The sequence below is a fragment of the Oryza brachyantha genome, chromosome 2, assembly GCF_000231095.2.
Source record: "Oryza brachyantha chromosome 2, ObraRS2, whole genome shotgun sequence".
NCBI classification, from domain to species: domain Eukaryota; kingdom Viridiplantae; phylum Streptophyta; class Magnoliopsida; order Poales; family Poaceae; genus Oryza; species Oryza brachyantha.
The window spans coordinates 15,739,205-15,868,362 of NC_023164.2; the positions used below are offsets into that span (position 1 = coordinate 15,739,205).

The following is a 129,158-nucleotide window of genomic DNA, read 5'->3' on the forward strand; positions in this document are numbered from 1 at the left end:
TCACATATCTCCATTTGTTCTCTCACCATGTTGTGCTCAATTTTACACTTAATGTATAGGTTTTAAATCGTCGTAGGCAGAACAACACCCCGCCTGTGCATGTCATGACCAACGCCCGAGAGCAAGCCTAATAATATAACCAGTAAACCGGTCGTAAGACTATTTGCACGTCTTCTCTCAGTGCACTCATATAGGAGTTAGCTTTCATCATTAATATACGATCCACTTGTCTCTCATAGAGTGTCTGAGCCAGCGATAAGCTTACAGTCTATTTCTTCTCTCTTCTATCATCTCCTCTCCACCTCACCATTTAGTCACCTTACGGCCTACTATTATACTTGCTCTGAGTGATGCAAAGTCACAACTCAAACAATAATCTAATATATAGGGCACAAACATGGTTTTACACATTCTACATCCTTCATTCATCATTTTCTTAAATCCAACAACTAGAATCATTTCCATAAGATCGGACGGTTACAACAGACTCCACATATCCTTATAAAACAATGAACTTCATATCCAATACCACATCACACTTGTGCTAATCATAAAATTGATTAAGGCTTTAGACAACTACTGTTGGACGTCCAAATAGTCAAATCCCTAACAATAATATCAGAGATAAATCTCTAATATAAGAATAAGTATATGGTGTCCTATAAATATTTTGTTAGTACCATGTTTTTAGGATAATCCTTTATATACACCTGAAATTGTAGCTAATTCCTTCTATACCCCTGAATTTTACTTGTTAGCTTACCATCTAATTTCTATAAAATTGACCATTTTACCCTTTCGATGAGTATAGAAGTTTTTGAATTACATTATTGAAAATGTAAAAGTTTATCGCATTATACTATTAATAGTCATGAATTTGTTGTGTGATTCATTATTTATGGCAAAATTTATTTTTAGATAATAAAATAAAAAATATGTATTTATTTTATTTTTAAAACTCATAAAATAAGGAACATTCATACAAAGATCGGACTACCAATACTCACGATATTTTTTAAGATTGCTCCCGATTAAAAAATCTATTGTTCTGTTAAATTTATTATATTGTTTTGTTTTTAAAATTTGTGTCAAATTTTTTTGTACTAATTAGTTAGTCTCATTAGTTACATAAAATGAACATACTATGTACTCAAACAAAATTTTCAATTGTTTTCCAAGCTTATAATCATCAAGGGCATTAAAGATATTTTTCACAAACTTAACAGTAAAATGAAGAAAAATATAACGGTAGGGGCATGGAAGGGATCATCTTGAATTTTTAATGGTATTAAAAGAGTCGGGTAAGTTCCAGGGGTATAGAAGAGATTAAGTGAGTTGTCAGGGGTATACATGAAATTTACCCGATATTCAAATAATTGTTTCTACAGATAACTTGTCGAACGATAGCTTGAGATGGATGACCTAATCTGTCATGCCACCTACCCAAGGAGGGTTTTGTAGCGCTGAAGGCTTGCTTCATCATGATGTAGGAGGCTGAAGTTGGAAGGATGTAGAGGCCGCCCTCATGTCTGCCTTGAAGCAGTACTTTCGGTGGAATGAGATCCTTAATCAAAAAGAATTTAGAGTGAATCTCAAAGAAAACATTATTGTCATCAGCAAAACGACAAAAAAGAGAAGGCTCTTTGTTGCATTAGAGCAAGTTTAATAGGAAAGCCAACTTACTAGCTATAAGCTTATATTATAGTCAACACATATAATAGATTGGCTATAAGGTTGGCTATAATTTTTATCTCTTATCTCTTACCTTTGTATTTAATGTATTTTTTTAGAGTTGGTGTATAGCTGGCTCTTACATGAGAGCCAATCCATTTCTTTTTCATTACCTCTTTCCTCCACATCAGCTTATAGTCAACTTACAGTCTGCTATTATACTTGCTCTTAGGAGAGTAAAGAATATTATTGAGATTGAATTTTTGACGGGGAGTATGAATTTGCGTGTGACCAGCATAGCTAATGCACATACTTGAGCCATTGGCCGTATGGATCTGATCACCACCATGATATTTCTCCCAGACACTCAGCTTGTACGTCCTACTCACCCATGACATGATCAGTCGCACATGTGTCAACATACCAATTTGTATCAATCTCATAGGACTGATGAGCAGTATTGGTAGATTTCTCTTGAGGAACAAAATCATGATCAAAGCGATGCCAGCAGATGTCGACAGTGTGTCCCATCTTGCCACAGAGTTGATAGATTGGTCTGTCGCCTCCATGTCCTCCTCCTTGTTGTCCTCCGGTATTGTCCTGAAATTGTTGCCTCATTGCCACGACCATGGCCAGAGTTATTGGATAGAGGATAACCCCTGCCACGGCCACAACCACGTTGATTTCCGCCTTTACCAAAGGAGGTAGAATTCGCTGAGACTTGATGTGATCCTTGCTAAAGATCATTCCTTCCGTCAAAATCCCAGCGGTTTCCATAAAGTTCTACTGTGACTGGTTCCTTCTGTGCCGCAAGAGCTGATACTATCGGCTCGTAATTAGAACCAAGACCAACAATCATGTATGCGACGAGTTCTTCATCGAGCTATTTTCCTCCGACTGCCATCTAATCACCCAAAGATTTTATCTTAGTAATATATTCATTAACTGATAGATTACCTTTCTTTGTTGTAGATAAAGCAATTCTTGAATTGAGTGATTCAGCGCGGGTCTTGGAGGAACAGATTTGTTCAAGTTTCTTCCAAAATTGTTCGGCCGTTGTGGTTGAGACTACTTTTGTCAGGATGTCGCGCATCAGAGTAGTCGTCAAATAACCCAGAACATGTTGATCCTCAGTTATTCACCTGGTGAAATCTGAGTTCACCTTTTTTATGGTCTTCTCTCCTTCTTGCACGGGATTTGCTCCGGCCTAACAAAAAGTACATCGAGGTATCGGTACCTCGAGGTAAAAAATCGTTTTTCACCATTAGATTTAGCTGAGTAGGATGTGCACTATTAGATCCAATGACCAGAAATGATTTGGTACCATGAGGTACTAAGTAACTAGAGGTACTTTTTGTTGAACTGAAGCAAATCTCTTCTTGCACTTCAATCTCCTTTGCAGGGACCGAAGCGGTACCATCAAGATAGCCAAACATCTGGGCTCCTCCGATTGCAGGAAGAACTTGCACTTTCCATAGGAGATAATTCCTATTTGGACTCTAACTCTAATCCCTATTGGATACGACACTGTTCCCTAATAGATAAAAAAACAAACAAGTCCCGATCGAACTCTCTTAGAGATAAAGGAAAAAAATCTAAACTAACTCTAATTAATAGACAAAATTCTACCGTCATGCCTTGGTCTTCATGATTTCTTGTTGAATTCGAATTCTTTCAGATAAAATTTCTATCGGTGATTGCATCTTTTCTTATTCGAATTTAATAAGGAATTTTACCAAACTTTAGTGTTAACACCGGCGAGGTGACTTTGGTCGGCCCAAGCGGGTGAAGAGGAAGGGGACAAAGGAGGCATGCCGGCGATGTGAGAGGAGAGAGTGGGCCAAGCTGAGGGGAAAAGGGAAGGGGGAGTTGGTTCGGTGAGGAGGGAAAGGCCGGCGGCCCTTGTCACGCCCAGAAATTTACACCATTTTCTGAACAATAGCATGTATTAAATCTCGGTCCAAGAATCAGCTCGAGTACACACTATGACAAATCAATACACAGTTCCACGACTTAAAAACAAATAAAAACAATTGTCTATCGAAATGCAGCGGAAAAAGAAAACGAACTAAACCATCTAATCTTCAGCTTCAGCTGGCGAAGACGGCTCCACACCACAGGCATTCTCGATGGCGGACTAAACCTCACTTCAACCTTAGGAATAACCTTCTGACTGAAACTCTGGCACTTGCTCTGACACTTTCTCTGGTGGGAAAAAATTAAGCAAGGCTGAGTACAAACCACTGTACTCAACAAGTAACACCCAAGAGAGGAGAATAATGAATGCAATAGGATATCAAGGATAGGCTAAGGTTAAATTGCACAAAGCTACAGTAATTTAGCAAAACAGTAAATAAAATAGACTGATTAAAAGTAAAGTAAAGAGTTAAAATAACCATCCACTGTCCAACGTTACACCACGTTGCAACAGGCCCAGACCGTTGTCGAACGTTACTCCACGTAGCGACAGGGTCAACCCTCTGCCTAACGTTACACCACGTTGCGACAGACCCAAACCACTGTCCAATGTTACACCACATTGCGCAGGGTCAAACCAATTTGATGTTCATCAAGTTATTAAAAGGTTCACTAATCCCAGTGAATCTGTCAGTTCGTCCATAACCGCGAGCACGGCTATTTGAATAGTTTTACTCTGTAGAGGTGTACAACTTTACCCACAAGACATAGCTTCACTGCACTTGAACGTGCGCCGGTGTATCACCACGATACCACGGAAAGGAAACTGTGATAGGACCCGTCACATAACCCTATGTATTTAATCACACCGCACTTCAGTTTTTACCCCCTCCTTTACACCAAGTCGGGCAGTCTCCTCTTGTGCCTTGGTAGATCCAGAAGCAGCAGAGGCTTTCGTTACACCACGATTGCCCGTCCATACTCCATCACGCCCACCCTTGTCTTGGTACGCCAAATAGTTCGAAGCTATGCTTCGGATCCCACCTTACCCATTTCGGCTTGTGGTTAGTACGGGTAAGACTTTCAGGGATTCCCGAGAACCGGTCCTTAATTGTCATGGGTGCGACTCTCAAAACCATGCACCCACAGCCCACCATAAGTAATATTTTAGTTATTATTAATCCACATCGGGAGAGCAATCCTGATCACAACCATTAAAGGTCTATCAAGTCTAGCAATAATTAAATGATAATTGGTGAGCTAGTTGAACTGAGCATGGCTAAGCATTGCCTAAGCTTATTTCTAGTCAAATTTACCCTGGGATAACAATAATAATAAGTGAGAATCAACGGATAAAAAGGTAATAGCCCAATAGATAAATAAAGTAATTACATTTAAATACAATGCATGTTTGAATGTAAAAGCGAGGGATTTTTTAATCATAGGTTCAATATGATGAAAGACAGGTGCCACTTGCCTTGCTTAGACCCACGAGGAACTTCGGCGATGACTTCGAGAACAAACGGTGCTTCGACGGGGTCAAAACCTACGACAAACAAGGCAAAACAAGACAAACAGACTATAAAACTACTGAAACAGAGAAATAAACTATTTTTAGTGGATTCTTGGCATTTTTCTGGATTTAATGAAACTTGAATGGACTAAAACGGAGACTAGATGAATTAGTTATGAATTTTAGAAGTTTAATTGGGTTTTTAACTAAACAGAAAAGTCCTAAATCAATTATTGCACAATTAATTGGAGGGATGACATTAGCACAGGGGAGAGAGAGGGTGTGCTGACAGGATGGGCCCACTGGGCAGTGACACAAGGCAGGGAGGAGGCACTGACAGTGGGGCCCTTGGGGAGAGGGGCAAAAAGGGGAAAGGAGAGCTAGAGCTAACAAGTGGGCCCGATGGTTCGGTGAGAGAGAGGGTAATGACAGACGGGGCCCACAGAAGAAAGGAGAGAGGCACTGGCAAGTTGGGCCCACGGCCTAGTGAGAGGTGGTGGCCGGTGGGTGGATCCCACCGGTAAGTGATGCCACAAGGGAGAGGGGAGGGCGGACTCCGGCCGAAACAGAGCAGTAGCGGGCGGCGATGGTGCTCGGCCGGGCGACGGAGCGGTGGGCGGCGGTCGTCGGCGGACGATGGAGGCGGCGCGACCGACCGAGGGGCGACGCGCGGCGGCCGATGGGAAGGCGGTTGGCGGCCGGCTCGGGGAAGCGACGGCGACGGCGCGGCGGGCACGGGCGTGTAACGGCGGTGGTAACACCTCGGCGGTGGCGACGAGGCAAAGGTGGTGGCGGGCGGAGGGGCGGCAACGACGACCGGAGCGCGCATGCGCGCTGCGGCGGCGTCGGCTTGGCAGTGGCACTCGGAGGGGAAGAAATATGGGCAAAAAGGACGGTGGCTGCTCACCGGCGATGAGAACGGCGGCGGGGAGTTGGCGTGGAGAAGGCGGAGGTGGCGACGGGGTTGCGCGGCTCGGAGTGGCGTCGAGCGACGGGATCAGGTGGTGGCGACAGCCGAGGGAGAGAGAGGCGGCGGAACGGTGACGGTGGGGGCGAGAGGACGTTGACGTGTGGGTAGCGATTGGCATCCGGCGGAGCGAGGATAACGGCGCACGGGCGACGAGGGCTGCGCTCTGCGGCGGTAATCGGCAACATCGCGAGGAGGCGGCGTCGGTGCGACCAGGGAAAGCGGAGTGGCGTTTGTGTGTGGGAGGAGGTGGCACGGCGACGCAACGACCGGGGGACGACGGCCCGGACTGGTAGGCGGCTCGGATGGTGGCAGGCAACGCCAGCGCACGACGACACGAGGCGGCGGCGCTAGACTGCGACGGGACGTGGGTGGCGTGGCGAGGGCGAGCGGCGGCGCATGGCGGCGGCAAATCAGAGGCCGCGCTAGCGGTGACGCGAGACGACGGCTTCACGGTGCGATGGCATGGCTACGGCGCGTGGTGTGCAGTGGCGCGACAGCTAGGCGGTGACGTGGCGACAACGGGAGGCGCATGCGGCGGAGGCGCCGGGTATAAAAAGGGGAGGCGGCGCAACGGGCGCGAGCGGCGAGCGAGGCTGCACGTGCGGGCAGCGGTTGGCACAACGCGGAGGAGGCGGGGCGGCGGGTGCGAACGCGGTCGGCGCGGGTGGCAGGTGCGGGAACGACCGTGGCGTGGCTCGGACGGCGCGCGGCAACGCGGAGGAGGCGGGCAACGACTGCGGGCGAGAGAGGCAGAGCAGGGAGGTGGCCAGCGGGCGAGTTCGGCCAGAGGAAGGGGATGTCCCACCTGTCAAGGAGAGAGAGGGGAAACCAGGAGGGAAGGGGAAATAGGCTGGCCGAGAAAGGGGGAGGAATTGGGTTGTGGCGGCTTGGGCCGCCAGGAGGGAGGAAGGGAGAGCAGGGAAAGAGCTGGGCCGACCTAGAGAAAAGAGGGGGGAGGAAATGAGGGAGTGGGTCGGCTGGCTGGGCCGGTGGCCTGTTGGCCAGGAGGAGAGGGATGCAAAGGGGGCTTCGAGCGCGGGTTGAGCCGTGGCTCGGGGAATTGCGAATAGGACGTGCCTTCGCACGACAGAACCGAAACATGCACGAATTAGAGATTCGTACGATGAATCAGATCCGAAACGCGAAACCATGAACTATTAGCGGAACAACGACAGGAGTTAACGACCCGTTAAATTGAGATTTAACGATTCGCTAAACTGGAAACTAAACGACTTTAACGTAAAATCAATCTACATGTACGAAATTGAAGTCCGCACTGTAGATCAATCTCACGCTAGCTAATAGATTATAGAATCTAAGCAATTACATGGTAAATCAAAAATAGATTGATTCGCATGAGTAAAACGTACGCGAACCTGAGATTTGGTGGAGAGATCAGCGACGGATTGCGGCTGTTCCTCGCTGTTCGGCTAGGAAATCTAAACAATTAAACGGTAGATGAATTTGGATTGATTCGCAAGAATAAAATAGATGCGAACCTGAGATTCGGGGGAAGGAAACCGGCGGACGGCTGCACTGCTGCTCGCTGTTGGACAGGAGGCGGCAGGAGGTGCACGGGAGAGGGAGACGGGGAAAAAGACGAGGCTCTAGGGGGTATTCATAGGGGAAAGCTAGATATAAACCTAGTTATCCATCTCTTATTAAAAAGGAAATAGATAAAGTTTTAAAGAAATAAAAATTGGAGTCCTAATTAATTGAGATTTGTTTTACCGTGAGAGGAGATGGGGGCTCACGGTTGGCAGGGGGCAAGATGTGCGTGCGGCACTGCATGGGGGTAGGGGGAATATGTGCGACCAATAGGGAAAAAGGGGGAGATCGCACAGGGGAAGGGGGAAGGAGTGCGGCCAGGGAGGGAAAGAATGGAAAAGAGAAAAAGAAAAGGGAAAAAGGGAGAAAGAAAGAAGGGAAAAAAGAAAGGAGGAAAAAAAAGAAATTGCCTCCAATTTTGCCAATTTTTATTAAGTTTATTAGAGCAAATTTTATTCTCTTCAATTCAAATTTAAATCCGGTTAGTTATTTAAAATGCTTTTTAGAACATCCAAAAAGCTTCCAATTAAATTAAATTAATTTATACACTGTTTTATCTTGAACTTTAATTAAATAATTTATTTTTAATGCATTATTTAATTAATTATTAGCTAGGGTAAAACTCAGGGCGTGACAGCCCCCTCGGTTGGAAGGGAGAGGAAGAAGGAAAAAGAGAAAGGAAGAGGGAAAAAGAGAGAAAAAGGAAGGAGGGAAAAAAAGAAAAAGGAGAAAAAGACTTGCCTATAATTTTGCCGAGTTTTACTACTTTATTTAAACCAATTGTTATACACTAAAACTCAAATATAAATCATGTTAATACTTTTTAGTGCTTCTGGGATATTTTGAAATAGTCCAACAAGCTTCACTTTAATTAATTTAATTTAAACATGGTTTTGATCCTGAATTAATTAAACAAATTGTTTCAGTGATTTATTTTATTAATTTTGGCTAAGGTAAAACTGAGTGCCTGACAATGGCTTTTCAAACAACCACCTATGTGTTGTTCTAAAACTTGCCGGATGGTTTCAACTTTCAAGTCCAAAAATTTTAGCCATCGATCACAAACTTTACTTCCACTGTTCCATGCAAACAGTGATTACAACCCACCCTTGGGTCAATTTGTGGTATTCTTGTGTTGCTATGATGCAGATTTTCCAAAGACAAACTGTCGATTTCCTTGGAATCGTTTTTGTTAGACTAGTTATAAGGCCTAAGCCTTGCAACTACGGATGGCAATCGGGTATGATGGGCATGGGTATTTAAAAGAGTAAATCAAGGCCTAGAGGGTGGTGAATAGTTGATTAAAAAATAAACTTAAAAAGCGAAAGCTGAAACTTTCGGAAGTTCCGGTCAGGGCTTTGGAACTTTCGGCCCTCGAAAGTTCCGTTGATCTTCAAAATTTTCGACAACACCAGATCTAGAAAAAGAAAGAAGTAGATCTAGCCAACCAAAACACGAATAAGTAAATCACCTCCAAGCTTTGCACAATCAGCAACTAGAGTATGTGCGGCAACCAAAAGCAAAGCTCAAATCACAAGAAAACTTTTTACCGAAGTTCCAACCCTTAAGGAGATTGTACTCTTCGTTGAGGAGCTCAAACTTGACCGGGTTTCCACAACCCTTTCCTCGGGTTGCACTCATGCACTCCCTCACTCGAGGTGTCTCTTTCATTTCGGAGGTGAGGCCTAACGTTCACAAACCTTTCCCTGACGCACCACAAGAATTTTGGTGGCGCAAGGAATGATGCCTAGTTGTCTAAGTGTCCACCACCAAGAGTAACAAGCTCGCAACGAGTTCTTGGAGATGAATCTAGTGCTCAAGAAATTTCTCACGAAGACAACACCAAGCACTTAAATCAACTCACAACAACCAACTCACACACACACAAAATCCAAATCACATAGATCAGCCAATTTAGCCTCCATAGATACGGCCTCCACAACTATTTTGGCCTTCTTCTTGGTGTCTTTACTGGTCCTCTTCTTCCTCTTCATTCTCCTCGGAGGGCTTGGTGGCTCAGCGAAGTTCTTGATATACTCCGAGGGGGAGGGAGCACCGTGACCAAGGGTTGGAATGGCGGACGTGAAATACTCAATTGGCTTACCACTACGACTAACAGTCGGGGCAACTAAGGAAGCCTGCAGAAAGTACACAAGCGGCTAGTCAAGTAAAAGTCAGGTACTGAAAATAGGGATAGTTAAAGGCATGGTATGTACCTCGGAGTCCGAGAAGATATAATCGGAGTCGACCCGATTGCAGTAAAAACCGACGGGTATGGCGAACAAGTGTTGGCAAATTTTGTCCCACCAATCATCAAAGGTCTGCAAGGTTGAGACGTCGTATCTGAATAGGGACGCAAAGCCGAATGGGATGGTATCGTCCAGCTTGTTGATTTTGTCATATTCTAGAGCTGAGCTAGCCGATCCCCTCATCTCTATCTTGCCAATGAAGAACAGATCAGCTACCACTTGCCCGCATCCAAACTGTCTCGCTGCCAAGGCCGGGTGATAAAATTCGTAAGAGGGTTTAGCTATCCTGCCCATGTGGAAACTTACTGGGAGTAGGCAAGGTGTGGTGGCAGTCATAAAGGTTTCCCAGGAACACTTGTCTAAAAAAACTTCTCCAAGGACCAGAGTGCTTGGGATCTCGAACTCGCTGGAGCCATTGTAGCCAAACCAAGTGCAAGCATTCTGATCTGGACCTAGGTAGCAGATACCAAAGATGTGGGCTAATCGGACAGAGGACATCCGGTGGCCAGGGAAAGAAGAAAGAGCTTCTCCAAACGACATGCATCTTCAGGTAACAGGAGACTCCGATTCTTGATAGTCTGATGGAAAGCTGCATTTGGTGAAAGCCGAGAGTTCTAAAACTTTGGAGAAATACAACCTCAGCCAAAGTTGCGGAAACCACCATGGACCAACCACATGCCTGACGGGTTGCCATGCCGATAGCTTCAAGGCAACTTGGTGAAGCATCTGATACACTGCGCCCAATAAGAATCGGCCTAGGGGGAGGATGTTGCCATCGGCCAGATGTTCTGCCAAGCATTCCATGCTGGTGGTGGGCCCGAGAGTCTGACCGCAGAATACAAATCGTTCGAGCCATAGGTTGAGGAATGCGCTGTGCTCTCAGTGATCAACTGGTCCACTCGGTTTTCGATGGTTCTCTATGTATTTGCTCCATCCACCAGCTCCTTTCGTCTATAGCCGATGCTGAAAATTGTTCCTGAGTTTGTAAGGGTTGGTGGTAGCAGTAATATTAAGGCCGGTGAGCATGACCACGTCCATTAGTGTGGGGGTCATCGACCCATGTCCGAAGAGGAATGCATTTAGCGCATCGGACCAGAAGTAGGAGGCGCCTGGCAAGAGGGCCTCGTCCTTTTCCATCTCTGAGAGGGACAAGCCGATGCAATGCCTAATTTCCATTTCCTCCCATTGGGTCCCATTGGCTTTGTATACCCTATTATGCTAGTTCCTTCATCGTGGCAGGGAAGTTGGAAATGACCTAAATGATTGGGTCCAGTCGGAGGTGCTGAGCTGGACGTTTCTAAAAGGGATTCTAAGGACCTCATAATAGATTATCTCGGTTGGATCTAAATTCCCTTCTGGTCCGAGGAAGAAGAAAGGGTCAATGTGTTTGCTGGAACAATCAACTAATAAGTTGAAACAGAACGAAGGAAAGAGATAAACAGTAAACCCTAGGTAATTAAGAGCGGCTAAAATAGAGGCGCATGGGCGAAATCGTAGTACAGTGGAAAGAGAAGGAGGATAAAGGGGTTATCTCGAGGATTTCGAAGGGGATGGCGTCCGCCGACGGGGAGGTGCTCGAAGAAGCCATCGCGTGGCGGCGGTCGACCGACGAAGTAATTCCTTGGTGAGGGGCGAAAGCAGGCTCCGGAAGTCGTTGCGGTTTGAGGGTGAACGGAGCACAGAGAGATTAGTGCTCTAGGGATCACAAGAGCTTTGGGAAGGATTGGAAGCAAGGGCGAGAATGCCTAAGTCCGAGGGGAACGAACCTTATAACGTAAGCCAATGGGGAGATAGCCGTTAGCACAGTACGTTGGAATAGGAAGCCCGTTGAGACTGTACCGTTGCAACAGAGTGAGCCGATGGTGGAAATCAGTTACAGAAGAGGAAATTTCGGAACAACGAATTATTCCGAAATTGGGGGACATGTGTTAACACCAGATTTTGGCAAATTGATGTTATGGATTGAAACACAACTAAAGACCAAATCGGATAAGAAAAGGGTGAATCGGCTGGAGACAGGATATTGGATGCAGCATGGATGCAGCCGATAGAGTCCGAATCGGACATGAAGTGGAGTCCGATTGGGCCCAAAGTTTAGAGATAGATTCGGTATTGGTTGCTAGTCAGTGTAGATTAATTAGGTTTTATTTTAAAGTTTGTTTAGGATTTTATATTTAATTAAAGTACGAACATTAGAAGTTAGTTAGTAACGTATTCTTATCCGGATAGGTTAGTTAACACCCGGGGATATAAATATTTGTGCTCGGGTTCCTTGTAAATTATCTTCAGATCAATCAAACTTGGCGCATCGCCTCAAAAACTTCGACTTGCTTGAGCTTTCGGTTGGGGGTTGTCAGCTTCGCAATGTAAGTTCATGTTTGTCAAAACTCATTGATCAACTAGAACAGGACTGTCTCGGTTAAGTCCGATCTCCTGCCGGGTTGATCGGCGGGCTGAGTTCTATTATTGCTTTGATCTGTTTAGCTTGAAGTAGTGATAGTTCTCGATCAAATCCTCGTGGGTTCTTCTATTTGATCTGTTCGCACGATTCCGGATAGCCTGATTCTGTCTCGGTTCGGTCCGATCAATCTGGCTGGCTAGTTTCGTGTTGTCAGATTAGATTGGGGGCTCGTGAGGGTTTATCGCTGGAGTTCTAGCCAGCATTATCTCAAGTAATCTGTTGATAGATTCATTAAGCTCATCGATCTTCATATTTCTATGATTATATCGTACTAGATTGCATACTGTCTCGGTTAGGTCTGATCTATGTATATTTGGTGCGATCTGTTTATAGAGATCTGTCCGATCGGCTGGGTTTAATGAGTTGGTTGGTAGATTACGCTGGTGTGCTATCCTGTTACTCGTATGTTGTGATGACTATTTGATTCCACGTATGGTTATGTTTAGATCTGCATTGTCTCGATTGGGTTCAATCTTCTAGATCTAGCGTTAGCATATGTGTAGTCAGTTGTTATTGTTCTATATTAGTAGTTGGTATAGCGTTCCGGTTTATGTTAAATTCTACACTTAGTCTCCTATCGACTATCGATTTCATGTGAGATAAGTGCTGAATCTGTCCAATCGGCTGATTAATCTTAAGACTATCTTGGTTGGGTCCGATCTTTTAAGATTAATTGGGTGTATGGTCTGTTTGGTGTTTTTCCTGCTTCTGACTCATCCGATTGAGCACATTTATACTCACTGTCATGAAATTCCTGTAAAGTCGATCGTCTTGTTCATCGGTTAGGGTCCTGGGACGGTATCGGCTATCCAAGCGATAGAGGTTTTGGGGTTAATTGTTTCCTATGTTATATCTTCTCAGTTATAGGATCAAACTAACTAGCATGCCTAACATTTCTAAGAATTAGGTTCTGCATTGGAGTGGTCTAAGATTGATTCCTAGCCCTATTTGTGTAATCGTTGATTGTTATTTTCAACGTCAACAACATCGCCACCCTCTTCACTGAGGTTTCAACACTAGCGGAACTTAGCACCTGACACGGGGCTGCTTCGTCTCGATCTCCAGTGGAGGGGTAAATCCTACGTTCCGCCAGCCACGGTAATCGTATCGGCTAGATTAGAACAGTCTCGGTTCAGTCCGATCTTCTAATTTGGTTGCGTGATTGCTAGTTATCGACCACTTTGGGTAATCTACGTCGATTTGATATTTGCTATTTGACATCTTCAATCTCGTACTGTCTCGGTTCGATCCAATCTATTAGATTGCATCTATCAAATAGTTTATATCATGTTGACGTATTTTACTCATTGTTTTATCGGAGTACCAGCCGATAAGTTATCAGTCATCGGCTCATTGCTTGATAGCAATCTAGATCTGTTTAGTATCTCTCTTGACATTGCTAGGCATAATCTTGAGCTGTCTCAGCTTGGTCCAATCTTCTATGATTATTCTTAGCAATCTAGGCTAGATATTCTATAGATCTTGGTCGTTTGTCAGTCGTTTATAGTCGATGATCATTACCGATCTACATGCTTATCATATTTACATCAATAAAGTAGCCGATCGTCTTACCATGTTATTTTATACCAATCGACTTGATTTACTTAGATCGGTAATTATTTTACGTTGCATCGGCTTATGAGATTTACATGCTAGTTGGTTTTAGCTACTTGTAAAATATGATTGATTGTTTATTTAACTATTTGAGCTTTTATGTATTGGATTCTCAGTCGATCCAAGCTTTAAACAGCCGATCAATTAGCCAATCGGCTAAACGCTGCTACACCAACATCCGATCGGCTAGATATGTAGTTACCTATTGGCTCGATAGTCGATCGGTTTGTTTTATTCTTCAGCTTGTCAGTTGCATGATCAAACTGACTGGCACGCCCCACGCAATCTGAGAATTTAGATCCTGCACTAGAACGTTCTAAGAAGTGACTCCTTGGCCTTCGTGTGTGACACGTCAGCAAGCATATTTTCGACGTCAACAGGCGTAAGGCCTTGGAGGACGGTGGCTTCGAAGGCGGGGCAGGGGCGCCGACATAGGGTGTGGTGGGCGCTGGCGTCGGTGGTGGGGAAGGAGGCAACAACGTCAGAGGCGAGGAAGGGGGCGGCGCCGGTGGCGACGAAGAGGGCGTCGACAGAGGCGGGGGTGGTGGGCGGCGATGTCGAGACCTGTGAGGGCGGCGGTGTGAGGGCGGCGGCGTCAGTGGTGTCGCATGGGCGCCGACATCGGGGGACGGTGGGCGCCGGCGCCGACGGCAGGGAAGGGCGAGGCGCTGGCGGCGTGCGTGGGGGATGGTTGGGGAGGGGAGTGCTGATGGCGTGGTGGGGGAGGGGAGCAATCAAGATATAAAAAACCTTAAATCATATTTATATACTATGGAAGTTGATCCCACAAGTCAGTCTTATATTAACAGGTAAATGGGTAAAGTGTGCACGGGTAGTGTCTACGAGTACCCGTTTACCCGTTGGGTACTGATTTAGACCCAATAAAATACCAATGGGTATTAAACAGGGAACAAACCTAATAGGGTTTTTACTCACGGGTAAACGGGCATAATTGCCATCCCTAGCAACGGCGTTTATTCAGTTTAGTGAAAGAATTTGGGCCGAGTGAGCTGTTCGGCTACCTTGGTCGGTTTTTCTTTGCGAAATTGATTTATTAGGTTAGATTTATTTATATGATAGGTAGTAGTTTAGACGTAAACAAAAGCAGATACAAGCCCAGATAACTAAAGGTACAGTTTAGCACCTTATATTTTCGCTTATGCTTATGGTTATAAATAAAAAATTTAAAATTTTAACCTTAAATTTGAAATTTGATTTTGAGATTTTTCATTGCCATTTATTTTAGACTTTGATTTTAGATCGCTAAGAGTATATATATATATATACGCATACGTGGTGGTACACTTGCATCTACACGCACGATCGATCGAAATCGCACAAGAACACAAGATCTCTTGGATCGATCACGCCGACCTGTTTGACAATATTTCATCCATTAATATCAACTAGCATCCGTCTCCAGAAAAAATGAGGTTGATTGACTTTACTTTGCTTTTGACATGCCTTTGACGTGGTGGCTGACATATGAACCCATAACCATTAGGCCTCATGTCAGTCACTGTGTCGAAGAAAAATTACATCAGAGAAACTCTTTTTGAAAAAGGTCTCAACGTATCAGGATTCCTTTGGATCGAAAGAATTTTGGAGGACTAAAAACCTTAAATAAAATTTTCTATAAGGTTCTTTCGAACAAGAAGAGGATTCCAGCATTCCTTTCTATTCTCCCACCCCAACATGAAAACAAACACGAGCTCAAACCTTGTGGGGTTTTTTTTTTCTTTGATAAGTCCAGTGCACTTTCTCCCTATCTTTTCTCTAGTTTCTCTCTCTACCACATACATTTTTTAAAAGAAAATGTGTGCTTTGTTCTTGTGAAGCATATAAAGCCACCAACTCGTATCCGTGCGTTTTTTCAAATTTGCTAGAATTCTATATAATTTTCTATGTTTTCCTATTACTGCATTTATAGAATTATGTGTTTCAAAGGAGCTCACAATCTATCATGTATGTGTATTGGTTTTGAACCTAGTAATAAGTGGATTAGAAGTGGGTGTACCTTCTTTTGAAGTAAAGACAGGATGATTCATCCATTTTCTTTAAAAAAAATATGCATTCATCGGTTGATACGGAAAAGGTTGTGAGAATTATTCAGAAATGCAGGCAATATATATTGGATCGCATCGGAGCATCTCCAAAATGAGAAAGGTCAGAAATGATTTTCACGCAAATGGTTCTTGCTTAGTTAGGATTTTTTTTCATATTTAGCAAGCTATTCTCTTTGTTCTAATTAAAATATAAATATATATAGGCTTCATGTTTTTTTCTATAACAGATGTATTTCTAGCATGTTTCACGTACATGCCCCCATCAATTACTTCAACTTTTCCATCTTAGCCTCGACCACCGTCACACTCCTAACATCCCTTCTTTACTAGGTGGCGGCAAATTCTTTTCTTCTTATCTTAATTTATACAAAATACATGTATTTTAGAACGGACAGAGTAATATTAGTGGAGTAATATTAGTGGTGACTAACGGAAAAGATATTCAATTAGACTTGAATTTTCGCCACTGTTTTTATCCTTTAACCAATGGTGTGGTAACGCTTTGTACCTTATGCTTAGTAATCTATGTGGACGTCTGAGGAGTTGTTTAAATGAAGCTAAACTTTTTAGCCCCATGTCACATCGGATATTTGGACACTAATTTAAAGTATTAAACACAGACTAATAAAAACTAATTTCATAAATGAGTGGTAATCCACGAGACAAATTTTTTAAGCCTAATTAATCCATAATTAGAGCATGTTTACTGTAGCATTACATAGACTAATCATGGATTAATTAGGCTCGATAGATTCGTCTCGTGAATTAGTCCAAGATTATAGATGGGTTTTATTAATAGTCTACGTGTACTATTTATAATAAACATCCAAACATTCAATGAGACAAGGGACTAAACATAAGTCCCCTGTCCCAAACACCACCTAAGCTCCACGTAGCCATCGGCTATTTCTGAGGTCATGCTATTGCTTTTGTTTGCTCTTTGCATAGAATCCTTGGTGTCAAAAGAAAAAAAAAGAGACCATATGTACTATAATGCCGCTTCCTTCAGCAAAATGGCAGGAGAAATGCCTTAGGAGAGAAGCAGACAAGAATATACAAAGGGAAATAAAAACAAACTTTGTAGCTAAAAAGGTTCGCTCTTAATTAATCAAGGCCACAATGTTCAAAGGACACGAATCACAGTGGTGCCCCATCAGAGTCCAGAGGGGAACATGACAAAATAGTATAGTATAATCACAAAATAAACCAGCCCTTGCAGTCATTTTTCTAAAATATATTAATTTCTACCTTCTTACGTTTCATAGATCGAGAAATTATCTTTTTTTAATATCCTTTAATCTCCTTTAACGGGAAGGAAAAACATATAAATTTGTCTTTATTAGCTTCATCACTTCCATCTTTATTTATAGGAGACAAAAGATTAAAAATGTTCCCCAAGTCTAGGAGCCCATTGGGCTCTAAAGCCGCACTATTTCGGCCCATAAATATCATGATTTCGGCCCACGGTCGCATCCGATTTGGGATGGGAGGTCGCAGAGCCAAAACCTGACTAATATGTGCACCCCTTAGTGTAAATTATTCCACACCTTCTCCCTTCCAAGGCCTCCTAAGACCCATCTCACCTCCCACCCTCCTCCCAAGGTCCAAAAACCAACCCACCTTTTTAAATGCTGGTCAAAGGGTTAATCCCGTGGGTCAACCCCTTTATGGGCTTTCCCTTATATCTATCTAAGTTCATCTCTCGTCTCACAGGAATTGTGCAGTAACTGTTAACGCCAGATTTTGGCAAATGAGCGTTATTGGTTGAAACATGGTTAAAGACCGAATCGAACAGGGAAGCTTGAATCGGCTGGAAACAGGAAACTGGACGCAAAGGGGTTGCAGCCGATAGAGTCCTAATCGAACAAGAGTGAGAGTCCGATTGGGCCTAGAGTCTGGACATAAGTTCGGTAGTTGACCGAGAGTCCATGTAGATTAATTAGAATTTATCTGAAAGTTTTTTTTAGGATTCTGTTATTTAATTAGAGTTCGGATAATGTAAAGATAGGTAGTAGTGGATTCTTATCCGGTTGGTTATCTCCCGGGGCTATAAATATAAGTGTACGGGGTCTTTGTAATATCTCTCGATCAATTCAACTTGGCGCATCGCCTCAAATCTTTGACTTGTTTGAGCTTTCGACGCGGGGTTTATCAGCTTCGCAATGTAAGTTCTAGCTTGTCAAAACCCATCGATCAACTAAGACAGAACTGTCTCGATTAAGTTCGATCTTCTGCCTGGTTGATCGGCGGGCTGAGTTCTATCATTATTTTAATCTGTTTTGGCTTGAGGTAATGGTAGTTCTCGATCAAGTTCTCATAAGTTCTTCTCTCTGATATGTTCATGAGAGTCTTGCTGATCTAATTCTGTCTCGGTTCGATCCGATCAATTGGGTTTGCTTGGTTCGTGTTATTGGATCGGATTGGAGGCTTGTGAGGGCTTACCGCTGGAGTTTTAGCCAGCGTTATTTTGAGTAATTCATTGATTAGCCGGTTAAACCTGTTGATTATATCATGCGAAACTACATACTATCTCGGTTAAGTTTGATCTATGTACGTTTGCTATGATCTGTTCATAGAAGTCCATCCGATCGGCTGAGTTTAATAGATTGATTAATGGATTACATTGCTTTGCTATCTCGTTATTCACATGCCATGATATTTACCTGATGCCATGCGTGGTTATGCTTAGATCTGTACTGTCTCGATTAGGTTCGATCTTCTAGATATGGTATGAGCATACATGTTGTTGGTTAATATTGTTTTACGCGAATGATCAGTATAGCATGCTAGTTTATTATATGGATTCCATGGTTAGTCTTATATCGGCTAGTAATTTAGCGGGTGATAAATGTTGGAACGGTCCGATCGGCTGATTAATCTTAAAACTGTCTCGGTTGGTTCCGATCTTTTGAGATTAATTCGCTGGTTGACTTATCTACTATTTATCTTGCTTCTGACTTAGTCGATTGAGTATATTTATATCTGTTATCACGAAATTCCTGTAAGACCGATCGTCTAGTCTATCGGCTAGGGTCCTGGGATAGTATCAACTATTCGGCCGATAGCGATTTCGAGGTTAACTGTTTCCCTGTCATATCTTGTCAGTTACAGGATCAAACTGACTGGCACGCCCGGTATATCTAAGAATTAGGTCCTGCACTGGAATGGTCTAAGATTAATTCTCAGGCCTACGTGTGTGACTATTGATTGTTATTTTCAGCGTCAACAGTAACACGACGATAAAAATATAGTAACACGACGACTAATTTGCAGTAACAACATCGAAACATACACATGAAGGATCTATTTTTTTAGAACAATTTTTTTCAAACAATATGGTATAAAAGTTCTTAAAAATAATATATGAGGTGAGAGATAAAATTGTTTAAAGTTCAAAATCTTAAGAAATATCTATATGTGCAGTAATGATGCACCTCCTATACAGTAATAACTTTATGTTGCTATAAAATATATGTATTATTACTGTACAATTGTAGTAACGTTGTGATAGATATGCAGCAATATCGCGATATACGTGCAGTAACACGTGTGTTGCACAGTTGCAGTAACATCGTGATAGAAGCACAGTAACATCATGACTTTATATTGTTGTTACCGTACAAGTAATGCATGTGAGGGAGCTAAAATTTGTTGTTACCGTACAACTAATGCATGTGAGGGAGCTAAAATTCCCAATTTTTAGAGAGCAATATCTCATGCGTTTTATATCATTTTTTAAAACCGTTTTCACCATATTGGTTAAAAATGTGATTTAAAAAACTAAATCCGTCATGACTATATTTTGACGTTGTTACTGTATTTTATAAAGCATGTTACTATATTTTTAGTTTCGTGTTACTGCACTTTTCAGGATAGACGGGAGTTGGCAAATATGGGGTGTGGAGGAAGGTCAAATGACGTGTTTGACCGGTGGGAGAGTGCTTTAACCAGCCTAGAAGAGGGGTTTTGGGCCTTTGGAAGATGGTGTGAGAGGTTTAGGCCTTATGAGGGAAGAGAGCATAGAATAGCTTATTCTAAGAGAGTGCACATATTAGTTTTGCTATATATATATATATATATGTTTTATCATAGATTATTTTTTGTTTGTAAATTTATAGCTTGGCTTTTTAATGAAAAATAGCCAATAATCACCCATGAGCAATGCAACTACGCCAACGATTTGGACCCGTCATGCACGCGCATGTTTCATGCTGCTGCATAAGAGCCGTTCTATCGATCGATTTAATTTGTATAATCTGCTGAAAGTATACGTTCAATTGGATTGGAAAACATTAGATTTCAGCTGACTGTCTCGCCGTTGGATCAAAAGCTTGTTGCTGCCCAATTAATATCAATACTAATGCCATTCAATTATTGCACGCGCACATCTAAATGCAAGCTACTGGCCAGGACAGAAGTTGAAAATGGGAAACCTGCATCATACAGAATCTAGATATATATCACACGTACAAAGATCAGAAAATACTCCTCTGCCACAACCCGTCTAAATTAGAGCCATATGCTAAAGTAGAAATTGAGAGTATCAAGAAGAATTTCTGATTGGTCACAACATTAGTATCATCAAATCACAGCGTGGACAAAAGAAGGATCTTTAAACACTTGAATGAAACAATCATAATTATCTCTAATCAGTACAGTTATATGCTGAAACAGGTCTAATGACTAGTCATTTGTTTAAGCAGGAATTGACAATACCACGAAATCAGTTCTGTTTGGTCACAACATCAGTACCATCAATGACAACAACGAATATCTAACAGTTTCAATAACAGAACCATCATTCAATTCTATCTAAATCAGTAGATACATCAGGTATTTGTTGAAGCAGGTCTAACAGCATCAGTACTTGGAAGGCCATGTCCGACTGTATCGAGATACATCCCGAAAAAAAGAAAAGCTTTGAGTATCTCAACGACAGAATCACGTATCGCAATTGCCCATCAAAGATTTCTTTTGCTCTGCTAGCCGACTGTATAGAATCAGTACTCAAACAAAGAGAGCCAAAGTGCCTGCGTAGTTAAACACTAACAATTAACCATCATGTGTGACCTAATGTATATAGGAAATAGAAATAAGCAATAACTAATACATTACCACATCATGTGTATATTATGTAAGACACAATCATTCACTGAACATTCAGTGTGCACGTCCTCTCTCAAACTCACATAAAACTCATCTTTTTCCTACAAAAAAGTAACGTGTTATATCACAATTTTGGAAATAAAAAGAAAATACTTTTCACCCTCGGCACTTAAGAACTTTCGTGTGGAGCGATGTTTTTTCTATGGCATTATAAGGAACTAAAGTCAGATCCAAGGTATTTAATAGATTTACAAACTTTTGATATCAGTGTGATCAAAGGAGACTTCTACATAAAATAAGTGGTTAATTGTGTGTAGAATGAAAATTTAATAATGGGGATATTAATATCCTTAACAGCACAGAGGGAAAGAATAATAATAATTACAACAATCAATGTTCATTCCTTTTAAATTCCATTATTAATGATCTAAGTCCAACAGTGCTATCATTTCTAACTGTTTTGAGTTCGGTCTCGCTAAATGCATATTTTCAAAGGGCACTGGTGGGTAAAAATCTTACCAATTGTTATAATTTGGTTGTTAAAATGATACATGTTAATCTTAACCATAATAAAGGCATGTTCAAGTGAAATCTTCATCAGGATGGGGTTTTCTCAGTTCGATCACTGTATTTAGCCTTGATTTAAACATGTTTATATAGATAAAAATAAAGTGTCATGGAGATGAACTATACAAGGGCAAAATAATATATGTTGGTTAATGAAAAACTATACAATATGGAAGTCATGGGACCCCTACTTTAGGTTTAGACACGCAACGAATAAGGGTCTCACGACTCATTAGCATCTATATGAATCTAGGCAGGGCTAGAAAGTCTTACATTGTGAAACGTAGGGAGTATAAATTATAGCTCCTAACGTCTTGGTATCAGATTCCATTAATCCATCATCATCCATCGCTTCCGTCTTCCTCATGGCCGGCGCAGAAGACGACAATCTCTTGCACCAACGCTTCGACGTTGTAATGGAGCGACTAGAATTGCTCAGCACCCAAATCACGGACATTGATAAGCAATAGCGGGCTCAACACTTGGCAATCAATCGATTGGAGCACGTTGTTCGTTCGCCATCTCGATGAGTCGACAACTACAGCGCGACCAATGGCCACGCCGGGAGCCAAGGAGGACGTGGGGCGACAACTTCGGCCATGACAGTGTTGTCTTCGGCCGCGCCGGCGATGGCTTCATCCGAGACGATGAGGGCTTCGGCCGCGGCGCCGAAGGTTTCGGGCGTGGCGGCGAGGGGATTGGCCGCAATAACGACTCCTTTTGTCACGGTAGCGACAACTTCAGTCGTAGAGGCGAGGGCTTCGGCCATGGCGGCAACTATTTCAATCATGATGGAGATGGCTTCGGGCTCAACGGCTGCCGCTACGATTTTCAGGGCCGCTATGGCCAACGCTACGACAACGACGGCGAACGACCACCTCGCTACCACAAGCTGGATTATCCAAAATTTGACGGCCGCAGTGACCCCCTTCCTTTCCTCAATCGTTGTGAACAATTTTTCAGGGGTCAACGAATGCCGGAGGACAAGGTCTGGCTGGCGTCCTACCACCTACTCGACGGTGCGCAACAGTGATACACTCGCCTGGAGCGCGATCACGGGCCGTCATCTTGGTGTGATAGTAGAGAAGGGAGGACATGACGGTAGTAGCCTGGAGATGCGGCAACAATGCTCGAAGTAGACGAAGAAGACTCGAGTGGCTAACGATGACTAGTGCGGACAACGAGGTTGCTGATGCGCGAACGGCGATGAATACGGCAAAAGCAGTGAGAAGTCCATGTCGATGCAGTAGCGAGAAGTCCATGTGTAATATTGCCATGCAGCAACCCAAAGCTTGATGGCGTAGACACGTAGGTGAAGACGATCGGCGGCAAGGTGTCGTAGTTGGGCGCTTGAACGGGTGATCGGTCCGTCGATGCGTTGGGCAGGACGATGTAATCGAAGCAAAGTCAATACCGATGTCGGGGACGCGCAGATGTTGATGAGGCGGTGGGCGACGCAAACCCGATCTCTGAATGGGAAGAAAAAAAGTGCAGCAAGCAGCAATACAGTAGTCGTACGGCAGCGCCATGGCCCATGTGTCCAGCACCTCCGTGCATGTCTTTGACAAGGTCAAGGAGTCATCCTGTACTACTGTACCCATGATGTCTATATCTGCTCTCTTGCAAACCATACAAAATCACATTAAAGAGAAACATACGATACAATAGCACCGATGCAGCTATGTCCTCCCCCCGGTGGCGGTGGAAACAAGTCTCCTGGCCGGCAACGGGGCTGATTGATGGTGGCGCGGGGATCCCCGACGACAACGACGCATGACAATGACGAGGTGCATGGCATGGAGGCAAACTGTCGGGAGCCGATGAGGGCCTCCAGATCCCGGCAAAGATGCTGACGAGCCAAGACAGGGCGGAACGGCGTGTGGAGCTCAAGGACTAGACACTACCACCGTAAGAACCGTGGCGCAATTGCTGATGATTCAACGACAAGCTTAACACCCGGAGAATGATCTCCCGAGGACGACGACGACGAAAAGGAAAAAAAACAGGTGGCCGCCCCTAGGAGATTAGATAACTTTCAGGGGTGGCGGCTCTGACCTCTTCGTTTCAAAAAATGTAAAATGATTGTGGGAAGCTTAAAAGGGATGGTGTATGTGTTGATGAAATTGTTATACCAGATTGCAAACTGACATTATTTGATGCGTTTTAACCTTCGCTAATGTTGACCATTACTTGAATCCAGTTCTGTGCCTTGTAAAGTTATGTGCCTTCACTGTTAATTGATTTTCATGTACGGTGTGTACTCTTCACAGAAACAGTAGTGTTGTTTCATTCATGATGACTTCAATGTGTTGGTTGATTTTTCGGCTAGACACCGGATAACAGGAAATAACAGAAATTGAGATAGAGACCAGGATAAAGAAATTCAAAATCCACCGTGAATCTATTTACCGGTGTCCTTGTCTAACATGAAAAGAAACAGATAAAGAGATTAATAGGAGTTTGATTTGGTGATAGGTAGAATCAAAACTCAAATTCGAGATACACCCCGAGCCCCACCAATGCCATATAAATAGAAGAACAAAGGAGTAGGGAACACCCAAGTTTTCTGTTTCAAACCAAACCCTAATTGTCCGATCGATTAGAAACTGGAAGGTGCTCATGAAGTGATCTCACAAGAAGACACAGAAGAAGGAAAGAAGACACAGAAGAAGGAAAGAGCGGAAGACTAAATTCGACTTCAATGCCTTCTCAACCAAGTCAGTAGATCAATTTATTTCCGTATTAGCAGAGGTGATCGATCTTAGGCTAAGATTAGAAAATAAAACCCAACATCGTGGTATCAAAGCTAACTTAGCCTTAATTGGTCCATCGAGAGAAGCCACATGAGATTCGAATTGATTCAATTTTGTGCAAACAGTTTTAATTTGGATGAGTTTTTTTAGGATTCATCTTTACTGTTTGTGCACTGTTTAGATTCAATTTTATCTAAGACTTTTTTAATTCGGATTTGTTCAGTGTTTATTTTCTTGGCTATTTCGTGCATAATTTAGCTTCAATTTCAGTTTTATTTTGCAATTTTTTCAATCAGTACAATCGGCAGTGGAGTTTTGCAAAATTTTGGGCATAAATTTGTTGAACCTTTCAAATCAGAACCTTAGCTAAGAAACCCTACTTCGAGAAAAAATCCCCAGATTCACTAAAAAAATAAGAACCCTAGAATCCAAAAAAAATCATTCAAAATTTGATCCAGATCGGATTAGTTTCTTACCGATTTGGAGTAGCCACCGCATCATCGTCGTCGTGCAGGCACCAATGCCGCCGCCCGCCTGCACTCGCCGGCGTGCGGGCTCATCTCTTCCCTCCCTGGCATCGCGGGCCCACCATCTCCGCGTCGCACAAATCAGTCGTCGCCAACGCCGCCGTGCAGGCTTCGGCCCGTGCGCGCGCGCGGTCGTCGCCGCTGCCGCCACGCCGTCCGCTCCTCTCTCGGTCGCGCCGGCTCTGCCGTGCGTGTGCCACCAATATTGCTGGTCACCGAGCCGACAGGAAAGGTAGCCGGCTTGGGCGCCGCCTCCGGGCGAGCGCGCCCCGCAGCCGGTGGTTGACGGATCGCGTCTCTGGCGCACGCCCTGCCCGCCGGACCGCCGCCCACCGCCATCGCCGTCGTCGGGCGCTCGCCGCCTGCCGCCGGAGAGAAGAGGAGTCCTTTACGTAAATGCCATTAAAAAAAATATGGTTACACATATATGCCATTCATCCAATTTTCTTTTCCTATACGTCATTTTAAATGGATAAAGATTTAATGCGGTTAAATAGAGAGGTAAAAAGACTGTCTTCAAATAAATTTAAAACACTAAATAAATATGGAAAATCAGTAAATAATTTAGAAAATAACAGAACTAATTTTAAACGTAAGAAAATTTATAATTAAATTATAAAATATCTAGAAATTCATGAAAATTCAGGAAAATTGGCTCATAAATCCGCATAATTCTAAAAAAATACATGAAAATTCGTAAATAAATCCAAAAAATCACAGAGAATCAGGAAAATTCAGAAAAAAAATCAGAAAATGCCCAAATTAATCAGTAAATTATCAGAATAAATCAGAAAAATATCAGAATACAATAGAAAAAAATACATGACATTAGTACTAAATTACTTGGGTCATATCATCAACATTCAAGCAGGTGCATGACCATTGCATACAAACATATAACTATATATCAATGTAGAAATGTTTATATTGTGATATAAAAAATTTAAATTCTATAAATACTTATATTTTGAAACAAATAAATTATTATATACACTGCATCATCCAAATGTTACATATGGTTTGTGTTTGTACATTGTTTAACTTGTCATTCAAATGTTATTCTAAACTAGTTATATGCCCATACTTCGCAACAGAACTATATTTTTATATGAAAATAAAAGATAGAAGATTATATTTACAAAGATACATGTAGGTTGCAGTAGTCGTGGCAAGCACCTATTTCTTACGCCACCGGTCCTTGACGCACCCCTAGCCATGGCAACCCTAACAACGATAGATGAGCTGGAGCAAGACGGAGGTAGCATAGTAGGGCGCGAGTGGACTGAAAGAGACGTAGGCGATGATAAGGAAGAAGTGATACAACAGAACTGCTCGACCAATGATTGTCACAAAACTCGCTGACGTGTACTTGGTGGTCGAGATCGCATTTTCTGGGTACGCGCCCGTGCCGTCAACCTTGTCGCCGTTGCCGTCAACGAAGGACGAGGAGCACCCCGGGCCATTACAGCGCACCATGCACGTAAATCTTGAGGCACATGCTCTGCCCTTTTTGCCCTTTTTGTTTACTTCTCTTCTTTTTTTTTCTTTTCTTTCTTTTATCTTTTATTTTTCTTCTTTCTTTTCCATTTCTTCCCCATTGTGCAAGTCCTTCTACCCCATGCAAACCTTATATATCAACTGGTGGATCGAAATCCGTATTAAATATGAATTTATCATCCTATTTAGGTGAAACATATGTTTTGTTTCTTTTTTATATAAAATATAGTGTAATCATAGTGCTAATGTGATTCTAGATTTATTATTAATTATTTTTTTTCTCGTACTTTACAAAATTAAAAGGTAAATTGTGCTTCCATTTACTAATTTTATTTAGATGTTATGTGTGTCAAGGATCCACGAACACTTCAACATGTCATGCATATTAGTTTGTGAGTGCATGAAAGAACTAGCTCAAAAGCTCATGCATGCATGCAAGAAGTTTTGTTAACTTACCCACTAAATATTAAAAAATTATTAAAAAAACATTTCCATTGTACCATTAAAAAATCTATGGAAAAGAAAAATGTAATTTTTCGTATTTAGTATGAAAACTTCTCAACATTATTTCTTAGATTAGATTCTCTTATCAAATAAAAGTGAACAAAAATTTCAAAGTTCTACTTAAAATTATTTATATGATTCCATTGGTAAACTTTCTAAATAAACGAAATGTTTCTATTCATAAACATTACATATAAATAAAATATTTCTGTTCATAAACTATTTTTTACATAAATATACATAAACTTTACGCATAAACAAAATATTTCTAATCACAAACTTTAAACATAAATAAAATATTTCATCCATAAACTGTATATATAAATAAAATATTTATATGTAGAAATATTGTTGCAAAATAATCTATCCTAAAATTATTTGGCAGGTAACCGTGCGCGGGCTAAAATTTTAATATCTTTTAAACCTGCTTGAGGGGAGAATTGAACCTACAACCCTGCAACCTTCCATTAGAGATAAGAGGATTTACCACTGGGCTATTGATGCTAATTAATTATAATGTTGAAAGTTAATTTATTTCACTTGATCCAGACACCCCAGGACGTGTAGAGGAGGGGAGGGGAGGGGAGGACGTGCGACGTTGGGAGGGGAGGTGAGGTGTACGGACGGACGAAACTTCCTCTTTTAAAGTTTAAAGTTTAAAGTAGTAAAGATAATAATGAAAACCTGCAACCTTATTTTGTTATGTTTAACAAGGGGGACGTGGAAATGGTCGATGTTTTGTTTCCTATTTCATTTTCTTTCATCCATACAACAATTTTCTTCATCATGGATGGATCGATCGATCGCTACGTCTCCACGCAGGAGAAGATCAAAAGAATAAACCGGGGTAATCAATTAACGTAATCTCGCCGGAGTTTCGTCGTCGCAGCTCGATCGATCAGTGGATGGGTTCGAAGGAGACGAGCTTGCGCGAGTTGCTCCCGTCCTGCTCGTACACCACCGCCTCGTACCTGCCGTCCTTGGCGCCGCTGCTCGACGCCTCCAGGGTGAGCCGGTAGTTGCGCCGGCGACCACCTGCTTCTCGCCAGCGGTCACCCTGTCGAACGTGAGCCCAGGCAGGCCCGTCGCCGCCACCGCCCACCGGCCGAGCTCCTGGACGTGCGGGTCGATGACGTCGGTCGACCGTTTGCCATGACCCGACGGTGTCCGTCGCCACGGCGTCGATGGCTATAGCGACGGCGGCGAAGAGGATTAGACGGTGCCTAAACAAGCCCACGGCATCTCCAAATCCCACTCTCCAAATACATATTTAACAACTCTGTATTTTATTTAGCCACTCAAATTTGTTTTTTACTTTAACAGTCTCTCTATCCACCCTCTCTATTCCGAGTCTATGACATCTAGGTTCCCCATGTCATCCTCCTTTTTCTCTCCCTCCCACTCAGTCTCTTCCTCATTCTTTCTCTCTCTCATTTTCTTCCTCACGGGCTCACGATGGCAGAGCAAGGCAGCTCGGGAGGCGCGCGCGGTGAGGCCGGGCGTCGGCGCGCGTCGCCGGCACGGGAGGCTAGGCGGCGTGGCTCGGGAGGCGACGCGTCGCCGGCGCGAGGGCGGCGCGAGGAGTCCCGGCTAGGCTACGCGGGAGGCCGGGAGGCACGACAGCGATGACCCGGAGGCGGCGATGCGGCGATGACGGTGACCTGGCGGCGTCGACCCAGTGACGACGATGACCCAATGGCGGCGACCCGTCGTGCGATAGTAGTAGTACTGTAGTAGTAGGATGGTTTGTGGGGCCCATAGATGGCAAATCATAACTGGCTGGCTAAATTTGACAAGTTGGGGGGCTAGTTTGGCCGCAACTCTGTTGAAGTGCTATTTTTTAAGTTGGTCAAATTTTGGCTTAGAGAGTGAGATGGGGCATCTATTGGAGATGCTCTAAGCAGCTAAGAGTATCTCCAACAGCCTCTCCAAATATTTATTTGGCCACTTTCCATTTAATTTGTCAAGTCAAATTTGTTTTTCACTCCAACAACCTCACCATCAATCCTTTCTAATTCTCAGTCTATGACACCGCGACTCCACATGTCATCTTCTTCCCTTCATTTCTCCTATTTCTCCCCCTCTTCTCTCTCTCCCTCTTCCTCGCCCGCAACAGCAGCTGGGGAGGTGGCGCAGCTGCGCGACTGCACGCGGGGTGGCGCAGCTCGCTTGTCAGCGGCGACGCGGCTAGGGATGGCGCGACGCGCTTGGCAGCTGCCGCGCGTGGGGCGACGACGCAGTTTGGGACGGCGCGGCGGGGCACGCGGACAGGCAGCACCAACTCGTGCTCTCCCGGATGGCGGTGGCAACGAACTCCGACGGCTTGGATGGAGGCGGACTTCGACGGTGGTGGGGTGCCCGGACCTGGACGGTGGCGACGACGTCCTTGCCGGACGGTGGCAGGGGAGGGGGGTGGGAGGAGGAGAGAGAGGGAGAGTTAGACTGTGCAGATAGCAAGTCAGTTTGTCTGACCAAATTTAATCAGTGTGGGAGCTGGTTTGGCCAGCCAAATGGCTTGACCATCCAACTGATCAGTCCGTTGGAGTATTTTTTTTTTTGTCAAAATAGCTAAATTTTGACTTAAAGAGTAAAATGGGGGATACGTTAGATATGCTATAAGCTGATCTGCTTTTGGGAACGTGCATTTCTCCGATGACATCTCCCGGCAGCGAAAGGGCATCTCCAGGCCAGGCTACCGCTCCTCCGATGCCATCCGCCGCCGCCGAAATGGAGCCGGACACCGACCAAACCAAACCCTCCCCCACCGCCGCCGCCGGCCACCGCAAGCACCTAGCTATGCTGGATCGCCTCTCCAGGCGCGGCGCCGCCGCCCCGTCCCTGGAGACCCCCGATGCCTCCCCCGTCGCGGCCTTCCTCTCCCGCTTCGCCGCCGCCAAGCTCGCCGCCGAGTCCGCGCTGTCCGCCTGCAGCCGCTCCTCCCCCGAGGAGGACGCGCAACGCTCGCTCTCAGGCGCCGCCGCCGCCATCGACGACCTCGACCGCCTCGTCGCCGAGGCCTCCCACTTGTTGCCCCCTTACGAGCTCCGCTCCGCCCTCGCCGCCGTCTCCGACCTCCGCGCCGCCCACAGGCTGGCCGCCTCCGAGCTCCGGCCCAAGAAGTCATTCTCCTTCAGGAACAAGAGCAAAGCCCCCAAGAACCTCCCGCAAGATCCCCCCACCTTGCCGCCGCCGCCTCCACCGCCGGAGCAGCCAAACCCCGCCGTCGAGGCGATCCTACCAGGGCTCGGATTCCGGGGGCGGGAGGGCGCCATCCTGGTGAAGGATCTGAGAGCTTCCGACGAGAAGGATGGGGATTTCACCCTCGCTGATCTCGTCTCCTGTCAGGTTTACCTCAAGGGCAAATACCGGGCACTGTACATCCACAGGCTGAGGGATTGCCGTGTGTTCGTAGGCGCCGTCTTCGGCTCGGTGCTCATAGAGGACGTCGAGCGCTGCACATTTGTAATGGCCGCACACCAGATCAGGATTCACGAAGCAAGGGCGACGGATTTCTACTTGAGGGTGAGGAGCCGGCCGATCATCGAGGATTGCAGCGGTGTGAGGTTCGCGCCACATGCTCTGAATTACAAAGGGATTGAGGAGGATTTGAGGGACGCTGGGCTTGAGGATGATACTGGTAATTGGGCAAATGTTGATGACTTTAAGTGGCTCAGGGCAGTGCAGTCACCAAATTGGTGTTTGGTTCCTGAGGAAGAACGATTGCAGACAATCGACATTTCAGATGTTCTGGAATGAGAAGATGATAATTAAGCTTCTTGGGAGGGTTTCCGTTCAGGTCACATTTTTGTATCATCATTCTGGGTTGATTACTTGGATTACATTTTGGTTATTATGTTTATAACTTTATTATACCTACAAATTGATGCATTAAGGATTAGAAGTGTGAAATGATCTAGTGTTTAATCGAAGTGGTTGTTGATCTGTATTTATGCTGTCCTTTCCGTTAAGAGCATGCACTTTGATGAGCACCAGGCATGCTTGATTTTGGGATTCTACTTCATAGTACTGGCACAGTTTTTTTTATTGCACTGAGGTAATTTTGGTTCCTTCAATTCTGTGAATTTCAGCATGAAAGAAAATAGAGACCTGTTGGAACCAATCTTGGAAAAATATCCACTAGCAAATCCATGGTTCTTAGTTCTGTCATTCTCCATCTTTAAGAATTAAAACTTCCCGGTACAGTTGTTAGATATATTGAAATGTAGATGAATTCAAGTAGTTTGAGTTGCTATATTCAACTATACTGTGGATTCAGAGTGAGTATGGGTATAAACTACACTGCTTTTTAAATTTGTATTGTGAGTGTGTGCATTCTCATGAAGTTCTGTCGTGGAGATTTTAAAAAGAGGCAAGTGATCATGCTATAGTTTGACAAATGATCTATTGTCACAACAGTTACGGTACACAATGGAACAGATTTCGTATGTTTATCACACCCTTGATGCTGAGTACATTGTGAAGATAAGCCTCCCTGATATTACATGGTACAAGAACATGACTGACTTGGCCTTAGCCTTTTCATATTCTGATTAACCCAACCAAAAATGGACCAAGTTCTTTTAATTTATCTGGTCTAACCTAGAGCATACCAAAAAGGAGTAATGTTTGGACTATCAATTACATAATGTGCATCATGGTTGTAACTTGTAAGCCCCTTAAGGTCTATAAATCAGTAACTTGTGAAATGTAGGATGGGAGTTTGTAGAGAGATACCTTTAGTTTGTTAAGGCATATCAGAAATGGATGTAGTAAGATGCTTCATAAGGTATTAAGAGCAAGCATCTGTTTATTTTAACACATGTATGTCATATGTTTGAATGATTCGGGCCCCCGGGGGGTGGGGGGGAGATAAGTGATAAGCCAAACATTTTGCTTGCATCGTGCAAGGAAGAAACTGTGCTGAACTGGCCTGTATAATGGTGTTTCTTTAATTACACTGATTTGAGTTAACATGCTTGAGCAGTTGATAATCAAACAAAAATTATCAGAGGATATGGCGGGATCTACATAAAGTTAATCATATGTGGTGCACGGTTTGACGAAACCATTTGATTTCCGGTTCTTTCGACCGCGATGATACTGGTGGCAATTTATTTCACCATTTGATTTATTACTTGGATTCGATCTGTGCATGTTTCCTCCAAATTCCGCTAGTTTCATATTGTATCAATAATAATACGGTACATTTTCTCCGGAAATTTGTTGAGAGGATCCTCTAGATGCAATCAAACTCATCTTTTCACTGGCAAATGAATTTTTAACATTAAATTTAGAGTTGATTTTGATTTTTTTTATCGTAATTTATTTTTAACCTTAGTTTTTAGAGCGCAAAACATACGTATATAAACATGTTATTCATAAATCTTTACTACTTAAAAAATACGGATATTTCTGTCTTAGTACGTCGGCCCGGCCCATGAACAAGGCGGGGTACTGGCGCAGCCCAAGAGCTAAGGAGGGGGCGAGGCCGGCCCACCGAGACACAGTCCAGCGGGTGCGCACGAAGACGGCCCACCCGGCTCGGCTACACTGGCCCCTAGCGCAGGGCGTGCGATGCGCGTACCAGGCCACGCAACCCAGCCAGCCAGCGGGCGGCCCAGCGGAAAAGCAGGCTGGCCCAGGTGATAACACGACAGCCCAGCACATGGAGGCGCGGCAAGCCGTCCAGCCAATACATGCTGGCTGCTGCGTGCTTTGCTGGTCTCTATACATTACCCATCTTCTGTCATTGGACAAAACATGATCTTCGTTGGATAATGTTGCTTTGTCAACCATTATCACTTGGCAAAAGAGTGAATTCCCCTGGACGTGGCAGTTTACACAACAGTAAACACCGATCCAGTAAACAAAAGCCCCTTGTAATGTAACTAATAATATTGCTTAAGGCTCATTTTAGGAACAAGCGAAACACGTATTTACAAATAAAGAATAATTTATGGATAAAACTTTTATATACATGTTCTTTGCGATCAAAAAGTCAATAAAAAAAATAAACTACGATAAAAAATCCATAAAATCAACTCTAAATTTTAAGTTTAAAAATTTATATTTTAGCTTATAAGCATAAGCATAGGAGAAAAGATCCATTTGTCCTCCCATATGTTTTATCTATGGTTGTCTAAGAAAAAAATCTAAATACAGATTGTTGGTATATCATGGTGTCCAATAAATTATGTACACATGACACGTGTAGGTATTTTATAAAAAATAATTTTTTATCTCAGTGACGAAACACGGGCAATATTTTAATACTCACTCTATCCTAAAGATAATCATGAAAAAGAAAAACACGCGGCCGGTGTACGAATCTCAGCGAGGAGCCAACGCAAGAGATCGCGCATGCGGGCGCCACGTGGCACACGCCCTTCTCCTCCTTCCCAAGTACTACTACCACTGTACTATAAAACCCTCCTCGACTCGTCGTCTTTGCTCTCCTCCTGGCGATCAGAGAATTTCTTCTTCTTCTTCGCAAGCAGGTAGGTAAATCCTCCTCCTCCTCCTCCTCGTTCGCCGCGGCTTCGTCTGCGTGCCCTGCGAGGTTCGTCCTAGCGAAGTATCGCCGGTGGGGGCTGGGGGTTTCGTCGGCGCCGTCCCGGTTTGGTGATTTTTTTTTCTTCTCTCTCGCTCCCGATCGATTTGGGGCCTGGTTTTGGGTTAGATAGATTGGTCCCTTCCCTTGGAAGTTAGGAGTAGATAGGGTTTCTCGGGAAGCTCGGGAGAGCAGTATTTGCATTCCCCGAGTAGTAAGTAGGTTGGGTTATGGGGAGGGAAGCATTTGGGATTCAGTGATTTGTTTTGCGCGAGTGGTTTCTTCCTTATTAGATTCTGATGTGCTTCATGGCCACTTCGTTCCAATTGAACTACCAATTTGTCTTATACTCGTATGGAGTACTGCTGTTTGGTTTTGCTGCGTTTGAGTAGGTGCAATCTGTATGATATTTGCACAATTAATTTTCGTTCCTCCATTTCCACTTCATCCAATTCAACTACTAAGTTATCTTATTGTCCTCATGAATACTTATCTATTTGAAGAGTAATTCCGATGCATGTGACATACAACCATCTAGTCGTTCCTAGTTTTCTTTACAGCTTTTCTTCCATCGCTAGAAAAATTAAACTGGTGAACTGATTACAAAACAAGTATACGGTTGATGATGGCGACAACCTTTTGTTATTGGGAGGTATTTAGAGGTATACGTATACATACCTCATAGAGTTACTAGCGCAGCTACCTATACATCTCAAGAACTACAAAGATTAGGACGCATGTACCTCTCCAAGGATGGAAGGAAACCTCCTTTCTTTAACTGCAATTCCAGTTATCTAGAAGATTTGTTCTTCAATGTTTGCTTAACTTGCTGTTTAGATAATTTACCTGTATGAATTGATTTCCTAAACAGTTCACTATTAAGCTTGCAATGGAAGGAGATGAATATGACAATGATTCGGTGTTATCTGCTGCTAACATCACTCTAGTTGTTGTCGGAAAACTTGGCTGTGGCAAGAGTGCAACTGGCAATAGTATCCTTAGAAGAAAAGCATTTGTATCAGAATACTCACATGTCCGTGTGACTAATACTTGTCACATAGAAGGCGCCATTCTAGAGGATGGCCGCACCATCGATGTTATTGATACACCTGGTGAGCATTCATCCGTTTATTCTGTTTTGGATGATCTTGTTTACTTCAGTGTTGCTGGTCATATTGTGGATGTTTTGGATTTGTGATGCCTATGTTTGATCTTGTGTGAAGAGGACATATCTACCATGGATAGAACATCAGGGCCCCGAGACAACCTTGCTGTGTCACTGTTATTCTGTATTTTCTGTCTGTGTCATTGCGATAATCATTTATATTGAAAATGCACACTGAGATGTTTGATATAGGATCTATGCCTGCCTGTGCCAACAATATTTCCTTGATGAAGACCTACTGACCCATTACCCTCGTACTTCACAAGATATTATACTCTACTGCGGTATGGAGGTTTTTTGTTTGTTTTGTGCTGAAGATCCATTTTGTCTTGATAATATATCTTCTGATTGATATGGGGGAAGTTTAACTGTTGGTTCTTCCTGAACCTTAACAATTCACCAGTTTACCAATTACATGGCAAAGCAGATAGTCATGCATTTCAATACAAATTCATTGCTTCATGTTTTGGCTCCTAATATATTAGGGATCTGCTTTAAATAATTGGGAGCATCCAACTTACTGCATGAGTTATTCTCTGGCATTTTACATATTCCATTCTCAGTGGGAAAATGAATTGGGTCGTTGTGAAGATAACAAAAAAATCATACTAATGTTTAGTATAAAATGTATTGTCCTACTGCATGAAAGCTAATCTCAATGTGTGTGTGTTTATTTTTAAGTTTTGCCTCAGCACGAATCATAGGACTATTTAACCTTTTCCATTTTCGTATCTGTATTTTTGGCTAAATACCCATTTGAATGTCTTGAATAGGATTGTTTGACACGACCATTTCAACTGAGGATGCTGGTAAAGAAATTGTTAAGTGTATGAGTATGGCTGAGGATGGGATACATGCGATGCTGGTGGTTTTTTCTGCGTCATCTCGCTTTTCTCTAGAAGATTATAGTACCATTGAGAGAATTAAGGAATATTTTGGAGAGAAGATTGTTGATCACATGATATTAGCTTTTACTCATGGAGATTTGGTTGGTGAAACTAAATTGAAGAGCATGCTAAATCATGCCCCAGAGTATCTACAGGTACATTTCCTCTTCTGATGAAACTTTCTTATGCATATGCCACAGTGTCCCATGGTATCTACAGGCATGATTTTCATATTTTTACGAGAACATTTAGTGCATTTGATGAAACATTTTGTCCTCGTGAACATGGTTCATATAACTTATACAGTTACTTGTGTGTGTCTTATTTACAGAAAATTGTTGACCTGTGCCAAAATAGGGTTGTTCTCTTTGATAATATGACCAAGGACCGAAGGCTCCAACAGAAGCAAGTTGAAAAGTTGCTTGATGTTGTGGACTCTATTAGTGCAAATAATGGAGGAAAGCTGTTCTCAGATCCGGTGCCCGCTCACAATAAGGTAACAGTGCTCCCATTTTGTTACATATGAGTTTCAATTCTCATTTTTACTCTCGTATTGTAGGAAGTGCATGATGGAGAAAAGCACACCTTTTCTAATTTTGCTAGTCTGTTGTTTCAAAGTCTCATATATTCTCTTTTTTAGAATACCGTTTATTCCCTCTTCAATTTGTTTCCTAGTCTCATATTTTTAATGTTTATGTCAGTTGTCTGTGATTGCTGCCAAGTCTGGTCAAATATATGATTTTTTCCTGTTCTCTTGTTAGTAGCTTTCAGATAAAGAACAGGACTGCCCCCGTCAAAATTCTGATGCAATCACGTCAAAATCGATGCCTCATGTGGATCACAAGGTTTGATTCCGTTTAACCTTTGATAATGTGAAAATTATAGTGTGTGAATTATGAAATGTCAGGATAACAGATCTACTTCTTGTTCGTCTAAATTTACTAATCAGAAGTTAACATGATCTGTAGTTCTGTTTTGCACGCCATCGACGACATAACTGGATTGCAGCAGCTCTTGGACATCTTGTGTATCTATCCCATCATTTATAACTGAGCAACAGCCAATTAATAGAACTGAAGCGATTATATTAATTATTTTTTGTCAAGTGTTTAACAGAGATTGTAAAAACTGGCAAAATGGAGCTTGAAACATACTCGCTCCGTCCAGAAATAAGTTCTCTTCAAATTTGAACTAGAAAGATAACTTATTTCGGGAAAGAGGAAGCATATTGCATTTTGTTATCTGTTTTAGATCATCCTTGTTTGAATTCCTTATTTGTGTGTGTGGTGCAGAAAATTCCTATACGAGAAGCCACAAATCATTACTTCGGGAACATCCATAATACTATTAGTCAATCATCAGTCATTGTGGATTCGGTCAGTTTTGATGACAGTCATTATTCAGAACTGAGGCCAGTGTATAGAGATGGGGAGAGTTTCTATAGGAGCTTCGCATTCTCCTACCTGGTAAGCTTCCACCTCCCTGTTCCATTAGCATAGGATGTAAGTTTAGTGTCATAAATCTCTTAATTTGTTTATGACAACGTATGACAGGAGCAAATTGTTGATAGGAAAGACACTTACGAGGAAAATCGTCTTCTTGCTGCTATTGGAGAATTGGCTAGCCCAGCTGAACTTTTTCATTGGACCTCTGATTTTTCCCGTAGACGCGATGTAATCTCTCGTGTCCCTATGTTTGTTCTTCCCCTTTATTTGGTTTTCCTGATGTAATCACATAAACATGCTTGTAATTAATGTTTTTTAAATTTGTAGTATACAAACCAAGCTGGATGTTTCATCTTACTTTCTTTGTTTCATCATTTGCAGGAGATGCTCCACTGTTTCACAATAGTCGCATGACAACGCTGTCTTACACCCTACTGTCATTAATTCTAATTATGAATTTGTAGCAGTAATTACCTAATTGTATCAAATATTCAACCTTTCAAGAAATTTAGCAGTTGGACAGTACTAAAAATAAAATATAATGATCAGGAAACTAATTATACGTTTCTTACATTGAAGACTGAAATGCTACAACATGCTCCTCAATGGTCTGGCCATCTGGTGCTATACCATAAATTGCCTTCTCACCATTCTCTCGTAGAATATTTTCTTTTAATGAATATTTTAATACTTGACGTTTAACGGAAGCTTCTCAAACAAGTTATGTCATATCATGCCTTTTCATTCCCGAATTCCGATTATTGATGATCACCATTGTGTAAGCGGCACTTAACATACCAGTTAAAATCTTCTTTGGGTGCAATGTGCCAGCTGTCTGTAATGATTTTTATCTGAATAGAATTTATTGTATCAATTCATGCAGACGTTTCAGGCGATGATAGAGAAAATAAAGGGATGGAAGGTTATGCGGGATTTCCCAAAATCAACAATCAGGTTTTTGAAATGTTTTATCTTTTTCTGCAATTCCAGCATAAGTGTAGTTTCTAAGTACACCCCCATCTCACGGACTGAACAAGCACCCTTTTCAGCCACAGCGGGGAAGAATTTCTTCTTGAGTTCTTCAGCAGTTATGATACAACGGATGACAGTGAGAGAGAAACACCTTGAGCCTTGCATTCCTTCAGTCTATCCTGATTCTTGGTTCTGACATTCATTCTGTGGTATCAGTTTTTGCTTTCCTCAGGCTAGCAGCAGGCATCTGGATGTGCTCGGACGACCACAGAGGGATGTATGAAGCACGTGTAACCGGGCTTGGAGAAGGTCGCAGTCTGGAAGACGTCAGTATCAGCACCACTCCCCTCAGAGTCACCGTTTTGAACTAGCGATGCATGCAACTCTTCTTTATTTCTTTGGCACTCATTTCTCCACCTGACCGACCTGTTTGCTCTGCATGCACGCAGTGGTGCTTGACGCAGGTTATCCCTCCCCGCGTGGACGCAGAAGGTGTTGCAGTAAGTGCTTTGGCGGCCACACTTCAGGTGGACATCCGAGTGGAGCACCCAAATGGTGAAAATACCGAAGATAACTGCTCCACTGCAAGTGGTACTCCCCGTGTGACCTTGTTGTGCGTAGACTCTCACTATGACATCCTCTACCCAATCCCTCCTGCTGCTGCTACTACTGCTGATCCTGCGGCTAAGACTTCAAATGGAGGGGCTGACAAGCGTGAGGGAGATCCTGCCAAGAGTTCAAGTGAAACGGCAGCAAGTGCGAGCTGGTTAAACTGCCTCCTACCAGCTGGTTGCAAGAAGAAGCAGGCCTGAGCTGATGATGCTAGTAGCAGGTACGGTTGATGAAGATTACGCCATCATAAGCTAGTAGTGATCCTTCCTGATTTGTGCTCTTAAGAGGATCGATCGATTCTTTTGCATGGCTTTTGCCCCCTCGGGATTTCTATATAGATGGTAACTTTGATCAGATGAATCCACGTTGTTGCACTTTCTCATCTGCTAGTTCCATTGCTGTACCTGCATAGTTGGTTCCAAGCATTACCGTTGAAGAATGTATAGATCAATCATCGTCTGTTTGGTCTTGTCAGGAGAAGAAACATTGCCACTGACATGGGTCCCCCCCCCCCCCCCACCCACACCCACACACACAACAGGATTTTGATATGCAGATGGTAAATTGAATCCTGTTATTGCAGTTTTCATTTCTGTTCGGTTATGTGCGGAATTAATTTCTGTGCATGCCATCCTTTTTGATGAAGTGTGGTTTTTCCCTCCTGGCTAAATTGTGCCCTCTGAGTTTTGAAGGTTCACTCGCTGGGTATTGCGTTGCAAATAGTAGGTGATCAGCTTGCACTGTTTTTTCTATAAATAATCTTGCTTAATTGTGCCTTCTGAGGTGTGAAACTGCAGTCCATCTTGCTGGGTTTTGCATTGCTATTTAAACAGGAGATAAAACTTAGCACTAGGGCCCTGTTTGGATCCTAGGAATTATACCAGAAGTTAAGTGGAATCAGATTATAGAGATAGGATTAGAATTACGAGATCCAGACTCAATATCAGCAGCCACGTTACTATGTTAGGCATATATCAGAAGGGGCCCTCTTGAATGTAGTATTTGCATGATCTGTTTCAATGTAGCATTTTGAAGTAGATGATTCAGAAAAAAAATGCTATACTGTTTCTTGGTTCATACATATTTACCTACTTGATGATCCCATCCGCCTGTAACTGTTAGGAACTGTGTTCAAGTGGCTAGTGTGTGTTTTGGTCATACACTATTATGCTTTGCTGTGTGCTGTGATCACTTTTACCATTACAGTATTCTGAAAAGTTGGCATGCTATAGCAGTTATTCACTCCATCCTAAACTATTAGCAACTTTTAGCATTCAAAATTTGTCTAGTGGTGCAAGTATATGATTTTATGAAAAGAGAAGGGTTTTTGGACTTTATGCAATTTTCTTGATTGCCGCATTACTAAATGTCACTCTCCATAGTAGATTTGTTGCTTGTGCGCCATTTTTCAACCCGTGAGGCGCCGTGTCACCGCTCTAGCATGGCACCATTGTTAGAAGACGAGTGTGATACCGGGTATCCTCACATTGAGAAGACATAACTGGTTATGGAGAGCGGTGGCCCGATCCAAAAATATAAGAGATAGATTAAAACTCTGATAATATATTACCTTGTATCCCACAACAGATTATAGGGTCACGATCAAACAATATCATGTACAAATAAGGATACCGAAGCCATATTTGGTTGGGTTCCTATCTTGTAATTTTGTCTCTTGGTATATAAGGGAAGATAGGGGACCCCTCAAGGGCAAGAGATTCATGACTATATTCAACACCCCACCAGAAAACACGACTATACCCCTAGCTAACAGGAATAAAGAATAGAGTATTACTTTATATTCAAATGCCTGAACTTAGATAATCCCCTATCTCCAGCGCACTATTGTGCTTTTGGTCTCATGTGCCACTCCTAATATTATTGTCACTATAAAACCTCGACAATGAGTTTACCCCTTTCCATCCAACAAAAATTCCTAAGAGCAATTTTACAGTCCTTGAGTAGGTACCGAGATGTACTAAAATTTTGGTGTAGAATTTGGTACCTCCTAGTATCTAAGATACCAAGAGGTATCAAAATTTACATAAAAAATGGTACCTCATGGTAACTTCTCAAATACCGTAAAATTGCTCAATTCCCAAATAAGTCCCATGACTACTCCATCAATGGCGGTGGTCATCGAGCTCCCCCGTTCTCTTCATCTCACCCCTCTATTCATCCTCTCCACCTCCTTCCCTTCCATCTCCTCTTTCCTTCGCTGTTGTTCCCCCATCCATGCAGGCCCAACTCCATGCCTAGGTGGTGGGGGCGATGGCCTAGGGCCCAAGACAGATGGGGGCCAATATAAGTAAAAATATGTGTACATATTCATTTTTTAGAAGGCCAATATGTCAGGTATACCATTCTTTCTGGCCTCTGGCCTGCTTCGTTGCGTAGTTGCGTTGTCGTACTATGAGGTAATTTGGCCCAACGTTTTCAGCCTAGTTGGGTGGAGTCAATATGACATGTACAACCTAAATCGGCATATTAACGTCGTGTTAGCAATAATTTCTCACAAATAGCGGACTTCATGGGCCCATTTTTCTCGTTAAACAAAAAAAGCAAATAGTTGGACTAGTCCTTTAGTCCCAAAATAAGTGATCATTTTAATCAAACCTTTTACTCTAAAATAAGCGACTACTCTAAGTATTATGTAATAAGTGTTCCTTGAAGGACTTCTAAGAAGAGTTTTAGCTAGAAAAGTGTGCTTAGTGCAAACTTTAGAAGGTTAGTTTACCTCCAACCATCTCAAGAGTATGCTAGAGCTTGTGTGCTGCTAGAGGGAGTTGTATGTGGTGTGTATGCTTAAATTGGTGAACTCGAAAAATTGTAATAAGAGAAGGAGAAGCGAGTGAGCAACCAAGGTGTGTGTGGTGCACCTAAGAGAATATTGCGAAGGTTTTACTTCAAATGTGCGATGGAAGAGGTAAAGAAAGTGAAATCCGAGCTTTGCCTTAGTGGTTACTTGGTAGAGCAACGTCGATATATAAAGAAAAGTTATGTAGCGTCCGAGCTTGGAACTTTGTGGTCGATACCAAGGCTTCACCGAAGATGGTTGCTTGGAGAGAAAAGCGGTTGAAAGAGACCCGGCTCTGATAGGAGCTTCCATAATAAAGAGTATAACTGCTTAGTTCCAAACTTCGTAAACAAATTAGTATATACTCTTCTCCCTTCACATTGTATTTTTATCTCAAGCTATTTGGTGTTCTTCCTCTCTCTTGTTTCTCTCTCTTTCTTGATGACCATCTAGCTTGCGTGAAACTCAAGTGAGCTAAGTGCTTGTCTCACCAAGGATAATTTGTCTTGTCCTATATAGGATTGGATTGTTTGGTGTTATTTGCGACTATCTACGCCTATATCTATCTTGGGCATGTGTTTGTTTTCCTCTGCGTGGATCGGATTGTTCGGTTGAGGTCGGACTATCTAACACCGTGTGTTGTTGGACTATCCATATCGATAGTGGAATGTCCCATCAATATTGATTCCACTGCATGTTTTTATACTTTTAGCCAACACCTATTCACCCCTTCTATACGACATGAACGATGCTTAAGCTGCTTTCTGTAGATTTAGTGATACATCGTCTAGCTGATGTGGAAATATATTAGGTCTAAAATGGCACTAAATCAAGAACAAGCAAGGTCTCGGTGGCAAAAAAATTGAAAGTTTTTGAGACATTGATATTTGGGAATACAGTAACGAAGAAGATGACATAAAGTCCAAAACTCTTATTTTTTTATCCACCACCAAAGTTTTCCATTACTTTATCTTCTCAACCCACCACCGCCCTCCTCTATTTAAATTCACCATTTTTCTTAATACACATGCTTAGCTTTAAAACTTTTTATATTCTAGGAGAAGAGAATTAACGGTGGATCCAACATGTGTGCTAGGGGCTTAAAACCCCCAGCCCATTAGATCCCACAAAGAAAATGAGGGAGGGAGGAGGTGGAAGAAGAGCAGATGGTTCAAGGAAGAAGAAGGCGACTATGAGCCCCCTTCTTCCCTATGTGTCTCCGGAAGAAATAACAATGTTTCAATAATATTTTACTTCAAAGGAGGACAGATGAGGTGATTCAATCATATTTATGCAAAGTTTGATGACTATAGACTATGGTTGCTAGAAATATTTTGATTTCAGTTCTTGGTTCTTGCCTAACGCCGATGACAATGGCAATTGATTTTTCACCGCTTGGTTACTTTGATAGTTTGATGTGCGTTAACACATATACAACAATCATTAATAGGGAGCTATTAATCTTGCTAACAATATTTGTTGATATAGTAGAAAAGAGGGACAAGGCATAGTTAATAATAGCATAAACAACGACAACTGGCCTGTATAAAATAGAAATTTTTCTGCATGAGGATGAGAGTATCATTTTCAGATTAATAATTCGATTATTTGTTGTCACAACTATTGTAAGGATATAGTCTCTAAATAAACATTTATTAAGAGTATGGCCTTTGAATGTACTCCTAGTTCTAGTCATGTTTGCTGTGGTCACATAAGAATTACCATCATGGTTCTTAATATACTATATGAGCATACGTAGTTTGTTCGTATAAATAATAAAGATATATTTTTATAGAAACACGAATACCGGTTATTATTGTTGATGGATCTACTAATAATAATACAGAGGGGCTCAAATCCTTATTAGGATCATGTAACCAGGGCTCTAAAACTCTTTGCCAAAACTCAATAGGCAAAAACTCAATAGGGTCGGACCCCCTCTCTCTCACACACACATATATATATATATAAGAGCCGCCACGAAAATAACGTTGAATAGTAAATATCTGTCGTGATGACCAAGCAGATCGTATTTACCCATCAGTGTAGCTGGACAATGTTTATACAATAAAATATTGAGTGAAGTGCACCAGCGATCTCTAAATTTGTGTGTATGTGTCATCTAGGTCCCTGAACTCTCAAAATGCATTTTTGGATCTCCGAACTTGTCCGAGGGTGTCATATAGGTTCAAATGGGCTCCGACCCACTCTATTCGCTGACGTGGCATGCCACGGTGGCGCCTACGTGTTGGTGGTGCCACGTGGGTCCCACATGTCAGTATCTCTCTCCTCCTTATTCTTTTCTCTTTCGTCTCGTAGGCGCCACCGTGACATGCCACGTCAGCGGATAGAGTAGGTCGGAGCCCGTTTGGAACTACATGACACTCCTGGACAAGTTCGATGTCCCAAAAATGTATTTTGAGAGTTTATAGACCTAGATGACACATAAACACAAATTTAAAAACCACTGATGCAGTTCACTCTAAAATATTTCTCTCTTAGTTAGGGTTTAGGGCCAAGATCGATAGAAAAACTCGTGCCAACATCGCAAACTCTCTTCTCTCGAGATAAAACCAACAAGCCACATCTGTAACGTTTTCTGGTTGTTCTTTCGTGCGTGTGAAGCGTGAATCGCGCGTGTGCGCGTGCCACGTGGCGCCGGCCACGACGGGATGGGCCGCGTGTACACGTACGCGATACACCAAGAGATAAAACAAACAAAAAAAAAGAATCGCAGGATTTCTCCTCCTCCACTTCTCGTCTTCCTCCTCTCCTCTCCTCCTCGATTCCAAGCGACCGACCGGAGGAACCCTACCTGCCGCCGCTTCTTCTTCTTCTTCGTCTTCGAGCGAGTAATTACTCTCTTTCCTCCTCATCCTCCTCCTCTCCGCGTACCAAAGTTTCTGTTTTTTTTTCATTTTTTTTGTTTTTTGTTTTGCCGTCGCGGGTTCGTCTGGCCTGCAAGATTCGTCGTCGTCGTCGTCGTGAGGTATCGCCGGTAGGGGAGGGTTTCGTCTGCGCTGTTCCGGTCGGGGCCTGGTGCGCGATCGATCTGCCCCTGGTTCGGGTTTTGCTTGATTGACCGTAAAGTCTGCTGTTTTTTTTTTCCTTCTTCCGCGACAGCTATCGGGTTCACTGGTAGATTTGGTTCTCGTGAGGCACTTTAGAGATTTGTTTTGTTTGCATGTGTGTAGGTTTTTCACTGATTCTATGTAGCTTCATGTGTTCTATGAGTTCTCCGTGTGAGGGGTAGCGTCGTTCGAATCTACTATGCGCTACTGTTGATTGTTTTTCATGCGTCTGTAGAATAGGATGCAATTGGCCCCTCGCAATCTTGTAGGATAATTGCGCACTAATGATGATGTGTTTCTCTATGGTGGAAATTTTTTCACTGCATCCCAATTCAACTACGTTCTCAGGAATACTTGTTTATTTATTATTTGAAGAGTAATTCTGATCTATTTATATGAGGGAAGACTAAAAGACATCTAGTCTTTCTTTTTTTTTCTTTAATTGCTACTTCATTCGTTCCATATTATAAGACTTTCTAATTTTGCCTAAATTCATTCATGTATTAATGTATATGTTTTGTATACGTGTCTAGATTCATTAGTACAGATATGAATTTAGGTAAGGCCAAAAAGTCCTATAATATGGAATGGAGGCAATACTCCACCTACTTACATTATGTGTTCTTCAATGCTTACTTAACTTGCTCTTTTCAAATTTTACTGCAATTTGTGGTGCAGAAGGATTGTCTTTTTACAGGTTTGTTGACCGCACCATTACCTATTCAATCTGTTATCTGTGATGACAATTCTAGCTTGATGTTCATGTTGTGATTTTTTTGGGTTGAGTTGTTCAATCTATGAAGAGATGCTCATCTTGATCTAGTTGTAAAATGTTTAATATTATTCCTAGACAGTTTGCTAGTAATTTGTGCTGTACTCCCTCCGTCCCACAATAAACCAACTCTTTGGTTCCCGTGTCCAACGTTTGATCATTTGTCTTATTTGAAGTTTTTTAAGAAATTAAAAAAAATTAGTTACACGTTAAGTACTATTCATAATTTATCATCTAATAAAAACAAAAATGTTAATTGTAAAGTTTTTTTTGAATAAGACGAAGAGTTAAACATTATAGGTAAAAAGTGAAAAATTGGTTTGTTTTGGGACGGAGGGAGTACCTTGGTTGAAGGTACTGTTTAATTGTCTGCATAATTTCTCATCGAAAATGTAATTTAACCTGTAGACCGTTGTGATTCATAATGCAATGTGCCGGTCTGTTTTATATGTTTCAGCCTTCTTTTACCATGAAGTATTCATAACAATTAAGCTCTGCCTATATTAAAGGAAACATAAATCTCCCAGAAAAAGAAAACATCAAATCAACCTATATTTATTTGTAAAGTTTGTCACATGTATGTATTGATTTCCTGGACATTTTTTTTCTAAAAGCATTTGCAATGGGAGGAAGCGAATATGATGATGAATGGGAGTTGCCTGGCGCTGACATCACTCTAGTTCTGGCTGGCAAACTTGGCTGTGGCAAGAGTGCAACTGGCAATAGTATCGTTGGAAGAGAAGCATTTGTATCAGAGTACTCCCATTCTACTGTGACCAATACTTGTCAGATGGCGAGCACCATGCTAAAGGATGGCCGCACCCTCAATGTTATTGATACACCAGGTAAGCATGCACCTATTCTATTCTGTTTTGGCTGTTCATTGTTGTTACTATATATTCATTCATGTTTGTTAATCTTGTGGATGTTTTGTATTTGCATTTCCTATACTTGATCTTGTGCCACACTCATTGTCTATTTTATGGCTATCGTATTACGATAATTGTTTATACTGTCATATTGAAAATACATGGTAAGATATTGGTATACGATTTCTGCCTGCCTGAACTTCAAATGCTGCCCATACTCTTCTTTGGTGGAGACCCACTTCTCTCCCTCACACTTCACAAAGTACTCCTAATATATTCCATTGCTGCATAGATTTTTTTTTTTTTTTGGTGTGTTGTTTTTTTGTTGACAAGATATCTGCTAATAGATCTGGAGAAATCCAACAGTTGATTCTTTATGAACCTTAATAATTCACCAGCTTACTAGTTACATGGAGAAGCTGATAAGCATGCATTGCAATACAGATTCATTGTTTCATATTTCAACTCCTCCCATCAGTAATAATGCTCTATATACTCTTATGGATAATGCCATAAATGATTAGGTGTACCCAGTTATCCTTCAGTAATATTCCTTATTTCATGCTCAGAGGCAAAAAAAAGCATCTTAGTTGCAAAACAAACAAATCGAATTAGTGTCCTGTAATAAGTATTGTCCTACTGCATGGGAGGCGATCTCAATTAATGTTTTATTTTGTTCTTGGCTAATCACCCAATCCAAATCATTTGACCTTTTCTGTTCTTAAATTGATATCTTTTGCTAACTGTCCATTTGAATGTCTTGATTAGGATTGTTTGACATGAATATTTCATCTGAGGATGCTGGTAAAGAAATTGTTAAGTGTATGAACATGGCCAAGGATGGGATACATGCACTGCTGGTTGTTTTTTGTGCTACATCTCGTTTTTCTCGAGAAGATTCTAGTAGTATTGAGACGATTAAAGAGTTTTTCGGAGAGAAGATTATTGATCATATGGTATTGGTTTTTACTTATGGAGATTTAGTTGGTGAAAATAAATTGAAGCGCATGTTGGCTAATGCCCCAGAGTACCTGCAGGTAACATTTCTATTCTTTTCTTGAAATCTAGTGCACATGCTAAATTCTATCCCATGTATGTACAGGTAGGATTTCCATTTTCTTTCCCTAGAGTATATAATTTGATGAAACAAAGTTTTGCTCGTGAGCATGGTTCATATACCTTACGTAGTTACATATCTGTTTTATTTACAGAATTTTGTTGAGTTGTGCAAAAATAGAGTCGTTCTCTTTGATAATATGACCGAGGACCCAAGGCTCCAAGCGAAGCAACTTGAAAAGTTGCTTGATGTTGTTGACTCTATAAATTCAAATAATGGAGGAAAGCCGTTTTCAGATCAAATGATCTCTTGCGTTAAGGTAATTGCGCTTATGCTTTTGTTCTTACTTAAGTTTCAATCCTCATTTCTATCCTCCATATTGTAGGAAGCGCATGCTAGAGAAAAGGAGGTGCGTGATGTTACTGGATACACCGAGGAACAGATGTCTGAATTAAAAAGGGAGATCTACAGAACTCGGGATGAACAGCTTTCACACATTACCAACATGGTAAGCTTAGTTGTCATTTTGTTTGCCACAGAAGTGTGGCAAGACTAAAATTAGCCATCTTAGTCAAAAATGTATGGCAATGTTAGCTCCCAACCAAACAGGTCCTAACTTTGTGTAGTTGAAGAAGAACATATTGCTGTGAGAAGGCTGCAAGGCACGCTACATAGGCTAAACAGCGCGCAGTGCACTGTGTAGTAGTTCTCTTAAATATATACATTTGAGTAGATGTTTTTGTGTGTTGTATAAACTTGTCAACTCCTGTTTTTAATGGCATTGTTACTTGCAGCACCTTTATTAATCATATGGTAAGATTCTGAAGAAAGCTTTAGTATGTAACCCTTCTTTCTTTTATTTTTAGGTCAGTTACAGGATATTAAACTTATGAATTTTATTTTTTTGACATTCATTGGATTTGTTTCTTGGGAGGAAAGAAAATCTGGAACTCTTGCATAATCTACTTAGGTTGTTGTTTTCAGTTCTTTTGAATGTACTCTCCTTCCATCCATTTAGATGTTGCAAAACATGATTGTGGCAGGATTGCAGGATTACAGCCACCTGTTTTAAAATGCAATGGAGAATCCGACATGTACCATGATGGTTTTACTGATATATGTCACCACTATAAACACTTCTATAGCTATTTAGATCTGTTACCCAGAATTATCTCTCTTATAAAATAGAATTCTATAGATTTTTTTTATTGGTTTCACATGTTAATAGGTGGAGGAAAAGCTGAGTATCACCATTGACAAGCTGCAAGAGCAGCTCATGGAAGAACAGAATGCAAGGCTACAATCAGAGGTGCTGGCAGCAGAAGCTAGGCTCCGGTCAGATGAGGAGATTCGCAAGCTCAAAGAACGCCTTGAGAAAGCCCAACAAGAAAACGAGGAATTCCGGAGGATGGCTCAGGGCAGATGTTATATTCTGTAAGCAGTTTGTCTGAATGCTCTAGGCATTGTTCATAGAGGCCACATCAGTACTCTTTTGGCTAGTGGTTAACACAAAACTTTTCCCCATATCTGTATATAAGTAGTATTTGAATCTTAATGTCCAAGGAGTCGTTTAACACTTTTAAACTATTATATGCTGTGAATTTTGGTGGTCACCTCATATCGTGAAGATGATCCTGTCCTGTTTTCAGTGATCACCTCCTTACGTGAAGATGATCCTTTCCTGTTTTCGGTGATCACCTCCTTATCTGCTTAATACCTGTGATTTATGCGCTGACAAACTGAGATCTGAACATTGGATGCCAAGATACTCGATATTTGTCAATGTATGCTTAAACTGCTATTCTGTCATTGGGCCTGTTTAAGAGAGCTTAAGATTCTAAAAAGCAGCAGGTGAGAAGTGAGTTTCTTAGAATCTGGAAAAGCTAAACCTAGCTTCTGCTATTTGGAAGAGCTTATGATTTTTAGAGATTCTATTAGAAGCTTCAGCTGTGAGAAGCTCCATAAACAGGTGCAATATCACTGTTCTTTTGTAAGCTGGGTTCAAAATAGCACCAATATCAGCTAAATTGTTGCATCCCTGGAACTGCAATACAGTCCCTATCACAAAGCTCTGCATTGTAACGGTAAAACTACATGTGACTCATCCTGCTTATTACTCTAAACCTTGTCATCATTTTCTAATGCAGTGCAGAGAGTCACATGCATCTATACGCAAATGATGTAACTAATTCTCAGGTAATGATCTCCACGGCATTGCCTTCTGCTGCAACCTGAGCTGCAGCAGCAGAGCGAGCAGCAGCTGCTGCTGCTGCTGCACCGGAGCTGTACCACCTGGCGCAGAGCAAGAAGCAGCAGAAGTTGGCGGCGCTGAGCGCGGCGAGCGTCCAGTAGAAGAGGTCCAGCCTGTCCTTGTCCAGGTCGTTGTCGCCGAGCCAGCCGCCGGCGCCGGCGCCGGCGCGCCCCGCCGTGGCGCTGTTCACCAGCGACACCAGCGCCGAGCTGAGGAAGAAGCCCAGGGCGTAGGAGCAGTAGGTGAGCGCCGTCATGAACGCGCGCGTGCCCGCCGCGGCCTGCTCGTACAGGAACTCGACGAGGCCCACCGCCGTGAACATCTCCGACACGCCGAACACCAGGAACTGCGGCGCGATCCACAGAACGGACATGCGCTCCCCGCCCGGCGCGGCGGCGCGGCGCCGCCGCCGGCGCTCGACGGCGGCCGCGGCGACCATGGAGAAGGCGACGGTGAAGAGGCCCACGCCGACGCGCCGGAGCGGGGTGACGGCGCCGGCGTCGCGCCCGAGCAGCCGCCGCGAGAGAGGGGTGAGGAGGAGCTCGTAGGCCGGGACGAGGACGAGCATGACGGCGTAGGGGATGGCCTGCAGCGACGCCGGCGGCATGCGGAAGCCGAAGCCGGGCAGCGCCGTGTCCATGGCGGCGCCCTGCTGCACCGAGAACGTCTGGAGCTGCGCCAGCACGGTGTTGAACACGATGGTGCACGCGAAGATGGGCGCCACGGCGAGCAGCGTCTTGGCCTGCCGGACATCCGCCTCCGTGCAGAGCTCCCAGGGGCTCTCCGGCGACGGCGCGTCGCCGCCGCCGTCGCTCCGCCGCGCCGCCCTCACGCACGCCTTGTCCAAGAACCTGTGCGGCCGGAGTAAGCAGACAAACAGTGCAAGTCTCGAGCGAATGGTCACCAAGCACTGACCTGAACTTGTCGGCGTGTCGGAATCCGCCGTCGCCGGCAAGGTTGTTGGATGAGCTAGAATGGCGGATCAGCTTCCTCTTGGTGAATGCAGCAACAAACACCTTCAGAATTTTGGAGTAAATTTTGATTGAATTATTTGAACTTTGTGTTGCCAGCTTTGTAAAACAGAGAGGTTAAATAATTCAACGCATAATTAATTGTTCTTTAATTTGCTGAAGAGAAAAGAGGTTATCTTTTGGCTTTTAAATGAAAAAACAAACTAGTATATACATGTTCTTGGTGATATAAAAGCATGGCTAAAAAATAAATTATGATAAAAAATTTTTACAATTAATCCTAAATTTAAATTTAGTTTTATAAGTATAAGTATAATCATAAGTGAAGAGATTACGATGTGACCACGGGAAAAATAGAGGTAATCCAATTTAGTTTCTCGCTCCGGTCAACTTTTTCTTTTCTTTTTTTTGGCTGGGCCAATGAAGAACATCGGCGGAGGTTTACTTTTTCAATCTAAAGGTGTCCTTACGTTTGCCTTACGTTTGATTTTAATTATTGAGGAGATTATTACAGTAGATTATCGGTTTAATTATTAGGATATATTAAATGCTTTAAAAAATAAAGTTGACATATAGCTTAAAACAATTGATTTAAGCAATGCAGTATAAGAATTATAAATCATATATATATTTTTTAACATTTTGGATTCCGTTGAAAAGAGCTGCCTGGTTTTGTTCCCATTAGAAGGCGCTGTTGATACTGTATTATGTGCATAATTATCATCAGGTTTGGTTCCATGAATAACAAAAAACTTGTGATGATTTGACATCACCACTAAGAAAAATCTTAGGAATCTAGACTAATATAATATTTTAAAACAAGTTTTTTATAGAAAATTTTTATAAAAAATACACCGTTTAGCAATTTGGAAAACGTACGCGTAGAAAACAAGAAGATAAGTAAACTTAGGCCATTCCCAACCCATAACACTAGATAGTTTATGTAAACTTTCCATCATTAAGAAACTAGTACTAGACACTACTCTTCCAATGCAAACACCACTATTTAATGCTACTTACTTAGAGCAAGTTCAATAGTATAGCCAACTACTGGCTTCAATTTATCTATAGTCAATCTAATAGCCAATTTATACGATAGTTACCTACAAAACATTAGTACATGATCCCACATGTTATATACATACTCTGTCTGAGAGTCCGTGTGCAGTTGGCTATAAATTAGTAGCTCACATCTTTTCTTTCTCCCCTCTTATCTCTTTAAAATATGCTTATAGCTGGCTTATAGCCTAATATTGTACCTGCTCTTTATCTCATATAATATCTTGGATGTTGTGTAGAAACATGTCTCATGTAAGATATGGTTTTATTCTCTTTTCTCATTTATTTACTTGTCAGCTGGCACATCATTTTTTATTTTAGGTAACAACTTATTTAATGTCATGGATACAGTTAGAAATGACCAAAAAGATGATGAACGCGGCCCAAGATGGACAAGCAGCAGATACCGGCCGTGGGATGGCTGAAGTAATTAACATCTCACACGACAATTAGCATAAAAAACTGTGTGACCATGATAACTACAGAGAAAGCTGTATATATAGTTAGTACCACTAGCTAATATCATGGCTAAGTTACAAATAAAAGTAAAACTAATGACTTTGCAACATATTTTAAAACTAATGACTTTATCCATAGTTAAAGTAGTAATTGTCAGTTTTGACTTACGAATTACTCTTGGCGGACGATGTTTTTAAACATTGCTCCTGTTTCACATTAGAAAACGTTTTATCTTTTTTCCCTAAAAGTAAACCTTGCATAAGTTTAAACATATTTATAAAGGAATGTCAATATTTTCAACATAAAGCAAGTATAGTATAAAATATATTTAAATTTAGATTTAATTAAAACTAATTTTGTGTCGTAGATGTTGATATGTTTTAATGTGAACTTGGTTAAATTTAAATAAGTTTGACATTTTAAAAAGAATTCAAAACATCATAAGGGGAGTAATATATAGTAATTTATTTAGCAGCATTATTATTGTTGTGTCATCATTAGATATGTAAAAAATACGTACTTTACAAATATCTTATATTAAACCTATTTCTTTGAAAATATAAGGTCAAATAGCATCCATAAAACATCTATAAAGAAACATTTATTTACTTGTTATATATAGCTAGGGGTGGCAATGAGTCAAGATCCGTGGGTTCTTTCACAAACTTATTTAATTTTTAATTTTTTTATTTCAAATCTTTATACAATTTTATTTTCAACCCGTTTTGAACCCAGCCTTTAAATTTTATAGGTAAAATAGTTGGACCTATTACCACCCCTGTATATATATATAGCTGAAGATAATTTTAGAAAACTGCATCGTCGTCTATATCAACGAGAATTATTAAACCGGAGGTGTTATTTGTCAAGCGAGAAGTAGTGCACGAAGCATGTGGCATGTTGTGACGTGCAACTGTTCGTCCGAGTTTATAGTGTGGTAGTGACTTGCCCTTGCAATAGGCGTGAAGATGCAGCCGCGCGGCGGCTTGTTCCGGTAGAGCGGCGCGCCGGACGCCACGCAGGCGAGCGCGCCGGCCATGGCTCCCGCGGACACGCCGAAGCCGACGCCCATCCCGGAGTGCGTCTGCACCCAGACGAGCGCCGTCAGCGCCACGAGCTCGCCGGCGCAGAAGCAGAAGTAGGCGGCGTTGAAGTAGGTCGAGACGGCGCGGGCGCCGGCGCCGCCCGCGAGCTGGTCGGCGCCGTGCGCGATCATGTTGGGCTTGAGGCAGCCGCTGCCGAGCGCCACCATGTACAGCGCGGCGAAGAACACGGCAGCCTGGATTCCCCCGGCCTTCTCGCAGGCGGCGGACGCCATGTCGCAGGGCGGCGGCCTGAGCCGAGGTAGGCGCGCCTGCAGCGACAGCAGCACGAGCCCCGCGAGCTCGACGAGGGAGAAGGCGAGGATGGTGGGGAAGCATCCGAGGTAGGAGTCGGCGAGGAAGCCGCCGAGGAGCGCGAGGAGGAAGACAGCGCCGACGAAGTTGGTGACGACGTTGGCCGCCTCGGCGAGCGGGAAGTGCATCTCGCCGAACACGTAGGTGATGAGGTTGTTGCCCACCGCCGCCACCGCCGCCATCTCCAGCGCCACCATCCCTACATCACCACACACCCAGACAACAACGCCACGAGATGATCACATGGATCCATGCATCGCCGCCGCCGCCGGCGCGCCGCGCGTGCACGCAGTGAATGGATGGACGGAGGTACGAGACGTGCGACGTTACCTAGGGCGAAAGCGGCGGCGCGCATACCGCCGTGGTGGCGCGGCCGGCACGGCCTTCCCCTCCAGTCGACCGCGGCGTCGTCACAGTCGCAGCTACTCATCACTGCCGCCGCCATTGCTTTGCTCTGACCCGCATCCTCCATCATTCGCTGCGAGATTAATTAATTAATCACTCAATAACTGTCTCATGAATTGAACACTTATGCTGAATGGAAGGCAATCTAGGGTGAAATGCTACGTGCTTAGGGGCATTATTTATAGCAGAGCTAGCGAGCAGTATGCTGCTCCCGCCGTTTTAAGTGAGAGTAATTTTACTATATTTTTTAGTAGTTATCGGAGGTACCGCTGTTTTCTATGTAAAATTTGATATATTTTTAAGAATGATAAAATTATTCCTTAAGTTACATTCTATCTATTATAAAATATAAACATTTATAGCATTTAAATTTTATTTTAAAACATGAGTATTCCTAACACTTATTATATCGATCCCTTCTTATTTATTACTCCTTAATAAAAAGCAAGATAGTCCTTTTGTTCCTTCAACCTTAATCCATGCTAAATAAAATACAAATATTTATCTTTTAGGATAGCCAATATAGCCAAAAGATTTTATGATTTAAAATATTGGAGGTAAGAAGGGTTTTGGTTACTGTAATTAGTCTGAGAGATGATCTCTTTTAGCTAGTTTTATTTCTACGAAACGTGTAAGGTGTACAGGAGCTCTGTCAAAGGAATATACTGTGTACATGGTCTTCAAAATTCTTGAACTCATCATCGATACGCATTTCTTATCACGAGATTTAGATGCATGCACGAGACAAGAGTTTTTAATTAGGAGATAAGCTAGCTAGGATTAACTTAGAGCAAGTTATAGCTAACTACTGGCTATAATTTATCTATAATCAATCTAATTTTGTTCACTTCTATTTTTCAACTCTCAACTCTTCAAATTATTCAATTTTTCCTCGATCGGTCAAGATCACGGTGGTTTCAGATGTGATGCATTCATATGTAATAAAGTTCATAGGGATGATAACATTAACATAATAGTAAATAATAAGTTAAAATAATTTTTTTTAAAAAATGCTACGACCTACAAGCCAACCTTGCCTCCAAATCTTTTTCTCTCTCGTATCCAATATATAATCTGTTTTAAATAGCTAACTATATACACGTGGCACTGCATCATAAAAACACCATGATTTTGATTGAGTGACTAAAAGTGAACGACTTTAACAGTTGACAGACCAAAACCAAACAACGTATAGTTGAGGGACCAAATGTACTATTTTCCCTACATATAATAGTGTTGGTGGTCAAACTTATACAATTAATTCTGATGTATAGGCCTCAGCTAGCTGACCTTCAAATTAATTTATAGGCAAAAAGTACTCAACCATGAATATTTCATTGTTATATATCTACCCATTATGCTTAAGCTTGGCTTAGTAGAACAAGAAGGCTAATTCATAAATCCACACGAATGGATTCAAACCACGAGGGTTGGGATTAAGTTTCGAGAGGTGTGGTTTAGAGAGAGGGGTGGCATAAGGAGGGGAAACAGAGTGGGGACGGGGTTAGAGGTATGGGCGGTGAGTGGTGGACAAGGGCGGATGACGAGGCGCTAGAGCCGCGGGGCTAGTAGTAGGCGGTGGCTAGTGTTGTTGGTCGGCGCAAAGCAGAGAGAGCAATGGCGCTGGTGGCTCTCTTCCATTGGAGACGAGAAACATGATTCTCTTATATAGCATCTCATGATATAAAGGAGAATATTTATTACTTCTATAATTCATTATCACGTGGATGCATGCTATATTTATTAATTTATTGAATGAGTTACAAAACCAGTCTGGTCCTTAAACTCACGTCAAGGTACTTTATTCTAGAAACTTATAAAAGGCATATTAAAACCTATATTCTCAATAAACCCCATTATAAAGATTACATATGCAACCACGCTCGTGTAGTATGAAATCTTATTGTAAGCTTGAGATCGAGATTAGGATGAACCAATAACCAGTTTTTGAATTCAAATATTTTTCTACCTGGTTTATATAAAGTGCTAAAATGGTTTTCTAGTGGTTATAGATACGATCATGGGTTGTCCATGTAATCCGAAAGTTCATGTACACTCCACAATATGCTGCTGAGCAGGGAATCCACCCTGAATAACCGATGCATCGATCATATATGCTATAGCATATGAAGCAATAATAGAGTATTTACCTGTATATTATTGCCAATTTGTTTGGCACCAATTAACACAAGGGAAAATTGCATGCAAAACCCCTCATATCACTCTTAGTTATAGATTCTCCCATACAAAATGTTTGGTTGCAAGTACCCAGCTCCTAATTCAACTCGGTTTGAACCTCCCCTATTATCACTAGTTGCACGTTCACATTATCATTTTTCTACATGTTTTATATAACCTAGTGCATCTCATGATTCATGGTTAGTAACCTATTAAGTACGTCGGTCGAGTTTAATTTATTAAGTCGTACGCATTCTATGTACATATGGCTTTAAGTTTATGTTGTAGTGTAATGGCATGGCGTTACATCGAGCTCATTTTCCCCACCTTAAATTTGCTACGAGAATCCAATAAGACAAACGCAACATCCCATTCTCTAGTAAACTTGATCTAGCCTAGCTGGACATGAGAATACATTAGCAGCAACAGTACAGGGAAATAATAAACTAAAGTAAATTAGGAGAGAAAATTTTGCAACAAATCAACCTATAGGGAGAATCTGAAACTAAGAGCGATATTTGGGTGGGTTCTTGTAATTTTTCCTCAATAGAATCAATGCTGCGATGTGCATATACAGCCAGCCTAAATTACTTTCTTGTGAATTGTGAATCTTAGGTCCCATTTGGCAGACAAGGTAAGTTATCTAAACTCTCTTGTTTTTCGCGTGCATGTTTCCCGAACTGCTAAACGGTGTATTTTTTACGAACATTTTCTATATGAAAGTTATTTTAAAAAATCATATCAATCTATTTTATATTTTTTTAATAATTAATTAATTAGATACTAATTTATTACTATGTTTTCCACACCGGATAACTAACAACCCATCTCCTCCCTCCTACCGAACGCGACCTATAATTAGTAAGTGGTTCTACAATTGCCGCATATATAAAGAGAGAACAGAGAGGGGATAAAAAGGCAAGGTTTGGTTCACGCACATTTGATTTATTACTATGAAGCTTTTAGATATCTTAAACCTAACCACTAACTACATATGCTTAGTAGTGGTCAGGGCACAATCAACAATGAATTCCTCCATAAGTATCCTAGAAGATCTTCCATGTGATCTTCTCAGGCCCCATGTTAAGGTCGACATGAAATTAACTGGAAAACTATATTCATAATGATATAGTCAGATCAAAAAATTATGATGTTCGGTGTTTTCCATCAACTTTTGGACTTTAACTATTATTAAACTTTAATATATTTAGTTTATAAAAACAAAAAATGGTATATGTATATCGGCCATGGAGAGTATTTATTATCTTACAAACCTGTCAAATTTTGTAAACTTGATTATTTTAACAAAAGACTAGTTAAATACCCTTGTTTTTTACGGATTTTATGATGTGTTATTAAATTTTTTTATATGAAATAGTCACCTTAATTTGAATTTATATGTAGATATCAATCTATATTTATCTGGTTTTTAATATCAAAGAAATTTAGGTGCTAAATTGTAAAACTGTAGTGAGGGTAGGTAGTGGTGACAAATACTCCTTTTTATAGGAGTATAGATATAGTCAAAATCTTACCTTGAATACCATAAAAAAGTTCGATCATTTTTAAGTAAAACCTAATTAGAATTAACACCCATACAAACTAAGTTGATGGGCCTTCAAAGCTGGAACTGTGGAGTGCCCATATCTCCCAGCTGAATCAGATCTTCAGATGGGTGTGTGTAACTACATATAAATCTCTAGATGTGCAGCCCAATTTTGTCCTTAATTAATAGCAAAAAGAGACAAAGCATCTACTGATGATAGTGCACAAGGAATCGTAAATTTGACGAGCGAACAGCATGGGAGATTGGGGGCCGAGAAGATTTGATTGTGGGTACTCACAAGATCAGCTAGCAATATAGCCATGTATATATATGGCACTTTCAATTCACTTTCTAACCATGTTTCGTTGAAAAATCGAATGCATGTGTTTTTTTTGTTACAAATATATACCTTTTTGTTGAAAATTCTGTCCGGTCCTATCATACACAAAGTATGTATTTAAGTATTTTTTATACTATAATAACTTTGTCAATCTTAACATATACCGGTCTAACTTTTTAAGAGATGTTTACAGGGGTAACTGGTAAGCCATTCATGCGGCATTCGTAGGATATGACCCCTGTAGATAGCACATATAGTTTACATGTGTATTTTGATTAAAAAAAGATATGCCATGTATTTACAATGCCACGGATAATTAGGGATGATCGTGGGTCAAACTGTGAATATTTTAGGGTCAACTTTAATTCAAATAAATGAATTAAATTTTATTTTATGGCGAAAATTAGTTTATTTGATTGAACTAGAATTGACCATAAATTACTCGCAGGTCGATCCATGCCTATCTGTACGGGTAGGAACCTTTTCTTTTAAATGCATGGAAAGAAATTACTAATACTCCATATTGTTATGGAAAATAAGTGTTCTAAAGACCGGCCGGTGCATCGAATCTGGGCGTGATATATATAGATGTTCTTGCCAAAGTAGAGACAAGTATCTGATCAAATTTCACGTCATGTTGTGTCGATCAAAGGGGACAGCATACGTGGCGGTACACTTGCATCTACACGCACGATCGATCGAAAAATCGCACAAGAACACAAGATCTCTTGGGTCGATCACGCCGACCTGTTTGACAATATTTCATCCATTATTAACTAGCATCCATCTCTAGAAAAATGAAGGTTCATTGACTTTACTTTGCCTCTAGAAAAATTAAGGTTTATTGACTTTACTTTGCCTTTGATGTAGTGGCTGACACGTGAACTAATAACCATTAGGCCTCATATCAGCCACTAAGTCGAAGGAAAATTACATCAGAGAAACTCTTTCTGAAAAATGTCTTAAAGTATCAAGACTCCTTTGGATCGAGAGAATTTTGGAGGACTCAAACCTTGAATAAAATTTTCTATAAAGTTCTTTTGAGAAAGAGGATTCCAGCATTTCTTTCTATTCTCCCACCCCAACAGGAAAACAAACACGAGCTCAAGCCTTGTGGTTTTATTTTTTTTCTTTTTAAAGTCCAGTGCACTTTCTCCCTATCTTTTTCTCTAGTTTCTCTCTACCACATGCATTTTTTAAAAAAATAAAGTGTGTTTAGTTCTTGTGAAGCATCTAAAGCCACCAATTTGTATCCACGAGTTTTCGAATTTTCTAGGATTCTATATAATTTTTCTACGTTTTCCTATTACTGCATTATAGAATTATGTGTTTCAAAGGAGCTCACAATCCATCGTGTATGTGCGTATTGGTTTTGAACCTCGTAATAAGTGGACTAACTTCTTTTGAAGTAAAGACATGATTATTCATTCATTATTAAAAGAAAAAAAATGCATTCATCGGTTGATACAGATGCATACAACGACTAGCTAGATCACACATAGTCGGAAAAGGTTGTGAGAATTATTCAGAAATGCAGGCAATCTATATTCGATCGCATCGGAGCATCTCCAGAGGATGAGAAAGGTCAGAAATAATTTTCACGCAAATGGTTCTTGCTTAGTTAGGATTTTTTTTTCATATTTAGCAAGTTATTCACTTCGTTCTTCGTTCTAAAATATAAATATATATAGGATTCACATTTTTTTCTGTAATAGATGCATTTCTAGCATGTTTCACATACATGCCCCCATCAATTACTTCAACTTTTCCATCTTAGCCCCTCGACCACCGTCACACCCCTAACATCCCTTCTTTATTAGGTGACGACAAAGTCTTTTCTTCCTGTCTTAATTTGTACAAAATACTTGTATTTTACAACGGACAGAGTAATATTAGTGGTGACTAACGGAAAAGATACTCCCTTCGTCCCTAAATATTTGACGCCGTTGACTTTTTTATATACGTTTGACTATTAGTTTTATTCAAAAAATTTTGCAAAATATGTAAAGCTATATATATGCATAAAAGTATACTTAACAATAAATAAAATGATATAAAAAATAATTAATAATTATATAAATTTTTTGAATAAGACGAATGGTCAAGTGTATAAAAAAGTCAACGGCGTCAAACATTTAAGGACGGAGGTAGTACTCAATTGGTGATGAATTTTCGCCACCGTTTTTATCCCTTGACCAATGGTGTGGTAAAGCTTTGTACCAAATGCTTAGTGGATCTTTGGATCCAGAGACTTTTTTTAGTTTCTTGTCACATCACATGTTTAGACGTTAATTAGGAATATTAAATATAGACTGGTAACAAAACTAATCGCATAAATAAAGACTATTTCATTAGATAATTTTTTTAAGCCTAATTAATCCATGATTAGCAAATGTTTACTGTAGCATCATATTCGCTAATCATGAACTAATTAGGCTCAATAGATTCGTCTCGTAAAATAGTCCAGAGCATGTGATAGGTTATTAATAGTCTATATTTAATACTTCTAATTAGTGTCTAAACATTCGATGTGACAGTGACAAAAAAAAACGAGGGAAACAAACACCCCCTTAGTAATCTATGTGGACGTCTAAGCTCGTAGCCACCAGCTATTTCTGAGGTCATGCTATTGCTTTTGTCTGCTCTTTGCATAGAATCCTTGGTGTCAAAAAATAAAAATAAAAATGATGAGACCATATGTACTAATGCCGCTTCTTTCAACAAAGTGGCAGGAGAAATGCCTTAGGAGAGAAGCAGACAAGAATATACAAAGTGAAATAAAAACAAAATTTATGGCTAAAAAGGTTCGCTCTTAATTAATCAAGGCCACGATGTTCAAAGGACATGAATCACAGTGGTGCCCCATCAGAGAAGAACATGACAAAATAGTATAGTATAATCACAAAAATAAACCAGCCCTTGCCGTCTTTTTTTCTAAAATAAATTAATTTCTACCTTCTTAAGTTTCATAAATCGAGAAATTATCTTTTTTAATATCCTTTAATTTGAAGGAAAAACATATATATTTGTGTTTATTAGCTTCATCCCTTCCATCTTTATTTATAGGAGACAAAAGATTAAAAATGCCCCCCCAGTCTAGGAGCCCGTTGGGCTCTAAAGACGCACTATTTCGGCCCATAAATATCATGATTTCGGCCAACGGTCGCATCTCACGTTTTGGCTCTGCGACCTCCCATACCAAGTCGCTCACAAAAAAAATTCAAGTTGCTCCCAGAGAGATATAAAAAGGAGGGAGAAAAAAAAAAGACAACTTGAGTTGGCTTAGAGCAAGTTCAATACTATAGCCAACCGTTGGTTCTAAATCGTCTATAGTCAACTTAATCGCAAATTTATACAATAGCTATCTATAAACATATGCTATATAATTAATTTTCGGTCTCACATGGCATACACATATGTGTTTTGAAGTTCGTGCTACAGCTGGCTATAAATCTGTAGTCCGTTATCCTTCTCTCTCATATCTTATCTTCTTAAAATATGTCTATAGCTAGTTAGTTTATAGTCCGCTATTGTATATGTTCTTATATATTGTGTTCTTCCGCCATAAAAAAAGAAAAAGGAAAAAAAAAGTGGATGATGCATACCAAAAGGTACTATGCCTCCTGTATTCCCCACACCAAACATGGATCAAGATCACCCAATAATAAGCCAGCAGCAAAGCAAAGCTGATCAGAACATCGTTGTTGATAATTTTAGGAGATGATGAATAAACATATTGGCCTATCGTACGATCGAACTAGTAGTATAGTAGTAGTGGCACCAATATCCACTAGTACTTGGCTTGGCTTGGATGGAGAGATTAGTAGTGACTAATCTAATCACGTCGCAAACAAAAGTGGCGAGTGCATTAATAAACTAATGGGTGTCCTCCTAGTCACACAGCATGTCTTTTGTCTCCCTCTTCTCTATCCGTCTCATGTTCGTGTATATAATAATAATAATAATGTATTATTCTATGAAGAAGGAAAAAGTTGTGTGTTGATTGTTCCATGGTATTCGATGCAAAGTGTGTAAGAATTGTGACGCTAATCGGGGAAAAGGAATGAATGACTCGTCTATGAGATAATGGTAGGTACACGTTTTTACCCTATCTTTTTTTTATGCTTATAATTCAAAATTTAAATTTTCAATCTTAAATTTAAAGTTAATTTTAGAATTTTTTTCGCCGTAGTTTATTTTCCAGTCTTACTTTTAGATATTTAAGAATACGTATATGAAATTTTTATTTATAAATTATTTTTCATTTTAAATATTGTTTAACTTTTTTTCATAAAAGGCCAAACGTCTCAAACAATCACCCCTATAATGGTGTAGATTGACTTATACAGTTATGAATGAAATCATATTTGTAGAATGAAAGTAAAGGTTACGTATTAAACACGATTTTCCTCCCAAATGGATTTTGATGGTTTTAGGGTGAAATTCAACTAGTTTAAATTATTAGAACATGGCTTTGTGTACTCTGGAGTATCATGCAAAGCATGTTACCTAAATAAAACAAATGAGTACAAGAACCATCACTTGTCTCCACAGAGACAGTACAGCCATATTGTAGTTTAATCAATTAACAAGGTTGCTTGATTTCTGCACCCCAAGAGGTCTCCATACAGTGGCTGAAGCCTGTGCAAAGATCTCGTTGTGTCGAGCAAAATCTCGAAGGTATTTATTTAAATCGCAGACAAGTTCAACTTGAATTTTGGAAAAGCAGTATTAATTATGCCGCTGTTCTCCAACTCTTTGAACATGTGTTGGAAGACATATTCATGAATGTATGACCGCGAGGAGAATGAATATGCAGTGTGTGCGCGTGCTTCTTTTTTTTTTCTTTACAAAAATTTTATCTATACTATAAACTTTTGTGCGGTATCAAAAAATACCATAAAATTTTTTATATTTTCAACAATACCACAAAAGAACGGAACGGAAGTAGAACCGGGCGACATGAAAAATAACATGATAGACATATTTACCCCTCTCTCAAAACCCCGTTCAAAAAAAAAATCATCGAACGGAACTTAGAGAAGTCGGATCTGGACGGCGATGGTCCCGGCTTGGTGGGTCGCTTGCTGACGCCCGCTGCCCCTGGCCGACGCCCGCCCGCCATCCGCTGTCCAGCCCGCTGGCCGCTGCCCCGCCCGCCAGCTGCCGCCCCGTCGGCCGACGATCCGCCCGGCGGCCACGCCCCACCTGCCGACGCCGACGCTCCGTCCGGCGGCCGATGCCCCGTCTGCTGTCGCCGATGCCCCGCCAGCTGCTTGGCCGTCGGCCAATCCTGCTCGCCCAGCGGCCAACTCCCCCCTTCCTCTTCTCCACTGAGCACATAGGGGTATTTTGGTCCTACAAAATGTGAACGTTATTTTCCGTTTTACTCCCGTTGAGTTCTGTGGTATTGTTAGAAAGATAAGAAATTTTGTGGTATTTTTTAGTACCGCTCAAAAGTTTGTGGTATTTATTTTCTCTTTTTCTTTTTGTGTGTATTTGCGAAGGGAAAAGGCTCAACATGAATTTAAAGTAATTTGAACATATTTTTACAAAATATCCTTTCTTATGGATAATTCTACTTTATGAAAACAAAATCTCAGGATGATCTTAGTCAGTGGGAACTTCTGAACCATGGTTCAAGTTGTATGCTCCAAGCCTTTGAGGTGTACAGTTTGTACACGTGATTGTTTAGCTTATTAAAAAAACAAACGACATATTTATAAATAAAAAATAATTTATAAATAAAATTTTTATATATGTGTTTTTACGATCTCAAAGTCAGAGCTGAAAAATAAAGTATAATAAAGTATGATAAAATATCCTAAAATCTACTTAAAATTTAAAGTTAAAAATTTAAATTTTAGCTTAAACATAAGTAAAAATGAAAAGATAAGACTGATGTCTGTGGTACATAGAGAATTAGAGATCTCTGGCAGGACAAGATGACCTATCAAGCTGGCAGCAATTAAGCATGATAGTTGCCACTAGTATTAGAACACTGCTGTTCCCTCCGTTTATGGATAAATGTATTTGTAGAACCGAAATTTGTACGCAATACAAGAATTGCGGGATATTGATTTCAACAATACACGAGAATCAAGCATTTTAAGTTAATTGGGTGATTACAAAGAGAATCGAAGCAATTAAAAATTTTAAAATTTCACCTCCAGGATCGCTAAAAGGAAACATTTTTCGTTAGTCTTAATCTTTACCAAATAAGCTACAAATATTTTATATTCAGAACTAGCTAGAGTACTATAAATTAGTAAGTGTACAACCGGACACAGAGCTACATATACGTAGGGGTGCCCTGTAACTTGGTCCATAAATTTTTTTAACTATAATTAATCTATTTTTATTTTACATATATCTCTCGATCTAAAATTTAAGCACTTGGAACGGTCTAAATTTAGTTTAAAAAAAAGACAAGTGACACCCCCTTCCTTTTCTTGTAGCTCCGCCCTATTACCACGTAACGCGAGACTATGCTTTTAATTTTCTTGGAGTTTGCTTATCCAAATTTAACTTTAAATTTAGAGTTAATTTTAAATTGTTTTATTGTAGTTTATTTTTTAGTTTTAGCTTTTAAATTACTATAAACATGTATATAAAAAATTTATTTATAAATTATTTTCCGTTTACGAATACCTCGTTCGACCTCTTTTGTTTTAGTAAACTAAAATATAACCCCCTAATTCCCCCGGCCTGTTGCATCGTCCTCCGTTTATGCAGTGTCATCGTGACATCGTCCTTCCCATCCATTTATGCAGTGTCGTTGAGCTGAAGGCTTAGGCTACAGTAATTGAGATTATATGAATAGTGAGAATAAACTTTTTGTTAGTGATATTTCGGCTGCACACCATAGGACGGCAAAGAGTCCACAGGCTGGCTGCACACCGTTAGGGATGGGAATGGTCGGTCAACGAGTACGTAATACGTGGTCAGTTCTAGTTTAATTAGATAACTTACACACCTTAACAAACATAGTAGTATCCTTTAGATGTTACACGATACTATACCGAGCGCTGTATGTTTTGTTGGTGGCTCGCAACCAGCACTCTCATCTTCTTTTTTATGCTTATACTTATAAGCTAAAATTTAAATTTTTAATCTTAGGTTGAATTTAGGGATTTTTTTAATCGAAGTTTATTTTTTAGACTTGATAGATCCTTAAGAATATGTATATAAAAATTTCATTTATAATTTTTTTTGCAAATATACAGTTTGGTTTACTCCAAAAGAACCAAACAATCCCCCAATCTGTATTTGAAACTTAATTCTGGATCTATTTGTGTTTTTTAGCATTGTTTTTTTCTTTTCAAACTTATTATAAAATAAAAAAATTATTATTATTAGCTTACGATTTAGTTTATCACGTATCCTCAAATAATTCTTTTTCATATGCTCCAACCATCCATCGAGCATAAGACATGTACACAGAGAAAAAAAAAGAGTCATATTGCAAAACTATTTTTGGTTAGGGTCGCCAATTTTGGTCGGGTTTATAAAAACCGCGGCTCAAACCAGGGCACCCATTCGTAGTAGGGCAGAAAAATGGAAACCCCCACCAACAGCATCTTGGCGCAACACAGTTTTTGTCAAGCGACGGTCGGTCTATATGCGCATCTGCCACCGGATGCGGGCAACGCCGGCAGCACACCCCCGCTTCTATCTCCCGGGAACACGAGATCGGTGACGTCATCACACGCACCATACCGATCGGACAGACAGAGAGGGTGATTAGAATGGTATATCTAAAAAAATAATTTACAAATAAAACATATATATATATATATATAACTAAAAGTCATGGTTGAAAAATAAAGTAGGGTGAAAAAAATTCTAATTCTAAATTTAAGTTTAAAAAATTTAAATTTTAGTTTATAAACATAAGTATAAACGAAAAGAGAAGGTGAGACCAACGAGTCCACAAACCACACGGCAGCGCCTGCAGGGAATATTTTTATTTCTTAACTTAAAACTAAGTCCTAAAACTTATTTCTAAATCTTTTTTTTGCCTATCCTATCATTTCTAAATAACACTCTCCTGTTAGGGATGGAACTAAAAATATATTAAATCTAGAGCTAAACAATAGTATAATTTTTTTTAGATAGCTTGGGCTTACTGTTCAACCCCAAGCTATTCTAGCTGGCGTGGTCAAGCACAAAGTTTGCATTTAGAGATAATAAGGCCAGTCTCAATGCATAGTTTTATGGTATAATTATTAAGAAAATGTAAACTAGGTAAGTCAATGAGTTTTATGGGAATGAACTTATCATTCATCTCATGAAACTTTTTCATTTAATGACTCTGTTAAGTCAATAATTTTACTGATATGGTATCCTATTTAGTGTAGATGACATCTCATAAAATATCTATTGAGACTGACCTGGGTACTTGAAAGAGTTTGGTTTTAAAACTAAAATGAGAAATGTTTTTTTAAAAAATTTCCCTGCACCCGCACGGGCACCGAGCCATGGACTACCGCAATGACAGGGAGGGCCCACATGGGAGTGCGGCCGGGTGGGTAGACGCCTGCGCGGGTAGCAAAAGGCATCGGGTGCTTTACTTGGGGGCTTGGCTGTGGTTGGCTGGCGCCGCGGCGGTGGGGTGCCGGCCCGGCAAGGGACATGCATTTAAAACCAACGCCCGCCGCCGCCGCCGCCGCTGACGCGTGGGGCCCCCACGCGCCTGGATCGCCGGAGGGGTTGAGGGGGATGCGGTTCGGTTGGCTTGCCGGCGTTTGTTGGGAAACGTGTGTGGGCCCGGCCTTGGCCTTTGTGGCGGTCACGGAGCTGACGCCGTCCCGTTCTCCTCCCTGGGCGACGGTGGGGTGGGGCCCAGCACGTCAAAGAAATTTATCTATATCTATATCTATATACTATTATAAAAATCTATATATATATTATTATAAAAAGCGGTAACGATTCTGCCGAAAAATTTCGTCCGTCCAGGCTGACGTCAGCAATACGTCATAATGACGTCAGCAGCAGCAATGTCACCAATCTTTTTCTCTTCCGTGTCCGCGCGACAACTGCAGTCATATTCTTATCCTCAAGAACCAAGCAAGATGGTTTGTTGGACAGTGGAGATGGCTCTCCTCCTGCAGATATTTTTTTTGACGACTTGATTAACTGCAGCTAGCCGATTAATTAATAAAATTAAGATTTGATTATTGTTTTATATTTTTTTATTATTAAATATATTAGACATATATTACAAATTTAACAAAAAAAATTGACACATAAATAAATTCTTAAATTAAATCTATATTATTATAAAAAGAGTACGGGACGGCATTTCATCCAAACGGCATGTGAGTGCGGAGATGGGTGGGTGGAGGCAGATGCATGCGGAGGCAGACGTGACGAGATACCGTTCTATAGGTTTTCTTTTATAAAAAACGGTAACGATTCTCTTTGGGATTTTCGTCCGTCTGTGCTGACGTCATCCATACGTCAGCTGCAGCAGCGATTTCTTTGTTCTTTCCTTACACCCGTGCTACTGGGCTGGCTACAGATGGAGAGGCACACAAGCAGACCACTCACGCACACCGCATATCGCAGCCGTCGTCCACCCACGTGCGGGTCTCAGCGCGGCGACACCCCAAGAACACACGCATGCACGCTTCAATGTGGTAGCTGCGCACGTGCAGACGCCTCCATCGCCTCCTGGCGATCGGTGAAACCTCCACCTCTTCCTCTGGCGTAGTCACCGCCGTCGCTAACGAGCGAGTCTCTCCTGCGCCTCAACGCATCGTCGCGTTTCTCTATGGTCTTCTCATCGGCCTTGCGGCGGTCGCCGTCGCGGTGTCGCACAAAGACCGCGACTCCGGTCTCGGGAGCTCAGTCCATTGGGCCAAGATCCGGACGGCTCCCCGCCCCAACAGGAGGATGATGACTGCCTAGAGCGCAGCATCCCGTCAAGGCGTACTTCCTCAATTTGCAGAATAACCCTATCAGATGATCAGTTCGCCACTAAGGAGCAAAATTGTGGAATATGACAATGGCGTTTTAACTTGGGAAAATTAGAGAAAGGAGTCTACTTTGCGCTGCTTTGGAATGACAATAATTTTCCGCGATTCCGAGTCTGGTTGCTCAATGAATCATCATAATCACATGGTGGCAAGATGGAGTGGGTGTTGAAGACTAATATCAGCCTTGAAGCAGTTATAGATAATGCAACAATTACCGATCATGTTAGTTTTAGCACACTATGGATCGTTAACTATGTGACCGATGAAGCAATACGCATGTTACAGGACGACGAGAAACTCTAATTTTATTGCATCACTATCTTTTTTATAACAATTACACCATCGTCTTTTCGCTTCTTCTTATAATTATATGCCAAAATTTGAACTTAACCTTATATTGAAGTTGATTTTTAAGGTTTTTCTTAATCGTACTTTTTTTCAACATTTGTTTTTACATAGCTAAAAACAAGTATGTAAAAGTTTTATCACAAACTATTTTTGTTTGCACCAAACAATAACCCTTTAATCATCCATAGTTGTATACTCAAATCCATAGTTGTATACTCAAAAGTCACCCGTTGCTATGCACGTGCATATTGATAATACCTTTATCTATTTAAAAATATGGATTATTTCTATTCGTCCATCTGCTATGTTCTCGCGATACGTGCCCAATTAATTACATCAAATCCTACTTAAAATATTTTTATGAGACTTGACAGCCTATTAAATTATATATACATGTATGTCATATATCTTAATTGAATTTTACATGGAATGATTTTTTATCCCCGTGGCGAAGCACGGGCATTATGCTAGTAGAGGTTAAAGACTAAAAATTAAGCTCCAGCAGAATATCTATCAAATCATCTATTTTTAAATATCATTCATATTAGGAGAGAAATTTCATATTTGGACGTTCTCTTTCTATCCTCTAAATAGATATAGAGAATGTCATATATCGATGATCTGCTGAAGTACAAGAAGATACGAAGGATTAAATTATTTTAGATGATAACCCAAATAAAAATATGGATGACCAACTGCTGGATGCCTCTGAGAACAAGAAAATTCATGAGGGTGTAATGGATAAGCCCCATCCACGCGTCCGTGGTTTGTACTATTGTGCTTGGTTTTCTCCTTTTTCACAATTAGAGGGGATTACGGTAATCACTCCGTTCAATGTCGTAGGATTTTTTTTTTGTTCTTTATTGATATGAATATTCTTTTTGGCCTTTTATTTGATGCTGTTGATTTTTGTCTATATTTGATGAGATTTTTAGATGTTATTGATCATATAATTTTATGGTATTATTGGAAGGTACGATACTTAATTAACTACTATAAAAACTGAAATTTTGCTTTAGAAATATCTACTTGGCAACTTTTATATGAAATACTCAAAAAAAATCATAAGTGCGAAAATTCATAATTGTTAATGAGAAATTAATGGGCATAGCCAGATACGACGCGCGCGCTCTACCCACACGAAAAGAAAAGCATCGATCTCGCGGCCGACCGGAGCATGCATCACGTACGTACGTACGTACGTACGCGACAACCAGCCATAAAACCACGCACTAAAAGAGGGCAAGTACGACGAGCCGGCCGGCGATCGAGATGACACATACTACTATGTGATTATTCGGTTAAAAGTGAAATTTGTTTCAAAATAAGCAATACTCTATAAAGAAGTTAAAAATAGAGTAAATAAAGATGTATATAATTGTGGCGTACGTGAGAAATCCATATTATAGGTAAATAGATAGGGTCATTGGATCATTGTCTTTGAGTACCATTTATCTAAAATTAATTAGAACATGCGCAAATAATTCATACATCACATATTCCATCGATAAAATAGAGGATAGATAGTAAAAAGACGTAATACATCGGTCTCTTCAACATATCCTCAATTTTTAAGTCAACATTTAGTTCTTGTTCGGTTATCCCCCAAGGGGAAGGATTGGAGAGAATTAGGGAGGATAATTCTACATCACAATAGATGTGAAATAAATCTCTTGCTAAGCCCTTTAAATCCTCCTATGATTGAGATTAACCGAATAAGATCTTATGTGGAAGAAGTTTCTCCCTCCTCGCTCTAAATGAGAGATGAAAAACTATCACTCGAGTAGCAGGAGTATGTGCTGAAGAGAAAAATGAACAATTAATATATATTAATGAAGTATAGTTGAAATGTGATGTAAAGAAGGTAATATTAATGATTCGTTGGTGTACAAATATACCTAGAATAGAAGTATTTGCGTAATAATCATTTAAATAAAGATATAGATAACTAAATTTAAATTTAAATGACTCGTAAGTTGAGCATGGTTTAGATCGAGTCATCAATTATTTTGGAACTAAGGCACTACAGTCGAGCGGATATATCGGATCCGGGTCTCTCTTGCATGCATGCCACTGGACCCACCCGCGCCCGGTTAAATGGTTTATTACCGTACGTCGATGGCCACGCGATCCTTGCCGGGTCCGACCCGTGAAACTTTAATGACCGTAGTTATGGGGCTCATCAATGGCTGTCATCATTTATCTTATTTTAAAATTCTATATAATTACTATTTTATCTGTTTTAACGTGTTGATTATACCAAGATTTATTTATTGAACAATGCTCATTATTTCTATATATGTCTATATTCAAATAAAAAGTATTACATTATACATTATGAAACAAGCGAAGTAATTATTATCGTATGAATTATTACTTTCGTCTCATAATAAATACCTATTTTAAATTTGAACCTTAGGACTACATTTATTATGGGACGGGAGTAACCTATTTTATTAAAAATGCTTTAAGCACATGGACGAATTTATCACAGGGACTAGGTAGGCTTCAACCCCTGCCGATGGCCATCCGTTTTGGTATTGCTGAAGAGAAGGAAGAACTAGAACAGATATTAGTGTGCATGGGTTTTTAGTTTTCTTTCGTCCGACCTCTCCTAATACATTTTTTTATCCGCAACTGTTTAAGGATGCTCATAACTTTATGTATTTGTAGAAAATAATTAAATAATTTCTAATGGGTCAATCTTGGATCTAAAGGATAAAAAACGGAGGAAGTACGTCGTGACATAGAAATCCTTCTCGAGCCGTACGTAAGTACGCTACGTTTCGATCGACCACCACCGTCACCGGCAGCAGCTTGTTAAGGCTCTGTTTAGTTTCCAAAAATTTTCCCCCAAAAACATCACATCAAATCTTTGGATATCTAAATAAAGTATTAAATATAAATAAAACAAAAAACTAATTGTATAATTATGTGAGAAACCGCGAGACGGATTTTTTGAGCTTAATTAGTCTATGATTAGTCATAAGTGCTATAGTAATCAATATGCGTTAATGATAGATTAATTAAGCTCAAAAGATTCATCACATGGTTTCTAGTCGAGCCATGAAATTTATTTGACATCCGGTCAAGCGTCTGATGTGAAAAAAAAAAATTTCATTTCCTCGGACTAAACACCCCCTAATTGCTCCCGTTTTTACCGGACGTTTTCTCTTGAAGAAAAAAAGATCTTATTTATTACTAGCTAAAGGCACGCATTGCACGCAGAAATGACAAATTAACGACTAAGCTGAGCAGTAACCGTTGGTAAATACTCCACTGACGAACGGAATGGTGCCGAAACGTTCACTCGGTTAATATCGACGGTTCCAAGCGGGCGACCGCCGGATTATGTGGGGAGAAAGAAGAAAGGAAGAACGCATGCATGCGTTGCGTTGTGTGTATATGCCGTACATGGTGGCGTGGCGTTAATTTGCATGTATACATGCGCCACACAGCGTACAACTTATTAGTAATTAAAAAATAATTTATAGGTAATATGTCTAAAAACAAGGTTAGAAAATAAAGTATAATAAAAATGTAAAATCAACTTTAATTTCAAGTTTTAAAATTTTAATTGAGGGAGGGGTTAGATAGCTGCAGAGAGCATGGCATTTTTGGCCGTGTGCATGCACCAAGATTATAAATGGTGTACGTTTCATATACTATTATTAAAGAAAATTAGATAATTCTTCATGTTCTTCTATATATTTTTATTAGACACATTTTAATATTTATTTTTAAAATAAGTTCTTTTAAAATTTGCATCATTTAAACTCACAATCTCGTGTGACATGGCAATATACCTATATGCATGTGATGTCGTAACCTATTGGTATCATTTTTGGCCACATTGACATGGCTGAACACGTAAGACAACACCTGTTTTTGCAACGCCGGTTTCATCAACGTGGCAAGACATATATGCTCTCATCGTTTCGCTTTTTAAGGAATAAGCGAAAACGTGATTTTACGAACGAAAAATAATTTACAGATAAAATTTTTATATACGTGTTCATAGCGACTCAAAAGCGAAATGTGTTTCATAGCGACTCAAAAGCGAAATGTGTAAAAGAAACCATAACGAAAAAAACCACAAAATCAAATTCAAAATTAAGTTCTAAAATTCAAATTTTGGCTTATAAGCAGTTGCAATTGCGAAACGATAGAGCCCATATATATAGTGGGTTTGGGAGAAACAAACATTTCATTATTTACTTATGCTTATAAGCCAAAATTTTTTTAAAAAATAGTCTTAAATTTAAAGTTGATTTTAAGGTTTTTTCATAGAAATTCATGTTTCAGCATAAGCTTTCAGATTGCTAAAAATATGTATATAAAAGTTTTATTCATAAATTATTTTTTCATTTGCAAATATGCCGGTTGACTTTTCCCGAAAAAACCCTCCAGAAAGTTTTGAAACGGTTTGTTTCTAAAACTAAATATTAAAAACGTGCATTTAGCAAAAGAAAACAAACTATTCCCAGGCCTCAAGAGGCCACCTGCCCGTAGGGATGAGAACGGATCGGAAACAGACGGAAACCATCTCTACCGTTTCTATTTCCATATATTTTTCGGAACCGAAAACCCCGGATACGAAAACGGAATCGAGTAATATCGGAAACGATAACGGATCGAATACAGAGCGGATCGAATATGGTATCGAAAATTTATCGGAATATAAAAATACCTTAAAACGTGTATGCAAATCTTTTCTAAAACAATATATCAACTTCTCAAAGTATCATAAATTATAAAATATCATGTCACAAGAAGAAACATTCATCGGCGGCTGGAGGCGGTGCTGGCGGCCAGCAGGTGGGGGTCGGCGCTGTCGGCTGGAGGGACCTAGAGGCGGCGTCGGGGGGCGGTGGCACCGGCGGAGGGAGCTGGACGCGGCGTCGGGGGCCGCCGGCGTCGCGACCGACAGCAGGGAGCGGGAGGCGGCGTCGGGGGGCGGTGGCACCGACGGAGGGAGCTGGTGGTGGTGCCGGGGGCCGCCGGCGTCGTGGCTAGCGGATGGAGGCGGCCCCGGGGCTCTCGGCGTTGGGGACCGGGGGTGGGAGGGGGCGGCGGACAGGGGCGTCTGAGGGCCGTGCGAGGTGGGCAACCGCACAGGGCCCCAAAAATTATGGGCCCCAAGATTTATAAAGTATAGTAAGTATATGTGATAGTTTTGGGTTTTTTAATTAGAAATCAGTCTAAGTTGTCTTGTATAACAAGTATATATCAACAGTTTAGTTCTTTAAGATTTTATTCCACAAGAAAATAAAGGTCCGGTCTAAATTCTAAATTTCTTGAAACGACATGAGCGTTTTTCCAATAAAACCATTATATAAGCGTCATTAGTTTTTTTGTTTTGGTACTCGATATTAGGCCTCTACTTAGTGCTCTGAGCTGGGCTTCATATTTCACGGGACGCCGCTGGCGGCGGAGGGAGGGGACGCCGGCCGGCCGGTGCTGCCTCGGTCCCTCATTTTCTCTCTTTGTCGCACGGCCGCCATGGGTGGGAGTGGGAGGGACCAGCGACCAGAACTCCAAGAGGCTAGGGTTACCGGTTACCAACCCAGGTGCTGGACTTTGGGCCGGCCTGGTGGTGGATTGGGCTGGACCATTTTCCTGATATTACTTTTCGGAATTCTGAAATTTTTTCCAAAAAGTTTCTGACCGATTCCGAGTTCTGATGGATAGGACGCTTACCGTATCCGCCAATTGTTTCCGAAAAAAATTCTGATTCCGATACCGTTTCCAAAAAATTCCGAAAAAAAATCCGACCGACAGGTTCCGTTTCCGTAAATAGGTTCGGATTCCGGAAAAATTCCAAACTTTTTTCAACCCTACCTGCCTAGGGATTAGCCGGTAGAGCCAGTCCCACACGGGGTACACTCGCCGCGTGGCCGTAGCACCACCCTCCCTCGCAGCCGACACACACCGCCGTAGCGTACAGTACTACTACAGTAACGGCTAACGGCCGTTACCGTCCGTCCATCCATCCATCCGTCCGTCCGTCAACTCGTCACGCCTTTCCTGCCTCCCCCCAAAAACCCGCGCACAAATCCACACACATACAAAAAAAACCCGCAAAAAAAAACCGGTCCAGCGGCAGCAAACCCACCCCCACCCACCCGCACCGCACCACGCCCCTCCCTCCCTCCCTCGCGCCAACGACTACTAGTAGTAGTAGCGGTAGAAAAGGAGGAGAAAATAAATTAAAAGAAAAGAGGAAAAAAAAACCCAGCAGCAACAGCCACCGCGCGAACCCAAAGCCCGCGGCAAGCTCGCTCCTCCCGCCTCACGACGCCGCCTCCCGCCTCCGCGCGCTCCGGCCGGCCACCGCGCTTGTGAGGGGGATCTACTTGTAGGGCGAGGGAGTGGCGGTGCTTTTCTCCTCTGCGGCGGCGGCTTCCCGCGCGGGCGCCGCTGGTGAGTGAGGTGAGATCTCGGCCGGCCGGGGCCGGGGCGGAGTTGCTAGCGCGCGCTCTCTCTCTCGGTCGTCGCCGACGCCTGAATTCCGCGGGCCTGGAGTGGCGCGGGGACGGATCTGCGGGGAGGGGGATGGGGTGACCGGATCGGGACGCGCCTCGGTTTGATTTCCCCTCCCTCTCTCTCCCCCCTCCATCCGGCTGAATTCTCTGCGTCTCGTCGGTTCGAAGGCGTGCCGGAGATGGCGAGTTCCGGCGCTGCTGCTGCCGGCGGCGGCACAGGTTCGTACCGCTTGCGTCTGCTCGCTGCTTCTCTCTGCGTTTTTCAGTTTTTTTTTTTTGCCTGAATTGGGCTTGTGCCGTTAGCTGGCGTGTCGAGTGCTTACTAAGCTACTAGTCCAAGGAGACGTGGACTTGGGGAAGTTGACCTGTTCGTCCGCGAGAGGGAGTCGTGGAATTTGGCTGGAATTCGAGTCGACTCGCGAATTTTTTTTCTTTACTGAAAAGTGCCTTTTCTCTTCAATTTTCTGTCCAATTATGTCTCATTTCGGTCGGAGGGCTGTTCTTATGGGTGCTGATTCGTGCGACGATTCGGAATTTCGCCAGCCTGGCTTAGCACGCTACCAGCTCTCGTTTAGATTCTCGCGAATTCCGATCTGCGAAGAAATGGGGAAACACATACGCAATTGCGGATCTGAGAACCTGCGTAGTGGGGCAGCGTCGTTGTTTTCGAAATATTTATGGTTAGTTTGTAAATCCCACAAGGATGCAGCTGAGAAAATGTTCGCCCCCCATCTTGGTGTATTTTCCACCTTTAATTTGGAGTTTGGTGTGTTTTCACCAAACTTTATTTTCCGGTCTGGTCTTTTATATCTCTAATAATACATATAATATATAATAGTTTTATTCATAAATTACTATTTTTACAAATAGGCTGAGCCAAACAATCACTCCCGTTGGATCTATGTCATTGCCCGTTTATTTAGCTTTACAATTATGCAGCAATTGCGGTGTAGTTAAATCAGATCAACGGTTAATTAGACTTGTTGGTTGCTTCTATAATAAAGGGGAAATTCCCTTGATTTGTATGGTTTGTTCACGTGATGTCTATTCCTAACGAAAAGTAAAATTCTTTTGTACAGGGAACTCTTGCGATGCGTTGTACAGGGAGCTATGGCATGCTTGTGCTGGACCCTTGGTCACAGTGCCTCGCCGAGGCGAATTGGTCTACTACTTCCCCCAGGGTCATATGGAACAGGTAAATCTCACCGTAACAAATCACTACTTGCTCTTCATCATGTCCCGATGGCTTTCTGCTTATAAACAGTAAATACTTGTGCAGTATATTTTCTTCTTTTTTTTTTTGGTAATATAGTTTCTTGTTGTCTTTCTTTCCTTTGAACTGATAATTTCATGCTTTTTCTATAGCTTGAGGCGTCTACAGACCAACAGCTTGACCAGCACCTGCCTATGTTTAACCTGCCATCTAAGATCCTTTGCAAAGTGGTCAATGTAGAACTTAGGGTAAGCATTTTCCTTTTCTGGTATGCAGTAGTTTCAATCTATGGAAGTTCTTTTGAACTCTCTAGCAACTGCTTTCCTGTATCTTTCTTCCTGTAGTTTACTCACCTTCTCCTCTGGTATGCAGGCTGAAACTGATTCTGATGAGGTTTATGCTCAGATTATGCTGCATCCAGAATCAGATGTGAGTTTGCTTTTTCTGATATATTTTGTTCTGAATAGTTTTCTACTTTTCTTTGTTTTAGCTCATTTGAGTTCTTTTTTATCAAGCTGCCATGTAGTGCTCGTGCTCATGTCATAGTCCTTTCATTCTTCTGATTGTCTTCTCTCATAAATTATATTCCCTTTGGTATGCACTTATTCATTTTCTTTTGTTTGGTTGATTAGCAAAATGAACCCACCAAGCCACAACCGGATCCGCATGAACCTGAAAAATGCAATGTCCACTCCTTCTGCAAGACTTTGACTGCTTCAGATACAAGCACCCATGGTGGATTTTCAGTTCTTAGGAGGCATGCAGAAGAATGTCTTCCACCACTGGTTTGTACCAAGAATTTTTTTTTTCACTCCCTACATATTTGAATATTTTGCTGTGCGTAACATCTGTAGTATGTGCTATGCTCTTATCTTTAGGATATGACTCAGAATCCACCATGGCAAGAGCTTGTGGCTAGAGATCTCCATGGCAACGAGTGGCATTTCCGTCACATCTTTCGAGGTAAGTTATAGGAAAAACATGGTAATATTGATTATAGTTCCTTCCCTACTTCCATAATAAAAGGGCTTCCACAAACAATGGTGGCACATAGCATTGCATGGTGATTTTGTTATTATGTCTCATGAACGGATTCCCCCCATTATTTTAGGACAACCTAGGAGGCATCTACTTACAACTGGTTGGAGTGTTTTTGTTAGCTCAAAAAGATTAGTTGCTGGTGATGCATTCATCTTTCTGAGGTATGCAGGGGAACATTTGGAAGGCTGGAAGCCATTTAATTAACACATTTTTCTGATTTGTTTGTCTCCTGGGTCTCCTGGGGTTCAGGATGAATCTTTTATGATGACTACTTCTGTTCTACTAATTATGGTGTTCATCTAACAGAGGTGAGAATGGGGAGCTACGAGTTGGTGTCAGGAGGCTCATGAGGCAACTAAACAACATGCCGTCATCAGTGATATCAAGTCACAGTATGCATCTTGGAGTCCTAGCAACTGCATCACATGCTATATCCACAGGAACTCTCTTTTCTGTTTTCTACAAACCAAGGTTTGGTTCTTCGGATCTTCTTCAGATTATACCTCTGTTGCTCACCAATGCTTTATATACCTCTAGTATTTTGTTATGTTGAGATGCACTGTACTTGGTAAAATGAAATGCGCATGAGCTATCAGTTCTCCTGAAATGATTCCCTTTATGCCTGTTCAAATTTATACTTCATATGATTTTTTTATTTAAAATTTTATAGAATTATAGGCAACTATTCCTCACATTGTATCATTACATGCTAATAAGTCAATTGTTCTAATTTGGATTTCAGAACAAGTCAATCGGAGTTTGTCGTGAGTTTAAACAAATACCTTGAAGCTAAGAACAGCAAGATATCTGTTGGAATGAGGTTTAAGATGAGATTTGAGGGTGATGAAGCTCCTGAAAGAAGGTAATTTAAGATCTATTTTTTGTCCACTGGTGTTTCATTGATTCAAAAATTTTGTGGGCACATTTCATAAATGTTTGTTCATGGTTTATAGGTTTAGTGGGACAATTATTGGTGTTGGGAGCATGCCAACATCTCCATGGGCAAATTCTGACTGGAGATCTTTGAAGGTAATTAAGATTTTCGAATTTGTGGGCAGGATGAACATCCTTCTCTGCATCTGTTGTCTGAGTTTGAGGTCATATGTTTCTTGGAAAATGCTTTCAGTTGTCTTATGTTTTTTTTTTTTTTTGTATCTTCCAAAGTCTCAACCCATGTGTTCACCACTGATTGATAGGTCCAATGGGATGAGCCTTCTGTGGTTCCTCGTCCAGATAGAGTCTCACCATGGGAACTGGAGCCACTTGCTGTGAGTAATACACAGCCACTGCCTCAGCCTCCTGCAAGAAATAAGCGGGCTCGGCCTCCTGCTTCGAATTCAATTGCTCCAGAGCTCCCTCCGGTCTTCGGTATGTTTTTTGCTAAACTATAGCTAGATCGTGCTTTTGCTTCATGATGGTAGCTAACCTCTTCTGTGTTCTTAACTTAGGTTTGTGGAAATCTCCAGCTGAGTCCACACAAGGTTTCTCATTTTCCGGACTACAGCGAACACATGAACTATATCCTTCGAGCCCCAATTCAATCTTCTCAACATCATTAAATGTTGGATTCAGTACAAAGAATGAATCATCTGCTCTAACCAACAAGCATTTTTACTGGCCAATGAGAGAGACAAGAGCTGACTCTTACTCTGTTAGCATCAACAAAGTTCCGTCTGAAAAGAAGCGAGAACCTAGTTCGGCTGGCTGCAGATTGTTTGGAATTGAGATAGGCTCTGCTGTGGAAGCTACATCTCCAGTGCCTGCTGTTTCTGGTGTTGGTCAAGACCAACCAGCTGCCTCAGTAGATGCTGAGTCTGATCAGCTCTCGCAACCATCACATGCCAACAAATCTGATGCTCCAGCAGCAAGCAGTGAGCCATCTCCTCATGAGACTCAGAGTCGGCCAGTGAGGAGCTGCACCAAGGTAATAATTTTTCTGGTTGTTTTTGCTTGCAATACTCAAAAGTCCTCTTGTGGATAACAGAGTAACTTGTACTTTTTCTTCCTCCAGGTAATCATGCAAGGAATGGCAGTTGGAAGGGCAGTGGACCTGACAAGGCTCCATGGATATGACGATCTTCGCTGCAAGTTAGAAGAGATGTTTGATATCCAAGGAGAGCTCGCTGCCAGCCTAAAAAAATGGAAGGTTGTTTACACAGATGATGAGGATGATATGATGCTGGTTGGGGATGACCCTTGGCCGTATGTACCCTTATCCCTGCTCAATCAATTACTTCATTCTTTGAATTCCTTGAGCCAATGAGCTCTAACTCACTTATCACATTCCGATCATTGCCGCTGCAGTGAATTTTGCAGTATGGTGAAAAGGATATACATCTACACCTACGAGGAAGCTAAGCAACTTATTCCCAAGTCCAAGCTCCCGATCATTGGAGACGCCAAGCAAAACCCAAACAAACAATCGCCCGAGTCTGACATGCCTCACAGTGACCTGGACAGCACTACCCCGGTTACTGATAAGGATTGCTGAATGCTAACCTGGCCCAATATTTCCCGTAATTTTTTTTCCGTCTGGGATGTTGATCATGGGGGGTTCGTGGCCCATGATCCTTGGGACTACTAAGAGTTATCTGTTGGTTGGTTCGTGGGCCCGAAGGACACCGTCTGCATCTACCATGGTTCATGCATCATGCATAGCTGCCTTTGGACCAGTGTGGATCCCATGCCAGCAAGGATGGCTGGGAGGCAGCATTTCCATCACCTGGCATTCCCTGCGTGATTGGCCCATCCATGTTTAATTCTGCTGTGTTGTGGTAGGAACGATGGCATCCTTTGTCCAGTGCTCAGTTTTGGAAAAAGAAAAAAAATGGTGACCGGTGGACCTGCAAGAGGGGGGCCCGGCCTCAGCCGTCTCTCACTGCCCCAGTAAATAGAGAGCATCAGCATTCATGTTCCTTCCTGCACTGCATGGAGCATCCATCCGTAGCTAGAGCTTAGTTTCCCCCCGCCCTGCATCCTGTTCGCAGCCTCGGCGCCGCTCGAGCTGTTTGTTTTTAACCCCAGCGGCATTCCTTTTTCTTCCTGGGTGGTGTTTTGCTTTCGGAAGTTGGGAGTATATCTGCTAAGTTTTTTTTTTTTGACATGTGCTTTTCCTCAATGTATCTGTGCTTTTTCCTCCTCTTGGAAGCCATCCTTCTACGGTGATATCTGTACTTACCTGCATGTACATAGGAATGGGAATGGACTGGTCTGGACTGAACTGATATGCCTCTCCTCATCATTGTTATGCTGTTCTTTATAGTGGAGTGGTTTTCTGCCGTGTCGTGATGGCGTAATCTGCGTGGGAGAGCTTTTGTTTCCCTTTTGCTTTGCAGTAGAGTATTTGTCTTTATGGCTAATCTGTGATGATGTTGCTATTCATCTCTTGACCTCAGCCTGTCGGAATTGTTGTTCTGCGGCTGATGGCTCGTGACCCTTTTCGCTTTTGCGGAAATCCCAAACGTGTTGCTATGCGAACACGCAGCTTGGATTATTCCGTTCCGTTGGAGGTGCCTGATTCTTGTGTGTTCAGAGTTCAGACTGCTTGCAGCAGTGTACTATGCACTCCCTCTGCTTTTTATTTAATGCTAACAGTTTGTTTTATTATTTTTTTATAAATATGTAAAATTATAAGTCATTCCTAAAGTATATCTAGTAATAAATTAAATCATAATAGAATATTAATAATTATATATAATTTTTGAATAAGACAATTGTTAAACATAGACTAAAATTTTAACGGTGTCAATGTTAAAAAAAGACGGAGAGAGTTAGAGATTAGAGATTGAAAACAGCTCGAGAACTGTCGTACTTTCATAAGTCCACCGTGCGCGGCAAAAGGGTCAATGGCACGTAAACTTTCAGGGAACATGTTTTGCTTGTACATGACAGATGACGGGCCAAATTGGTCAGTTGCCCCAAGGAGAAACAGTGACTTCTAATTAATCCATTGTACTAGCAGATTAGCATTAGTACACAATTTTGGTGCGGTTTGAGATAATGGAGACTGATGTTATCTGACCATTGTTATAGCTATTTAAGGATATAGATAACTAAAGTAACTACTACAAAGTAAAAATATTACTTTAAAACTGTTAGATGAGAGACTTGCATAAACCATACCACTTAGAAGCTTGGAAATTGTGATCATGAAAAATCCAAAATCCATAGTTAAATCCGAACATGGCTTAGAGTGAGAGATGAAATTCTGTACAAACCAAAACCAAAAATTCCGTTCGAATACAAGATTAAACCCATTATATAAAACTTTGACATCTTTATATGCTCTGGTTTCTTTTAATGAGCAGCTCAAACACAGCATGTCACAACATGGTTACATCAACAAAAGCACTATTATTTCCTTGGTTTACAGGGCCGGGAGACTCTGCTTTGAGACCCCTCGGCCTCCAACTGGGGCTTGGTGGCTACTACTCTGACCGATGATGCCGTTTCTGTGTCAACCCGTGGCTCTTCTGCCTGATGCGTTTGTCCTTCACTACCTTGTTCCAATGTCTCACCGTCCTGCCTCGTGTTCTCGCCACCGTTGCTCTCCTGATACTGTGCATCCAAAGAGCTATCCTCATCGGCAGCCTGTGCTTCCAAATCCACTGGATCGACGCTGGCGGCTTTGGGGGCTGGAAGGAGCGAAACTCGACAGAGAGGGCAGGTGGTGTTTGTAGAGAGCCAGTGGTCGATGCAGTCGATGTGGAAGGTATGACCACAGGGAGGTATTCGCTGGAGCCGCTCGTCTGGTTGATAGTCTGCTAAGCAGACAGAGCATCTGTCAAGAATGAATAGGTGTTCAGAACAAAGAGAGCCAATGCAGGGTAAAATGCCAGTAGGCAGAAGATAGAAAGAAGCATTGCTGTTTAACCCACAGACAATCATTACTCAGCTATGCTTTGAAATTTATTTCTGATTGGGAAGTATGGCATAAGATGGTATAACAAAATTTCGCGACCACAACTTTGAAAGCTTACTAATGTATGTTCCTTTAGGTTGTATTGACTATTGATTGCATATTAGTCCAAGTAAGCGTCTGAAACAATGGGCAATTTTAATGTATATCCAATAGATTGCAATACACGTGTTTCCTGTGTCCCACCAACACACTATTCATGCATATGAGCATATCCATTATGGCATAACTGCATACCTATTGCAGAAATAAAACCGTTGGCAATAGTTTGGCAAATTATAATACGCAACATGTTTACTATGGGTGTAAGTGGGCCAACCCATAAACCCACTTATAGCCCAATTAAGTGGGTAACCTGCGACCATGAACCCACTTATAGGCCAATTAAGTGGGTAACCTGGCAGGTTACCCACTTAATTGTCCTACAAGCCGGTTGCGGGCCAGCCCACTGACACCACTAATGTTTACCCTAAGCTCGTGAATATAAGATGCTTGCTAGCTCAAAAAGTCCATCAGAACTTTATTTGAGCCTACTTTTACATATTACTAGGATTTCCACAATTTGATATGTCAAGCCAGAATCTGTACGTCCATTAATTAAGCTTATCAACCTTGCGCCAATTTTGAAGGATTTCCATTTATTAGAGTATTTGCATAACTTTGTTTTGTACAGCATATTTTCCAAATACGCATGTGGGCACGTGGCACCCATCAATTATCTAAATTACACTAGCAATTAAGGAACTGCAAACGTGCTTGTAGGAGCATATAAGGTTCAGTGCCTCAGCAACATTGGTTTGCTTATCCCTTGGGAAAGATTCTACAAATGTTTTATTGGACACATGTAATTTAGCTCAAGGCAGCACTTCTGTTCATTACTGAACTAGTTATTGAGATACTGGTGGACTCAGCGGAAAATCTACATTGGAAAGCTATCTGTAATATATGAACACTATACATATTTTCATGACTTGGGAATAACAAAAGGTTCAACACATATTAATTATGGTGATTATGGATTGATCATTGATGAGATTATTGGTCAAGCACAACATTACATGAACAGCATTGAAGAGATTAGGAGTAGATGACTGACTGTGTTTCCCTGATCAAGAAGCTCTCCTTGAAAACCACAACTGGCAACATTTCTCGCATCTCCTTCTTTATGCCGCACTCCAACTATGCACAAAAAAATACAAATCAAACAACAGAATCCCCATATACCAGTATCCTGATAAACCAATTCACTCGACAGAAGAGCACAAAAGCTAGCTTACCCTAGGGTTATCGCCCCGTATCAAGTTATTAGTCCTCATCCGCAAGGACTGCCAATTTGCTCTGCGCCGCCGCAGGTAGAACAAGTAGAAGAAGAGAAGCAAGACGAATGTGAAGAATACCGGCACAGAGAATATGAAGGCTTGGTATAGCTTAAGCTCAGGCGATGCGGCCGAGCAGTAATCGGGCGGGTCTGGGGAGGTACAAGACATCACCTAACCGAAAGATCCCCTTCTGCAAAAGAACCACCGCGGCCGAATTACCGAAACCCTAGGAAGTCCCAAGATCCTTAATTTACAATACTGAGCTATAATGTTCGCAAACTCCGCGGGCTTCCCCGCCACACCTTGATTTGCTATGCGTAAAATACTACTACAAGAAGAAGTGATTGATGACCATTGGGATGAGAATGCATCTAGCTAAGGTGGCAATCACCACCAAAACAAATCAGCCAACTGCTGTGAGGTAGAGTGGAAAGTGCAGCCTCCTGGTTCTCCCTAAATTACGAGATCAAGCTAATAGTGCGCGAATCGGAAGCAAACGGGATTCAGGGTCAACTAAGCGAAGAAACAAGCAGCAGTAGCCTCCTCTAAGCTAGCACAACGCACGAGCCTAGCTTGTGTACACGCAAATTGGTTAAAAAAAAAAACACCACACCAAACTTCACGCGGAGATATGCGCGTGGGATCGGGAAGAGAGATCCGAGCTAGGAAGGCGTACAGCGGGCAAAGATACACGCGTGCGCGCACGCACACTCCTCGGCTCAACCCTAACCCAAACAGCCAGAGCTACCAGCTCAGGCGAGAGGCCAGCCGCCGGTGGCCGTACACGCGGCGGCGGTATCTTGCGATCAGCGGCAGAGGCAGATCGATCGGCGGGCGGAGGCACGGCGCGGGGAGCCGTGTGGTGGGGGGTTGAGGGCAGGGCAGGAGCAGCGGAAATGCGAGGCGGCGGCGGGCGGCGGATCGGGGCGGGTGGTGCAAGTGTGCAGCAGCAGCGAGCAAACGATGGGATGGGAAAAAGGAAATGGCGTCCGCGTGCGTGAATCGCCTTTTTCCGCCTTCCGTTGGGAGGGGGAGGGGGGGGGGAGGGAGCCTCGCGACAACGGCGCAGAGAAAGAGGAGAGGAGAGGAGAGGAGAGTGACCCTGCATCAGCTTGGCTGCGTTACCAAGACGGGGACGAAAGGTTTTTCTGAGCCATCTATTTAATGCTATAAATAATAGAATTAGGAAAAAATCTAAAAAAACATCGTGGTCAAACGTCTAATTCTAAAAATGTCATTGATGGATACGAGTTTTAAAAAATACCATCTTACAAACGAATTTATCTGAGAAGTGCTATCGCCGTTAGGGTTCCGTCCGTTTGTACTGTTCATACTATAGCACTTAACGGAAAATTTTGACAGAACCCTAACGGTGATGACATTTCTTAGATAAATTCGTTTGTACGATAGCATTTCTTAGAACCCACCTTCGTCGATGATATTTTTTAGAATTAATTGTTTATCAATGGTATTTGTTAGATTTTTTCTAGAAATAATGACTATAAAGATAAAAAAAATATATTTAAAAATGTGAGTAATAGTTACTTCTATCAGTTACATTATTAAATATCTATAAAAAACTTAAATAATCTTTCATTTTTTTCATAAAAAAACACAACCATTATCCCCCCTTTCTTAATTTTTACATGCATATATTTTGAATTACTAAATTATATATATATTTTAAAAAAATTCTATATAAAAGTTTATCATCTCATCTTAGTATGCGCTGAATATACCAAATTAAAAAAAAAATAGCTACAACCATGTTATGACAAGGAACGTACCAATAAATGCTACTAGAATTGAATAAATAGACTCCAACTTAAAATGCCGTAAGAGCTATCGGAACAGAACAGATTGACTCCCAACCCTATGATACCACCGGAGATATACCCTGTCATCGTTTCATTTTTTTTTCTAAAGAAAAGCAAAATCATGTTTTTAAAATGAAAAATAACGTATAGGTAAAACTTTTATATCTGTATCCATATATCCATAGTGTAAAAAAGAAAAAATCATAAAATAAACCATGACAGAAAAAAATCATAAATCAAAAGAAAAATAATTTTAAAATTTAAATTTTAGCTTATAACCTGTAAAATGATGGGAGGCTATAACACACATGGCATATATACATATCTGATGGGAATATTAGGAAGGAAAAGCCACGTGAGCTCCGGTGGACGAGAACCGGTTACCACGAAATATCTATGTGGGTGTTGCAATTTAGTATAATTCCAGTTTACCAATAACCATTGCTACCCTCTACTTTCTTATATACTTTTGTTAGTGCTCAATTGAAGCGTAAGCATGGTTTTGTCAAAAACAAAAGAGAGAGAGAAGCGTAAGCATGGCAGAGAGGTAACCTTGACAAGGACACGTCACCGCACCTCCAGTGGAATCACAAGTCAACTATCGATTAATAGTACCCCACACTAACGGTCATCTATAAGGAATCTCATCTAATTCAGGTATGCTATTAAAAAATGTTTAAGGCTCTATTTAGTTAAAAAAAATTTTCCTCAAAAACATAATATCGAATCTTTGGACACCTAAATAGAGTATTAAATATATATGGAACGATAACTAATTGCACAGTTACGAGAGAAATCATAAGACGAATCTTTTGAGCCTAATTACTACATGATTAGTCATATGTGCTACAGTAACTAATGTGCATTAATGATGAATTAATCAGACTTAAAAGATTCATCTCGCGGTTTCTAGGTGCGCCGTGAAATTCGCTTTTTTCGTTCGTGTCCGAAAACACTTTTCGACGTCCAGTCAAACGTCTGATGTGACACATAAAATTTTTCATTTTCTCGACTAAACCCCCCTAACCGTGTTTCATCGTTTGAATCAGTGTATGATTTTTGTTTCTGAAAAGTTCATTTGAACACTACACGAACAAATCTATAAGCTAAAATTTAAATCTTCAACATTAAATTTGAAGTTAATTTTAGGATTTTTTTTGCCATAGTCTATTTTCTAACTTAGCTTTTAGATCACTAAGAACACATATATAAGATTTTATTCACAAATTATTTTCATTTATAAATATCTCGTTTCGCCAAGCAATCACCCATGAGTTCCTCCTTTTTCCCACGAAATTGACATGATTTTCTTGAAATCTCATAAAATTATCACGAGCTTTCTCGTTTATGGGCCAGGCCCACTTCTCGGTACCATCGAGAAGGCCCATTTAGTAAGGGTCCACCTGTAGGCCTGAGCCCAAATGAAATCCATCTCCGCCTTCCATGTGGGCCGCTCGAAGAGAGAGAGAGAGAAGAGAGAGAAGAGAGAGAGAGGAGGCGAGGCGAGAATCGGCGGAGCTTTCCCGGCGGCGGCCATGTCCACGGCGGCCGCTGATCCAGCCGCCGCCGCCGCGGCGGCGGAGGTCACGAGGAAGGAGAGGCGGAGGGAGAGGAAGAAGGAGCGGCGCCGCCGCGCGCGGAGGGAGGCTGCGGAGGCCGCTCGGAGGGCGGCGGAGGCGCTTGCCGCCGACCCGGAGGAGGAGCGGCGCCTCCGGGAGACCGAGGAGGCCGAGGCCGACGCGTCCGAGCGCGCACGGCGGGCTTTCGAGGACGCGGAGCGCCGGTGGCTAGAGGCCGCCGCCGCCGCCGCGCGCGCGGCGGAGAAGGCCGCCGAAGCGGCAGCGGCTGCTGCTGCGGCTGCGGGGGAGGCGTCGACGGTTCCCGAGGACTCCTCCCGCGAGGTGGTATGTTGCTCTTTTTTCCCGATCACTAGCCCTTCTTCCATCCCTTTGATTCGATAAATGAATCGATGTGCTCCTAATTCTGCTGCTGTGATAGTGTGATGTGATGAAGTCATACTCATGACAATAACATGTAGTTTATGAAACAATAAGATGCATGTCTCATGTATGCGTGTGTTTTTTGTGAGGAGCAAATGGAGTGGAAAAACAGCACCCATATAATGTTAGTTGTTCGATGTGTAATTGTTGTGTAGCTTGTAGATTCTGTTTGACCATTTTATATCTGTTTATTTGCATCTTTTGGGCACATGTTCATCAAGGACTGTTCTAGCTAACTCAATGAAGACATAGCTTAATAATTTCATTTCATATTGCGAGTTTTAAATTCAACTTGGATAAACATGCTAAGTAGTTAGTTAGATGGTGGTGAGAGTGATTCTGTTCATTCCCACCCAGCCATTGCTCCCACCAAACCGGCTATTATTCCTTCAACTGATATGATTTGCTTATTTATTATAAATTTTAGCGTTCACACATTTGCGGGTATGGCTGCACTGCATGAGGCCCTGATGCTTCTGTAAAATTCTGATTTGTCTAGTGAACAAATGTGTGGTGTATGGCCTCCACTTTTCCTTACTCTATTAAATCTTGGATGAACAGTTGAACATTTTAATGTCTGGTTATAATTATCATGTTATGCAGTGTAAAGATGATGGAAATGAAAGTAAAGACAATGATGAATGGGAATATGTTGAAGATGGGCCAGCAGAGATCATATGGGAAGGAAATGAGATCACTGTGAAGAAGAAAATGGTAAAAGTACCAAAGAAAGCCAAGGAAAACCAGCCAATTCAACAGGTTCAACTTCTATATGGGACAAAGTTGCATTCATGTTTCCCCTTTGCTCTGTGAACCAGTTTTTTCATCTGAAGTGCATTCTAAAAATTTCGCAGGAAGATCGACCTACATCAAATCCATTCCCACCACAGTCTATAGCTTTTGCTTCACAGAAGACAGAATCTTCATTGTCAGCTCAGGAAGTACTTGAGAAAGTTGCTCAAGAGACTCCAAATTTTGGAACAGAACAGGCAAGCTCCATGATTATCTTGTCGGTTGGGTGGAGGGATTTACTTCTATTGCAACATTAGGAAGGAAATGCACTTCACTTGTATTAAACCTTCCTTTGCACAATTGTAAGATTACTGCTTATTTCTGTGTAGGATAAGGCCCATTGTCCATTTCACCTCAAGACAGGGTCCTGCCGCTTTGGAGTGCGTTGCAGCAGAGTTCACTTTTATCCTGATAAATCATGCACTCTGCTCATGAGAAACATGTATAATGGTCCAGGCCTTGCTTCAGAGCAAGATGAAGGGCTTGAGGTTTGTTAGAAGGCAATCTCTTGCAATTGGTATCCTGACACAGCATGTCATATTTGTTTGTCTTATTGGACAGTTCTTTAACCTGATAAAAGATTTCTTCCCCACCTACTACTGGTTTTTATGATTGTATTTCTTAATATTTGATAATAGAAAAATATTCTTATTCAAGAGTGCATCTCTCTAAATAACTATGATAGGAATACTGACTACTTTAATCATTTGCATTCTTTTCTTGGGTGTGCGGAAGATGTCTGTTGCTCTTCAAGAGTTTTTTCTTGACTTGTTGACTACTCTCAGACCTGTGACAGAATGCAAGTTCTTTGATGTAACTTCAGAACTTCATCTCAAGGAAAACAGTGCCCAAATCAGTTGGTTTCACTTGATTGAGGACGCCCCGAACTTTGATCTTCTCCTGTATCCTAAATTATGATGTCCGTGTTGTTGCTGAGATTTGTGTTTTGGTCTGTTGAAAGTATCTTCATGTATGCATTTGCATGTCTTGGGAATTATTGATAAAGCAGCTCCTTGACAATTCAGTAGTATTTGGGCATTTTAAACATGCTGACTATTAAGGAGTTGTTCTTTTATTGGAGGTATTTGATGACCATTAGGTGGAAGGTGAATCTGTTTTTAACATTTTTTGACATATATGAATTAGTGGTGGTAAACTAGTTCTTTGGAGATATCTAGTATTAATTTTCATCTTTACGCATTTGCATTTTTCTAGTTTTAATTCATAGATTCTCCTTTTGCATTTTATATGTTGGATTATAATTTTCAATAACATTCTCCAGTCTACAGATGAAGAGATTGAACAAAGCTATGAAGAATTTTATGAAGATGTGCACACTGAATTTCTGAAGTTTGGTGAACTTGTCAATTTTAAGGTTATTTTGTCCTGAGACTACTGGATTTTCTCTGTGCCAATGTTTTTGTTTGTCTGATGCATTAGTATTTCTTGTTTGCACTGTAATTGATGTATAAGGATCATATTTTTTCCACAAACCGAGAAACAACCAGGGTGTGTCTGCTAACTTGAATTCAGACATAAATCTAAACTGATAACAATTCCCAAACTGTTTTCACTGTTTGAACTTGAATGTTAAAGAACTGTCCACTAGTTTAACTTGTGTCTACCACTGGGAATCACATATTTGAACTTTAATACTACGAATTTTCATTTAAATTAAACAAAAAAAACAAGTTCTTTTCTTTTTTTTTTTTTGGGGGGGGGGGGGTAAAACCCTAGTGTATGTTCAGTTGAATCACTAGATGCCGCTTTCTACCTTGTTCCACACTACATGTTTGTCAACAAATGCAGCGCTTGGACTAAACATTTTATGTGCAGCTCAAGTGATCACTAAACTATGGGTCTCTTTATTCTTCGTCAGTTATTCCTAGAATTATTGAAGATCTTTGTTCATCTGAATTTAGATTTATGCATACTGTTTTTCTCTAGTACCTTGTCTATGCATATGTGTATATGTAGGTGTTGGTTAGTCTAATTGGAATTATATGGACAAACTTAGTTTCAATGGTAATTATTTTTATATTTTCTTAAGATCTAAAATTATGGCACATTGTCTCAATGATAATTCTTTAATATAAATGTATGGTACATTTATTTTATATCTTTCACAATGTATGGCACCATGCTAGTTCCTAATAGAAATGTTTACAAATACTACTTTTAGGTATGTCGAAATGGATCACTTCATCTTCGAGGAAATGTGTATGTGAATTATAAATCCTTGGATTCAGCTCTTCTTGCCTACAGCAGCATGAATGGACGGTATTTTGCTGGAAAGCAGGTAATTATTTTAATTCATTCTTCAATGTATTGTCAGTTTTATGCACAATCAGTACAATGAGGAGCGCTGTTGTTAATCCTTTATGTCTCAGAGAATCCTCCACATATTGTGTGGTCAAATAGGCTTGATTTTTTCCATGTGTTCTCTTTTATAGGTTGACATTGGATCTTTTTGCTCTGCAGATAACATGTGAATTTGTTGCTGTGACAAGATGGAAGGTTGCCATATGTGGTGAATACATGAGGTCGAGATTCAAGGTACCTGAAAAGCTGAAACTACAAATGTATCCTTTACTCAGTTGCATATCATACGTATCTAGCATGCCCTCAGCATTGATACTTGCCCAAGGAGAACTCAATTTTAAGAGGCCATCTTATGGATGAATTATATCACCTACGTGTTTTTTCACTCGCCTCCTGTTTAACAGACATGCTCACGAGGAATTGCTTGTAATTTTATTCATTGCTTTCGCAACCCTGGAGGAGATTATGAGTGGGCTGATTGGGATAACCCTCCTCCCAAATACTGGATTAGGAAGATGGCTGCTCTTTTTGGCCACTCAGATGATGCTGTCTATGGCAAGGGAAGTGATACCCCATGCTTTGACCATTCGTGGAGTTCAGATAGGAGACGAAGAAGTTATGATCCCAGGTACATGCTAGCTTTTCTTATAAGAAAGTCTAGAACAAGGTATGCTAATAGTATATTGTTTGATTCAGTAGGTACACACCAAGCAGATCTAGGAACGAAGATGTGCATAAACAACACTCGTCCAGAGATTATTCACACTCAAAGCAAGAGCGCAGAAGCCATACTGAGCACATTCGAGATAGAAGAGAATCATCTGCATCAGATAAGCATCGAAGTCGAGAGATTAAAGATAAGATTAGCAAATATTCTTCTAACATAGAGAGCGAAAGAGAGTCCCAGAAGAACGCACGTGGAGAAAGACATAGAAGTGCCCATGAAGAAAGACATGGAAGTGACCCTGGTGAGGGAGAAAAAGGAGACCATGGTAAAGTTAGGTTTAGGAATAACGGATCTGAACGGCAAGACAGTTTGGAGCCTGGATCTTCTGATAGGCATTTTGACTTCACCGACGCAGACAGCACCAAGAGTCCTTCAGGCAGCAAGTCCACTGGAACTGGCAGGCATCGCAGAAAGAGCAGGAGGCAATCCTTAGAAGATCCTAATCTTGAAAGGCACCGTCCCACTTCTCGCAAATCAACAGAAGAGCATGGCGCCAAAATGAGCTCAAGGCGTCGCTACATAGAAGACTCTTACCACGAGAAATATGATGGAAGAGGGCAATCTGTAGAACACAGGGATCACACTGATGCATCCGGTGATAGATGGGTAGCCACAAACAGTGATGTTGATTCAGACCTAGAGACTCGACATGAGAAGTCAAGCAGCAAACTGGAAAGGAAGGGTGATGCTCCATCAGATGCAGAAAAAACTGGGTATGAAAGGTCAAGCGGTAGAACCACCAAGAGCCGCAGGGAAAGGAAGCGTCAGAGTGGAAGCAGCAGTGAGCACGGCGACAGTGAAGAGGAGGTCACTTCAGATCAAGATGCTAGAGATATGAGCTCTGGTGCATGGAGGAGCCGATCGAGAAGCAGTGACGAGAAACTCTCATCGCACAGGTCAAGGAGAAAGAGAAGTCGCAGTAGTCACGATTCATAATGCCCACTGGTCATCTTCATTTCGACGCTACATTATGCCAACTTTGGCTTTGTGTATTACTAGAACACATCAAGTGTTCGAGCTATAGCTGATGCAGTATATTTATCTCCGCAGATGAGAGCTCCACCTTTTTCCATTGGTTTTTTAGAGAGCTTTCTCGATGCAGTAGATATAGCAATAATAACTGTACTAGGAATATCGATCCGAAAGTATGTATGCAACTCTCTAGTTTTATAATTGTTGTTTTCATAATAGTAAGTTAAATTTTTAGAACTTTGACTATTAATAATTTTTAAAATATTTAGTTTGAAAACATTAGGATAATCTGTGCTACTTTAAATGTGTCTAGTGGAAGTGACATCTTCCTTTCTATAATTTTTTTTGTAAATTAGCCTATAGTATTTCCTAATATTATGAAATAATTTATGTTTAGTTTAAATAAGTGATATTACTATAGTTGATAAAAAATTTCTATAACATTTCGTAATACATTTCCATAGCAAACATGAGTATTTTGCTAGTATGTATAGAAAATTATAAAGAGCTCTAACAGAATTAAGCATTTCTTTTATATATATAAGCCTCTATCCTACTATCAGGTATAACTACTCCATTTATGTCTAAGGTGTAAAAACATCTTTATATATATTTCTAGTACAAACTCTATACATATAGTTGTATCATTTATATGAGATTTAATATTGTCTATACTTTCTGTTTTCTGTTGGATGGATGCAGAAACAGTTATGAAAATGTTTTTCATTATGAACGTGAAGGAGTAGTTACACTTAATAGTAGTATCTAATTTTCATATATATATATATATAATTATAGTTATATTAGAAGATAATGTCGTTGTCTAAAATAAATTTTGACTACTAATAATTTTTAAAATACTAGCACGATGCTCGTGCTTCGCCACGGGAATAAAAAGACTTACTAAATATATTTATTGCACTTAATAAAAAATATTTTATATAAAATTTTATTGTATTCTAATTGACTTTTGTCTTTTGCATGCTACATCTGCCAGCTAAATCCTTGTTCCGTAGTATGGACAAGCACAATCTACGAAATATTTATCATTTATTTCATCGTATCTTTGTGTAACCAGTAACTTTCACTTGATTATACTTATAGGCTGATAAGCTAATGTGGTCAACTTTTAGAGTGGTTTTGCAAAGATCCAACCAATTCTCGCACCACTGCATCTCTACTCACGCTACCTGACAAGTGTAGCCCACCTAGCTGGGTCCCATGCCTGCGTCACCACTAAATTTTGACCTATCATTTCGCTAGCAGATCACTATTAATATATATTATAGATTATATATAATATGAGAAATAATCCAAATAGATCATGACGCAGAAAATTTGGTTGAAATCAAATATCTTTCCATGATTCACGTAAACAAAAATGCCTTCCAAAAATTTGTTGATCAAGATATTGGTCACTAATTCCTTCCAAAATGTCATAAGCGAATCAAAAAATGCGATCAATGGAAACAGATGATCTAATTGCTCCGGCTAAATGGAACCACTTAATCAGAACCAATCAGTAGCGCTAGTGACATGATTAAGCAAGCGGTAAACGTAATTAAGTAGCAACTAATTCAAGGAAGCATGCATCAATTGCGTCTTCCTCGCTACTGCTCTGACTGGCCGCCTAGCCGGACAGCTGGTTGTCGGCGTGGCTGCGCACGTTGGCCATGAGCTTCTCGAGCACCCTGGCGAACTCCGGCAGCTCCGCCTCCACGTCGGCCTCCCACCAGAACTGCCTATCGGCCTTCGCATCCGTGATCTTCTTCGCCACCTCGCGCAACCACGATTTCTCTACGGCGCAACCACGATTTCTCCGCGGCGACTTGCGACCTGGTGTCCTCCGCCGCCCTTCTTAACTCGTGGTGGTGGTGGTCGTCGCTGGCGACCCCCTGGACATGAGAAGGAGCAACAGTCGCGGCAGCGACGGCGTCGGGCAGCGCGTAGCGGCGGAGGACGGCGTCGACGGACGGATCGCCGAAGTAGAACGCACTGCGAGCCTCAGAAAGGACGACGACGGCAAGGCTTATACCGGTGAGGATGGAGAGCTCCGACACCAGCTGGCGACCCACTCAAACACGAACGACAGATGCGCTGCAGGATTCTGGACGGGAGACGACGTCATCTCTGCTGCTGCTGACCCACGAGTGTGTACCAAAAACGGAGACGAAGCAGATCAGACCATGCATCGCACGGGAGGAAAGAAAGAACCTGACGTTGTTGCTGCTGACGTTATCATGACGTCAGGATTACCACTTTTATAATAGTATAGATTAATTTAAAAACATTAGGATAACATGTATAGAAAATTTATAAAGATCAGTATAATAGAATTAATCATTTCTTTACTTCATATATATATATATATATTAAATTTAAATTATAGTTAAAGATAGATTTAGAAGACTATATCGTTGTCTAAAATAACAAGAATTATCAAACTAAAGTAATGGTATAATTAAACTTCTAAAACTTTGACTGCTAATAATTTTTAAAATATTTAGTCTGAAAACATAGATAAATTATAAATAGCACCATAATAGAATTAAGCATTTCTTTACTTCACATATATTTTTAATAGAAAATCATGGTTAAAGATAAATTTAGAAGATTATATCATTGTCAAACAATAAGAATTATCAATACGAAGAGAGTACTAAATTTAACCATAGCCATAGCATGCATCCGAGCATATGGCGCTAGGAAAATGCGCACTTATATTCATTCGAAATCTAACCGCCTTGAAACCCTTCGTGTCACTAACGAGCATATCGAACCACACAAGGTGCCTTTCCAGGACAGCATATGATTACGGGACAAAAAAGAAAAAAAAAAGCAGCCACCTGTCCACTAAAATTTCTGATAAACTACCGCTCAGTGATTCTTCTGCGGACACATCCTAGCCAGATGTAATAAAAAGAGGTAGAATGCAAGTTCACAAAAATACAATCCTGGGGTAGGATCGTTATGCGTTTTTGTCTGCAACCCTGCATCAATATCTGCATCAATCTCTTCATGTGTTGTCCTGAAGGGAGAGACCAAACAGTAACTTCCATCTCGTCCCACATTTGAATCTGCTCCCGTTCTAACGCTTTGTTTTGTCAAGAACCTCAATAAATCTCTTTGGAACTCCGTAATGATCAACAAGGTGCTTCGCAAGGTCATCGATGACTCCGCCTTGAACCAAGACTTCGTGCTGCCCCTTCTTACCTGGAATAACATGCCAAAAATGAAATGCTCTTTTATCATTAACAGATTTTCTGATTTGTTACTATCAAGAAATACAGGCCAGGGATAGGGTTATAATATAAGTCCAATAATACCTGGAAGCTCAGCTGTGGTAGTGCTGCAAGCAAATTTCTTTTGTAGCTCGGAAGCTAATGAGTCGGCGTCCATTAAAAAGCATTCCAATCCAGATAGCCGGGTCATCTTCTTGTTTCCTTGCCTTCTTTCTGTCATGATCTGAATAGTCCGTATGGCGCCCTTGCGAATGACCACCTCATTCTCTCTTGCTACTCTATGGTGAATTTGCATTCGGTTTAAAAACGTTGACCCCAGGTCTCTCTTGTGGATCTCAGTTGGGTATGCTGAACCCTTTTTAATGGCTCCTTTGTACAGAGCATCACATAATGCGGCATCCAAAATTACTTTGGCCTTGTCTGTCGGTTTAACCAAAATTTCCTTTTCAACATACCTGGTTCATAAGAGAACTTAAATTAGTCAAAAATGTGAATAAGAATCAACAACTTTGCACTCCACAAACATAGAAGCTCTAAAATGCATCTCCTTTCACAACAATCAATTACTTCTTCTTCTTCCTGAGAAAATAGTTCTGGAGACAAACCTGAAGGCTACGTCAGATGCTTCTGATGCACTATAATACTTGCCCGTGTCAGCTCCAACAGCCATAAATATGGGGTTAACATGAGAGCTTGGCTTGTAAATTTCTGCTACTTCCAGTTGCTTTGTGCTGCTTCCTTCGGCAACAACATTTTCACGCTGTTCAACAGGTTCCTGTACCTTCTTTTCTGGTTTAAAAGCCATGTAATCTGGATGCCCACGATTGATACCAAGCAACATGACCTCCTTTTTATACTTGTCCTCTTTTGCTGAAATCTGTGAAATGCATAAAGGAATATGGTAATATTATCGGTTATTTGTAAATCATTACTGTCTGATATGATATCACAGGTGAAGACATATACATCACCAGTTCTTTAAATCTTACATGTTCAAGAAAGACTGATCTTAATAACTAAGTTCTAATACATAAGCAACTGTTTCTTCAATTGTGAACTAATTAACAAAGTGGAGGTCAATAGAGTTTTTAAAAAATACCTGAACTACATAACGTTTGCACAGGTTTGTAAAAAATGATCACCCCAAACACATTCAACCTTGAACAGTTCCTACTATGCAATATACATATAAAATTCAGCATGCATGATACGCAAGCTCTATAGAACCTGACTGATGGAATGGCATGAAACAACATTAAAAAAATTCAAATAGCTGACAAGTCAAAAACGGAAATCCTTATGGAACACTGCATTATGTCATCAATTGTCACACAGACAGCAATATAGTAAATCCACTCAATGTATAAATTGTAAATTGTGGACACAAAGGGAACTAGAAAAAGTATGTGTACTATCTTACAAGGCCTGCAGCAGATTTTGACTGCAACCACTTGGATAACTTTTTGTGTGATGACTTCTTAATATCCAGAGTAACACCTGGAGGTCTGCAGGGGAGTACGTGATTTGACCTGAACAATACAAAGTGCAAAAGATAAATAGCAGCATAGATTTGAGTGAAACAAAGCTAGATCATGCAGATTAGTGGACAGTTCAAATCTTGGTCTTGCTAGTTGCTAAAGACAATCTAGCTAATTATTGAACCTTGCTTCCTCCATGTAAGGAAGTAGCAGTCATAACTAGCATATAATTTGCCAACATAATGTCCCAATACTCAAAAATCAGATTAAAACACAATTGTGCTACAATGATACAAATACTTGCAAATAATTTTATGTGAAGAAAAACTGAATCAGTAGAAAGCTGTAGAACTCATCAAATCCATAATTCACTGTAGAGGTATTAGATCTCTACGGATAGAACAATGGATCATATGAGAAATTGGAATTATGTACACATACATACCACAATGTACTTCCTGGAATAGGAAGGTCTTTATCTTTTATGCTCATGTGTAAAGCTTGCAGAAGACATTTGTCTAAAAGTGAGTCAATTTCTTCAGTAGACATATTCTGATGTTCCCTTTCCTCGGTTGGTTCCTCAGTAGCTCTGTCTTCAGACAATTTCACCTCATTCACACCAGCAGTTAAATCTTCTATGGCCTCAGCGTGGATGGGGTGATCTGTGGTATGACTCTCAGAAACATCAACTGCAGCTTCTTCACTTTCAATGGTACTGTCATGTATTCCTTCTGCATGATCTTCAGAAGAACCAGAAGGTTGAGACAGCGAAGCATAATTAGGATCTTCAATAACGATGTCATCATAAAATCCTTCATTTGGAACATAGCGACCATCAGCAGAATCCCTGCAACAAAATCTAACAATATTAACATAGGAAAGGCTAAGATCAGATGTGAGTTAAGATGTAGCCGTTGGACTTGCCATAATGAATCCTTAAAGTAATGTACAATCCGCAAAGCCTTGCCACGTAACCCTGCCTGTAAGGCTTCATTACTGCTTATAGTTGTGGCCCCAACCTGTGTTAAGCATGTAATGGCAATGAGACTCTTGCAGATATCCAGCATAATTTAATACTACAATTTTGGTCTTTGGGCAACCAAAATATAAAGGAAAGAAGAAAGAAGAGGAACTTACAGCAATTGGAGCAGGATTACCAGGAACCTTTACTGACCATGGCTGGCCAGCTTGAAAGGAAGGAAGCCCTTCTGGGGGTATGCTAATACCAGGAAACATCAGATCAGCACCCCCGAGTATGAAGCGTGAGACTTCACCACCCTTAAGCGTAAAAGCAGGCAACAGATCGGGAACCTTCCAGAGTGCATAAACTGCAATATTTTTCATCCATTAAACAATGTTCTCAATAATATTAGATTCACAACTAGTTTTGATTATAAGATAATAAGACTAGAGATGTCCCAAAGTATTTAACTTTTCGGATTCGGTCAATTCATAACTTCATTAAATATAAGCGAAAGGCATATTAAAGTATAACAACTCATATTGTGAACATTTTTGGATGTCGTTTGGATCATGTGGATTTGGTATCAGTTTTTAGAAAGCATAGGCAATCAATTGTTGTGTTTACATACTCGTTTGTTTGGATATCATAGATTAAAATGAATTCATAACATGGTGTTTGGTTTGAGATCATTACTAACAAGCATCAATACTCCACGATGACAAGAGTTACGAGTTCATGCTGTCGTACAATTAAGCTCTCAATCACAAAGCGATCCACATGTCGCTAAAAAGCATGAAGACAAGATAAAGGTGGATGGTATATAGTTTGGCTGGTTTTGTGGAGACTGCCTCAAGACCAGCAACAAGGAGATTGCCTTTTCTTGCAACCCAGGGATAAGACTAGACACAGCAGCCATAAATATGAATTGGCTCCTGCTCACTCATCATCAATATATATAGCTAGAAGAGGGAAGAATGGTAGGGAATATGGAATTATGGATTCAGATTTGCTTGGGTGCATTCACAACAAATACATTTTGCTATTTTACAAATTGCTAATTTTGCACACCTCTGGACTTGCCAAGAATAAGGATAAGGTAATCTTGTTCTTGCAGAAGAAAACATCTAACTAGTTACACAACAGCAAAACACAGGATGTCAAATCTTCAAAGAACGCTATTGGGGAGCGATAAAACTTTACTTATTCGAAGAGTATTACAAGAGAGTGGTCTCCTGATAACTATTTTTGGTTAAACTAGTGTTAGCAACATCCAAACATGATTTTACTGAAACCAAGTCTTAAGATATCTGATTCATTAAAATCTGAAATCCAAACAACTTCTCAGTTATGTAGGAAAAACTAATAAACACCGCTGCAAAAAAGGCATATAGTAACTGGAAATGAGAAACAGAAATGTCCAGCAATCCTTTGTTAACAATATTAAAGTATGTTTAGCACAATATTGCCTTTTCTCTTAGAATTGTATGTCCCCGTGCACTCTAAGGCCCCCTTTGATTCAAAGGAAATTTATAGGAATTTTAGAGGATTTTATTCCTGTAAGAATTTTTCCTACAAAGCCCCCTCGGGCTTCTTCGGATCATAGGAATTTTATAAGAATTTCAGAGGAAACAGTTCAATTTCTCCAAAATTCTCGTAAAATTCCTCCAAAACGAATAGGGCCTGAAACAAAGGAATGAATCCTATGAAATCCTATGAAATTCCTATGGAATACCTCTTCCTATACAAGTTTTGGAGGAAATTTAGCACGTGGTAGAACCTCTTGGAAAAAATTCTTTGTGTCTTTATCTCTCCTTAAATTCCTGTGGTCCAATCAAACGGTCATTCCTACGTTTTTCCTGTGTTTTGCAATCCTCTATTTTACACTTACATTCCTGTCAGAATCCTATGTTTTTCCTATTCCTCCATTTTTTCATTCCTGTGATTCAAAGGGGCCCTAAAGTCTAAACAATTGGCCCTTGTTCTATAACATTAATACATCAGTTGAGTGTCTATTGCAACCATGGTATGAAAAAACCTCTGTGCACAAGGTACCTAGAAAACTTAGTATGACTGAGAATTACCAACATCCTAGTCAACTTCTGTGTAGGATAGAAAAAGAAATCAGCACTCAACAATATGGATCGATGAAGCTAACCCACAAGTTATATAATAAAAATAAGCTCATTAGACAGGAGATATCCAAATTGCATTTAAGAAATTGATGATTATAGCAGTAAGGTACAGCACAGGAAGCATGGGCATGATTTAGATACTCTATTCTTAATGAGTTATGTGCATAAACAACAAAAACTGAGCTTCAAACATGACTACAGCAAAAATGATATTAACAAAATTGAGCTTGCCAGATGTAAATAAAAGTATTAATCAAGTAGAAATAAAGTTTACAGACCTGTTGGAAACAGCTCATGGCCTCTTCCATCAACATCAAAAAGCATTGGGAACTCTCCCTCTATGCCATATACAAGAACCCTATTTGGGTACTTAGCAACTGTTACCTCCACCTGTACATAAAATGGACCAAAAGGAACTCATCGTAAGAGCTTGAAAGTTGATAGTAATAGTAGGTTTCTCTAAAAAATTGCAATTCCTCTCTGTACTAAAGCAGGTAAAAATAACGGGCAAGAGGGATCCAGTTGATGCACAACAAAATTAAAAAAAAAGGATGCATGACACATAACTCCACCACAATCGCATGGGAAGTATTTTAATCTTCTTTAGCAAGGATAAGAGCTCTAACCAGTGTGCTAATTGTGGAGCTCAAACCGTGCAATATAAGTTCAAAATCTGGTAGCGTGTCACAATGATATACTCATATAATTAAAAGAAGTCAATCACCTTGGGAGGAAGGATGGCATCAAGATCAGCATCAGATGCTTGTGGGAACCTTTCCTTGGCAGTCCTTCTCAGCTTCTTTTTGTCAGCCCCTGACAAACGCTGTAGAGCTTTAACATCAACATGTTTCTTGAACATGGCTTACCAAACCCGAATGTCAGCTGTAAACAAACATATTGATTAGGAAATTAAATGCAGAAGACAAAAGTGGACATGAACAAAATAGACAAATAAGCAATTGTGACGAACAGCAAAAATTAGCCTGCTGCAATGATAGGGTTTACTTAACATAGGCACATTCAAACAAAAAAAAAAAGGAGAGAAAAAATGTGGACTATGTTGTACTCCTAGGCATGCCACACAAATCATTTCACTATGAATACGGGCCTTCGAAGTTCGACATCAAACCTATCCCATCTCCTCCTAGACTCCTAGTCTTAGTACAATTGGCCTCTTACGAGGGTAAAAAAAAACTAGCTTTCGTCCTAATCAGGCCGCAAAAACCAACATCTCATCTTACACATCTAATTGAATTAGATTGGATGGTACAACTAGGACTCTAGGGGCACGAATATGATTTGTAATCAGCAATCCAATCCGTCCACAATAAACCAAGAAACCACAGCATCACCGCATCGCAGAACAAACCCCAGAACCCAGGCGCAAGCAACAGACCACCACCACCACCTACTAGGCTACTACTACAACTACAAGGCATGAATCGAGAGAGAATACAGAGAGGGAGATCAGATGGGCCCGTTCGTTACCGGCGGCGAGCCGTAGGCGGTCGGAGCGGGAGGCGGAGGCGGAGGCGGCGATCGAGCGAGCGAGAGGGATCGAGAAGGTTCTCGAAACCAATGCGCCTCGCGGCGGAGGCAACGTGGAAGGAACGGAAGAGATAGCGGCGGCGGAGGGGGGTAAATAGGCCGGGCCGTGTCGTGTCGCGGGCCCTAACGTGGGCTTCTCGGCCCACGAGATGGTGGGGAAAAATATCGGGAAACCCCAAACCCCCCCGCACCGCACGCGAGGAGAGAGAGGATGACGGCGGGGTCCAAGGGCGGCGGGGGCGTGGCGGCGGCGCGGGCGGCGGCGGCGGGGCCGAGGACGGTGCTCATCACCGGGGTGAGCAGGGGGCTGGGCCGCGCGCTCGCGCTGGAGCTCGCGCGGAGGGGCCACGCCGTCGTCGGCTGCGGCCGCTCCGCCGACCACGTCCGCTCCCTCGAGGCCGAGATCGCCACCCCAGCACGCCACTTCCTCACCGTCGCCGACGTGGTAATCTCACCTCGCTCGCCCCGCCCGCTTCCTCCTCCCTCGCGCGCGCCCGTCGTGAGTTTTTTTTTTTTGTGTGTGAAATGGATAGGGCGTGAACCGTAGACCTAACCATTTTTGGTCGGCTGGATACATTGAATTCCGCAGCAATAACGGCGTAATCTTAGCTTAATCGTGAGCTAGAAGACGATGTGCTATTTGGACGTGCTTCTTAGGCAGTCAGGCTATTTCGTTCGTCCCATTTGGGATTTTCGTGGTTTCGTTGCTTTGCTGATTGAGAATTATGCCCTATGAATTGGCTGGCCTAGGTTAAATTTTTTCATTGAAACACAAGACAACATGGTATGGATGCCAATAGAATAGCTTATGAAGGTGCTTTCATTTTTCCTTAATTCTTTGTTTATAAGAAGAATGCAGAATGTAACTTGTCCTATGTTGTACGAGCTTACTATATTTAACATTCTTTTCTTGTTGTCAAGTTATGTTATATGCTTCTATTGTAGAGGTAACTTGGCTATGTTCTACGAGCTTAATATATTTAACATTCTTTTCTGGTTCTCAAGTTATGTTACATGCTTTTGTTGTAGAGGTCTGACAGCAACATGGCCGAGTTGGCAAAGGCTGTTGTGGAAAAGAAGCAAGTTCCCGATATCATAGGTTGGTTATTTTTTCCACTCAAAGGCAAACTTACACCCTAGGTCATCTGCAAGTAGATGATCATATATGTTCTCTTTATTGGAGCTGATTGTCTCTTTGTACACCCTTTCTAATATATATTAGAGGAATCTTTCAAGAAGTCTAACCTGTTGAGGTTGTGGCAGTAAACAATGCTGGTACGATAAACAAGAATAACAAGACATGGTGTGTTCCAGCAGAAGAATTCGATACAGTGGTGGATACAAATATTAAAGGAACAGCAAACGTACTCCGTCATTTCATACCCCTTATGATAGAGAAGAAACATGGGATTATAGTCAATTTGTCCTCAGGTTGGGGTAGGTCTGCTGCTGCAGAGGTAGTAGATTGTGAACTGTGTTAATGCTGGTTTCTTTCTTTGCATGCAAAATTTTCATGCATACTGAACTACATATTGGTGTTTCAGGTTGCCCCATATTGTGCTTCAAAGTGGGCAATTGAAGGTTTAACACGCTCCTTAGCAAAGGAGCTGCCTCCTGGATTGGCAGCAATTGCCCTTAGCCCTGGTGTTGTGAATACTGACATGCTTAATTCATGCTTCGGAAGCTCGGCTGCGTTATACCAATCAACTGAACAATGGTAATTGCTAAACCTTTTTTGGCTGTGCTTGTTTTCACCCACTCCCTCAAGTCTCCATTATTCTGGAAATGAGTAAAACCTGAACAAACGATAGGTGGTCACACTAGATACAGTCATATAGAAGTAGATGTGATGGCTCATATGAGACTCCTAGGAACCAGGGAATGTTGCATACAGCTGTAATACTTCAGCATGGTTACTGGTGCATGAATCATTCTATTGAACCAACTTCCTGAGAAAATCATTTCTTTTACTGCAGCATTCAACAAGGTTACCGTGTTTGTTTTTATGGTCTGTACTAATCCTCTGTGGCCATTCCAATAATGTCTAAAATATGCTTATTCCCCTGGTCCTGTCATTCCAAATACACAAGTCAAAATGGGTCATTCTTTTTGGAACCCTGTTTCTGTAGAAAAGCCAACAGTTTTCCATACCCTGATTGCAGTTACAGGTGCTAAATTGCACTCTTTGAAAATATACCCCTGGACAAGTGGACATCGATTGCAACCCACAATTGGTAATAGATGCTGTGCCCATGATGCTCTGAACTGCATAACAAGTATACAGGAGGTTGTGCTTAACCAATCCTAGAGAGTGGTGAGATTTTCAGGTGTAAGAAGTGGCCCTGAATAACCTGTTAGGCTAGTGCTTGCATTGCCATTGTTTCCAGATCATCCTATATTCCTATACCATACAGATATTGTCCTTTCACAGCTATTAATAACTCAGTTATACTGATTTATCACAACCATTAATAACTCAGCTATACTGATTTAGAGTACAAAATCATATGCTTTTCACTGATCAACGTGGGAATTTGAAGCATTTTTATTAATGCGGGAATTTCTAGTTTTTTTACCTAATAGAATTAAGGCGGGCTCTCCTAGGAGAGCCTCTGTAGTATAAGCACATGTTCTTGTCTTTTTGCCAGAGGATATGATTGTTGAGGGCTAGCTGCGTTGCTTATACTTTATCCCAAATGTGTGGAATCATACACCGCACAGGTATTATTGAGGGCTTGCATAACCAGGGAACCTTGAATGTTATCCAGTTGACCACATCTAAAATCTATCTTACATATGATCTTCTTAAGTGCTGATGCATTTTTTATTGCTTCTGAATGCAACCAACATGAACAAGGAACCGTGAATAAGTAGGTGCCCTAGCCGTGGCCCACTAATATAACTGGCATGATCCATGACAGCCTTTCAATATAGTGTGAAGTTGTTGGCGACACTATCTTTGTATGCAATACTTTTAGTTGCAGGTGACTATAAGTAATATTTGTCAGATTAACTAGAGGATGCCTTCCCTTTTTTTCAGGGCACCCAAAGCAGCTACGATGATACTAAGCCTCGCACTGGACGACAATGGTTCATCGCTCACCGTATGATGCTGCAGCAAAATCCATATGCCGGACTAATCTCTGATGGACTGAGTGGTAGCTCTTAACTTTGAAACTGTTGTGCAACATTTATGTTTGTAGTTAGATCGAAGTGACAGCGCGCTAATGGCAGTAACACTCCGTTGCTGGGCTTTGCTTTCTATGTGTACTGCCGGTTCGCTGTCACACAGTGATTTCTGTACCGTATATGGACGATGCAGCTGTGAATGTGTATGGATGGCATGCGTTATTTCTCCCAGATTTTGCGAAGATGTTCTCCTTTTTCCTTCATTGCCATTTGTTTGTGCGATCTTGTACAGTAATCTTATCTCTGAGACAAAGATAGGCACTGTACAACACCAAGAACAGTTATCCAGGACGAATCTTATCTTTCAACATAAAAAAAATGGACCGTGTGTTAATTACTATAGCTCTTAATTAGCTTTTGCATGAATCCTGATCACACTACAGTTTTGCTCCTATCTATACCTAATTAATCACTGCTCCCACAATTACTGCCACATTATGTAGATAGATCTGCTCAGGCGCATAGTGGCTGCAGTTATGCGCCAGTACCATTCCGATCTAATAACACCACACCACCATGGAATCCTGGGTTGCTACTGCTGCTAGCAAGACTGAAACAACAGTGTGGCTGAATGATGAGGAGCCCAAACACTAGTGTACTGTTGCCATGAAGGAAGATCTTGCAGCTGTAGCTTGCAGTGCCTGACTGCCTGCCTACCCTACTGGCCTTGATTTGCTGTTTTAACTCCAAAATGTACTGTGTCCAGGCTGCCCATGTTTCATTTGCTAGTCCAATAAAAATTACCTTAAGATATCGGTACCTTACGTTATCAAATATTTTCTAATTGTTGGATCTAACAACGTCTATCCTATTTAACAGATCCAATGGTAAAAAACTGTCTATCCTATTTAACAGATCCAATGGTAAAAAACGATTTGGTATCGTATCGGTATCTCAAGATTTACGCAGGAGCAAATATCTTCCCTCTCTCCTCTCCATCTCTCCCCCCTCCTGTGCAGTGCAGAATGCAGATCCATCACTTTGCTCTGTTCCAACTTGAAAGCATCGTACGTACCTACGCACTCCTCAGGGGAGCACAGGTATGTGTATGTGTATGCATCGTCAGCAGCAGCAGGCTCTCTGTATCATTCTCATTGACTCCTCTTGTGCCTCTCCTCACACATCATGATGTGGTCCTTGAATTGAAACTGTGGCATCTTTTTTTTTTTTTGCAGGTCAGGAATCGCTGCAAATCATACACACGCTGGCTACTGGATGCCGGTTGTCGATTTGGGGGTAATCTCTCTACATTTGTATTGTGGTCAGATCACTCTGTCTGGTGGTAGTTATTAGTGTTGTTTTCTTGATCTGATCATAAATACATTGACGTCCTAGAAATGCGTATAGTTCGGATCATAGAAAAGTTGGTAAGAGCATGTTCAATGGTAGAGCCTATTATTGGCTCTATCTTAAGCCACGTCAGCAGAAAAAACTTCTCATATAAAAGACAATCTTTTAAGCTGACTGTTTATATTCCATCTGATCAGCATCTCTAATTAGAGTCTAATTATAGTCAACACACATACAAAGCAGATTTTCTGGTTATCTCCTCGTTTTATGTGCCAAGAGTTGATGTTTTGCTGACTCCATGCAAAACAACCACTTTTCTCTTTCTTATCATCTCACTCTTCCACGTCAGCGAGTATGCAACGATAGAGACGACAATGAGAGTCCTTTGTACGTGCTCTAAATATGTTGTCTTAGTTATGTAAATATGTCATAGGTAAATATGAAACATAATTTCATGATACCAATTTATTCATTTTAACTATAGTCTAGATTATTACCCAGATTCAAAACTAGATAGCTACATAGTCGTAGCTAGGTTTCTCAATTTCACGGACAGCTCTAAGGGGTGGTCCTTATGGGCCCAGAACCATTCTAAAAATATATATAGTCTAGCTACGGTGAGTTAGACTCACGGGCTACTCTTTGAGCCAGGGTTCAAAAACACATCAAATCGTTTCCAAATTTAGATTTGTATGGCTCAATAGATTCTTTACATCAATATCTTATAGCACGCAATTTTTTTATTTTTTGAGACTTTTAAGTATTTGTTTTCAAAAATAAATTTTTTTTGCATGTTATAAGAATTTGATATGAAAAATTTATTGAGCCATATAAATAAAAATTTAAAGATGATTTGATATATTTTTGATACTGACTCATGACTCACGAAGCAACCTGTGCATCGTGACTCAGTAGGTAGACTAATCTCTCTATATAGGTATGTATATATGCATATATGTATGTGTAAAAAGGGGAAACTAACTCCTCCGAAGAGAAAAAAAAGAGAGAGAATGCTCTCTTAATAAGTAAAATTTTGATTAATTTTAAACTTATATTGTATATTCGATATGGTATATTTACGGTATTTAAACAAATTTATATAGGTTGGATCACCTAAACTTAGGATCCTAGATACGCTACCGCTGGACTTCTCAATACTTACCGGCTGTCATTCAGAATCTTCAGTTTTCTGAACAGGACCCTGGTATGTTTCCTCCGATAGAAGATGATCAATTGTTCACACTGTTCTGGCCTCTGGGTGAACTATACTTGTTGAACCATGTTCTCAGCATGCTTCACAGTGATTATACAACAACTCATGCTCAAGATGTTACAAGGGTATATATATAGAAAGAAACTATTAATTAGACACACATATACTGTTTTCCTTTCTCCATTATCAAAGATTACGATGTGCTAAGGGCATTCCCAACCCAATGATTAGGATGGTGTCTATAGCATTAAATAAGTTATTACATAGAATAAAAAATGACATGGCAAGTGAATAAATGAGAAAAGAGAATGAAACCATATCTCGTTTCTACATAACATCTAAGATATCATGTGAGATAAGTAGCATTAAATTTAAGTGTGGAATAGTGATATTTGTATTGAAAGAATAGTGGCTAGTACTGATTTCTTAATGATAAGAAGTTTATAGAAACCATATCTAATATTATGGGTTAAAAATGTCCTGATACAGGAGATCTGGTCAACCCATGTCCCATGCAGCGTGCGGTGCAGAGCAGGTGGACGTCTACGTCCACCCACCCAGAGAGAGAGAGAGAGAACAAAAGGAAGGGGAAATAAAAACAGCTTGGGAGAGAGAAGCTTCTCCAGACAGTTGCATCAGCGTATCAAATCGAGATCAGGATTAAAAACGACATCAGATGCCCACTCAAATCATGCGTTCTTTATACAAATGAGCAAATTGGAAGGAGAGGAGAGGAGAGGAGAGGAGGGGATTATCTCAGCCAGTTTGATCGTTCTGATCTCTCTCTCTCTCTCTCTCTCTCTCTCTTCAGCAAAATAATTAATTAATCTACTACCACATAAATAAACTCTGAATGATTAACCCGGTTAGAATAATCTCTTGAGAAACAAATAGTAACAATCTACTGCCTAGAGAAAATTAAGTAGAAAGATCTTTAGCTGAGCTGCTGCATGCATGGCTGTTGGGAATATAGCTGGGAGAAGAGCAACGGCAGCCATATGCTTTTATCCCTGAGCTTGAGTTGTTACAGCTTTAGCTGGGAGGAGATCATCATTCATCCAATTTAGTTGAACTTCTGTGTGTGCTTGAAGATTGTTTTTAGTTGTCTCGGATAAATCCACTCTATGCCACTGAGTTTCATCGATCTTTTTCTTTCTTTTTCACTTCCTTTTTCGATAACGGAAATCAATCTGGTCTTCATGCGCACCACAGGGAGAGGAGGCTGCCATTGGACCATCTGTGGAGGAGATGGCTCAGGCACAGCACCGCGTAGGCGAGCAGGATGAACTTGAAGATGATCTGGAAGTAGTGTGACACCTCGAAGCTGGAGGCATTCATCACCTGCACAAAAAGAAAACGAAAACCTCGTCAACATGTTTGGGACGGGCAAGCTAGCAATCTGATCAAGAAATGTGATAATGGTAGATGTGAGGAGAGAGAGAGAGAGAGAGAGAGGAGTCTTGCCATGGCTAGGCCTGCCAAGTGTGATCTCTGCTGCTCCGGAGTGGCAGCCACCTTCTTGGCCGTGTGATCTGAAGCCATCTTCTTCCTGGTGGTGGTGCTGCTGCTGCTCAGGGTGTTGCACCGGTCATCGTCAGCGGCGGCGACGGCGGCCGCTGCCGCGCTGCCCTTCGGCCGGACGCCGGAGCATTTTCGGAGACGCTGGACATCATTGATCTTGAGGGGCTTTAGGATGAAATCCTCAGCACCGGCTGTCAAGCATCTGCTTTTTACCCAAAAGGAGGAGGGGGTTGCATGTTAGTGCTGATGCACACACAAATCCGGCTTTTTCGGCTCTGAAAAGCTGTGCAAATCTTGGCTTTCAGAGAAGCCCTTAAAACCGTGCACAGTGCAATTCCAGAGTGCAAAAGCAGCTTTCATCAACATATACTTACAGTATCTGCAGCTTCGCACGAGTTGAATGGTTGCAATGACAAAAGAAAGAAAAGGAAGAGGTGCCAAGAACTTCACCTGCTGATCCTCTGGGGCTCATTCTCCGACGACATGACCACCACCGGGATCGGATTCGGAGAGCTCAACGCCTGAGAATTTTCAGAAACTCAAAGTTACTGCTACAATTCAGCCGAAAGAAAAAAATGAAAGAAAAAAGATTTGAAGATAGAAAGTTGCATGGTTGATGCTTCCTCTCACCTTGATGGCTTTGAGAAGGTCGTATCCTGTCATCTCCGGCATGCAGTAGTCAGTCAGCACGATGTCGATGGCTTCCTCCTGCAAGATTTGCCCATTTCAGAACCCAGCATCTTTAATCATCATCTCTCCATCGTAGTTGCAGACTAAGAAGAAAACACGAAAACAAAATAAAAGTTTCATTTCCGATTTGATGATGATGTGCCACTACAGATGAGATCACCAGCATGGCATCTCACTGTACGGCAACACGAGTTCATCAGTGATGGGCTCAACAAAGTGCTGCAGGGCAGTGGTGGTAATGGACTTTTTTCATCTCCATGAACAGAGCCTGACGTTACGATTGAGTCGGAGTGAGATCGATTTCGTTAACCCTTAATCCATACCTGTGAAAACCATTTCAGATTTACGTGCAAAAAATTCCTGAACCAACCTAAACCGCAGCAACTCGCATATAAATCCTAGTATATATATGTGCCATACTCGTCCTGGAACAAAGAAAAAAAGCAAAAATCCTTCCGTTTTTGAGATGAAAAAACTGATGAACAGTCTTCAGTTCGTGCAGCAAAGATCCATCAAGCATGCAACCCAAGAGAGTTTTACTGAATTTGTCCAATATCTGTCACAAGTTATATATTTGGTGGCTCAAATTTACCGCAAAGCAAAACCTGAGAAAAAAAAAGGAAATTCCCGAAATTTTGTTTATACTCATACAGCACGATCGATCGAGACTCGAGAGACCCAGCAAAAAGATTCTCGTGAATTCGATCTCACAAACCAAAGCAAACAGCAAGAACAGCGAACACGCAGGAGTGCACGACGCGGCGGCCGGCAATGCCGGTGTGCTGGCGGCTGCGTTTCGGGGGGAGGGGCTATATAGGGGGAAGTGAGGAGGAGGGGGGGAGGGGGGGGTTACGTACGCTGGCGCCGTCAGCGGCCGCCGCCGGCGAGGAAGGGCCGAGATGGTTCCGCCGCTGGCCGAGCAGCTCCATGGCCTTCTTGCCGCTGTCGACGGCGGTCACTGGAGGAGCCAACAACGACGATCAGGCGGCGGCGGGCGAGCGTGCAGGCAACGAGGGGTAGGGGGTGAGGAGAAGAGATGGGGGGGGGGGGGGAGGGGGCCGACGGAGCTGACCGTGGAAGGGCGCCGCCTCGCCGCCGCCGCAGCAGTGCGCCCGGAGCAGCAGCTCCACGACCCGCCTGTCCACCGGCGAGTCGTCCACCACCAGCACCCTCACCGCCGCCTCCGCCCCCATCCTCACACACACACACACACACCCTCTCTCGCAGCCCAACCACGCAGCAGCAGCAATGGCCGCCTCGCCGCCGCTTCGCCTTCCTCGCGTGTATTTGAAAGAGCAGAGGAAGCGAGGCCGAGGCGAGGCGAAGGGCGCGCGCGACGCGACGAGGGAGAGGAGAGGAGAGGGTGGTGGGGCCCGCGCGCGTGCGGTGGGACCCAGAGAGGGGTGTGTGTGGTGGGGCCGGGGAAATGCTTTCCTCTGGATTTGGTTGTCGGAGGGGAAATCCTCCTATTGCTTTTTTTTTTCTTTTTTTAAGTTATGTCCATACTTTGCAAATGATAAAATTATATTATTTATTTCTAAAATAAATAGATAAAATATTTTTCATGAAATATGTGATAATCTTTTTATATAGAAAATATCCATATTAATTTGATTTTATATGGATATCTATCTAGATTTAATTGATTTTTAATATTACAAATTTAAGTGTTAAATTGTAAAAGTATAATGCGAGTAGGTGGTGCTGGTAGACTCACTGACTCTTTTATAGTAGTAAAGATAAGAAGGGGTTATATTTGCTGTTTTGCGGCAGAAAAAGAAAAAAAAAGGAAATTCTAAGATATGCCCTCATCATCGTGATGATCATGCAACCGGTGCTGGCAATTTTTGCTGGGAGGTAGTACACACGAGTGATGATTGATGAGTTTCGATCGTCTTTGGCATCTTCACGGTCATGAAAATATTTACTCTTCGATATTCCCTAAGTTTTTAAAATGAATGTTGTTTACATTTTGGATATATATTTGATCATTGATCTTATTTATATTTTTGGATAGATATGTAAAATTCTAAGTTATGCTCAAGGTACTTTTAATGATAAGACGAATCATAATAAAAATAATTAATAATTATGTAGTTTTTTAATAAAATAACCATCAAAATATAGATCCAGAAATATAAGTGTCAAATAAAAAATAAAGGCAGTATTAATTTCTATTACTCGTTTCATTTCATATTATATGTTACTTTGGGTTTGTCCAAATCAAACATCTTTAATTAAACTACAAAAATATACTCCTTCTATTTTATATTATAAGTCTATAGATAAATAAAGCAACACTTGAAAAAGCAAAAATAAATATACTATAAAAATATATTAATTGTGGAATGAATTAAACTAATTTGGTGTTGTAGATATATTAACGGTAAGATTTGATCTATCATTAGAAAATCTTTATGTGAACAAACGAGCACGATTAAAGCAAGACAAGATATTATGGAAAGATTAATTCATGAAACTGATGGAAGCCTATTGGATCTAGAAAATGTTTCATTAAGATAAGTCCAGTCAGCTTACGAATAAATGTAATTTAGTTTTTCTATAAATTAGGTATTTTCAATTTTCTTTTAGGAATAAGGGGGTGTTTGGATCCCTAGGGATTTTTTTAGTCCCTGTCACATCGAATATTTAGACACTAATTAGAAGTATTAAATATAGACTATTAATAAAACGCACCTCATATTCTGGACTATTTCACGAGACGAATCTATTGAACCTAATTAGTCCGTAATTAGCGAATGTGATGCTTCAGTAAATATTTGCTAATCGTGGAGTAATTAGGCTTAAAAAATTTATCTAATGAAATAGCATTTATTTATACGATTAGTTTTGTTATCGGTTTATATTTAATACTTCTAATTAACGTCCAAATATCCGATATGACAAGGGACTAAAAAAATCCCTGGATCCAAACAGCCACTACAGTATGTTGATTCTAACGGACTCGGACTCTACTAGGGGTCTTGTAAAGAGAGTTTGAACACACAACTTTCAAAGTATTGCCATGCTTTGCAGTAATTGGGCTGCATCGACTTCGATCTCCTGTAATTGAGTTATCACTTTGTAAATTCATTGTCTAGATCAATACTTTTTTGGTTTAGTTTAATGTTCGGATCAAACTTGTATGATTGTTAGTTATCATATCAGCTCAATTTAAGTTACTATTGTCTCCCGGATTGTTTTAATCAATCACTTTGTGCAATTTATTTCAGTTTAATATTTTATTATTTGTCACCTTCAATCTCGTACTATCTAGATTACATTTATCAAATAATTTGTATCAGGTTGATTTACCTCGCTCATTATTTCATCGGAGTTCCGCTAATGAGTTATCTTCTTATTGTATAAAAATATGAGTCATTGACTCATTAGATTAATAGCTGGTGCAGATGTATTAATTGATTAGTCTAATCCCTATTAAGCATAATCTTATGCTGTTTTTGTTAGGTCCGATCCATCAAGATTATTCTTAATAGGCTAGGTTGATTATTTTGGCAAATCTATACTTGCCGTCATTTGGTGATATATTCTACTATCGTGGCTAAATTTGGTTTTTTCAAGATTATTCTTAATAAGATAGATAATATATTTTATAATTTAAGCTAATTATTAATTGATTGCAGCTGATGATCTTTATAACTTGTCACATATTTATTAATTTCATATTGATCATATAGCCAATTGTCCTATTAGAGTGCTTTTCGGCCAATCAACTGGTCGCAACAACGTCCATCGACTCATCAATCGATTTACTAGTTGGTCTAATTCAATTCTTTCTATCATCTTTCTCAATTACTGAGGTAAAATTGATTGGCACACATCGAACCTCAAAGATCTTAGGCTACACTAGAGTTAAGCGAATCTTTCAGGCCTTCGTCGCATTGGTAACTCGTGCGGATTGTAAAACAAAATAAACCCGTGTGGATTGTAAAACAAAAACACAAGAACAAAATTGAAATGTCATGATTTGACGAATCCTCAATAGTTGATAATAGGAACCAAATGGAAAAGGTTCCATATGATTGAAATCCTTAAAGAAAATCCTCCAATTATCCTGTCCCAAATAAAGCATAAAATCATGTTATTATGAATGTGATATTCAACACAAATATACTTGCTCTTTTCATGTATATAATATGAATATTTAGGAGAATTTGGCCCTAAAGGGCTTGAGTTTCGGCACGTCACATTTAATTTGACCACATAAGCCAAACCTACATGGGCTAAATGTTTGGATATCGAAATAAATCACTTATAAGTTTGTTTTAAAAATTAATACACCGTCCATTTGTGGATGAAAGAAAGGAATGAAAGGAATTCCTCCCGTTTCAAGTGAGCATACTTCCCAACCCGTTAAATGGTTTGTGTTTTTAAAGTTCTATCTAAAAGTTACTTTTAAAATTATATGAATACATGTTTCTAAGTTTGTAATTGCTAATACTTAATTTATCATTGACTATTGAGATACCTTATTTTGCGTTATCTTCTACTTTTTCTCCTCACTCTCAAACTCGCCCTAAAGTAGGAGAAAAGGTTGAATTTGTTTTGTTTCACAAGCCTTAAAAAAAATGTAGAAGCCTATAGGCCCAACTTCATGATGGTATTTGCTCTCATGGTGTTGGTATCATTATGGAACTCATGATAGGTGAATCTCTCTTGCGCAACCACTTACAAATTTGTGTGTGTGGTATTCTTTTTGGGGGTTGATGTTTTAATGGTGGCAATTAGAATGTGAGCAATAATTTTAGAGAACCAAAAAAAGATTACGAATGATTATAAGATCTTGTACTGAAGTTTCGAAATCATGATGACGAGAATATTAGCATGTCTGAATAATTATTCGTGCAACCGTGCACTAACTCCACAATGCTCGATGGAAGAAGGTCAACCGGCTTGTGTAGAAATAAAAAAAATGAAGCATGTGTTTCTGTGAGAACGTCTAAAGAAGTCTTCTTATCATAATGGAATTTGGAAATTTTTTGTACGATTGTTTCGCTGAAATTAAGCATATATGAAAAAACTTATTAATGGTTACAATAATTTATGGGTAAAACTTTTTAATATATATGTTCTTAGTAATATATAACCAAAGGCTGAAAAATAAATCGGGACAAATAACTCCAAATTCAACTATGAATTTACCTTTTAAAATTCAAATTTTAGCTTATATCCATAAGCATAAGCAAATGGATGGGTGTGTATTCATATCTTAGGAAGACACTTGGGCCGCTTTTGCCGCCCCCACTAGTTAACTTATCTCTTCTTATTTTCGCGCGCACGCTTTCCGAACTACTAAACGGTGTATTTTTTTAAAGAATTTTCTATAGTAAAGTTATTTTAAAAAATCATATTAATCTATTTTATATTTTTTAATAATTAATAATTAATTAATCATATACTAATCTATTACTACATTTTCCGTGCCAGACCATAAATTAACTAACGGGCACCAGCCGAACGCGGCCTTGGTGTGTGTATACATATAACTAGGTGGGTATCGTTTGATTTTTTTCAGTGAAAAAGTGAATGATATATTTATAAATAAAAAACAATTAATGAATAAAATATTTATATACGTGTGCTTAGTGATATGAAACAAAGAATAAAAAATAAACTATGATGAAAATAATCTCAAAGTCAACTTCGGATTTAAGGTTGAAAATTTTTTTTATTTATAAGTATAAGCATAAACGAAAGATGAGGTTGCTAAGGTAATATCACTTCTATATGACCCAACTAGATATACCGATTTTTCATCCCTCCAATCCTACGAAAAATATTAAAATAAAGTGGATTGAAAATAACGTGTAACGTGTATAAGACCGTTCAAATTTTACAAAAAAAAAGAAGAAATTGAATTTGCCAAACCACAGCACAACACCGGGGGTGCACGGAGGTGGAGCGCAGACGCAAGTGCCGCCGCTGAAAAGCTCGAGGATCAGGGCGGTCCAGCCGGTCGATCCGACGGTCCTGGTCGCCCTACTTTTGCGCGGGGCGAGATCTCCATGTGGCCCCACCTGTCGGTCCCACGGCGCCCGTTGGCCGTGTGCCTCGCTGACGCTACCAACGCTATACCTACGTGGGGCCCAGCACAATATTGCTCCTTACACCAAGGGGCAAGTCACAGAGCTGCTGTTTTTGCACCGTATTTTTACTCGGTCTTTACATGAACATTTTTCTAATTACTGGTTGTACTTTTTATAAAAAAGTTTTATATAGAAGTTCATTATCTCAGCTTTGAAGAGTATATTTTCAATCTTAAAATACTTGCTCTTATAAAAAATATTTATTGTTTAGGACAAGATTTGGTCAAATTTATAGAATTCCAACAAAATTTTTTGTGTTAAATTAAATTTATAAAACTAAATATGTTTATGATATGTTACTATGATAGTACTTTAAGAAATAAGCATAAAATGAATCTGCGTATATCATTTGTTTTATATTTAAAATAAGCATTTAAGAAATAATGGCTTGTCACAATTTTAGAAGTTTGATCAAATTTGTTCTAAACGATAAATATTTTTGACCAGAGAAAACAGTTAATTTATCATTTATAATACTAAATAGCTATTATAATCTTTCGTAAATATAGCCCAACTTTATCCTTAAATTCCCCTCTAGCAAAAAAAAAATCCACCTGAAAATGGCCATAAGAATTTTTTTAACCCAAACGCTAAACAACGCTGGTAACGTGCGCACTCACCTCACCTCTCTTTGTGTATACAGGCACACCATATATTGGTATGTTCGGCCAAAATATCGTAATATATTATTATTTTTCTTGAGTTGTCATGGTAAGATATCATGGTAAATTAAAATGCCCAAATTTTAGTATTTTACGAGGAGAAATGTTCAGTCTCACCATTTCTCTTATAACAAGTACAAGCGAAGCAACGTATTAGCAAATAAAAAATAATTTATAAATAAAACTTTTGTCTTGTTATAGTCGATCTAATAGAAAATGTTGTAAAACAAAGCACAATAAAATTTACAAAATATATTTTAAAATCCAAATTCAAGTTTTTACCTTCTTTTTTTTGCACGGAAAAAGGGAGAAACGGTTTGTTTGAATCAGTTATTATACGTACTTTTCAGAGCAGACAGAAGATTTATACTAATCATGCAAAGTGGATGACGATACTTAAGAACACCTTCTGACATATGTCGTCGTCAATAGTTCAACTTGTGTACGAACAACTATGCATACGGTACCCTTTCAGATGCTTTTAATAAGTTAATTTACTCCATTCATTTGAGCTAATGAGAGCCCTTCCTTAAGGTGACAATTGAGTGAATTTAGTATTTGCTACTTAATTTGTACTCTACCTATATGATCTGAAGTATAAACATAGGTATCACAATATAAACATTTTTCTTTGATTTCCTTAATTTTACTGATTCTAATTATTCTAGTTGAGGAAAGAAATTTAATCAATTTAAAATTTGACTATGACTACGAAAAGTAACTAAAATATAATAACCTAAGTATTTTCTAAACGACTTAGAAATATTTATATTTTGGAACAGATAAAATATAATTTAATTGTTTTCATATCCACCGTTTCTTTGTTAATTCAGTCACCGTCTTTTCCAGTCATGCACACGCGAGTGCGTTATCAATATCAGTTTAGGCTTCCATTGGATTGGAGGCATTTCTAAGGACAAACTCAGGATTAGTCCCAATGATTTTCCAACTGTACATGCCTTTGAAACATACGAAAACACCAAACGAAAAGTAGAGAAAAACTACTACACCCTTGACTACAATCTAAGGAAAAAGAAACGGATCCACCGTGCTTCAATTCCAAAGGTGCAATCTAAGAAACTTCATGCATTTCAGAGTAATAGAATAACACTACAGTTATTTTTGTCAAAATTATCAATCTGATATAACTTTAAATTGTTGTTTTATAAAACTACAATAATAACGAACAATTTCATCATAAACTGCAACTTTATATCTTTCGTGTGTATGACGTGCGAGTTTAACTTATATTACATGTGGGCCTAAAACTTTTTAAACAAATGAATTGCATTTTTTCTGATAAATCATATACCGTTGTCGCAGTCTTTTAAAATGTCTAGCTAAAGTTGCAACAAACCGATAATTCTAGCATCACAGTTGCAGCTATCTGAAATTTACTCTACATTTTATAATTCCCATTTTCGAACTGTTCTTATTCTAGGATTCCCATTTTCTTTCCATTACTATGTTCAACCCCAAACATGCAATCCATCCATTTTACAATCCTCTCTATTTATGTACAACCGCATCTTGTTTCTTTTTTTTCACCCCTATAGGCTCCTTTGAATCATAGGAATGAAAAAATAGAGTAATAGAAAAAGTATAAGATTTTGACAGGAATATAGGTGTAAAACAGAGGACTAAAACACAGGAAAAATGTACGAATGACCATTTGATTGGACCACATAAAAAACACAGGAATTTGAGGAGAGATATAAACTCAAAGGGTTTTTCCATGAGGTTCAACCTCTTATTAAAATTCCTCCAAAACTTATATAGGAAAATGTATTCCATAGAAATTTCATAGGGTTTATTCCTTTGATTCAAAGGGTTTTGTAGGAAAAATTTCTATAGGAATAAAATCCTATAAAATTCCTTTGAATCAAAGTGGCCTTAAAAAAGAAGCAGTAAATCCAGAAGGATGTTGTGACGACCTCTCGTATATGATCGGGACCAAAAAAAAACTACTAATCTTACATGTAAACATAAATAATTATGTATTAGAATATTGGGTTAATTAGATACATATCATTATAATTTTGCCAGTTTTAAAATATACCATTACAATTCGACTAATTATGAATATGCCATTATAATTTTAAAACTATTTCAGATGTCATTTTTGGATCAAATTGCTCTTTGCACATGCCAAAATCACAATAAACAGTAGATGGGCAATATGGTCCAAAAAATACACCGAAAGGGTATGGAGTGGCATATTTCTAATAGTTCTGAAATTATAATGTCATCCTTACAATTAGTCGAATTATAATGGTATATTTCAAAACTTGTAAATTTATAATGGCATACATCTAGTTAACCCTAAATATTTGTCCACTGCCTTGGTATTTTCTATCAGCAGCACATGGGCTCCCTTCATGCTCTATCCAGGCCTCGTTCACAGGTCGCATCCCAAAATCTTTTCAGCAATATTTTTCTTCCTCTGCGAGATCCTCGTGTGATCGTCGACAGATTAAACTAATGACACGATTGGATGGCAATCTCCCCAAATCCCAACGGCTCGCTATAAAATTCCCCAACTTGTTCTTGCTTCAGACAAGCACCAGGTTTTTTTTTATAAAATTCAGGTCCAGGGAAGTTTCTTCTACTCCTTTTCATGGTTTTTCAGGGGAAAAAAAAAGAGGTGTAGTGCTGCTGCTTATCTGTAGTCAGATCCACCGGTTTAGGTTATTAAACAGCACCTTTTGTTTTATCTCAATTCTTCACCTTTTTTTAGATGACAACTCTTCATCCTTACAAGTATAGGGTTTTATGTTGTATTTTCGGTTCAGAAAAATGTTAAACTTTTTTTAAAAGACAATTGAAACTTTATTGATCCAAGTCAATTACATCAACCATACCGAGAACATCTTCAGCCTCTGCATGTCCGTCTTTTGTGTAATTGTCATGCATAATTCAGGCCTACAAAGCCCCTTGAATTTTTCAAAGAAAATTCATATGAATTTTAGAGGATTTTATTACTATGAAAATTTTTCATACAAAGCCCTTTGAATCAAATGAATGAATACTATGAAATCCTATGAAATTCCTATAGAATGTCTCTTCTCATACGAGTTTTGGAAAAAAATTAACAAGAAGTAGAACTCATAGAAAAAATACTGTCTTTATCTCTCATCAAATTTTTGTATTTTTCCAATGGTCCAATCAAACGGCTATTCCTATATTTTACGTGTGTTTTGCAATCATCTGTTTTACACTTACATTCCTATCAATCCTCCTATGTTTTTTTTATATTACACTGTTTCTTCATTTCTATGATTCAAAGGGCCCTCAAACCTTGCACATTCCGGATGGGTGAAACTCATCCAAATTTGAGACATTTCGGACGCTGGTAAATCAACAGCATGTGCTCGGATCGTCCACCCATGCATGCAAGCTGGAAGCAGGTGTGTCAGCTCAGCTGCATGCAGTTTCAGTGCACGCATGCCTCTGCCTCTGCCTCTGCCTGTGCCTGCATCTACCCACTTTTCTGCGGATGAACAGCTCCAGAAGTTGATCACCCTCCACTGTGCAACGAGAATAAAGAGGTCACCGTCCCTCGCCGCCCCGTCGTCGTCGTCGTCGTCTCCGGGAACAGTGGCCGGCGACGAGGGCACCCATGGGTGGTGGGTTCTTGGCTGGCGAGAGAGACTTGCTTTCTTGGCCTTGTTTAGTTCTCAGAAAAATTTTCCAAAAACATCATATCGAATTTTTGAACATATAAATAAAATATTAAATATAGATGAACCAAAAAACTAATTACACAGTTATGGAAGAAATCTTGAGACGAATCTTTTGAGCCTAATTAGTTCATGATTAGTCATAAGTGCTACAGTAACCAATATGTGCTAATGACGGATTAATTAGGCTCAAAAGATTCGTCTCCCGGATTCTAGGCTAACCGTGAAATTCGTTTTTTCATTCGTGTCCAAAAACCCCTTCCGACATCCGATTAAACATTTCACGTTAAACTTCTTCCAAAAATTTTGAAACCACCTAAAAATCCCTCTCTCCTGTTCGTCAATGCAGAGGAGAAAGCGACCAAATCTGAATCATAATACGGGCTAGATATCGCTGGATTCTGTCGACTACAGTCTGCAGCTGTCCTTCTCAATTGCAGATTTGCAGGGATGTCACTTCAGGCTCAGATATATATATATATATATATATATATATATATGTATGTATATTTATATATTTATTTTTCTCTCTATCTTCCAGCCTGAATTTTTCTTTCTCTGGTGTGTGTATATTGTGTGTTTTTTTCTCTCTTGTCAGTGGAACATTGGCATGAGAACACATTCAGATCAGATTTGATTCTCTGAAAATCTGAAAAAAAATTGTAGGGCATGCATAGGTGATAGGTGTGGTGAAGTTGATGTTTACATATATTTCCTTCTCTTGATATATTTGTTGCCTGCTTTCTAGCAAGCGAGCAATTGATGATCTAAGAGGAAAAAGCTTTTAAAAGATTTTCCGATATGTCGTCGAAAAGTTGCACTAAGGGGGGCATGTCAAGCCTGAAGCAAAGAAAGAATAATTGATATGAGGGGAAACTAAAGTTGATGAGTTGAAAAGAAAGAAAAAGGGCAACATGGAAAGAAAATAAGAAGAAAATAACTTGCTTTAGATCTTACCATTTGACCTAGGGAAACACTTTAAAGATTTATGATTGACCCTTGTTTTACAAATGTGCATCTACACACTTCAGAGATCTTATCCTTGGGTAAGGCCAATCTTGTACTCATTGAACTAGAAAAATCATGCAATGGCTGGATTAATTTCCATTATTTAAGAACGAAAAATCACATGATATACAATATGAGCAATTTTATCATCCTTAAAAAGTACGGGGAGATACCAATTTTCTAGTGTAAATTCTGTTACTTTTAATTACTTTATATCCCGAGATATCAAAATTTGAAATATAAAATATGGTACATAGATGTATTTTTTAAGGATGGAAAATTGCTCATACAATATATAGAGAAGTGAACAATATTGTTTGTCCATCTAGCGCAGATGTTTCTATTTCTTGCTTCCACAAACAAAAATGCTGGCTAACAAGCCCATATCTGATTGAGAGAAATAAAAATGGAGAATCCCTTGCTGTTCTGCATTTGGATGAACCAAGCATCGATCTGGCCAATGGAGATCCTCCGCACATCATTCCACTTGGAACTTTTCGAGTGGTGATGAATTAGGCACGTGTGGGATGGCCAACCTGACATTAGGATCATGGATTGCCAATCATCGAGGTTGGTTTAGAGTCCAGATATTGCAGTGCCCAATCGAGAATTAAAATAGAAATAAAAATGAGAAATCCAACCCACTCTATGTTTCTTATATGGATATAGTCCCGAAGCAAATAGAAAATGATACAGTAGAGTAAGGGATGCATCTGGTAAGTAATGATTTGGTAACTCAACATGGGTACGATAAGTCTAACCGATCGTGATGCATTTCTTAGAGTCCTACTCGGCTCCTAACTAGACTGCTCGGATATTGTTCATACTTATATCACTAGTTCAATTACTAATTAAACATGGAACAATCATGGGTATAAATACAACACCCATGAATGGAACAAATGAAATAGAACAAGTCTTGAGATGGCAAATAGTCCCTAAGAAGCAATTAGATGTCAGATGAGACAATTTCATCGAGTTGCCATTGGAGAGACATGGCAATATCTAGCCATCAATAAACATGTGCATTCTGCTATGACGATAGAGTTGCAGACTAGATTAGGATTTCTTCCATTATATTGTACTTACATTGATATAATGGTGACATTGGCTATGAACCAACGGTAACAAGGCTATTACCCATCATCAGAGGATCCAAACCTATATAAAAATCCATATATCTTCGTTGATACAATCTCGCATATACATCGATACATGTTGAACCCTAAGTCATCACATACCTTAAGATAGATTTATATTTGACAACAACAACTGTTTATTTATGCACACAAAGTACATTTACAAGCACAGATAGATGACACATGTAATGTAGGGTGGGATGCTAGTAGCACCCTTGGTACTAAATAATACATGTAACATTTTTTTTTGTTTTATATTGTAAGACGTTTTGGCTATATCTAGACTTATCAGTATATCAATGTATATTGTTTATATATATGTCGACATTCATTAGTATTTATATGAATCTATTAAATGTTAGAAAGTTTTACACCATGAAATAGAAATAATAATGTTTAAAATTGATTGCAAGGTTAGGTACTTTATCAATATTAAAACATCGGGAAGCATATCTCAAGGAAGATCCATACGCCACGGGTTAGCAGCCCAACAAAAAAAATGAAGCAAATAGAAAAAGATTGGTTGCTTTGAAAATGTTGCTTGCAAATCGCACTATATCTCTTGGCTTTATAGAAAAGAAATGCCACAGTGGATTTGGAGGTGGGATAGAGAGGCCTACCAACTCATAAAGGATAACATAGGAAAGGCTCTTGGCCAGATCAAACCAGACATTAGTGGTATATATGGATTCTCCAATAAAAAAAAATGGCATTTGAAATAAAAACTAGATATACCATAGTTCACAATTCGCTGGACAACCATTAATTAGCTAGGGACCGGAATAAATTGTTTTTTTCTGATTGAATAAATTTATATGATTGAATTCCGAGTGGTCAAACCCAACTCTATTTTTTTATGCCATATATATTTCTCCGGATTTCGAAGAAATATTCTGTAAAGGAGCAACAATATATTCTTCAGCAGTTAATATGTTTGCATCAAATATACTTTGAAATATAACATAGGTAGTAAAATTCTATGAAGTGACGTAAGGCGGATGAAATGATAATGGACTATGTACTTGTTTATACCGATAAATTAAATGTTATATATATAATAAATATAACAACTAGTTAAACAATATAATAGAATAAGTTTTTGAGAAATATTTTTAGAAGCGTAGAGTAAATAATCCACGATAATAATCCAATAAGTCTATTTTAGAATTAGTTCTAGACGGCTTGTCACCAACTCATTTTTCAAACTATGTTTCTTTTTTCGCAAAACCCTTCTCGTTATAGATTTCTTATTACTTCATAATAGTTAATCCATTTATTTGTACACTCAAATATTATCATAAGACTATTTGATCTATTATCTGTCCAGACAAAAGATACTAACAATAACAAAAATTCCATCCAATTATTTACATCAGCATCAAGAATTGGTCATTCATCTTTTCACTTCTGTTTATGCTTATAAGTTATTTTTATCTTAAATTCGAAATTGATTTTAGGTTTTTCTTATCACAATTTATTTTTAACCTTTATTTTTAGACCACTAAAAGAAAAAAACAGACATATATATATATACAATCATAAATTACTTTTAATTTGTAAATATACTATTTGCATTTTTCCTTAAAAAAGGGAAAAGGATGACCCTTTGACCTGCTCCTTTACCCTAGATTCCTGTCCTCGAAGGAGCCCTGAACGAAACAAAAAGATATAAGCAGCAGCAGCAGTCAGCGTGAGGCGAAGTGAATTTGGGGTACTAGACGCACGCATCGACGGGAGCTGATGACCAAATCGTCCGGAGCCACGACGGATCGAATCGAATCCACGTACAGCAACACAAACCCGAGGATTTGATCCGCTGCAGTGGAAGCCTTTTAGCCTTGGATCCCGGAACTACTTTTAGCCTGGACAGTACCACTGGTGCTACTGCTTTTAGGCTGCGTTCGGCGTGGACATGGATAAGTTAACTTAGCTGTCACCGAAAACGTAACATTATTAATTAATTATTAAAAAATATAAAATAGATACACCGTTTAGTAGTTCGGGAAGCGTGCGCGTGAAAAACGAGAGAGGTAATTAACTTGTTGCCCCGACGAACGCAGCCTTACTGGCTGTTTGGTCCGAGGGAGTCTATTGTCACATTGGATGTTTAGATGTTAATTAGAAGCATTAAATATAGAATGATAATAAAACTATTCACACAAATAAAGGCTATTTCATTTGATAATTTTTTAAGCCTAATTAATCTATGATTACCAAATGTTTACTTAATGTAGTATCACATTCGCTAATCATAGACTAATTAAGCTCAATAAATTCGTCTCACGAAATAGTATAGAGTATGAGGTGAGTTTTATTAATAATCTATATTTAATACTTCTAATTAGTGTCTAAACATTCGATGTGACAGAGGGGAAACAAACACCCCCTTAGCCCAACTATTTTGCTTATGTATATGCTTTTTTTTCACATGATTTATTAGTCTTATGTTTATGTTTATTTGTTCACATGGTTTATTACAAACTAAGAAACAATACCCTCGATTTCATAATTCTCGTTATTCTAGACAAGATTGTGGTAAAACTTTAATAATTAATAATATTTAAATTATTTATTTTTAAAAAAACACCAGGACAACGTTTATAGATAAGTCATAAATTTATAATAAAATAAACATTTATTTATTTATTATATTTTAATAGAAAATCATAACCAAAGATAGGTTTAGAAGAATGGATTGTTGTTCAAAATGACAAGAATTATCAAATAGGTGGAAATACGTTGCTAAATCTTTCATATACGTGTTAGTAACCATTCAAAACAAAATAAACTAAGATAAAATAATAAAATCTACTTCAGTATTAAGGTTTTTTAATTTAAAATTTTAATTTATGAGTATAAATATAAGTGAAATGACTGGGCTTATCATATTCGAGGATACTTTGAGTGTGGTCCATCCGTCCTTGGATCGGTTGGCTGCCTCACTGTTGAGGTTCCTACTCTCGGAGCAATAGATGCTTAAAGACAAAGCATCCATTAATTAGTACTACTACCTGCATTAATATGTTGCTGTTCCGGGTCAGAGCGTTGTTTTTAGTGCTACTTATTTTGGTTAGATTGTTTGTTTTAACTTTTATACGTATGTTTCTGGATTGTTAAATGATGTGTGTTTTTTTTATAAAATTTATCCAGAAGTTTATCATTCTTATTTATATAGTAGATTTTTAATTTTATAACAGTTAATCTTATCATTTATACTATTAAATAGCTATAAAAATCATATCTTATTTTATATTTTATAAAAAAAACATATGGTCTTTTAGAGATATCTGTACATATCATACTCACTCACGCATGTGCAAAGAGAGACGACCCAACGGTTTTCTTTTGCTTGGCAAGGTCGATCCGGTGTTTGCTATACCTGCTTTGCTAAGAAGAGACTAAAGATTTCTCACCTAGTGAGGAACTCTCTTGCCTACGTAATTAAGCAAGCTAAGCAAAAAAGAGCGAAACACACCATTAATCATATAAAAAGAGCATTCGTGTATGTCTAATATTTCTGAACACCGAAAATTAAAACTTACGAAAATCGCACATTACATATTAGTGCCGTTTAGACCAACTTGCAAAAATCGCACATTACATATTACGAAAATCGCACATTACATATTACGAAAATCGCAAAAAAGATCCGGCAAATCCCATAATCAAAACGTCTTTCATATCTCCACCTTCCAAACCACCGTCTAGACCAACTTGCACCCGATCTTTTTATTTTTTTCTTATGTTTATATAAGGTAAAATTTGAATCTTCAAACTTAAATTTAGAGTTAATTTTAAGATTTTTTATTATAATTTATTTTTTAGTCGTTACTTATATATCACTAAGAACACATATAATAATTTTATCTATAATTTATTTTTTATTTATAAATATGTTGCCTAGAGAAAGCATACAATCACCCGCCGCCTGCACATGTGGCAGAAGGGACCATATATATCACCAGCAGACGTATCATAACCAAATTCACCGTGTATTTTGATGAGGCGCCTGCAGCGGTGCACAGAGCCTTTGCAGGGCGAATCACCATGACAGGCATGCATGCATGCACCAACGATTCATCTGTCCATGATTCCGCAGCCTTAATTTGTCATCTTTAGCTATGGTTATGTTTGGGAGAGCATACGAGTTTTTTCTCTTTGCGCAGAACCTTCAAAAATCAGAAGTTCTGTAAACAACATGTACTGCCTCCATCCCGAGATTTGTTTTGGCTCTTTGTCTTATTTGAAATTTTTTTGCGATTAATATTTATATTGTTACTAGATGATAAAATATGAATAGTATTTTATGCATGACTAATTTTTTTTAAGTTTTTATAGAAAAATTTCAAATAAGATGAATGGTCAACCATTAGGCACGGAAAAACAAAAAATGACGTTATTATGGAACAAATGTAATAGTTTTTAAGAATATGCGGTTGTAGAATCTAAAAAATAAAATAGAACTCAGAAACTCAAAAGACTACTTTTGCATCTTCCGACGAACAGTTGGTAACAAGACAACTCGTCCGAATCTTAAAGCTCCTCCCCTGTATATGTGCGGGGGGGGGGGGGGGGATGGGGGGCGGATCCAGATCGATTCATGAGAGAGATCGTGTGTATCCATGGGTGATCATCAGACGCAGTGGCAGACGATCTACGAGAGCAGCAGGAGGAGGGCATTCATTTCCTTTTGCTTTGGCGCTTACTGGTTTCTCTTTACCAACCTGTGTACTGACTGCTGTACATGGTTTATGCTATGCAAGTTTCCTGTATATAGATGCTCTCTCTCTCTCCCTTCTTGTGTGTGTTCAAAAATAATCATCAGTTTTGATATCGATTTATCACGCTTTGATCAAAACAAAATGTTTTAAACAAATTTTATTGGTTACTGTCGAGGTTACATTGCTAATTTTTTTAGAGATATGACACGAATTATTATCTATAATATATTTAATTATATTAATAGTTTTCTAATATGACTTTAAGAGCATGCCCAACGGATGTACTAAATCCATTTCCTATAGTTAGTTTTTTTAATTCTCAAAACCCATTTAAGGAATAGAAAAATAATCCATCTCCAAAAGATTTGCTAAATCTTAACGAACAACAGAACATAAGATCGTTCTCGACGCCACCTGCACTCGGCCGAACAACGACGTTTCTTTTTGACGACGACGCCACCGCTGCTTCCTGACTTTCTCCTTGTGATCACCGTCAACACTCATCAGGATCTCCAGCCACGGCCAAAACAGCATCATCCCCTAGGATTAGGTAAAACGGCTGCGAGGAAGACGACCGAGGAACTCGGTCCGGCGGAGGACGGGGGCGCGAGGAGGAGCTAGATGACGGCAACCCCGTCTTCCGGTGCGTGTGAAAAAAAATCGTTGATTGGGAATGGAACCAGTGTCCCAACAAATGAAGACCAAAAAAGATGGGTTTGGGACCTCCAACTTCTGGAGTTGAGAATGAGAATGTTGTTGGATTGATTTTTTTTTCAAATCCCCTAATTTTAGGATGAGAGACAATTTACCAAATCTATTGGCCATGCTCTAAGTCTTTTTCCATTAGGATTCTAATAAGACTTATAGTTATTTCCTATAGGACTCTTATATTTCCCTTATATATATATATATATATATATATATATATATATATATATATATATATATATATATATATATATATATATATATATATATATATATATATCCTGTAAGCTGTACGGGAAATGTGTGACGGTCTGGTGTATTCCCCTGCATTGTAATCATCACCTCATAGTGGTTATTGTCGGTTGATGTTTGTGGTTTTTTTCTCGCAAGGGTTTCCGCGTTAAATTTTGTGTCTCTGTTGTGTCTTCAATCCACTCAATTTTTCTAACAAATTATAGTTGGAAGTGTTTTGTTAATATCTTACATTGAACATATTTGTTTTGAATTTGTTAGAAAATCCTGGTTAAAATTTATTACTCCTAATAAAATTAAATAGTATTTATGGACAGAGGGAGTTATCATTTGGGATAGAGGAATATAAAGAGAAGAATACAAATATAAAATAAAGGATTGCATGCAAAACATGACAAAATCAAGAACAATAGTTTGAATAGACCGTATCAAAAAACATAAGGATTGGATGAGAGAATCTCCGAAAATTTTTCATGAGGTTGAAACTCTGGCTAACTTTTCTATGTGCATTGTGTTCTTTATAGTAAATTTTATACGCTTTGGGAAACTCCAGTCCATTCTTCAAAGGTTTGTATAGGAAAAATTGGTTTGAATCCTACATAATTTCTATAGAAATTTTTTCAAAGTGGAACCTAAAATATCTTATTTGAAGCGGAGTCATATTTTTTCCTCTTGAAAGAACACTATTCTTTTATCCTCGGGCATTAATAGTAGGCTTACAGAGGGCAAAATATATACTCTCTAGTTACAATATTTTTCATTTTCGATGTCGCTACAGTTTTCATAATACATTTTTTACCAGTACCAATTTATATCTCAAAACATTTTAAAAACACGATAAAATTATAATGTTATGGACGTACTTTGTGGCAAATTTACACTTACGAATTTCTTTTCTTTTTTCCCCTGAAATATCCGGTTGGTCGGCTACACATACAATTTTCATATAGCCAATCTAAAAGTCTGAGTGTTCAAATTTTTTTAGAAAAAACATCTTGTCTTAAAATATATGTTTACCACGATATGTGATGTCCGAATGGAACATGGAATAGAACATGAGGTGATAATAGGGAATAAATGGAGACATAAGCAATACTTCTCTTCATTTTTTTAGATGATGAGAAATTAATACTTATCCTCATAGTTAGCTACTCCCTCTGCCCTATAATATAAGATATTTTGACCCCAAATTTTATCCAAAAATATAAGGAATTTTAAGATATGAAGGCAACACTTTATTTTCCATCCATTAAATTGTGTACTACTTTATTTTACATCAATCAATTTCTGATATGATTTGTATTTTTCTATTTCCTTAATTTTTGTAAAAGAAAACATCCCTTATACATTTATAAAGTGAAATTTAAACCTTAAAAAAAATGGAGATCCTCATAAGAATCATCAGAAACTCTCTTTTCGTCGGTACTAGACTGTAAATGTGTTTACTTCAGAGTCGTCAGAAGTTTTTAATATGCCGATGCTCCAACTCCAAGTGTTTGGGACCATTAGATTGCTGGTGAAATAATAATTCACCTACTAGTATCTGGTGCTACTTCTAGTCAGACAAGATTAATGAGGGTATTAAAGTTTGGCCAACTGAAATTAACACTGAACAATGCATTTGTCAAAGTAAAACAAAAAAGAAACAAAAAGAGAGAATTGCGCTGCAATTAACATCACTTGCTAGCAAAGGACGTCTTTCCTTAAAAGAAAACAAAAGACAGACAAGAGACAAGTATTGCCTGCCTTAATTGACAGGGCAGCCAAACATGATCATCGTATCACATTGGCATCAATTCCATTTGGCTACACTGATTTTTTTTTTCACCCAGCGTCACAAATACCACCGGTTCGATGCAGCAATCCAAAAGCTTTATAATAGAGGATGGGATGAATATGCCTATAAAGTCGGAC

General features: G+C 40.2%; 10 protein-coding genes and 1 long non-coding RNA gene across 11 annotated transcripts; 6 read left to right on the top strand and 5 right to left on the bottom strand.

The window, feature by feature from the left end:
• Positions 1–20,578: 20,578 nt before the first annotated feature.
• On the bottom strand, positions 20,579–25,340 carry LOC102716932. The gene is made up of 3 exons (XR_423169.3): positions 24,912–25,340; positions 21,125–21,216; positions 20,579–21,039 (listed from the first exon to the last, which is right to left on the bottom strand). It is a non-coding gene; the product is annotated as an uncharacterized LOC102716932 (long non-coding RNA).
• Positions 25,341–29,626: 4,286 nt separating this feature from the next.
• LOC102722934 (tubulin-folding cofactor C) lies at positions 29,627–31,011 on the top strand. Its single transcript, XM_015833144.2, has one exon. It carries the CDS (start codon positions 29,670–29,672, stop codon positions 30,717–30,719), a length of 1,050 nt encoding a protein of 349 aa, XP_015688630.2. The 5' UTR covers positions 29,627–29,669; the 3' UTR covers positions 30,720–31,011.
• A 2,415-nt stretch (positions 31,012–33,426) lies between these two features.
• LOC102699379 lies at positions 33,427–39,098 on the top strand. Its single transcript, XM_015833572.2, has 11 exons — positions 33,427–33,460; positions 34,385–34,625; positions 35,452–35,720; positions 35,897–36,061; positions 36,330–36,410; positions 36,858–37,031; positions 37,119–37,238; positions 37,894–37,964; positions 38,060–38,118; positions 38,199–38,308; positions 38,432–39,098. The coding sequence occupies exons 2-11, from the start codon at positions 34,403–34,405 to the stop codon at positions 38,792–38,794; spliced, it is 1,635 nt and encodes a 544-aa protein (XP_015689058.1). The 5' UTR covers positions 33,427–33,460; positions 34,385–34,402; the 3' UTR covers positions 38,795–39,098.
• A 5,021-nt stretch (positions 39,099–44,119) lies between these two features.
• Positions 44,120–48,773, top strand: LOC102717127 (immune-associated nucleotide-binding protein 9-like). The gene is made up of 6 exons (XM_006647313.3): positions 44,120–44,243; positions 45,849–46,079; positions 46,872–47,140; positions 47,315–47,479; positions 47,546–47,668; positions 48,389–48,773. The coding sequence occupies exons 2-6, from the start codon at positions 45,857–45,859 to the stop codon at positions 48,596–48,598; spliced, it is 990 nt and encodes a 329-aa protein (XP_006647376.1). The 5' UTR covers positions 44,120–44,243; positions 45,849–45,856; the 3' UTR covers positions 48,599–48,773.
• A 385-nt stretch (positions 48,774–49,158) lies between these two features.
• On the bottom strand, positions 49,159–53,769 carry LOC102699662 (protein NRT1/ PTR FAMILY 4.4-like). Its single transcript, XM_040520618.1, has 4 exons — positions 53,628–53,769; positions 52,850–53,496; positions 50,327–50,427; positions 49,159–50,262 (listed from the first exon to the last, which is right to left on the bottom strand). Exons 1-4 carry the CDS (start codon positions 53,767–53,769, stop codon positions 49,353–49,355), a joined length of 1,800 nt encoding a protein of 599 aa, XP_040376552.1. The 3' UTR covers positions 49,159–49,352.
• A 20,507-nt stretch (positions 53,770–74,276) lies between these two features.
• Positions 74,277–80,099, top strand: LOC102699936 (auxin response factor 7). The gene is made up of 14 exons (XM_006648680.3): positions 74,277–74,798; positions 75,659–75,774; positions 75,945–76,040; positions 76,165–76,221; positions 76,425–76,577; positions 76,671–76,755; positions 76,904–76,994; positions 77,140–77,304; positions 77,576–77,695; positions 77,787–77,862; positions 78,030–78,201; positions 78,282–78,757; positions 78,845–79,035; positions 79,138–80,099. The coding sequence occupies exons 1-14, from the start codon at positions 74,759–74,761 to the stop codon at positions 79,322–79,324; spliced, it is 2,025 nt and encodes a 674-aa protein (XP_006648743.1). The 5' UTR covers positions 74,277–74,758; the 3' UTR covers positions 79,325–80,099.
• An 880-nt stretch (positions 80,100–80,979) lies between these two features.
• Positions 80,980–83,807, bottom strand: LOC102717404 (RING-H2 finger protein ATL58-like). Its single transcript, XM_006647314.3, has 3 exons — positions 83,029–83,807; positions 82,848–82,930; positions 80,980–81,613 (listed from the first exon to the last, which is right to left on the bottom strand). The coding sequence occupies exons 1-3, from the start codon at positions 83,236–83,238 to the stop codon at positions 81,187–81,189; spliced, it is 720 nt and encodes a 239-aa protein (XP_006647377.1). The 5' UTR covers positions 83,239–83,807; the 3' UTR covers positions 80,980–81,186.
• Positions 83,808–86,422: 2,615 nt separating this feature from the next.
• Positions 86,423–91,915, top strand: LOC102717679 (zinc finger CCCH domain-containing protein 16). The gene is made up of 9 exons (XM_040520882.1): positions 86,423–86,788; positions 87,491–87,646; positions 87,742–87,876; positions 88,009–88,167; positions 88,962–89,054; positions 89,862–89,978; positions 90,161–90,235; positions 90,406–90,629; positions 90,701–91,915. The coding sequence occupies exons 1-9, from the start codon at positions 86,423–86,425 to the stop codon at positions 91,662–91,664; spliced, it is 2,289 nt and encodes a 762-aa protein (XP_040376816.1). The 3' UTR covers positions 91,665–91,915.
• Positions 91,916–94,423: 2,508 nt separating this feature from the next.
• On the bottom strand, positions 94,424–101,099 carry LOC102718518 (eukaryotic translation initiation factor 2D). Its single transcript, XM_006647319.3, has 10 exons — positions 101,005–101,099; positions 100,241–100,398; positions 99,795–99,906; positions 97,558–97,748; positions 97,345–97,439; positions 96,866–97,267; positions 96,363–96,471; positions 95,548–95,819; positions 95,027–95,397; positions 94,424–94,913 (listed from the first exon to the last, which is right to left on the bottom strand). Exons 2-10 carry the CDS (start codon positions 100,373–100,375, stop codon positions 94,789–94,791), a joined length of 1,812 nt encoding a protein of 603 aa, XP_006647382.1. The 5' UTR covers positions 100,376–100,398; positions 101,005–101,099; the 3' UTR covers positions 94,424–94,788.
• A 161-nt stretch (positions 101,100–101,260) lies between these two features.
• On the top strand, positions 101,261–104,422 carry LOC102700216 (NADPH-dependent pterin aldehyde reductase). The gene is made up of 5 exons (XM_006648681.3): positions 101,261–101,509; positions 102,094–102,163; positions 102,328–102,521; positions 102,609–102,781; positions 104,105–104,422. The coding sequence occupies exons 1-5, from the start codon at positions 101,276–101,278 to the stop codon at positions 104,172–104,174; spliced, it is 741 nt and encodes a 246-aa protein (XP_006648744.3). The 5' UTR covers positions 101,261–101,275; the 3' UTR covers positions 104,175–104,422.
• Positions 104,423–107,419: 2,997 nt separating this feature from the next.
• On the bottom strand, positions 107,420–110,253 carry LOC102700501 (two-component response regulator ORR2-like). The gene is made up of 6 exons (XM_040521415.1): positions 110,040–110,253; positions 109,825–109,925; positions 108,908–108,985; positions 108,728–108,798; positions 108,221–108,479; positions 107,420–108,097 (listed from the first exon to the last, which is right to left on the bottom strand). The coding sequence occupies exons 1-6, from the start codon at positions 110,158–110,160 to the stop codon at positions 107,954–107,956; spliced, it is 774 nt and encodes a 257-aa protein (XP_040377349.1). The 5' UTR covers positions 110,161–110,253; the 3' UTR covers positions 107,420–107,953.
• Positions 110,254–129,158: the final 18,905 nt, after the last annotated feature.

Coding starts and splice junctions, on each gene's coding strand:
- LOC102722934 (XM_015833144.2), top strand. CDS start 29,670: ATGCCATCCGCCGCCGCCGAAATGGAGCCGGACACCGACCAAACCAAA.
- LOC102699379 (XM_015833572.2), top strand. CDS start 34,403: ATGGAAGGAGATGAATATGACAATGATTCGGTGTTATCTGCTGCTAAC. Junction 36,411..36,857: donor TGCCTCATGTGGATCACAAG/GTTTGATTCCGT, acceptor TGTGTGGTGCAG/AAAATTCCTATACGAGAAGC. Junction 38,119..38,198: donor TTATGATACAACGGATGACA/GTGAGAGAGAAA, acceptor CTGTGGTATCAG/TTTTTGCTTTCCTCAGGCTA.
- LOC102717127 (XM_006647313.3), top strand. CDS start 45,857: ATGGGAGGAAGCGAATATGATGATGAATGGGAGTTGCCTGGCGCTGAC. Junction 46,080..46,871: donor CAATGTTATTGATACACCAG/GTAAGCATGCAC, acceptor TGTCTTGATTAG/GATTGTTTGACATGAATATT. Junction 47,480..47,545: donor AAATGATCTCTTGCGTTAAG/GTAATTGCGCTT, acceptor TCCATATTGTAG/GAAGCGCATGCTAGAGAAAA.
- LOC102699662 (XM_040520618.1), bottom strand. CDS start 53,769: ATGGAGGATGCGGGTCAGAGCAAAGCAATGGCGGCGGCAGTGATGAGT. Junction 50,428..52,849: donor TCTTCACGCCTATTGCAAGG/GCAAGTCACTAC, acceptor AAAATTCTGAAG/GTGTTTGTTGCTGCATTCAC. Junction 50,263..50,326: donor CGACACGCCGACAAGTTCAG/GTCAGTGCTTGG, acceptor CCGGCCGCACAG/GTTCTTGGACAAGGCGTGCG.
- LOC102699936 (XM_006648680.3), top strand. CDS start 74,759: ATGGCGAGTTCCGGCGCTGCTGCTGCCGGCGGCGGCACAG. Junction 77,696..77,786: donor GATGAAGCTCCTGAAAGAAG/GTAATTTAAGAT, acceptor CATGGTTTATAG/GTTTAGTGGGACAATTATTG. Junction 77,863..78,029: donor CTGACTGGAGATCTTTGAAG/GTAATTAAGATT, acceptor ACTGATTGATAG/GTCCAATGGGATGAGCCTTC.
- LOC102717404 (XM_006647314.3), bottom strand. CDS start 83,238: ATGTCTTGTACCTCCCCAGACCCGCCCGATTACTGCTCGGCCGCATCG. Junction 82,931..83,028: donor TACGGGGCGATAACCCTAGG/GTAAGCTAGCTT, acceptor TTTTGTGCATAG/TTGGAGTGCGGCATAAAGAA. Junction 81,614..82,847: donor TTCTTGATCAGGGAAACACA/GTCAGTCATCTA, acceptor CATTCTTGACAG/ATGCTCTGTCTGCTTAGCAG.
- LOC102717679 (XM_040520882.1), top strand. CDS start 86,423: ATGTCCACGGCGGCCGCTGATCCAGCCGCCGCCGCCGCGGCGGCGGAG. Junction 87,877..88,008: donor CAAATTTTGGAACAGAACAG/GCAAGCTCCATG, acceptor ATTTCTGTGTAG/GATAAGGCCCATTGTCCATT. Junction 89,979..90,160: donor GGTATTTTGCTGGAAAGCAG/GTAATTATTTTA, acceptor TTTGCTCTGCAG/ATAACATGTGAATTTGTTGC.
- LOC102718518 (XM_006647319.3), bottom strand. CDS start 100,375: ATGTTCAAGAAACATGTTGATGTTAAAGCTCTACAGCGTTTGTCAGGG. Junction 99,907..100,240: donor ATGCCATCCTTCCTCCCAAG/GTGATTGACTTC, acceptor TTTTATGTACAG/GTGGAGGTAACAGTTGCTAA. Junction 95,398..95,547: donor GCATCTGACGTAGCCTTCAG/GTTTGTCTCCAG, acceptor CTTATGAACCAG/GTATGTTGAAAAGGAAATTT.
- LOC102700216 (XM_006648681.3), top strand. CDS start 101,276: ATGACGGCGGGGTCCAAGGGCGGCGGGGGCGTGGCGGCGGCGCGGGCG. Junction 101,510..102,093: donor TCCTCACCGTCGCCGACGTG/GTAATCTCACCT, acceptor CTTTTGTTGTAG/AGGTCTGACAGCAACATGGC. Junction 102,782..104,104: donor TACCAATCAACTGAACAATG/GTAATTGCTAAA, acceptor CCTTTTTTTCAG/GGCACCCAAAGCAGCTACGA.
- LOC102700501 (XM_040521415.1), bottom strand. CDS start 110,160: ATGGGGGCGGAGGCGGCGGTGAGGGTGCTGGTGGTGGACGACTCGCCG. Junction 109,926..110,039: donor CGAGGCGGCGCCCTTCCACG/GTCAGCTCCGTC, acceptor TGGCTCCTCCAG/TGACCGCCGTCGACAGCGGC. Junction 108,799..108,907: donor ACCTTCTCAAAGCCATCAAG/GTGAGAGGAAGC, acceptor GAAAATTCTCAG/GCGTTGAGCTCTCCGAATCC.